Source organism: Hemicordylus capensis, chromosome 12 (genome assembly GCF_027244095.1).
Source record: "Hemicordylus capensis ecotype Gifberg chromosome 12, rHemCap1.1.pri, whole genome shotgun sequence".
NCBI classification, from domain to species: domain Eukaryota; kingdom Metazoa; phylum Chordata; class Lepidosauria; order Squamata; family Cordylidae; genus Hemicordylus; species Hemicordylus capensis.
Window position 1 is genome coordinate 10,806,074 of NC_069668.1, and position 121,539 is coordinate 10,927,612.

Below are 121,539 nucleotides of genomic sequence, written 5' to 3' on the forward strand. Positions count from 1 at the left end.
TGGGGCAATGTTACAAAGTTACAAAGTTACAAAGGGGCAGTGGGGCAATGTTACAAAGTTACAAAGTTACAAAGGGGCAGTGGGGCAATGTTACAAAGTTACAAAGTTGCAAAGTTACAAAGTTACAAAGGGGCAATGGGGCAATGTTACAAAGTTACAAAGTTGCAAAGTTACAAAGTTAAAAAGGGGCAGTGGGGCAATGTTACAAAGTTACAAAGTTACAAAGGGGCAGTGGGGCAATGTTACAAAGTTACAAAGTTACAAAGGGGCAGTGGGGCAATGTTACAAAGTTACAAAGTTGCAAAGTTACAAAGTTACAAAGGGGCAATGTTACAAAGTTACAAAGTTGCAAAGTTACAAAGTTACAAAGGGGCAGTGGGGCAATGTTACAAAGTTACAAAGTTGCAAAGTTCCAAAGTTACAAAGGGGCAATGGGGCAATGTTACAAAGTTACAAAGTTGCAAAGTTACAAAGGGGCAGTGGGGCAATGTTACAAAGTTACAAAGTTGCAAAGTTACAAAGTTACAAAGGGGCAATGGGGCAATGTTACAAAGTTACAAAGTTGCAAAGTTACAAAGTTACAAAGGGGCAGTGGGGCAATGTTACAAAGTTACAAAGTTGCAAAGTTACAAAGTTACAAAGGGGCAGTGGGGCAATGTTACAAAGTTACAAAGTTGCAAAGTTACAAAGTTACAAAGGGGCAGTGGGGCAATGTTACAAAGTTGCAAAGTTACAAAGTTACAAATGGGCAGTGGGGCAATGTTACAAAGTTACAAAGTTACAAAGTTACAAAGGGGCAGTGGGGCAATGTTACAAAGTTAGAAAGGGGCAATGGGGCAATGTTACAAAGTTACAAAGTTACAAAGCGGCAGTGGGGCAATGTTACAAAGTTACAAAGTTACAAAGGGGCAGTGGGGCAATATTACAAAGTTACAAAGTTACAAAGGGGCAGTGGGGCAATGTTACAAAGTTACAAAGTTACAAAGTTACAAAGGGGCATTGGGGCAATGTTACAAAGTTACAAAGGGGCAGTGGGGCAATGTTACAAAGTTACAAAGTTGCAAAGTTACAAAGTTACAAAGGGGCAATGGGGCAATGTTACAAAGTTACAAAGTTACAAAGTTGCAAAGTTACAAAGGGGCAGTGGGGCAATGTTACAAAGTTACAAAGTTGCAAAGTTACAAAGTTACAAAGGGGCAATGGGGCAATGTTACAAAGTTACAAAGTTACAAAGTTACAAAGGGGCAGTGGGGCAATGTTACAAAGTTACAAAGTTGCAAAGTTACAAAGGGGCAATGGGGCAATGTTACAAAGTTACAAAGTTGCAAAGTTACAAAGTTACAAAGGGGCAGTGGGGCAATGTTACAAAGTTACAAAGTTGCAAAGTTACAAAGTTACAAAGGGGCAATGGGGCAATGTTACAAAGTTACAAAGTTGCAAAGTTACAAAGTTACAAAGGGGCAGTGGGGCAATGTTACAAAGTTACAAAGGGGCAGTGGGGCAATGTTACAAAGTTACAAAGTTACAAAGTTACAAAGGGGCAGTGGGGCAATGTTACAAAGTTACAAAGTTACAAAGTTACAAAGGGGCAGTGGGGCAATGTTACAAAGTTACAAAGGGGCAGTGGGGCAATGTTACAAAGTTACAAAGTTACAAAGTTACAAAGGGGCAGTGGGGCAATGTTAAAAAGTTACAAAGGGGCAGTGGGGCAATGTTACAAAGTTACAAAGTTACAAAGGGGCAGTGGGGCAATGTTACAAAGTTACAAAGTTACAAAGGGGCAGTGGGGCAATGTTACAAAGTTACAAAGTTACAAAGGGGCAGTGGGGCAATGTTACAAAGTTACAAAGTTACAATGGGGCAGTGGGGCAATGTTACAAAGTTACAAAGTTACAAAGTTACAAAGTTACAAAGTTACAAAGGGGCAGTGGGGCAATGTTACAAAGTTACAAAGTTACAAAGTTACAAAGTTACAAAGGGGCAGTGGGGCAATATTACAAAGTTACAAAGTTACAAAGTTACAAAGGGGCAGTGGGGCAATGTTACAAAGTTACAAAGGGGCAGTGGGGCAATGTTACAAAGTTACAAAGTTACAAAGGGGCAGTGGGGCAATGTTACAAAGTTACAAAGTTACAAAGTTACAAAGGGGCAGTGGGGCAATGTTACAAAGTTACAAAGTTACAAAGGGGCAGTGGGGCAATGTTACAAAGTTACAAAGGGGCAGTGGGGCAATGTTACAAAGTTACAAAGATACAAAGTTACAAAGGGGCAGTGGGGCAATATTACAAAGTTACAAAGTTACAAAGTTACAAAGGGGCAGTGGGGCAATTTTACAAAGTTACAAAGTTACAAAGTTTCAAAGGGGCAGTGGGGCAATGTTACAAAGTTACAAAGGGGCAGTGGGGCAATGTTACAAAGTTACAAAGTTACAAAGTTACAAAGGGGCAGTGGGGCAATATTACAAAGTTACAAAGTTACAAAGTTACAAAGGGGCAGTGGGGCAATGTTACAAAGTTACAAAGGGGCAGTGGGGCAATGTTACAAAGTTACAAAGTTACAAAGTTACAAAGGGGCAGTGGGGCAATGTTACAAAGTTACAAAGGGGCAGTGGGGCAATGTTACAAAGTTACAAAGTTGCAAAGTTACAAAGTTACAAAGGGGCAATGGGGCAATGTTACAAAGTTACAAAGTTACAAAGGGGCAGTGGGGCAATGTTACAAAGTTACAAAGTTACAAAGGGGCAGTGGGGCAATGTTACAAAGTTACAAAGGGGCAGTGGGGCAATGTTACAAAGTTACAAAGGGGCAGTGGGGCAATGTTACAAAGTTACAAAGGGGCAGTGGGGCAATGTTACAAAGTTACAAAGTTACAAAGGGGCAGTGGGGCAATGTTACAAAGTTACAAAGTTACAAAGGGGCAGTGGGGCAATGTTACAAAGTTACAAAGTTACAAAGTTACAAAGGGGCAGTGGGGCAATGTTACAAAGTTACAAAGGGGCAGTGGGGCAATGTTACAAAGTTACAAAGTTACAAAGGGGCAGTTGGGCAATGTTACAAAGTTACAAAGTTACAAAGGGGCAGTTGGGCAATGTTACAAAGTTACAAAGTTACAAAGTTACAAAGGGGCAGTGGGGCAATGTTACAAAGTTACAAAGTTACAAAGTTACAAAGGGGCAGTGGGGCAATGTTACAAAGTTACAAAGTTACAAAGGGGCAGTGGGGCAATGTTACAAAGTTACAAAGTTGCAAAGTTACAAAGTTACAAAGGGGCAATGGGGCAATGTTACAAAGTTACAAAGTTGCAAAGTTACAAAGTTACAAAGGGGCAGTGGGGCAATGTTACAAAGTTACAAAGTTGCAAAGTTACAAAGGGGCAGTGGGGCAGTGGGGCAATGTTACAAAGTTACAAAGTTACAAAGGGGCAGTGGGGCAATGTTACAAAGTTACAAAGGGGCAGTGGGGCAATGTTACAAAGTTACAAAGTTACAAAGGGGCAGTGGGGCAATGTTACAAAGTTACAAAGTTACAAAGGGGCAGTGGGGCAATGTTACAAAGTTACAAAGGGGCAGTGGGGCAATGTTACAAAGTTACAAAGGGGCAGTGGGGCAATGTTACAAAGTTACAAAGGGGCAGTGGGGCAATGTTACAAAGTTACAAAGGGGCATTGGGGCAATGTTACAATGTTACAAAGTTACAAAGGGGCAGTGGGGCAATGTTACAAAGTTACAAAGTTACAAAGGGGCAGTGGGGCAATGTTACAAAGTTACAAAGTTACAAAGTTACAAAGGGGCAGTGGGGCAATGTTACAAAGTTACAAAGGGGCAGTGGGGCAATGTTACAAAGTTACAAAGGGGCAGTGGGGCAATGTTACAATGTTACAAAGTTACAAAGGGGCAGTGGGGCAATGTTACAAAGTTACAAAGTTACAAAGTTACAAAGTTACAAAGGGGCAGTGGGGCAATGTTACAAAGTTACAAAGTTACAAAGGGGCAGTGGGGCAATGTTACAAAGTTACAAAGTTACAAAGTTACAAAGGGGCAGTGGGGCAATATTACAAAGTTACAAAGGGGCAGTGGGGCAATGTTACAAAGTTACAAAGTTACAAAGTTACAAAGTTACAAAGGGGCAGTGGGGCAATGTTACAAAGTTACAAAGTTACAAAGTTACAAAGTTACAAAGGGGCAGTGGGGCAATATTACAAAGTTACAAAGTTACAAAGTTACAAAGGGGCAGTGGGGCAATGTTACAAAGTTACAAAGGGGCAGTGGGGCAATGTTACAAAGTTACAAAGTTACAAAGGGGCAATGTTACAAAGTTACAAAGTTACAAAGTTACAAAGGGGCAGTGGGGCAATGTTACAAAGTTACAAAGTTACAAAGTTACAAAGGGGCAGTGGGGCAATGTTACAAAGTTACAAAGGGGCAGTGGGGCAATGTTACAAAGTTACAAAGTTACAAAGTTACAAAGTTACAAAGGGGCAGTGGGGCAATATTACAAAGTTACAAAGTTACAAAGGGGCAGTGGGGCAATGTTACAAAGTTACAAAGTTACAAAGGGGCAGTGGGGCAATGTTACAAAGTTACAAAGGGGCAGTGGGGCAATGTTACAAAGTTACAAAGTTACAAAGTTACAAAGGGGCAGTGGGGCAATATTACAAAGTTACAAAGTTACAAAGTTACAAAGGGGCAGTGGGGCAATGTTACAAAGTTACAAAGTTACAAAGTTACAAAGTTACAAAGGGGCAGTGGGGCAATGTTACAAAGTTACAAAGTTACAAAGTTACAAAGGGGCAGTGGGGCAATATTACAAAGTTACAAATTTACAAAGTTACAAAGGGGCAGTGGGGCAATGTTACAAAGTTACAAAGTTACAAAGTTACAAAGGGGCAGTGGGGCAATGTTACAAAGTTACAAAGTTACAAAGGGGCAGTGGGGCAATATTACAAAGTTACAAATTTACAAAGTTACAAAGGGGCAGTGGGGCAATGTTACAAAGTTACAAAGTTACAAAGTTACAAAGGGGCAGTGGGGCAATGTTACAAAGTTACAAAGTTACAAAGGGGCAGTGGGGCAATGTTACAAAGTTACAAAGTTACAAAGGGGCAGTGGGGCAATGTTACAAAGTTACAAAGTTGCAAAGTTACAAAGTTACAAAGGGGCAATGGGGCAATGTTACAAAGTTACAGAGTTGCAAAGTTACAAAGTTACAAAGGGACAGTGGGGCAATGTTTCAAAGTTACAAAGTTACAAAGGGGCAGTGGGGCAATGTTACAAAGTTACAAAGTTACAAAGGGGCAGTGGGGCAATGTTACAAAGTTACAAAGTTGCAAAGTTACAAAGTTACAAAGGGGCAATGTTACAAAGTTACAAAGTTGCAAAGTTACAAAGTTACAAAGGGGCAGTGGGGCAATGTTACAAAGTTACAAAGTTGCAAAGTTACAAAGTTACAAAGGGGCAATGGGGCAATGTTACAAAGTTACAAAGTTGCAAAGTTACAAAGTTACAAAGGGGCAGTGGGGCAATGTTACAAAGTTACAAAGTTGCAAAGTTACAAAGTTACAAAGGGGCAGTGGGGCAATGTTACAAAGTTACAAAGTTACAAAGTTACAAAGGGGCAGTGGGGCAATGTTACAAAGTTACAAAGGGGCAGTGGGGCAATGTTACAAAGTTACAAAGGGGCAATGGGGCAATGTTACAAAGTTACAAAGTTACAAAGGGGCAGTGGGGCAATGTTACAAAGTTACAAAGTTACAAAGTTACAAAGGGGCAGTGGGGCAATGTTACAAAGTTACAAAGGGGCAATGGGGCAATGTTACAAAGTTACAAAGTTACAAAGCGGCAGTGGGGCAATGTTACAAAGTTACAAAGTTACAAAGGGGCAGTGGGGCAATGTTACAAAGTTACAAAGTTACAAAGGGGCAGTGGGGCAATGTTACAAAGTTACAAAGTTACAAAGTTACAAAGGGGCAGTGGGGCAATGTTACAAAGTTACAAAGGGGCAGTGGGGCAATGTTACAAAGTTACAAAGTTACAAAGGGGCAGTGGGGCAATGTTACAAAGTTACAAAGTTACAAAGGGGCAGTGGGGCAATGTTACAAAGTTACAAAGTTGCAAAGTTACAAAGTTACAAAGGGGCAATGGGGAAATGTTACAAAGTTACAAAGTTACAAAGTTACAAAGTTACAAAGGGGCAGTGGGGCAATGTTACAAAGTTACAAAGTTACAAAGTTACAAAGGGGCAGTGGGGCAATGTTACAAAGTTACAAAGGGGCAGTGGGGCAATGTTACAAAGTTACAAAGTTGCAAAGTTACAAAGTTACAAAGGGGCAATGGGGCAATGTTACAAAGTTACAAAGTTACAAAGTTGCAAAGTTACAAAGTTACAAAGGGGCAGTGGGGCAATGTTACAAAGTTACAAAGTTGCAAAGTTACAAAGTTACAAAGGGGCAATGGGGCAATGTTACAAAGTTACAAAGTTACAAAGTTACAAAGGGGCAGTGGGGCAATGTTACAAAGTTACAAAGTTGCAAAGTTACAAAGTTACAAAGGGGCAATGGGGCAATGTTACAAAGTTACAAAGTTGCAAAGTTACAAAGTTACAAAGGGGCAGTGGGGCAATGTTACAAAGTTACAAAGGGGCAGTGGGGCAATGTTACAAAGTTACAAAGTTACAAAGTTACAAAGGGGCAGTGGGGCAATGTTACAAAGTTACAAAGTTACAAAGTTACAAAGTTACAAAGTTACAAAGGGGCAGTGGGGCAATGTTACAAAGTTACAAAGGGGCAGTGGGGCAATGTTACAAAGTTACAAAGTTACAAAGTTACAAAGGGGCAGTGGGGCAATGTTACAAAGTTACAAAGTTACAAAGGGGCAGTGGGGCAATGTTACAAAGTTACAAAGTTACAAAGTTACAAAGGGGCAGTGGGGCAATGTTACAAAGTTACAAAGGGGCAGTGGGGCAATGTTACAAAGTTACAAAGTTACAAAGGGGCAGTGGGGCAATGTTACAAAGTTACAAAGTTACAAAGGGGCAGTGGGGCAATGTTACAAAGTTACAAAGTTACAAAGGGGCAGTGGGGCAATGTTACAAAGTTACAAAGTTACAAAGGGGCAGTGGGGCAATGTTACAAAGTTACAAAGTTGCAAAGTTACAAAGGGGCAATGGGGCAATGTTACAAAGTTACAAAGGGGCAGTGGGGCAATGTTACAAAGTTACAAAGGGGCAGTGGGGCAATGTTACAAAGTTACAAAGTTACAAAGGGGCAGTGGGGCAATGTTACAAAGTTACAAAGTTACAAAGGGGCAGTGGGGCAATGTTACAAAGTTACAAAGTTACAAAGGGGCAGTGGGGCAATGTTTCAAAGTCACAAAGGGGCAGTGGGGCAATGTTACAAAGTCACAAAGGGGCAGTGGGGCAATGTTACAAAGTTACAAAGGGGCAGTGGGGCAATGTTACAAAGTTACAAAGGGGCAGTGGGGCAATGTTACAAAGTTACAAAGTTACAAAGGGGCAGTGGGGCAATGTTACAAAGTTACAAAGTTACAAAGGGGCAGTGGGGCAATGTTACAAAGTTACAAAGTTACAAAGGGGCAGTGGGGCAATGTTACAAAGTTACAAAGTTACAAAGGGGCAGTGGGGCAATGTTACAAAGTTACAAAGTTACAAAGGGGCAGTGGGGCAATGTTACAAAGTTACAAAGGGGCAGTGGGGCAATGTTACAAAGTTACAAAGTTACAAAGTTACAAAGGGGCAGTGGGGCAATGTTACAAAGTTACAAAGTTACAAAGTTACAAAGTTACAAATGGGCAGTGGGGCAATATTACAAAGTTACAAAGTTACAAAGTTACAAAGGGGCAGTGGGGCAATGTTACAAAGTTACAAAGTTACAAAGTTACAAAGTTACAAAGTTACAAAGGGGCAGTGGGGCAATGTTACAAAGTTACAAAGTTACAAAGTTACAAAGTTACAAAGTTACAAAGGGGCAGTGGGGCAATGTTACAAAGTTACAAAGGGGCAGTGGGGCAATGTTACAAAGTTACAAAGTTACAAAGGGGCAGTGGGGCAATGTTACAAAGTTACAAAGTTGCAAAGTTACAAAGTTACAAAGGGGCAATGGGGCAATGTTACAAAGTTACAAAGTTGCAAAGTTACAAAGGGGCAATGGGGCAATGTTACAAAGTTACAAAGTTGCAAAGTTACAAAGTTACAAAGGGGCAATGGGGCAATGGGGCAATGTTACAAAGTTACAAAGTTGCAAAGTTACAAAGTTACAAAGGGGCAATGGGGCAATGTTACAAAGTTACAAAGTTGCAAAGTTACAAAGTTACAAAGGGGCAGTGGGGCAATGTTACAAAGTTACAAAGTTGCAAAGTTACAAAGTTACAAAGGGGCAATGGGGCAATGTTACAAAGTTACAAAGTTACAAAGTTACAAAGTTACAAAGTTACAAAGGGGCAGTGGGGCAATGTTACAAAGTTACAAAGGGGCAGTGGGGCAATGTTACAAAGTTACAAAGGGGCAGTGGGGCAATGTTACAAAGTTACAAAGGGGCAGTGGGGCAATGTTACAAAGTTACAAAGGGGCAGTGGGGCAATGTTACAAAGTTACAAAGGGGCAGTGGGGCAATGTTACAAAGTTACAAAGGGGCAGTGGGGCAATGTTACAAAGTTACAAAGTTACAAAGGGGCAGTGGGGCAATGTTACAAAGTTACAAAGTTACAAAGGGGCAGTGGGGCAATGTTACAAAGTTACAAAGTTACAAAGGGGCAGTGGGGCAATGTTACAAAGTTACAAAGTTACAAAGTTACAAAGGGGCAGTGGGGCAATGTTACAAAGTTACAAAGGGGCAGTGGGGCAATGTTACAAAGTTACAAAGTTACAAAGGGGCAGTGGGGCAATGTTACAAAGTTACAAAGGGGCAGTGGGGCAATGTTACAAAGTTACAAAGTTACAAAGTTACAAAGTTACAAAGGGGCAGTGGGGCAATGTTACAAAGTTACAAAGTTACAAAGTTACAAAGGGGCAGTGGGGCAATGTTACAAAGTTACAAAGGGGCAGTGGGGCAATGTTACAAAGTTACAAAGTTACAAAGGGGCAGTGGGGCAATGTTACAAAGTTACAAAGTTACAAAGGGGCAGTGGGGCAATGTTACAAAGTTACAAAGTTACAAAGGGGCAGTGGGGCAATGTTACAAAGTTACAAAGTTACAAAGTTACAAAGGGGCAGTGGGGCAATGTTACAAAGTTACAAAGGGGCAGTGGGGCAATGTTACAAAGTTACAAAGTTACAAAGGGGCAGTGGGGCAATGTTACAAAGTTACAAAGTTACAAAGTTACAAAGGGGCAGTGGGGCAATGTTACAAAGTTACAAAGTTGCAAAGTTACAAAGTTACAAAGGGGCAATGGGGCAATGTTACAAAGTTACAAAGTTGCAAAGTTACAAAGTTACAAAGGGGCAATGGGGCAATGTTACAAAGTTACAAAGTTGCAAAGTTACAAAGTTACAAAGGGGCAGTGGGGCAATGTTACAAAGTTACAAAGTTGCAAAGTTACAAAGTTACAAAGGGGCAATGGGGCAATGTTACAAAGTTACAAAGTTACAAAGTTACAAAGTTACAAAGGGGCAGTGGGGCAATGTTACAAAGTTACAAAGTTGCAAAGTTACAAAGTTACAAAGGGGCAATGGGGCAATGTTACAAAGTTACAAAGTTGCAAAGTTACAAAGGGGCAGTGGGGCAATGTTACAAAGTTACAAAGGGGCAGTGGGGCAATGTTACAAAGTTACAAAGTTACAAAGGGGCAGTGGGGCAATGTTACAAAGTTACAAAGGGGCAGTGGGGCAATGTTACAAAGTTACAAAGTTGCAAAGTTACAAAGTTACAAAGGGGCAATGGGGCAATGTTACAAAGTTACAAAGTTACAAAGTTACAAAGGGGCAGTGGGGCAATGTTACAAAGTTAAAAGTTGCAAAGTTACAAAATTACAAAGGGGCAGTGGGGCAATGTTACAAAGTTACAAAGTTGCAAAGTTACAAAGTTACAAAGGGGCAATGGGGCAATGTTACAAAGTTACAAAGTTACAAAGTTACAAAGTTACAAAGGGGCAGTGGGGCAATGTTACAAAGTTACAAAGTTACAAAGTTACAAAGGGGCAGTGGGGCAATGTTACAAAGTTACAAAGGGGCAGTGGGGCAATGTTACAAAGTTACAAAGTTACAAAGTTACAAAGTTACAAAGGGGCAGTGGGGCAATGTTACAAAGTTACAAAGTTACAAAGGGGCAGTGGGGCAATGTTACAAAGTTACAAAGGGGCAGTGGGGCAATGTTACAAAGTTACAAAGTTACAAAGTTACAAAGGGGCAGTGGGGCAATGTTACAAAGTTACAAAGTTACAAAGTTACAAAGGGGCAGTGGGGCAATGTTACAAAGTTACAAAGGGGCAGTGGGGCAATGTTACAAAGTTACAAAGGTACAAAGTTACAAAGGGGCAGTGGGGCAATGTTACAAAGTTACAAAGGGGCAGTGGGGCAATGTTACAAAGTTACAAAGTTACAAAGGGGCAGTGGGGCAATGTTACAAAGTTACAAAGTTACAAAGTTACAAAGGGGCAGTGGGGCAATGTTACAAAGTTACAAAGGGGCAGTGGGGCAATGTTACAAAGTTACAAAGGTACAAAGTTACAAAGGGGCAGTGGGGCAATGTTACAAAGTTACAAAGGGGCAGTGGGGCAATGTTACAAAGTTACAAAGTTACAAAGGGGCAGTGGGGCAATGTTACAAAGTTACAAAGTTACAAAGTTACAAAGGGGCAGTGGGGCAATGTTACAAAGTTACAAAGGGGCAGTGGGGCAATGTTACAAAGTTACAAAGTTACAAAGTTACAAAGTTACAAAGGGGCAATGGGGCAATGTTACAAAGTTACAAAGGGGCAGTGGGGCAATGTTACAAAGTTACAAAGTTACAAAGTTACAAAGGGGCAGTGGGGCAATCTTACAAAGTTACAAAGTTACAAAGGGGCAGTGGGGCAATGTTACAAAGTTACAAAGTTACAAAGTTACAAAGGGGCAGTGGGGCAATGTTACAAAGTTACAAAGTTACAAAGGGGCAATGGGGCAATGTTACAAAGTTACAAAGTTACAAAGGGGCAATGGGGCAATGTTACAAAGTTACAAAGTTACAAAGTTACAAAGGGGCAGTGGGGCAATGTTACAAAGTTACAAAGTTACAAAGGGGCAATGGGGCAATGTTACAAAGTTACAAAGTTACAAAGTTACAAAGGGGCAATGGGGCAATGTTACAAAGTTACAAAGTTACAAAGGGGCAGTGGGGCAATGTTACAAAGTTACAAAGTTACAAAGTTACAAAGGGGCAGTGGGGCAATGTTACAAAGTTACAAAGTTACAAAGTTACAAAGTTACAAAGGGGCAGTGGGGCAATGTTACAAAGTTACAAAGGGGCAGTGGGGCAATGTTACAAAGTTACAAAGTTACAAAGTTACAAAGGGGCAATGGGGCAATGTTACAAAGTTACAAAGTTACAAAGTTACAAAGGGGCAATGGGGCAATGTTACAAAGTTACAAAGTTACAAAGGGGCAGTGGGGCAATGTTACAAAGTTACAATGTTACAAAGTTACAAAGGGGCAGTGGGGCAATGTTACAAAGTTACAAAGTTACAAAGTTACAAAGTTACAAAGGGGCAGTGGGGCAATGTTACAAAGTTACAAAGTTACAAAGTTACAAAGTTACAAAGGGGCAGTGGGGCAATGTTACAAAGGGGCAGTGGGGCAATGTTACAAAGTTACAAAGTTACAAAGTTACAAAGGGGCAGTGGGGCAATGTTACAAAGTTACAAAGTTACAAAGGGGCAGTGGGGCAATGTTACAAAGTTACAAAGTTACAAAGGGGCAGTGGGGCAATGTTACAAAGTTACAAAGTTACAAAGGGGCAGTGGGGCAATGTTACAAAGTTACAAAGTTACAAAGTTACAAAGGGGCAGTGGGGCAATGTTACAAAGTTACAAAGTTACAAAGTTACAAAGGGGCAATGGGGCAATGTTACAAAGTTACAAAGTTACAAAGGGGCAGTGGGGCAATGTTACAAAGTTACAAAGTTACAAAGTTACAAAGTTACAAAGGGGCAGTGGGGCAATGTTACAAAGTTACAAAGTTACAAAGTTACAAAGGGGCAGTGGGGCAATGTTACAAAGTTACAAAGTTACAAAGTTACAAAGGGGCAGTGGGGCAATGTTACAAAGTTACAAAGTTACAAAGGGGCAGTGGGGCAATGTTACAAAGTTAAAAAGTTACAAAGGGGCAGTGGGGCAATGTTACAAAGTTACAAAGTTACAAAGTTACAAAGTTACAAAGGGGCAGTGGGGCAATGTTACAAAGTTACAAAGGGGCAGTGGGGCAATGTTACAAAGTTACAAAGTTACAAAGTTACAAAGGGGCAATGGGGCAATGTTACGAAGTTACAAAGTTACAAAGGGGCAGTGGGGCAATGTTACAAAGTTACAAAGTTACAAAGTTACAAAGGGGCAGTGGGGCAATGTTACAAAGTTACAAAGGGGCAGTGGGGCAATGTTACAAAGTTACAAAGTTACAAAGGGGCAGTGGGGCAATGTTACAAAGTTACAAAGTTACAAAGGGGCAGTGGGGCAATGTTACAAAGTTACAAAGTTACAAAGGGGCAATGGGGCAATGTTACAAAGTTACAAAGTTACAAAGGGGCAGTGGGGCAATGTTACAAAGTTACAAAGTTACAAAGTTACAAAGTTACAAAGTTACAAAGGGGCAGTGGGGCAATGTTACAAAGTTACAAAGGGGCAGTGGGGCAATGTTACAAAGTTACAAAGTTACAAAGTTACAAAGGGGCAATGGGGCAATGTTACAAAGTTACAAAGTTACAAAGGGGCAATGGGGCAATGTTACAAAGTTACAAAGTTACAAAGTTACAAAGGGGCAGTGGGGCAATGTTACAAAGTTACAAAGTTACAAAGGGGCAGTGGGGCAATGTTACAAAGTTACAAAGGGGCAGTGGGGCAATGTTACAAAGTTACAAAGGGGCAGTGGGGCAATGTTACAAAGTTACAAAGTTACAAAGTTACAAAGGGGCAGTGGGGCAATGTTACAAAGTTACAAAGTTACAAAGGGGCAGTGGGGCAATGTTACAAAGTTACAAAGGGGCAGTGGGGCAATGTTACAAAGTTACAAAGTTACAAAGGGGCAGTGGGGCAATGTTACAAAGTTACAAAGTTACAAAGTTACAAAGGGGCAGTGGGGCAATGTTACAAAGTTACAAAGTTACAAAGGGGCAGTGGGGCAATGTTACAAAGTTACAAAGTTACAAAGGGGCAGTGGGGCAATGTTACAAAGTTACAAAGTTACAAAGTTACAAAGGGGCAATGGGGCAATGTTACAAAGTTACAAAGGGGCAGTGGGGCAATGTTACAAAGTTACAAAGTTACAAAGTTACAAAGGGGCAGTGGGGCAATGTTACAAAGTTACAAAGTTACAAAGGGGCAGTGGGGCAATGTTACAAAGTTACAAAGTTACAAAGTTACAAAGGGGCAGTGGGGCAATGTTACAAAGTTACAAAGGGGCAGTGGGGCAATATTACAAAGTTACAAAGTTACAAAGGGGCAATGGGGCAATGTTACAAAGTTACAAAGTTACAAAGGGGCAGTGGGGCAATGTTACAAAGTTACAAAGTTACAAAGTTACAAAGTTACAAAGTTACAAAGGGGCAATGGGGCAATGTTACAAAGTTACAAAGGGGCAGTGGGGCAATGTTACAAAGTTACAAAGTTACAAAGGGGCAGTGGGGCAATGTTACAAAGTTACAAAGTTACAAAGTTACAAAGTTACAAAGGGGCAGTGGGGCAATGTTACAAAGTTACAAAGGGGCAGTGGGGCAATGTTACAAAGTTACAAAGTTACAAAGTTACAAAGGGGCAATGGGGCAATGTTACAAAGTTACAAAGGGGCAGTGGGGCAATGTTACAAAGTTACAAAGTTACAAAGGGGCAGTGGGGCAATGTTACAAAGTTACAAAGGGGCAGTGGGGCAATGTTACAAAGTTACAAAGTTACAAAGGGGCAATGGGGCAATGTTATAAAGTTACAAAGTTACAAAGTTGCAATGGGGCAATGTTACAAAGTTACAAAGTTACAAAGTTACAAAGTTGCAATGGGGCAATGTTGCAAAGTTACAAAGTTACAAAGTTACAAAGTTGCAATGGGGCAATGTTACAAAGTTACAAAGTTACAAAGTTACAAAGTTACAAAGGGGCAATGTTACAAAGTTACAAAGTTACAAAGTTGCAATGGGGCAATGTTGCAAAGTTACAAAGTTACAAAGTTACAATGTTGCAATGGGGCAATGTTGCAAAGTTACAAAGTTACAAAGTTACAAAGTTACAAAGTTGCAATGGGGCAATGTTACAAAGTTACAAAGTTACAAAGTTGCAATGGGGCAATGTTGCAAAGTTACAAAGTTACAAAGTTGCAATGGGGCAATGTTACAAAGTTACAAAGTTACAAAGTTACAAAGTTACAAAGTTGCAATGGGGCAATGTTACAAAGTTACAAAGGGGCAATGGGGCAATGGGGCAATTTTACAAAGGGGCAATGGGGCAAGGTTACAATGTGCAATGTTACAAAGTTACAGAGTTACAAAGGGGCAATGGGGCAATGTTGCAAAGTTACAAAGAGTCAAAGGTACAAAGTTACAAATAAACAAAGTTACAATGTGTCAAAGGGGCAATGGGTCAAAGGGTGGATGGGACAAAGTTACAAAGTTGCAATGGGGCAATGTTACAAAGTTACAAAGAGACAATGGGGCAATGGGTCGAAGGGTGGATGGGTGGATGGGACAAAGGTACAAAGAGACAAATTTACAAAGAGACAAAGGCACAAAGTTACAAAGAGACAATGTTACAGAGGGTCAAAGGGGCAATGGGTGGGTGGGACAAATGTACAAAGAGACAAAGGGACAAAGGGACAAAGGGACAAAGGGACAGGATTCTACATTCGGGGGTCGTTGCTTGACCAGTCAAGGTCACAGTGATTCAGTTCTACAGTTGGGGGTTTCATTATATGTAGAACTAGAGACAGCCTAATGTTTATGTACTATGTAATTTATATATATAGTCTCTGTGCCTGTATTTATATATAGACACAGTAGCTCCAGAGAGCGAGAGAGAGAGAGACAGTGTCTAGATCAACACGAAGTACACTTAGAATCTCATTCACGTGTGTCTAGAAACCCTGGTGTACCAAGTCTCAGCAGCTGTATACTGGATTCTAGTACCCAGACTGGGTGGAGTAGGGCCCATCTACGCAGTTGGCCTGCAGCGTGTCCATACAGAGACCACAACTCCCCCTCCAAGCCTCCCTCTCGACCCTCCTACTAGTGTTTAAGGAGTAGTGGTGTCCATCCAGACCCGAGAGTTTCTCTCCAGGAATCAGACACACACCCTGGAGGGAGGCATCTGTGTTTCCATCGCTGATCAGAGGCCTGGGACGCGACCTCTTCTTGTAGCTGTCCACACTGGCAGGGATCCTCTTCTTGAGCCAAACAGCACCTCTGGGGAGAGGGAGGGGGGAGACCTCTGCTCGGGGTTTGGAGTAGGGGTTGTTGGATCATGACCCAGTGGTTTTCCCAGTGCCCAAGAAGAGAAAACACACAGTCTAAGCTATCAGGATAACCCTTTTATTTTGAATTACATTAGTAATCAATTAGCAGAGCATACATTAGCAGAAGCAAACAAAACCAGTTTTACCAATCTAGACATATTAAGCACAGATTCAAATCCCTTGAACAGAACAAGATATCTCACCACTCCTGTTGCTGCAGCCTGCAGAGGCTGCACGAAGGATAGAGCTCAAACTGAGACCTGATAAAAGTCAATGGACTAAAGCCAGAGCTTGAAGCCCACAGCTAAGTCAGGAGAAAGAGAGGGAGAAGATTCAAGAAGGAGAAAGGTTCTCTGCCCGCAAAAGAGGAGACACAACAGGGGAGAAGTTTTCTCTCCCCAAAGGGGAGACAGGACAAGACACACATGAAATGCTCTCCTCCCCCACCCCAAAAGGGGAAACAAAAACTAGCTCAGCCCCTCCATGGTCTTACACCGTTTCTATTTTGTACCTCCCAAGATGGCGGTCTGGGATACATAGTAGCTCCTGATAGGTTACTTTATAGAACAAAAGGCCTCCCACTATTAATTCGGAAGATGTCATAGAGGATGAGTATAAATCACAACACTTTGCAAATTTACATTGAGAGCGCAATGATATCATCATCAGATGATCAATGTCAGACAGGTTTCATGTCTGGGTTGCAGTCATTCCCAAAAAAGAAAAAGGTCATTTCTCGTCTATGGTCTGTATAGATGTTCTTAAAACATCCAATTGACATAGTGAAACCAGACTAACCTCCCCATTTTGGGAACAGAAGAAAAAGAAAAGAAAGAAATGACCAAAAAAAATCTTAATTGCCAGTTTTTGACTTATACTTTTGGTCAAAAGTATAAATCAAAAGCATAAATAAAAAATTCCCTCTTAATACATTGGAGAATACATCAATATATTATCATCCAATAACAATGAATAAGAACAATACATTCAGTACATTAAGGCATCAAAGCATATCAACACTGTGTGTGTCTAGATACCTTGCTACCAATCTGCATATTAAAATTCAGATCAGTGCTCTAATGGACGTAGACTGCAAGGGCAGTCACTACTTCTCCTTTCCTTGTGGTCAGCCAAGCTGCTGGTATAATGAATTTCATCGGAACACAGGGAGCAAAGTGCTTTTTCAAAGCAGCCTGATCGCCACAAGCAAAGGGTCATAGCTATACTTCTATACACACACACCCCAACGATTGATGTGTGTACCTAATTACAAATAATAAGTACACACAGAAGATTCCCTTATATAAAGTACAACCATTCAAACAGTATCAAATTGATTACATAGCTATACATGCAAAACAAACAGGTTCAACACGAGAGTTCATCCCAAGTTTCATTGCCCTGTTCAGAGTCGCGTATATGACGACAGTTCCATAATGCTAACAGCAAACTGTTCTTGCAGACAAGCAAAACTCCAAAATAGGCAGGCAGCAAGCAGGGTTATGGTCAGACATGAGCCAAAGATTTCTATGGCTCCAAAATAAAGGCCTAAGTTATCAAAATACAGTTAAAACAATATACCATACAAGATAATGAGTAAGTTAATAAAACCAGATCTGTATATGTATGTGAAACAGGACACTAAAAAAGCAGCCCATATCTATCTGTCTGGAGATATACAGTAAGTCTTATTATTGTGTTGTTTATTGCTTCTTCTGATTAATCATATTCTTCCTTTTTGTACCCCTATAACCCTTAAATAAATCTAATTGTGTTTTGCTGCAAACTCTCTTGTCAGTTATTTCCAAGGACCAAAGCTTTGCACAAACTATTTCGGTGGTGAACTGCTCATCCTAGATTCACCCGATTGCCTACACAAGGTGTCACAAGTTAGTCTGGGGTGCTTACCAACACTCCAGAACCGTTTCATCCACACATGCCACACTTCTTCCTTTTCCCTCACTCAGATTGAGGCCGTGATGAAAATTTTTGGGTCAGCCTGCGAGACAACAGTCTTTTGCACAACCCTACACGTAATAGGTTTCTGTCTTCAATACCTTGCTCCCACATGAGACTTTTCTACCCAAATTAGGCCATTGATCACACCCAATAGAATCGATGCTCCCATAACGTAACAAAACCAAGGAGAAGATCGCAGCTTTTGTTTCCATTCTCAACATTCCTCCAAGTTAGTCCAAAGCATTCCTGGAAGACAGAAGCCAAAAAAAGCAACATAAATATCAGCAATACAGATGCAGGTAGAGATATAGAGATTTGAAAATAAATAAGAGACTCTATTGTAAAAGAATGGGAGGAAAGAAACAAAAACAAACCATGAAACAATGACAGCCAGCTGGTAAAAGACCAAGTGTAAACAACATATTTCTATACTGCATTTCAACCAAGGTTCCCAAGACAGTTTACATAGAGAAATAAAGATGGCTCCTTGTCTCCAGAGGGCTCACAATCGAAAAAAGAAACAGAAGAGAGACACCAGCAGCAGCCACTGGAGGGATGCTGTGCTGGGGATGGATAGGGCCAGTTGCTCTCCCTCTGCTCCATAAAGAGAATCACCACTTTTGAAACGTGCCTCTTTGCTCAGTTAACAGAAAATGAATGCTCATTTTCCCCAAAGGAAAAGAGATAGAATTCCCCCTGGGTTTTTTATTTTTATATTAGTATTGCTGCCCACTGCTGATGATAGTTATTACTGCCCATCTCAAAAGTCCCACCAGATGATTCCCACCCACCCCATCCCCATTTTGGGAGGGATCTTCAGCAAGTCCCCTCCCAAAAGCACATCCAAGGAATAAACACGGCGTTCCATTTCATTCATGGTGTCCTCACCCCACCCCTGGGATTCCTGCTTCCTCTGCAAGCAATGCTTTTAAGCTTCTTGCAAGTACATATGACCTGTCTCTGTTAGATTAGGTGTGTGGTTTGTTGGGTGTGGCTCCGCTTTCTGTTTTTCTAAGTGCAAGCTTCCCAGAGTTTATTGCAGTCTTGACAATCCTGGGAATGAAGTTATTTGTATGGGCTGAATAAATAAGAATTCTAAACCTACTTTGTCTCCTGCTCCTTCAGGCTCAAGATCAGGCCAACAGAGTGACTGGTTGCGAGTATGCCTAACCACCTTACCTAGGGGGAGATGCCACACAAGCCATTATATGCATCTTACTGTTCTATATGTTGGATAATGGCTTGGAAATACTTTAAAATTTGGTACCAATAGTGAATTTCAAGGTATTCAAGATACTCCTTGTACTTTGTTTTCCTGCCTGCAACAGAAACAAAAACACATGCATGCACACACCCTTGCAGAAACACACTCCCTATGTTAAGACCATAATAATCAAGTTCTTCTTTCTTGTGTTAAGAGAAAATGATTTCTCACGTCATAGACCAACGTGCCACAAGGACAGACTTCTCCCCCACATTTAAGTTTGACCCTCATAATCACTGTTTTTTTTATTATTATTATTATTATTTCTTGTTTACACAGTCAGACAGGTGTTATTGACTGGTTTGTTTTTATCCAGACATCAAGTCCTTCCCAAGGCCCTGGGATGGCTGAATTGTATTGTCAGTTGTTATAGATATCGTCGCAGAATATAGGCTGTTCCCAGTAAAGCTGCTTTTTGTAATTGGCTGGTGGTGATTTCTGTGGCCCCGATGGTGTTGAGGTGCTCTTCAAGGTCTTTTGGAACTGCACCCAGGGCGCCAATTACCACGAGGATTACTTTGGTCTTTTTCTGCCACAGCCTTTCATTTTCAATTTGTAGATCTTTGTATTTGGTGATTTTTTCTGTTTCTGTTTCTTCTATTCTGCTATCCCCTGGTATTGCTATGTCGATTATTTTCACTTGTTTTTCTTTCTTCTCGACTACAGTTATATCTGGTGTATTGTGTGGCAGATGTTTGTCTGTTTGTAGTCGGAAGTTCCATAATATTTTTCCATCTTCATATTATTATTATTTCTTGTTTACACAGTCAGACAGGTGTTATTGACTGGTTTGTTTTTATCCAGACATCAAGTCCTTCCCAAGGCCCTGGGATGGCTGAATTGTATTGTCAGTTGTTATAGATATCGTCGCAGAATATAGGCTGTTCCCAGTAAAGCTGCTTTTCGTAATTGGCTGTAATTGTAATTGGCTGGTGGTGATGATTATCATTATCATTATCATTGGCAGCCTCGCTGGTGACCCAATAAGCACCATCCTAACGCTGCACAACGAGCTCAGAAGAACTGAAACCGCAGTCAGACAGAACTTTGAGCAGAATATCGCTCATTGGGTCACCAGCGAGGTTGCCAATCTTGGGCAAGGCCAGAAGGCGGTCCAACAGTTTGCAACTAGGTTCCCAGTTCCCTCCCTGGCAGCAGCATCCCCGACGGGAGAGGGCTGGGAGAGAGGCTCCTGCCTGCCACCTGGGAGAAGCCGCTGCCAGCCTGTTGCATCCCAACGGTGGCTCGATCCCTGCTTACTAGGGGATGGGAGGGGTGCAATAATTGGAGGGGGAAGTGGAGCTGGCGTGCAGAAGGCCGGGGAAGAAGCAGAGCAGGATTCCGAGCAGTCCCCACCCCGCCTCGCCCCCGGCCCCCCGGCGGGTGCTCCAAGGCTTCATTTCCAGGGAGAAAGTCCTGGCCCCAGAAGCCCACCCCCGCCTTGGAAGCCCAGTGTAGGCAGCCTCCAAAAGGCTGGGATCCCCGAGGCTGGAGAAGGATGCTCAACAGGCGAAGCCACAGAGACCGGTGCGCGCAGCTGGAGGCTGGCGCCCTTTAAGGGGCGCGGCCTGCCCGGGGTTGGCTCCACCCCTCCCGCCCGGCGCTGGCCTATCCGAGCGCGCGCCCCTTGCCTGCCCTCCCCACGCGCGCTCCCGCGGGCCCGTCCCCAGGCGCTGCCGGTGACGGGCGGTTGGAAGCGCGCGCCCCCCAGCCAGCCAGCCAGCCCCATGGCGGTGCCGCTGCTGGGCGTCCTGCTGGTCCTGTTGCTGGTCCTGCTGGGCATCCTGTGCCTGGGAAGGTGAGGAGGAGCGCGGGGTGGGGGGCGAGGGCTGCATGGCTGCGCGGGGAGGGGGTGCCGGGGGACACCCCACCACCACCACCACCACCACCACCACCGGGCCTGGCTCTTGCTGAGAATTGCAGGTGGTGGCACGTCAGAGTGTGTTGTTGTTGTCGCCTGCAACCAACTCCCTGGCTCGGAGGGAGTCTGGCCAGCTTTAAACACCTCCTCCCCCACTTCATGCAGCCTTGAAGGGGTGCCCCCCCCGCCCTCTCCAAGATCTTGTGCAGCCATTTGCCTCCCCCCCCCCCAAATATTGACACTTCCAGATCGCCTACGGTTCATGCCCCTTGCCCAGCTGCTGGAGGGCCACTCAGATGCCTGCTTCTGCCCTCCTGGGCCCAGACCCACTCCTCCTCGCCTGGCCCTGCCCAGCTCGCCATCTCGCAGGTGGCACTGCCAGCCCAGAGATCACACACCTCCGTGCCAGCACCTGGCTCGTTTCCACCCCATGGCCGATGCCGGCGCTTGCTCTGTGCTCCCGGTCAGCTGCTTTCGTGTTAGGGTGGTCATGTTCTGGTGGTGGTGTTCAACTGTATTTACTTGTGGTGGTGTTGTCGCGGGCTGCTTTTTCAACAGAAACGTGGTAATAAACAAGCAGCATAATATTGACGTGATAACAAACAAGCACCATAATATTGACGTGATACTAAACAAGCACCATTAGAAACATAATAATAAATAAGCACCCAACTTCCTGTGAGCTGCAGGTGGAAATGACCTCCTTGCCTGCCATCCTCCAGTTCAGCTTGTTCTGTTATCACTGCTAGTGCCTCTGAGCATGTGTTGTCTGCGGATGCTTTTCTTTCGGGGCTCACTCATACAGAGCCCGGATTAAGCTGGTGTCAGCTGTGGCGTCTTTATAATCTAGGAGGAGTGGGTGAAATTTAGAGCCCTTTTGCTCAGGGAGGTGCTAGAAAAGCAGAGTTGTGGGTAGAAAGAGAGCCCCCCCCCGGGGGGGGGGTGTTTCATGCAGTTGCTCCATGTCCTAAGAGAGGGGAGCTAAAGGAGGCCTTAATTAATTCTCTTTGGATCTAGGCGGCAGCCCCAAAATTGAAGAGCCAGACTTTGAACACTGGGCAAAATTATCAAGCGTAGTGATGGACATTCAAATTAAATCAATCATTATTACGGTGATGGACCAGCATAAAGTATTAGGAGTGATTAAAGGTAAAGTGTGCTGTCGAGTTGGTGTCGACTCCTGGCGACCACAGAGCCCTGTGGTTGTCTTTGGTAGAATACAGGAGAGGTTGGCCATTGCCTCCTCCCGCACAGTATGAGATTGTGTCTTTCAGCATCTTCCTGTATTGCTGCTGGCCGATATAGGTGTTTCCCATAGTCTGGGAAACACCTATATCGGGCAGCAGCAATATAGATATAGACTATTTCCCATAGTCTGGGAAAGATACCAGTGGGGATTCGAACCGGCAACCCCTGGCTTGTTAGTCATCATTTCCCGTTGCACCATTAGGTGGCTACATATTACATATTAAAAGTAAAAGTAGATATTAAAAGCCTGGGGGTGCACACTGAAAAACTATGATAAAAGACAATAAGAATAAGAAGTAGACGTGAAATTTAAAATAAAACGATGTCTCTCTAAGACAGAACAAGACGGCAAACTAAATGATGGACATTGTGGGTGGGGGTGGGGGCAGAGAGTCAACGGCCTTCTCTTTATCCCCTTTACAAACAACCTACTTAGAACGTCAGCACCAGGACATTTTTCACACAGGGCTTTTAAAGCCCTTTAGCTTGCATCTCCTCCGGGACGGAGGCTGTGCATTTACGTATTGGGCAGATTTGCCCCGAAGTCTGTGCGAGCTATTGGGGAGCACACTCACACTCGATTTGGGTTTTTCACTGAGTGATAGAGTGCAGCCTGATTTATATCTGGGGTTTAAAAAATCCACTTTTTGCATCTGGTTTTTGGTATAACTGAGTTTACAGTAAATCCTGCTGTGTGGAGAACTCTCAGGGGCTGCCTGAAACAAACACTTTATTCAATAATTCTTCCTCTGAATATCCTAGTTTAGGTGCTGCAGTTAAATTTCTAAGCACCATGGCTCCCTGGCGCCTGGGATTTGTCCAGCCCTGAGTTAAAGGAAACCTGCTGACCACACAAAGGGCCGTCATGAATGCGTGGAGGCGAGGTCTGCAGGGGTGAGCGCCGCCGCTGTGGGCGTGCTGTGTGAAGCACATAAGGACCTGCCATCCTCACTTTAAAAAGTGCCGCTCTCGCCGCCCTGTCCCCTCACTTTACCTGTTGAATTGGTTCAGCGGCCCCCATGAACCGGTTCGGCTTTGAATCCCTGCTCGAATCGGCTCACACCCCTAGTTTCTAGTCCTTACCCGTTTCTGAGACGGGATCAAAAACGAGTGGGCCATGTGTGATGAAATCCCAGAAGGGAGGAGGGGTGTTCAGTGCTTGCCTTCTTCCCAAGTTGGGAAGCGGAATACATTGTGGAAACAGTCAAACTGGGAACATTGACGTAGGTTGCCGGACTCTGTTTTTCGTGGCACAGAACGTTGTGGAGGGTCAAAGCAGCTCTGGCCTTGAGGCTCAGTGCTAACCTTTTGTCAGCCCACCTTTAAAAGTGTACCTTGACTTTCCAGGGCCAATGTCTGATTCCTGTTTGGAGAGTCTACCCTGGGAGTCTTCATACCAGCCAGATTTTGTGTCTGGAGCTTGCAAGCACCCTGCGCCTGGAGGGCAAGGGTACTGGGCAGGAAAGATGGCTGTGGCATATGAGTTGGATTACCCTTTTGTCCTGTCTCCCTTGCCAGGTGGCTGCTGTACATCCTCTTTACTAATTGGTGTCGCCGGCGCCTCCAGGCAGAACTGAAGATTGGCTCTTTTGGGTTCTTCTGGATCCAGAACCTCAGCCTGAAGTTCCAGGAGGAGCAGCAGACTCTGGTGGGTACTCGGGTGGGGCGGGGAGGGGGAACCTGGCCTGAGAACGCTTGGCAACTCTCTCTTTCTGGCCTGGGGAAGCTGGTAAAAGCTTGGCAAAACATTTGGACCGGCAGGCTGCTGCAGATGGCTAACAAAAGGGGGTCCGTCCCCCCACACCCCGCACCCACTGGCCAGGCTGCTGACACTGGTGTGCTTCAGCAGCTCTCAGACTTGGGATTGTTGCTGGATGACAACTCCCAGCATCCCCTGGCTGTTGTGCCAGGGGATGCTGGGAGTTGTAGTTTGGCAACATCTGGAGACCCCAAGGTTGAGACCCTCAAACTTGAGTGGTAGAACATCTGCTTTGCGTGGAGGTCCCCAGTTACTTATTTACACTTTTTATTTTTGTATTTTCACAATACCAAAGAACCAAGTTACCAGGCCAAGAACAATCATCATCAACTAGCTGGGCCGGGCGCAGAGGATCTGCACCTCCACTGGCCCGGCTGGCCCGCTTCTCCCCTGTCCCCGCCCGCTGTTCCCACCTGCCTGCCCACGGTTTCTGGCTGGCGGGCTGTCCAGAAAGCCGGCCCATCACCTCCTCCTGCCTGCCCACCCGTCAATTCTCGGCAGCCAGCCTGCTTCTTCCCACCTGCCCACAGTTTCTGGCTGGCGGGCCAGCCAGAAAACTGGCCTGCCACCTCCTCCAGCCCACCAGCCAATTCCCAGTGGCCGGCCCGCCACCACCTGCTCCCGTTGGCTGGCCGCCCACTGGGGCCGGCATCCCTATTTTCTCCTGTCCGCGTCGCTAATGGGCGCAGCTGCTCATGAACTCTTGCGAGAGCTGCCACACATGGGATCAGCGACGGGTACGCCTAGGAGAAATAACTATATCGAAGATTGCATTAAGTGCTATATGTTACCTCTGTATATCTATGAGTCGTCGTCTTTGACGTTTTGGTAAATGAGGATCTCTTGACAGCATCTCTAGGTAGGACCAGGAAAGACCCCTGCCAGAAACCTTGGAGAAGCCACTGCCAGTCAGTGTAGACAATACTGAGCAAGTTGGACTCATAATCTGGCTCGGTAGTCCCTATGTTTCCCCGGTGCCCGAAAGTGGAGATATTTGTTATCACCTCTGCCCAGCAGTGCCTCCTTAAATGATTGATGCTTGCACCTGCGATCTGGAAAAGATACCTTTTACATCTTTGCCTCTGGACAGGCTGCCACCTGCCACCCTGAATCTGTGGGGCAGAAGGCACCTACCAGGGAGATGGCCCTGAGGGGTAACCTGGTCTGTCCCTGCTCTCACCACAGCTGCCTTTTGTGTTTGCTGTTTTAGGAAATTGACAGCATCTGGGTTTCCAGTAAGCTTCTCAACCACAATGTCCCGTGAGTAGAAATCCATTCAAATAGCATAGAGTAAACCCTGGTCCTATCCACAGTGTGGATAGACATTAGCCCAGCATTTTTTGAGCTTGCTACATTTAGGATGATGCTTTCCAGCTGTCTTTATTATGTATTTCTCTGTGTTTGTGGCTCAGTGCATCAGAGCATCTGCTTTGCAGGCAGAGAGTCCTCCGTTCCCTCCTGGCCAACATCTGCAGGCACTGGAATGAAGAAGTGGGGTCCCCCAGGGATCTGTACTCAGACCGGTGTTTTTTAATTTGTTCCTAAATGATCTAGAAGTTGAGATAAGCAGCAAGATGGCCAAATTTGCAGATGATACCAAACTATTTAGGGTAGTGAAATCCAAAACGGATTGTGAGCAGCTCCAAAAGGATCTCTCCAAACTGAGTGAATGGGCGCAACAAAATGGCAAATGTGGTTCAATGTTAGCAAGTGTAAAGTGATGTACGTTGGGACGAAAAACCCCAACTTCAAGCATACACTGATGGAATCTGAGCTGTCAGTGACTGACCAGGAGAGGGATCTTGGGGTCGTGGTGGACAGCTTGTTGAAAGTGTCGACTCAATGTGCGGCAGCTGTGAAAAAGGCCAATTCCATGCTAGGGATCATTAGGAAGGGGATTGAAAATAAAACTGCTAATATTATAATGCCCTTATACAAAACGATGGTGCGGCCACACCTGGAGTACTGCGTACAATTCTGGTCACTGTATCTTAAGGAGGACATTGTAGAACTGGGAAAGGTGCAGAAGAGGGCAACCAAGATGATCAGGGGCCTAGAGCACCTTTCTTATGAGCCAAGACTACAACACCTGGGGCTTTTTAGCTTAGAAAAAAGACGACTGTGGAGAGACAGGATAGAGGTCTTTAAAATCATGCATGGTATGGAGAAAGTGGATAGAGAGAAATTCTTCTCCCTCTCGCATAACACTAGAACCAGGGGCCATCCCATGAAGTTGATTGCCAGGAAATGTAGGATCAAAAAAGGGAAGTACTCTTCCACAGAATGCATTGTCAACTTGTGGAATTCTCTGCCACAAGAGGTGGTGACAGCCAATAACTTGGATGGCTTTAAGAGGGGCTTGGATCACTTCATGGAGGAGAGGTCTATCAACGGCTACTAGTCGGAGGGCTAGAGGCCACCTCCAGCCTCAAAGGCAGGATGCCTCTGAGTACCAGTTGCAGGGAAAGAACAGCAGGAGGGAGGGCATGCCCTCAGCTCCTGCCTGTGGGCTTCTCAGGGGCATCTGGTGGGCCACTGTGTGAATCAGGATGCTGGACGAGGTGGGCCTTCTTGGGCCTGATCCAGCAGGGCTGTTCTTATGTTCACTGCTGGGAAGGACTCCTGCCTGACACCCTTGAGAGCTGCTGCCGGTCCAGACCATCTTGAGTAGTTGGACCAAGGGCCTGCCTCGGTAGGCAGCAGCGTCCTATGTAATGACTGGTCTTCTTATTGGGGTACCTCTGAAAAGGCTTAAGGGAACCGCAGGGCAACCGGAATGCTGAGTAGGGAATGCCCAGCATTCTCTGGAACAGGGAATTGACTACAGCTCCCATCATCCCCAGCCAAAGGACGTTGCAGCTGGGTATGATGAGAGTTGTCGTCAGCAGCTGGGCATCCGTGTTGCTGGGAACCCTGGGGCATGTGGGTGGGGAGCGGAGACGATGCAGAGTCGGGCATGCTTTCCGTCCTGATGGCCGTCTTTGGCTGCCTTCCCCCATGCAGGCGCTACCTGGCCTTGTGCTTTGGAGAAGTCCGGGTCCACGTGGATCTCCAAAAGGTGCCTGGCCCTCTGCCTCCGGCCCCCGAGACCCCAGCACAGAGCACCAGCGAGCAGGCTCAAGGGCTGCCCCTCGGGCCTTCACTGCTACGGCTGCTTAGCCAGGTGAGGGAGCTGTGTCGGGTGCCGGGGCGGGTGCCTGGGCGGGTGTCTCGGCCGGCTTGCCTGCCTGATGGCGACCCTCTTCCCCCCACCCCTGCAGCTCTGCTCTGTCCACGTGGACTCGGTCAACGTCATGGTCCTGCACGTGGCAGCTTCGGAGTCGCTGTGGCACATCCAGCTCACGAGAACCCGGCTCCTGGTGGACTCTGACGGCAGATGGTGAGTCCGGCCGGGTGGGGCCAAGGGTGTGGGGCTCCCTAGAGCTGCCCTCGTGAGCTGCTTCCGCTGGGGGTGCCTTGCTGGGGCCGTGGGCTGGGCTGGGCGACGGGACTGTGTCGAAGAGTTTCCTGGGCCTAGGACGGGGCTGCTCACCTTTGCCCCTCCTGCAGATGTTGGCCTACAACTCCCATGGTGGCGCAGAAGAGCCCCTGGTGGCGCAGTGGTAAAACTGCCGCCCTGTAACCAGAAGGTTACAAGTTCGATCCCGACCAGGGGCTCAAGGTTGACTCAGCCTTCCATCCTTCCGAGGTTGGTAAAATGAGTACCCATATACTAAATCATTGTAAACCGCTTAGAGAGCTCCGGCTATAGAGCGGTATATAAATGTAAGTGCTATTGCTATTGCTATAACCCTTGGCTGGGGATTATGGGAGTTGTAGGCCAAAAACAGCTGAGGGTGGGGGCACAATTGATCAGGCCTGGCCTGGGAATGATGGGTTTTATGCACATTTTAGAGACACTGTATAATGTGCATAAAACCCATGACCTCTAGTCGAAGAGACGGGACACAATTTTGCTATAAGTTCTTCCTCTGTTTCACGTGTGTGAAATCTACGTTGACGTATACGCTTACGCTGATATATATCTGCACATATATGAAGTGTGTGTGTGTCTGCCTGCACAAACACCCCCTCCTAGATAGGGCCTGACTGGGTATAAGGCAACTTCCTCCAGGCCAAAGAGCATCTTTGGTGCCCCCCGTGATGTGTTTTATCACTGTCTTTTTAAACTCCGTAGCTCACTGCAGATAGTACACTCGGCAGACAGCAAGCTAGGGGTCTCGGCATGGCATCCCCTTCGAGCAGGGGAAACTAGATCCACCCACCCATAAGTTCACCCACCCCGTAGACTGGCCCCGAGTGTCTCTTTCAAGCACCAGCAGAAGTGGATACTGAAAGTCGTTGCAGACCCCTCTCGGTGCATTTAGGCCTGCCTCCCATCAAAGCGATAATCAAGTTTATGAACTTAAAAGGCCAGAGTTGTTGGGGTCTTTTTCTTCACAACTCCAGCTTCACTCCCGCTTAGCTGTCTCCCTCTTCTCTCCGGCCCGCTCTTCCCAGCATGGCGTGTGAGGTGACCTTCAGCCAGATGAACAGCAAAGTTCTCAAAAGCAGCCGGCAGGTGAGCTGAATTGGGTGGGGATGGGAGCCCCGTGGCTATTTGTGGCTGTGCATTCTATCCCCCCCCCCCCACACACACACATCCTACACACTGACGGCCTCTCCCAGATCATTCGCACAAGCAACCGTGAGAAGAGAGTGAGTGACGCAAGATTTTTCACATCAAGTTTTTTGTATGTATGTATTTGCTACATTTCGATCCCGCTTTTCCTCCCAGGAGCCCAGAGGGGTGTAGATGCTTATGTTTATCTCACAACAATCCTGTGAGGTAGGTTAGGCTGAGAGAGAAAGAGAAGTGACTGGCCCCAGAGCCACCTAGTAAGTTCTGTGGCTGAGCGGGGATTTGAACTCGGTTCTTCCCAGTCCTAGTCCAACATTCTAACCACTGCACCACACTGGGCTCCATAGCTGACTGAGGATTTGAACGGAGGGCCCTCCTAGCCAGCAATATATCTACGGCGGCATGCAGGATCTGAGTTGGCTTCTATGCCAGGGATGCTGGGTTTGGAAGGGGGCCGTGGGAGGGGGCTTGTCTCCTGTGGCATCCTGTTCTGCACATTTGGTTATTTCATTTATTAAGATATGCACATCCCATCCAGTGCTCACTCTCTCAGGGATTCCCAGATGTTGTGGACTACAACTCCCAGAATCCCCAAGCAAAAGCCATTGCAGCTGAGGATTCTGGGAGTTGTAGTCCACAATATCTGGGAATCCCTGCGAGAGAGGACGCTGATCCTATCCCTGAGGTGCAGTATTGCTTGGGGCAGCTCACAAAAATGGCAAAACAGTCAACCCTAGTGAGACATATAATAAAACTAATATAACATTAATAAAATAAATGAAACTAGCTGAACCCACACAGAGCATCTGTGCACTAGGATTTTGTTGCTCTCCTTCTCCTAAAGGGGCTCTTTCCTCCCTCACAACCCCTCTCTTTGCAGACCCCTGCCCACTAACAGTTGCATTCCAACTGACTTTCACCATCACAGGCTCCTCCTCCCTATTTGCATATGGAATCCCCACTGCCCAATCAGGTGCTTCTGCTCACGAACTCTCGCGAGAGCTGCCACACACGGGATTAGCCACGGGGATACCTTAGCGAAATATAAATAAAGAAAGAAGATATAGATGGGACCCATTTAAAACCAGATTTAAAAGCTGAAAGTGGAAAAGTTAAGGCTGCTTCCCACGGTCCTGACGCTCCCTCTCCCTGCAGGATGACGCGTGCCTGGCCGAGCTGTCGCTGTCACTCACCATCTCCCTGGATTTCAGCACCAGCAAGCGGCAGCTCCAGGGCTTGGCCATGGGGGTCTGGAACTTCCATGCTGAGCTCCACGAGGGGCTGTTCCACAGCGAGCTCCTGCAGCGCGTGGGAGGCAGCGCGGGAGACGCCGCAGGTCAGACCTTCCGGTTCCTCGGAGAAGTGGAGGGTGGCCTCCTGGGCACGTCCAGATTTCCTAGAGCAGGGGCATGATGGAATCCTTGCCCTCCACTCACCTCGGGTGAAGAAACGAGTGGCCCGTGCCATGGGCCGCCCATCTGCCCTTGCCACTCTCGGAAAGGAGGCTCGTGGGGGGGCCTCGGTAGATGTCAGGAGCAAGGCAAGGCCCCTGGGAGGGATAGCCCTGTGCTGGTCTTCCCAGGCTTAAAACACCTAAAGGCGCAGCGGGGAAATGACTTGACTAGCAAGCCAGAGGTTGCCGGTTTGAATCCCCGCTGGTATGTTTCCCAGACTATGGGAAACACCTGTCTCGGGCAGCAGCGATATAGGAAGATGTTGAAAGGCATCCTCTCATTCTGTGAGGGAGGAGGCAATGGTCAACCCTTCCTGTATTCTACCAAACTAAAACCACAGGGCTCCGTGGTTGCCAGGAGTCGACACTGACTCAACGACACACTTTACCTTTAAGTCAGGCCTACTCAACTTAGCCCCCACTCAGCTGTTTTTGGCCTACAACTCCCATAATCCCCAGCCACCGTGGCCAATAGCCAGGGATTATGGGAGTTGTAGGCCGACATCTGCAGGAGGGCCAAAGTTGAGCCGCCCTGTCTTAGGCAGTCTTATTGAAACTAACGGGACAAGTTTTCTGGTCTCGGTTAGTGTCGATGGGAGTGCTTGGTGCTCATTTTCTGAAACCTGCGGTGGAGAGTCTGCTGAGCTTCAGCATGTAGCCAGCCAATCAGGAGCAGAGGAGCAGAGGCTTCAGTCTTCTTCCTCCCCTTCTGCATGTGACTCATCGGCTTTAAGCAGGCGATCCTCAGGCAAACAAATAGCATGGCTACAGGGTGTGGGGAGGCAGGAGGGCTCTGAGCACCCCCTGGGAGCCCTTCTGCTCCTAGAGGGACTAATGCTCCCTGTTTGAGAACCCCGTGTCTCAAGCCCTTACGGTTGGCGAGAAAACATGGCTGTAGATAGAGAGATGGTATCCGCTTTCTGCTCTGGCCCACAGGGGATGCCCCTGGGCCAGAGTTAGCCAGTCCAAATGGGCCAGTGGGCTTCTCACACGTGTGTTTCTCGTCTCCCAGACCCCACGAAGGCTCTGGAGCTGCGGCCACCGCTGCTGAGCTTGGCCAGTCTGAAATGTGTGCCCTGCAGGGTGAAGGTGGAGCTGGAGAACACCAGCCTGGTCCTCTCGATGAACAGTCAAAAGAGGTAATGAGGGGAAAGGAGAATAGACAGTCCTGAGCTTGATATGGACCAAGGGTCTGGCTCAGCAGTCCCTCTGTTTGCCAGGTGCTTGGAAGTAGAGACCGTTTTTAATCAACTCTGCCCTCCTTTAAAAAAAAAAAAGACACAGTGCTCATATGTAGTTCCCCATCCAAATGCAAACCAGGATGGACCCTGCTCAGCAACAGGGTCTGGTCATGCTCGTTAGGGATGTGCACGGAACCGGCAACTGCCAGTTTGAAGGTGTGTGTGTGTGTGTGTAATACCTTTAAGGACCGGGGAGGGTGCTCTTACCCCTGCCGCCGCGTTTCCCCCACCGGCGCTGTGCTTTAAAACGGTCCCGCGGGGCAGCAGTGTACCTCCTTGCCGCCCTGGTACATGGCAGACCAGAAGTGCCCAGTGCGAGTGTGGGCAGTGTGCGCAAGTCTGTAAAAGGGCCTCCGAACCGGTTCGTGCCCACCCCTAATGCTCATTCTCGCAAGACCAGCTCTGCTCCCCTGCCAATGAGCCCCTCTGATCTCTCTTGCCCCCGATGCAGGCACCTCACCTGGACCTTGAAGCTCCTGCAGTTCCTGTACCAGTGCGATGGGGAGCAGATCCCCCTCCGCAGCTTCACCCCCACCTGCGACCTGCCCCAGATGAGCATCGAACTGCTGCTGGAAGGCGAGTGGTGGGGTGGGGACCCAGGGGGCAGGGAGCCGAACAGAGAGGAGTCTTGGCGCGTTGGCCCATGGAGGAAATAGAGCAGGGGTGGGGAACCTTGACCTTCCAGCTGTTGTTGAACTATAACTCCCACCATCCCCAGCCGTGGCTGGGGATGATGGAAGTTGTAGTTCAACAACAGCTGGAGGGCCAAGGTTCCCCACCCCTGGAATAGAGCCTTCCCCCTGCTTCTTTGGGGCCCTCTGGCAAGGTCTCTTCTCTCCCCGATGGAAGGTCTGTGCGCACGTGCGCACGGGCAGGAACAAGCAGGCACCTATAGGGGTGCAGCAAAAAATTAAAATAATCCCTGCTTTGGTACCACTGATCTAACAACTTTGGGACCTGCCTGCCCATATGCGCTGACTTCACTAATAAGCACAAGAGTTCATCTGGGGAGCAGTCGAGGGGAGCGTTTTTGGTTTTTTAAAAATTATTGTCAGGTTTGTATGCTGCTTTTCATTAAAATAATCCTAGGGGGAGGTTTACAATATCTTTAAAACAATACAAGTATATTAAGGATCTAAAATGATTAAAAACACTTAAATTCCAGTATTAAGAATAGTACCAATTGATCGAAGTTAAAAGCAGATGTGCAATAAAATGCAACCAGCGTAGCGTAGTAGTTAGAGCATGGACTAGGACCGGGGAGACCCAAGTTCGAATCCCCATCCAACCAGGAAACTCACTGGGTGACCCGGGGCCAGTCATGTCTCTTTCAGCCTAAACTACCTCACAGGGTTGTTGTGAGGATAAATATAACCACGTAGCTCCTCGGAGGAAGAGCGGGATATAAATGTAATAAATATGTATGCATACGTATGTAGAGCATCAGCCACACAGCACTCAGAAAAGCCTGGCTTGTAGGGTTGAGTGGGACTTGAGCCCTGCCTCAGAAACACCACCTTAGCGATCAGCCGAGGCAGGGAGGGAGTGTCTTTCTGCCTCTGCCTCCCCGTAACCCCTGGCCCTTCCTGCCTCTTCCCCAGATGGACTGCTGCTTTCTCAGAGCCGCCAGCGGATCGTGTGCCTGAACGTGCTGAAGGCCAGCTTGCAGGTGGGTGGGTCTGTCCGTGGCACGGGCAGCTTGTGCCACCGCCCCCTGGCCCCGCCCTCCCAGCTGCAGCTCCTCCCCCTCTCTCCGTAGGTCATGGCCATAGACATCTCGGTTGCCATGATGCTCAACACTTGCATCGTCCACTACCGGCACCAGGAGTTCTCGCACTGGCTGGGCTTGCTTGCTCTGGCCCGAGAGAAGGCGGGCCTGCCAGCCCCGGTCAGGAGCAACGGCAAGAGGTAGGTTTCTCCCCCCGAGGCTTCCCTGCACGTGGATAATCCTACTTGGTGGGGAGGCGGGAGTCCAGCCCCTGACAGCATCTCCACATAGGGTCCTGCCTGCAACTTTGGAGAGCCGCTGCCAGTCAGTGTTGACAATACTGAGCTAGATGGAAAAGGGTCTGACTCAGTAAACAGCCACTTCCATTCCTCCCCCCCCCCCCCCCCGCCGGTGCCTGGCATGTTTGCTGAAATGGTTGCTCAGGCTGTGTTTGAACAGTAACATCTTTTTCTCTCCCTCTTCACTCAGGATGCCCCAAATTCTGGCTACTATCATCTTGAGTGCCTCGGTGTCCAATGTCAGTGTCTCTGTACAACTGGGCAACACCCCACCTTTTGCCCTGGGCTTCAACTCAGTTTCCGTAGGTAAGTTCTGTTCTCATTGACTGTAGCTGCTGCAGATGCTGACTGTGCCCCCTTTCATGGGGCCTGTTCAGTGGTGGCCCCTTGGCTTTGGAACACCTTCTCAGAAGAGCTTTGCCGTGTTTGCTCGCTCTGGGTTTTTTTTAAAGTATCAAAAAATCTTTTGAGAGTGGGCTTTTAGTGTGTTATCTGCAGCGTACGTCTGGTGATTTTTTTTTTAACCTTTTAAACTTGCAGCTTTTAAATCTGGTTTTAACTTGGGCCTTTTTGTTAGCTTTTAAAATTTATATATATTGTTTTACTATTGTTTATTTATTTGGGTTTGTTTATTGTTTATTTGGGTGACTGTTTTGCTGTTTTTGTGAGCTTCCCCAAGTAGTATTGCACTGAGGGTGGAAATTAAGTCAATTTCCACCCCAGATGAAGGCTCTGGAAGGGGTTGCTTAGAGTGATTTGCACCTGCTGACTTTGGTCTCACTGCTTGCTCTGTCTCTGTCCCTCAGATTACCAGCACCTGCGTCCTCAGAGTATGCACCAGCGAGCCGTGCTCGCAGTTGACCACCTCTGCTGGCGTGTGGGCCCCGACTCCCACATCCAGCGGGCCCCACACCCGCCCAACATGCACGTCTGGGGTGAGGCCCTCATTCTGGACTCCTTCAACCTACAGGTGAGTGAGCATCGCCACACCCTGTGGCAGAGAGTTCCACAGTTTAATCCTGGGCTGGGTGCAAAAAAAAAAGTCCTTCCTTTCGCCAGTCCTAACTTGCCTGGCCATCTATTCCATGGCCCCTGGTTCTAGAAAAGAAAAACCAAGTCAATGTCATCTGGGAAGAATGCCCGGCCACCCTCTTCCCAGGCAGCGTCCTTGCTTGGTTTTCCTCTGCCCACGTCCCTTGCGCCTTCCTGGAGAGAACCATCCCCTGTGTCTTTTCCAGGGCAGCTACAACCAGCCCCTGGGCACCTCCAGCACCCACGCCGACACCCTCTTCCTGGACTGCACCCTCCGCGGCCTGCAGGTGGAGTCTTCAGACACCTGTGTCGAGTGCCTCTCCCGGATCCTGCTGCTGCGTCCCAGGAGCACGGAGCCTCAAGAGTGCCCGGGGGAGGAGGCACCGCCACCCCCCCTTTCCCTGGGGGAGGGCCTCGGAGTCCTGTGGAAGGTGGACCTGAAGGTGGAGGATGTGAATCTGTTCACCTTGTGCACCTTGGCAGGTGAGAGCCACTCCTCTCCCCAGGGGGAGGGGCTGCTGCGAGATCTCTCCTGAAAAGACCCTGCCCACTTGGGATGGTGAGCCTTCCACCGCCACTCAGCTCCTCCAAAGTGTCAGATATTATTAAGAATTGATATGGAGGACCTTGCTGGATCAGGCCATCGAGTCCAGCATCTGCTTTCCCCACAGTAGCCCACCCAGGTGCCTTGGGAAACCACCCGACTGGGAGGTGAAGGCAGGCCCTCTCTCCTGCAGCTGGGAGAGCCATCATCAGGACTGGTGGCTATTGAAAGCCAGTTAAAAATCAGACCAGATCTGAAAATCAGAATGCAAAAGGCCTGAGAGTGAACAAAAAGGTCTTTACCTGGCGTCTAAATGAGCAAAGAGACGAAGCCAGGCGGACCTCACCTTTTTCTTGGCCTTGCTTTTCCTGGCGGTCCTTTGCACGAGGTGCCCCTGGGGGAGAGGGAGACCACCTCACTCTTCTGATCCCCACTCCATGCAGCCTCTCTCCACTATGTGGCACTCGCCCAGGTGGTGCTTTTGAGCCTGGGATTCCTACAGTGTCGTCTGCTCACTTCAGAGGTTTTCTTGCCATGGTTACTGCTCCGTTCCGAAGCGTCCGAAACCACTGTACACACACACGCATGGAACTCACGTGACGGGTTTTTAAAAGAAGAGACCTGTCTTCCACCTTCACTTGACGGAACCTCCCTGCCTCAGAGGCTGTTATAGCCTATGAGTCCCAGGTGCTGGGATCAGGCAGCAAGGGACATGGAGCTTCTGCTTGGCTCGCAGAAGGGCCAAGGCTCAATTCCGGGCAGCATCTCCAGGTAGGGCTGGGGAAGACTCCTGCCTGAAACCCCAGAGAGCTGCTGCCGGTCAGAGCAGGCAGTCCTGAGATAGATGGACCAAGGGCCTGACCCAGTTGACAGCAACTTTCTAGATTGCTATGTAAAGCGGGGTGGGGTGTGTGTGTGGATCTCTTCATACTCTGCTTCTAAGCCCCTAAAGGCATGGGTCTCCTAACCTGGAGATGGTTCTCTCGTCCAGTCTGTAAATCTCTCTCTCTCTCGCTCTCTCACCAGGCGCCACCGAGGTGAGAGTGGACACCCTGACCATGCTGGGCAGTGCAGAGAGCTGCACCATCAGCGTCCAGGGGCTGGCGCTTGCCCTGGTGAAGAGCATCACGGAGAAGATGCAGCCCTGCTGCAAAGCCCCGGCCATCCCTAACCCGGTGGTGGACCTCTCCATGCTTTCCCTCACCTACCGTAGCAGCATCCGCTCTCTGGAGGTATTGGCTGGCCGGGAGGTTGGTGGGTGGGGGGGATACCTTCCTTTGTGCTTGTGCATGTGTGTATGTGTATGTGTGTGAGATGGAGGCTGCTTTCAGCTCCCAGAAGAAAGGGGGCATCCAGGGTCCTGAGATGCTGCCGCTAGAAATGTCTCATCTGAATGGGAGAGGAGGCCTCAATGTATTGTGGCGGGGGATGATGGGAGTTGTAGTTCAGCCACTGCCAGAGAGGCGAGGTTGCCCGCCCCGCCCACCCGCCCATGCTCTGCACCCTCGATCCACACCGTGCATAATTTTATACCCCTCTATCTTGTCCCCGCCCGCTCCCCCACCGGCCCCTTACCTGCTCACTTCCTGAACTTCCTTGGCAGCATAGCTTGACCCATCTGCCCCATTCTGCACCCCCGTGCCCCCCCTCCAGGTGCAGTGTGGAGAAAACCTGAACGTGCTGTGGAGCCCGGCGGACCACATGTACCTGTTCCAGCACGTCCTGGCCACCCTGCAGTGTTACGAGATGCTGCAAGGCATGCTGGGGACGCGGCCGGCCCCTGCCTCGCTCCCCCAGGGCACTGGCATGGCGTCGGAGGGCCCCCCGGAGGCGGACGGCACCCCTGCGCCCGGGGGCGGTGGCGCCCCCAAGCGGCTCCTGGGGCTGACCCTGGAGCTGAGCGCCCTCAAGGTGACGGCCTTCGTCTCGGAGCTGCGCTACCTGAGCCTGGCGGCCGAGCGGATCCTGGTGAACCGGCACAGCGCCTCGCTGCACGCCTACTGCCCGGAGCTGGCCGCCGGCTTTGACGGCAACCCCATCCTGGTCTTCAAGGAGATCGAGGTGCAGGCCCTGCCCGAGCTGGAGGAGATGATCCTGCACCGGGGCCCCTTCCCCACCCTGAGGTCCCTGCGCAACCGGGTCTGGGCCCTCTCCTGCTCCAGCGTGGCGGTGGAGTTCCCCTACCAGTACGACTTCTCCGCCACCCTCGACGAGGCCCTGGGCGTGCAGAAGTGGCTGAAGGGGCTCCATGCCACCGCCGCCGGGGGCGCCCCTGGCCCGGCCCTCCCGCCCGACCTGCTCCTCAAGGTCCAGCACTTCTCCTGGGTCTTCCTGGACGACGTCTTCGAGGTGAAGCTGCGAGACAACTACGAGCTGATGAAGGACGAGAGCAAGGAGAGCGCCAAGCGGCTGCAGCTGCTGGACGCCAAGGTGGCCGCCCTGCGCAAGCAGCACGGGGAGCTGCTGCCGGCCCGCAAGATCGAGGAGCTCTACGCCTCGCTGGAGAAGAAGAACATTGAGATCTACATCCAGCGCTCCCACCGCCTCTACGCCAACACCCCCATGCGCAAGGCCCTGCTCACCTGGACCATGGCCGACCTGGAGCTGGTGGCCCTGGCCGACGAGTCCTTCCACGGGGCCGAGAAGGTGCTCCAGCAGATCTGGGAGCTGGACAGCGCCAGCCCCTTCCCCCCAGGGCCGCTGGAACTCCTCACCCATTGGTGCCGCATGGTCAAGGGCAGCGTCAAGACCTTCTTCGGTGAGCGCCCGGGGATGCGTCCGCGCTGCGGTGGAAACGGATTCGAGTGCTGGGGACGGAGGAGAAAGGGGGGTCTAGCGGAATGCTAAGAGCTGGTCTCCAGCTCCTCGGGAATCTTTGAGGGGATTGTGGGTCTTGGCTTCTCCAGTTCTTTGGGGGAAGCAGCGGACCATTAAACGACCACCAAGCCGAGAGTCCAGGTTTGTGATGTCGACACGTTCCAAGGGCCAGCAGCTGAGCTGCGGGCAGTTGAGGGGAAAGCGGCTTCCTAGAAGCTGAGGACCTCATCTAGGTCTGGGGACTTACCCGGAGACCTTCTCCTGCTTAAGAATGTTCTCCAAAAGTAGGGAAGACGAGAAACTGGCTCTTAAAAGCTCCCGTGCGATATAACTGGAGGAGGAGCATAGCTCAATAGGATCAGTCCCTGGCGGCGTCTCCAGGTAGGGCTGAACATGGAGAGCCGCTGCCAGTCAGTGTAGACAATGCTGAGCTAGATGGGCCAAGGGTCTGACTCGGTATGTGGCAGCCTTGCATGCGTAGGAGACCACACTGGCAGCCAACTAATGTTGCCAGTTCTAACCCCATGGAGCCAAGCTCACCCTTCTCCTCTTGCTCCGCAGTGCGCATCCGGGACTACCCCCGGTACTTGTTTGAGATCCGCGACTGGAGGCTGTCGGGCCGTTTGGCCGGGGCTGAGCAGCGGGGTCAGCCTTGCTCTCGCCGGCGGCAGGTGCTGAAACTCGGGGCCCCCTGGGGAGACGTGTCCGTGGAGAGGAACATGCCACCTCTGAAGTTCTACCACGACTTCCACTGTAAGTACCTGTGGGAGAGACGGGGCAGGGGTCACCTCCTCTGGTGCAAGCCGTGTGGGGTGGGTGGAGGAGTGTGAGGGCCTGCTGAGAGCTCCAGGGACCCACCAGTTGAGGCTGGGCTTCCGTTTCGGCTCTGGAGGCAAAGGCATCTGGGCACGCTTTGCTGCTGGCGGCTGTGAACTTGCTGTGATTGCCGCTTGCCTGAACTCTTTCGGTTCCTGGACCAAGGGTCCACAATCCGAGGCCAGGCATTATTTGTGCGGCCATTTGTGAAGAGCCATGCCCCCCTATCCCTGTTCCACAAGGCTGTGACCCACCTCCCAGGATGGCACTGGCACTGGCCAATCAGAACTGTGTGACCTCTGGAGATGGCATTTCTGATCCATAACCACTGATAGACTTGCATCTTTGTTCAAGCTTTTTATAAAGTCTGTGGCCATCATATCCTCCACGGGAAGTTAATCCCATCAGTCAATTTATGCATCCTATGCAAGGCAGGACTTCCTTTGGGTGGTTTTGAACAGGGATCCACACCGTGAGGCTTTGCTCGCCAGCAAGCCATTGCTTCTCTTCCCTCAGATCCTTTTCTGGCACACAGGCAGAGAGCCTAGGGGAGAAGTGGGTCTTCTGTCCTTTGCACTGGGAGATGATCAAGGGCCTGGAGCACCCTTATGAGGAAAGGCTACAGCATCTGGGGTTCTTCAGCTTGGGAAAAGAGGCGACTGAGGGGGAGACATGATCGAGGTGTATAAAATTATGCATGAAGTAGAGAGAGCGGACAGAGAAACATTTCTCCCTCTCTCACAACACAAGAACCAGGGCTCACCCCATGAAACTGGAGGTCAGGCAATTTAGGACTGACCAGAGGAAGTACTTTTTCCCATGGCACAGAATTGATCTGTGGAACTCGCTGCCACTGGATGTGGTGACGGCCACCAGCTTGGATGGCTTTAAAAGGGGCTTGGACAGATTCATGGAGGACATGTCTACCGATGGCCATCTCCAGCCTTAGAGGCACGATGCCTCCAGATCCCAGTTGCAAGGGAGCAACAGCAGGAGAGAGGGCGTGCCCTCACCTCCTGCCTGTGGGCTCCCCAGAGGCCATCTGGTGGGCCACTGTGTGAAACCAGATGCTGGACTAAAATGGGCCTTCTTGGGCCTGATCCAGCAGGGCTGTTCCTATGGGAAGGAATAGGGGGAGCACCCCTCTCTGGTTGCTCCTTATCTGCTTCCAAAATGAGAAGGGGATTTCCTGGGAGGAGACCCGTGTGGGGCTGGGGACCCCGCCTGCCAGGAGGCGAGTGGGCAGCGGGGTTGCCGCGGCCCCCCTGCCCTCCCCCACCCTCAAGCTGTGTTTCCCCCCCCCGCGCGCAGCGGAAGTCTTCCAGTACACCATTGTGTGGGGGCCCTGCTGGGACCCTGCCTGGATGCTCATCGGGCAGGCCATCGACCTCCTGACCAAGCCTTCGGAAGACCCCAGCCCGCCCCTGCCCTGGTGGGACAAAAGCCGTCTGCTGCTTCACGGGGACTGGCACATGGACATCGAGCAGGCCAACCTCCACCAGGTGGCCACTGAGGTACGGCTGGCCCGGCCTGGCTCCCTCCCATCCTTGAGGGCTGGAGCGCCGTGGTGGAGCGTCTGCCAGGTTCTGTCCCTGGCAGCATCTCCAGATAAGGCTGAGAGAGACTCCTGCCTGCAACCTTGGAGAAGCTGCTCCCAGTCTGGGTAGACAATACTGAGCTAGATGGACCAAGCGTCTGACTCAGTCTATGGCAGCTTCCTGTGTTCCTCTGTGCTCCTCTTTAGAACCCCTACAACACCACGGAGAATATGCACTGGGAGTGGAGCCACCTCTCCTTCTACTGGCGGCCCGGCCAGTTTGTCTTCAAGGGGGACCTGGACGTCAACGTCCGCACAGCATCCAAGTGAGCAGCTCTTCAGCGGGAGGGTCGGACCTCCAGCTGGTCGCGGGTGGAGCCAGCATGTGGCAGCGGGCGGGCGGGCAGCCTCCTGAGCCTGGCACAGCGGCCTGCCCACCGCCCCCTCTCTCCTCCCACCCCTCCCGGTTTCTGATTTGTTCTCTGGGTGCACATGCACAATAAGGCAAGAGCAGCTGCCAGTCTAGACAGGGACGTGGGCCACCGGGGCCGCCGGAAAGGAAAGACGTGGATAGAATGGATGGAGGAGAGAGACTGGGATTGGGGCACGGTTCCCTCTGAGGGATTCATAGCTGTTGTTGACTACAACTCCCAGAATCCCCAGCTGCAGTGGCCTATGCTTGGGGGTTATGGGAGTTGTAGCCCATGACATCTGGGAATGCCCGTGAGAGGGAACACAGGTTGGGGGGGTCTGGCTGAAGAGGCCCAGTCGGCTCCTGGGCGGGGTCCCCTGTCACCGGATCTCCGGTGTTGCTGACCACACTCGCATCATCCCCAGCTGCAGTGGGGCTGATGGGAGTCGTAGTCAGCAGCATCTGGGAATCCCTGTGACAGCAAACACGGGTCAGGTCCCGGGGACTTGCGGGGATTCCGCAGCCCCGGCTGTCTGTGAGACCCCCAGGCGTCCATGGGGTGTGTGTGTCTGTGCGCGTGCCACACCTACTGCCTGGTCTCTGCCGGGCCGCGGCCTCGCCGCCTCACCTTGGGTTTCCTCTTCCCCGCAGATACGACGACTGCTGCTTCCTCCACCTGCCCCAGCTCTGCATGACGCTGACCCTGACGTGGCTGTGCCACGGGAACCCCCACGACCACCACAGCGTCGTCCTGCGCTCCCCAGAGTACCTCCCCGAGGTGCCGGTCGGCCAGCAGCACGACTCGTACCGGGCTTTCCGCTCCGAAAACCTCAACCTCTCCATTGGCATGGACCTGAAGCAGTCGAGTGGGGGTGAGTGGACGCAGGGGCCCGCCCCTGGGCCCCCCTTTCCTCCCGACGGTGGGCCCCATGTGCAGCTGGGCCCTGTCCCTTTCTTGGTGCAGGAGGGAAGCCCGGCGCGTCGGGCTGGAGAGCCACCCTGGCGGCAGCAGGCACGAACCGTTTGAACCGTTCACTTTGCTAAGCAGGCTTGCCTTGGATAATTGAGCACGGGGAGAGCAACTGGCCCTCTCCTTCCCTGAGTCTGGGGCTGGGTCCTGCTCATCCTTCCCTCTCGCAGGGATCCCCAGATGTGGCTGATGACAACTCCCAGGACCCCCAAGCCACAGCCCCTGCAGCCGGGGATTCTGGGAGTTGTAGTCCACAGCCTCTGGAGCTCCCTGGGAGAGGGGCCACGGGTCCTCCGGCTCTCACGCCTCTCCCTCTGGCGGCCCCACAGAGGCCTCCCAGCCCCGCATCCTGCTGTACAGCACCACCCTGCGCTGGATGCAGAACTTCTGGGCCACCTGGACCAGCGTCACCCGTCCCATCTGCCGCGGGCCGCTCTTCAGCAACCTGAAGCCCAGCAAGAAGAAGCTGGGGCAGCACTACCGGCAGCTCTCCTTCACGGCCACCTTCCCCAAGCTCCAGGTGAGACCGAGATGGCCCCTGGGCAGAAGCGAAGCGGGTCCTGGGGTGGTCGGGGCCTGGACGGGGGACCCCTGCATGCCCTCTGTGGGGATGGGGTCCTAGTTGGTTTGAGTGCCTGCTTTGCTAGACAAGGGGCTTGAAGCCTGGCTGGACCCCCCTGCCCAGCGGTTGGTCGCCAGAACCAGCCTAGTATAAGCCACCTTCCCAGGTAAAGTCCAGGGAAGGATTGTAGCTCGGTGGTCGAGTGTGTGCTCTGCGTGCAGAAGGTCTCGGGTTCGATCCCTGGCAGCATCCCCGGGTTGGCCCGGGAAAGACTCCCGCCCTAAAACTCCCGTATAGAAATCAAACGAATAATAATAATTTTTTTTAAAAAACCTTGGAGAGGTGCTTCAAGGAGCCCAGAGTGGCGCCCAGGGTTGTGTTCTCATCCCCACAACAGCCCTGTGAGGTAGGTTCAGCTGAGAGGCGAGCGTCTTGTCCAGGGTCCCTCAGTGAATTGCATGACCCAAGGGGCATTTGAACTCGGGTCTGCCCGGATGTGGTGGGCTAGCAGTGGAGACACACAGCGCTCGCTCCCTCGCTCTTTCCTCTGCGCAGGTGCATTACTGGGCCTCCTTTGCTCAGCAGCGTGGCATCCAGCTGGAATGCTCCCTGGGGCACGTCTTCACCCGCGGCACCCAGCGGCTCATCCCCCAGGGTGAGGAGGCCGGGCCGAGGGTGGGGTGGGGGGCAGTGGGTGGAGACGGCCGGGCCCCCCCCTTCTGACGGCCCTCTGCCCACAGCTGGCACGGTGATGCGACGCCTCATCTCCGAGTGGAGCGTCACCCAGATGCTGAGCGACCTGAGCCAGGTCACCGTCCACCTCATGGCCTCGACCTGCGACGAGAGCGCCGACCACCGCCTCGACTCCCTCGTGAAGAAGACCCACCTGCTCAGCCTCTCCTCCCTCGCCTACCAGCGCCACAGTGCCCGCACAGCCGAGGAGGTAGACACGCCCCTCCGCGTCCAGCCCAAGGGCCAGGGATTCCTGAAGCCAGGCGGCATGGCTCTGCCCAACGCTCTGCGTCTTGAGTCTCTCTGTTGCCCGAACCGCCATGCGTTGGCCTTGGGGGGGGGGCAGTTTCCTTCTCCCACCCAACCTCGCCAAATTCCTGCCAAAGAGATACAGTCGAGAGAGAGGGCCATGGCTCAGTGGCAGGAGGTCTGCTTGGCATGCAGAGGGTCCCAGGTTCAGTCCCTGGCAGCCTCCCAGTTAGAGCTAGGAGAGATTCCTGCCTTGGAGAGCTGCTGCCAGTCAGTGTAGGGAATCCTGAACCATGGGTCTGACTCAATTTGGCAGCGTCATATGTTCAGTGGGAACCTCCGTAGTTGAGTGGGAGAGCATCTGCTTGGCATGCAAACGGTCTCAGGTTGAATCCCTGGCAGCCTCTCCCAGGTAGGGCTAGGAGAGACTCCTGCCTGGAACCTTGGAGAGCCGCTGCCAGTCAGTGCAGACGGGCCTCCCTCCCCCTCTTTGGCAGGAGCTGGTGGCACGTGACGCGGACGATGTCTTCCACACACACCAGCTGCACCTGGTGGACCTGCGGGCCTCCTGGACCACCATCAACCGGGACATCGCCTTTGGCCTCTACGACAGCTACAAGAAAGCCGCCGTCCTCAAGCGCAACCTCTCCACGGAAGCGCTGAAGGGGCTGAAGATCGACACGCAGCTGCCGGCCAAGAAGCTCAAGAGGGGCCCGGCCACCAGCCCCCAGCCCCCTCTGCGGCCGATCAGCATGCCGGCCAGCAGCGGCCGCACGGAGCGGAGCCCCTCTGGAGGTGAGTTGGGCCAGCAGTGGATCCCCCCTGTCTGCTGAGGTGGGCACACACACCCCCCCGTCTGCTCCGAGGAGTGGCCATTGAGGGGGCTGTGAAAGGAGTCTGGCCTCAGCTCACCTTGTGAAAGGGGCTGCCCCTGGGCCTAATCCTGACTAATCCCTGTGATGGGCAGACCTCTGTTGCACATAGGAAGCTGCCATATCCTGAGTCAGACCCTTGGTCTATCTAGCTCAGGATTGTCTACCCAGATTGGCAGCGGCTTCTCCAAGGTTGCAGGCAGGAATGTGGTGACAGCCAACCACCTGGATGGCTTGAAGAGGGGCTTGGATAATTTAATGGAGGAGAGGTCTATCAATGGCTACTAGTCGGAGGGCTATCAGCCACCTCCAGCCTCAGAGGCAGGATGCCTGCAGGGGAGTCACAGCAGGGGAGAGGGCACGCCCTCAACTCCTGCCTGTAGGCTCCCAGAGGCATCTGGTGGGCCACTGTGGGAAACAGGATGCTGGACTAGATGGGCCGCCTTGGGCCTGATCCAGCAGGGCTGCTCTTATGTTCCTTTCCTCCCAGGAGCCTACATGCTGCAGAAGCTGATTGAGGAGACGGACAAGTTTGTGGTCTTCACGGAGGAGGAGTCGGGGGTCAGTGAGCAGCTGTGTGGCATTGCGGCCTGCCAGACAGACGACATCTACAACCACAACTGCCTTATTGAGCTGGTCAACTGCCAGGTACCCGTGTGGAAGCACTACACACACACACACACCGGCTGCAACGAGGTTGCGGCATCCCCGTTTTGGGCGGCCTGTGTGGGGAAAACAGGGGGCATTGCCTTTTCAGTGGGCTTGCCCCAAGTTCTTGGACTCAGAGGGAAAGGGAAGGATTATTTAGCCTGCAGGGTGGCTTCACGGCGCTTCTGTCTCCTCCCCTTCAGATGGTCCTCCGTGGAGCAGAGACGGAGGGCTGTGTGATTGTCTCGGCTGCCAAGGCTCAACTGCTCCAGTGCCAGCACCATCCTGCCTGGTACGGAGACACACTTAAGCAGAAGACATCCTGGACATGCCTGCTGGACGGGATGCAGTATTTCGCCACCACCGAAAGTTGCCCTTCCGAACACGAGGACATGCAGCTCTGGCTGGAGGTGAGGAGAAGTCGCAGAAGAGGAGAGCTGGTCTGGTGGTAGCAAGCCTGACTTGTTCCCTTTAGCTAAGCAGGTTCCGCCCTGGTTGCATATGAATGGGAGACTAGAAGTGTGAGCACTGGAAGAGATTCCCCTTAGGGGATAAATGGGGCCACCCTGGGAAGAGCATCTAGGCACCAAGTTCCCTCCCTGGCAGCATCTCCAAGAGAGGGCTGAGAGAGACTCCTGCCTTAAACCTTGGAGAAGCCACTGCCAGTCAATCTTGAGCTAGATAGACCAATGGTCTGACTCAGTATGTGGCAACTTCCTATGGAAAGCAGGGAAGGCAGGCCCAGAAATGGAGGATTGTAGCAAACACTTGGCTGAGCCTTCTCTGAACAAAGCTTGGAGACTTCAGTGCCTCTGAGGATCCCAGGGAGAGATCCCACCCGTGGGTGGTGGTGGTGGCTGTCCCAGCTCTTGGGGAGCCTCCGCCTTGCCACTGCCTCCTTCCCCGTTTTGCTCTCCAGGTCAAGAACATCGAGGAGCACCGCCAGCGAAGCCTCGACTCGGTGCAGGAGCTCATGGAGAGCGGGCAAGCCGTGGGAGGCATGGTTAGCACCACCACAGGTCAGTATGCCAACAGCAGATTGCCCCACAGGCTGGTGAGTTGAGTGCCGAGGCGGGGATTGAGAAGGAGAAGAGAGCAACAGCCTTGTGGGATCAGGCCCAAGGCCGATGTACTCCAGCACCCTGTTTCCCCCAGTGGCCCACCAGATGCTTTGGGACGTCCACAGGCAAGAGGTGGCGTGCCCACTCCTGCCCCCAGCACTGTTTCCTCGAATGGATTCCCAGGCGTTGTTCACTACAACCCCGGCTGCAGTGGCCGTTGGCAGAGAATTATGAGAGTTGTAGTCAACAACATCTGGGAATGCCTGTTAGAAGGAACACTGGTTCCCCCTCTCTCGCTGTTGGCCCCCAGCAACTGGGATTCAAAGGCATCCTGCTTCTGAGCCTAGAGGGTAGCCTATAAGCCTCTGGTGGCCGTGGATAGCCCCCTGTCCTCCATGAATTTGTCTAAGCACTGCTTAAAGCCATCCAAGCCGGTGGCCATCGCCACACCCGGTGGCAGAGAATTCCACAGATTCATTTTGCTGGTCCTGAATTTCCTGGCAGTCCGTTTCATGGAATAACCCCCTGGTTCTTGCATTGAGAGAATGGGAGAAGTTCTCTCTGTCCACTCTCTCTGCCCCCTGCATGATTTGATTGTCCCCAGTCATGTCTCCCCTTAGTCATCTTTCTTCGAGCCTAAAAAGCCCCCAATTCTAGAGCCTTGCCTCGTACGGAAGGTGCTCCTCGAACACCAGGCAAGTCCACTGCCAGCTGGGCTCAGAGCTCCCAGCCGCGTCCTGCAGCCCACATGGTGGCCCACGCCAGCTGATGCTGGTCCCTCGGCCCCCAAGGGCTCACCCCCTGGCCCTGGCCCTCTGCCCCTGCCTCCCTCCAGACTGGAACCAGCCGCACGAGGTCCAGCCGACGCAACAGGTCCAGCGGATCATCTCCCGATGCAGCTGCCGCATGTACTACATCAGCTACAGCCACGACATCGACCCTGAGCTGGCCACCCAGATCAAACCCCCCGAGCTGCCTGAGAACCCCGAGAAGGAAGACCTGCTCAAGAAGCAGGAGGGTACGGTGAGGGGGGCGGGGGCAGCAAGTGGGGGCTGGAGCCAGCAGGCTGGGGCGGCGGGGCATTTTAAGAACATGCCCTGCTGGATCAGGCCCAAGGCCTCCCGGTTTTGCAAAAGCCAAACTCGTTTCCTGGTGCTCAGTTGATGCGTGCAGTGTTGTCATAAGAACAGCCCTGCTGGATCAGGCCCAAGGAAGCCCATCTAGTCCAGCATCCTGTTTCCTTCAGTGGCCCACCAGATGCCTCTGGGGAGCCCCCAGGCAAGAGGTCTGTGCATGCCCTCTCTCCTGCCTCAGCCTGGAGGCAACCTCTAGCCATCCAGACGAGTAGCCATCGACAGGCCTGTCCTCCGAGAATTGGTCTAAGCCCCTTTTTAAAGCCAACCCAAGCTGGTGGCCACCGCCACATCCCGTGGCAAAGAGTTCCATAGGTTAATTCTGCCCCCTTCTCTTGGAGTGCTCACACGTCTTGGAACTGGCTCCACTGCAACACCTTGTGTTTTGATGGGGAAGGGCCCTCGGCAATGGCCCATTCACACACGCATGCTTTTCCCTCTCCGACCCCTTCCCAGCCACTTCACCTGCTCCCTCCCCTCTTTCCAGGGGCCGTGGACACCTTCACTCTCATCCACCATGACCTGGAGATCTCGACCAACCCGGCTCAGTATGCCATGATCCTCGACATCGTCAACAACCTCCTGCTGCACGTTGAGCCTAAGCGGAAGGTGCCTCTTTGGGGCTGGGAGTAGGGCAGGCGGGGAGGGGTGCTGAAGTGGGGATTGGCTTGTGCATGGGGGGCGGGGTACGGGAGAGTGAGCATCACACTTTGCTGAGCACGTTGCAAAACAGCCCCTGCCAGTCAAGAGTAGGCAGTCCTGAGCCGTATTGCTCTCCTTATTTACGAAGATGAATAAGACAAATATTTATATACTGCTTTTCAACAAAAACTTCCTAAAGCAGTTTACACAGATAGATAACTGAATTGGCCCCCTGTCCTCAAAGGGCTCACAATCTAAAAAAGAAATGGAAGATAGACACCAGCAACAGCCACCGGAGGGATGATGTGCTGGGGACGGATAGGGCCAGCTGCTCTTCCCCTGCTCAGTAAAGAGAATCACCACTTTTAAAAGGTCCCTATTTGCTTAGTTATCAGGGGATAATTTTTATGTGTGTTAGCTGGCGAGTGCAGTTAATAGCGATTATAAAGGGAAATGCCTGGGAATTGGCGTAACAGGGAGTCCCAACTGTTGTTGACCACATCACCCCTGCTGCATCGGCTTGTGGCTGTGGATGATGGGAGTTGTGGTTGGCAGCATCTGGGATTCTCTTTTACAGGGAACCCTGCTGAGAATCCTCGTCTTCTTAAATTCCTGTATATCTGAAGCCATTTGAAAACCCTTTTCAATGCAAAGGAATGGATTTTCTTTCTTTCATTCCTCATTCACTCGTGCAATTTTTTGCAAATCACCCCAAAATGTTTTTTTTTTTAAAGGAGGAAAGTTCGCATTCAATGTCAGCCGCTAACCCGGGGTGGGGGGAGTTCTGGGTAAAAGAACTCCCCCCAACTGCCACCAGAGAGTGACCAGCGACCATCTTACTTAAGCTGCCATATACTGAGTCAGACCACCGGTCCATCTAGCTCAGTATTGTCTTCGCAGACTGGCAGTGGCTCCTCCAAGGTTGCAGGCAGGAATCTCTCTCAGCCCTATTCTGGAGATGCTGCCAGGGAGGGAACTTGGAGCCTAGATGCTCTTCCCAGAGCGGCCCCATTATCTCCTGAGGGGAAACTCTTCCAGTGCTCACACTGGTCTCCCTTTCCTATGCAACCAGGGTGGGCCCTGCTTAGCTAAGGGGACAAGCCATGCTTGCTGCCACAAGACCAGCTCTCCTCTCCTCTTGCTCTGAGGGAAGGAGAGAAGAAAGAAGCGAGACTAAGGCCTATGTAGAGATGCAAACGTGTGGCTTGGTGTATTGTTGGTGGTTTATAAGTTCTTTGTAAACGGCTTTGGGAGGCTAGCCTGGAAAGCGGTATATCAATGCAAAATAAAATAAATAAAAGGACCATATTTACCTCTGAGCTTTGGCCTCTGTCCACCCCACCGCAGGAGCACAGCGAGAAGAAGCAGCGGGTCCGCTTCCAGCTGGAGATCTCGAGCAACCCTGAGGAGCAGCGCAGCAGCATCCTGCATCTCCAGGAGGCCGTCCGACAGCACGTGGCCCAGATCCGGCACCTGGAGAAGCAGATGTATGCGGTCATGAAGGTCAGACCGCGTGTGTGTTGGGGGAGATGACCTCTGGCTGGCCCGTGCCTTGCCGTATGAGGACGTTCCTCCCCATATGACGGATTTGTGATCCGGCTCAAAACCTTTCGGGGACAGTCTTGGCAGAAATAACAGCAACGCCAGGATACAACTTGCAGCCAGATCCCCAACTAGCTTTAATGGGGAGACAGTCAGAAGGTGCAGCAATTAATTATAAAGGCTTCCTGGCTGTAGCTTGGCAGGAAACGGAGTAAGGAAAAGTGTGCCGCCAAGTCGATTTCGACTCCTGGTGCCCGCAGAGCCCTGTGGTTGTCTTGGGTAGAATCCAGGAGTGGCAGCTCTCGCAAGAGTTTGCAAGCGGGGATGGGTGGGGGGCAAGAAAATGGCGGCAGTAGCCACCGGCGGGCTGGCAGGGAAGGAATGGCGGCGAATGGCGGCGGGCAGGGGGAGGAAGGCGGACGGACGGGTGGGGGGAAGAAGGAAGGAAGGGGGGAAGATGCTCTGTGCCCGGCCCAGCTAGTTTTAGTTATTTATTTATCTATGTAAACCGCATTGGGGACTTGGGTTGAAAAGCAGTCGATACATATACAATAAATACATATATATTGATGCATCGTGTTTGTATAATCCCTGACTGCATTATTGCTACTTCTTGATTGTGACACTGCTTCCGTGGGGGTGGGGGTGGCTGTGTTCCTTTGTCTTTAAAAGGTATGTAAAACTGCTGGATATAAATTAAGGACGATTTCCACGCCTCCTCTCCCACCCCCACCCCCACCCCCACCCCCACCCCCACCCGCCCACAGTCCCTCCAAGATGATGGCCGGAATGAATCCCTGTTGGATCACAACCAGAAGCTGCAGCTGCAGCTGAGCCGGGAGAAGGCGGAACTGCAGCAGGAGAGCGAGGAGCTGAACATCCTGATCAGGTAGGTCTCCGCTTCCATTTCAGTTTGGCCAAGCAAGGTGCTCTGCCATGGAGCCACAGCCCCATCCCCTAGGAAGCTACTGCCTGCTGAGTTGGACCTTTGGTCCAGCTGGCTCAGGGTTGTCTGCCCTGACTGGCAGTGGCTCTCCAAGGCTCCAGGCAGTGGGGTCTCTCCCAGCCCTCCCTGGAGATGCTGCCCGGGAGTGAACCTGGGACCTTCTGCATGCCAAGCAGAGGCTCTTCCACTGAGCGACGGCCCCGTCCCCCTCTTCCGGAGAGCGAGGCCCACTCCTCCGAGCCCTGCCACCGCCTCTCAGGGCCCCCTTGGCCTTGCCCTCCTTGCAGGTGCTTCAAAGACTTCCAGCTCCAGCGCGCCAACAAGATGGAGCTCCGCAAGCAGCCAGAGGACGTTGGCGTGGCTCGCCGCACCGAGTTCTACTTTGCCCAGGCCCGCTGGCGCCTGACCGAAGAGGACGGGCAGCTGGGCATCGCTGAGCTAGAACTCCAGCGCTTCCTGTACAGCAAGGTCCGTCGGCACGGGGACCTAGGCAGCTGCCGTATACTGAGTCCGACCCTTGGTCCATCTCGCTCAGGGCTGTCTACCCAGACTGGCAGCGGCTTCTCCCAGGTTGCAGACACGAATCTCTCTCAGCCCTCTCTTGGAGATGCTGCCAGGGAGGGAACGTGGAAACTTCTGCTCTGAGCGGCTCCATCCCCTAAAAGGGGAATCTCTTCCAGTGCTCACATTCAAAGGCAACCCCTGCTTAGCTCAGGGGACAAGTCTTGCTTCCTACCACAAGACCAGCTCTCCTCCCACCAAGGGCGCAGGCTAGACCCAGGGCAGCGAGGGGCAGCCATGCCCCGAGGGCTCACCAACCCTTCCTCTTGCAGGTCAACAAATCGGACGACACAGCCGAGCACCTCTTGGAACTGGGCTGGGTCACCATGAACAACCTCCTGCCCAACGCCATCTACAAGGTGAGTTCGGGGCAGCCTGGAGCCCGGCAGTCCCAGGTGAGAAGCCTAATCAATTCGTCCGGACACATGAAACTGCAGCAGGGGGCTCCTGCAATTCAGGAAGGCAAGCCTGTCGGAGCTGGGATTTCACGCTGCCTGCCTTGCTTCCCCTGTCTCGCAGGTGGTGCTCCGTCCCCAGAACGCCTGCCAGTCCGGCCGCCAACTGGCCCTGCGTATATTCAGCAAGGTCCGGCCGCCAGTGGGCGGCATCTCCATCAAAGAGCACTTTGAGGTGAGGTGAGCTGGGGTGGGGCAGCCTGCCCCTTCTCTGCCCCCCGCCCTCCTTCAGCGCACACACAGTCGGAATACGGATGGAATTCCTGCTACAGAATGTTGTCCATGTGGCTCTGGGGACACGGAGGGTTTGATCCCTTTGGGATTTTTGTAACTTCGACGATGCTTTGCGTGGTTTATGTAGTCAGCCACTGCTTAGGCCTTGTCCCGGGAGGCCTCTGGAACTCTGTGCAAATGTTTCTATCGCCGAGACCAGGCCCTGTGTTACAAGCGAGCTTTTCTAGCTTCTGTTGTCAAAGTAATTGGCAGGCGGATACGATCTGTCTCATTGCTCTGAATCTGTCAAATTGCTCTGGATTGTTCCGAGTTTGAGTGCCACACAATTATTATTTTTTAACGTCACGGCCGATTCAGGGTCAAATACCTTGGTTACAGCAGTAGCAAAACCAGCATCAGCCCTCCCCCCCGGTTGCTTCTAGATTACGAATCCCATCATCCCCAGCCACAGATGATGAGAATTGTAATCCAGCATCTGCAGGAGGGCCAAAGATATGCAGCCCCGGGCTTAACAAAGAAACTGCCTGGTGTTTTTTAATTTAAAAGTATTCCTCTGTTCCTCTAAGGAGCTCAGAGGCGGTGTACATGCTTATTTTTTATCCTCACAACAACCCTGTGAGGTAGGTTACACTGAGAGAGACATGACCGGCCCAGAGACACCAGTGAGTTTTATGGTTGGGTAGAGATTCGAACTTGGGTCTTCCCGGTCCTAGTCCCAACACTCTAACCACTACACGCCTTGATGCTTGCTCCCTCCCCACCCTAGGTGAACGTGGTTCCTCTCACCATCCAGCTGACGCACCAGTTTTTCCACCGGATGATGGGGTTCTTTTTCCCGGGACGTAATGTGGAAGAGGAGGAGGTGGGGGACGAGGAGGACAAGTCGAAGCTGGTGACGACAGGTGAGCTTGCAGGATCCAGCCGCCTTCTCTCCGTTTGCAAGCAAAAGCTTTACCTTCTGCCCATTAGACTTTTTAATAATGCATGTGGCCTGCCACCAACACTGCCTACCAGGCAGAACTCAATACGTTCTCTGATAACATCCAAACCGCAATGCAGGCACAAATGCGGGACTTGAGAGCACAAATGGTATATGGACGGATACATCATTGTATTGTGTGGCCGTAATCCATTGCAATAGAATACCGACAAGCATACCAAAAATAATCCAGATTAAAGAAGGAAAAACTCATCACATGCTGCATGTGAGGTTCTGCTGGTTCTGCTTCCTTGTGGATTAGGATTAGCCTGCGGATTTTAACACACTTTCCTCACTTCAGGCAACCTGGGAACTGTCACTCTTCTAGACCGAGAGATCTAGCAGGATTCTTGGAAGCTTCCCCAAACTCCAGTTGCCAGGATTTTCTGAAGGGGAGAGGAGAGCTGGTCTGGTGGGAGCAAGCATGACTTGTCCCCTTGGCTAAGCAGGGTCTGCTCTGGTTTGCATTTGAATGGGAGACTAGAAGTGTGAGCCCTGTAAGATATTCCCTCTTAGGGGATAAATGGGGCCGCTCTGGGAAGAGCATCTAGGTTCCTTCTTTCCCTCCCTGGCAGCATCTCCGAGATCGGGCTGAGAGAGATTCCTGCCTGCAACCTTGGAGAAGCCACTGCCAGTCTGTGTAGACAATACTGAGCTAGATAGACCAAGGGTCTGACTCGGTATGTGGCAGCTTCCTGTATTCCTAAGTTCTTAAGCAAAGCCATGACTCTTAAACCTGTATAAAAACGGCTGCAGATCGACAATGTCCAGATACCAATGGAAATGACCACACACACACATGCCCCCCATCTCTCTGCCCCATACAGGCATGCCGGTGGTGAAGCCCAGACAGCTGATGGTCTCCGAAGACTCACTAGGCTCCGGGAAAGCCATGGCGCAGGGACTGAACCGGACGTCGGGGGTCCGGCGCTCCTTCCGCAAAACGCCAGAGGTAAAACGGCCCTGTGGGGCGTGAGCTGATGGAGGGCTCGGGGCGTGGGGAGCCTGCGAGGCAGGGTGATCCCAGCCGGGGGAGAAGTTGAGAGGGCGAGCCCAGGGCAGGAGGACGTTGGGCTGGAATGGTGCCTGCAGCAAAGGGTCCCCCAACTTGAGGGGCTTGGTCTGGGGACAGTTGTTCAGCAAGCAGGGCCCCTGGCACCCACCCCAGCTGCCTCTCCTTCCTCCAGCACCCGGTGGACGACATCGACAAGATGAAAGAGCGGGCCGCCATGAACAACTCCTTCATCTATATCAAGATCCCGCAAGTGCCCCTCTGTGTCAGCTACAAGGTCAGTGGGGTGGGGGAAGGGGGAGCCACCCCCCAACCCCAGCTTTTAGCCCCTGCTTAACTGAGCAAAGAGGCACCTTTTTAAAGTGCCAGTTCTCTTTATACTTTGCAGGGGGAGAGCAATTGGCCCTCTCCCACCCCAGCGCAGCATCTCCCCCAAGGGCTGTTGCTGGCCTCTCCCTTGTATTTCCACACACACACACCCCGATTGTAAGCTCCTTGGGGACAGGGGACTATTTCTCATTCAGTTTGCTAGGCAAAGCTGTTCGTGAACGGAGTTGGCTGGGTAAAGTGGTTAGCCAGGATCGGCGGCTTTGAAACACAAGATCTTGCGATGTCTTAAGATCTGTTAAATAAAGCAGGACCTCCCGTATGGTAGCACGTTTGGGACGGAACCCCATCTGTATCTGCATAGGATGTAAATCTCTTCCACTTGCTAGCATAGTTCCGCCTAGTAGACGGTATACGTTCGTTCAGCAGGATTTTCTCTAGGCTTATACAATTATGCATAGTGTGGAGAGAGTGGATGGAGATAAATTCCTCTCTCTCATAGCACTAGAATCAGGGGTCATGTCATGAGGAGGAGAGCTGGTCTGGTGGTAGCCAGCATGACTTGTCCCCTTAGCTAAGCAGGGTCTGCCCTGGTTGCATTTGAATGGGAGACTAGAAGTGTGAGAACTGGAAGAGATTCCCCTCAGGTGATAATGGGGCCGCTCTGGGAAGAGCATCTAGGCACCAAGTTCCCTCCCTGGCAGCATCTCCAAGATAGGGCTGAGAGAGACTCCTGCCTGCAACCTTGGAGAAGCCGCTGCCAGTCTGGGTAGACAATACTGAGCTAGATGGACCAAGGGTATGGACCTCAGTATATGGCAGCTCCCTATGTTCCATTAAACGGATTGCCAAGACATTTGATTTCAAAAAATTAAACCACTTCTAATCTTTGCCGCCCTTGTTCATTTCTACTCTTGAGGAAGTTGTGGGACTTGGTGATGGGGTGGGGGGGGTGGCGGGCAGGAGTGCTCCATGCTGACCTGTGGCTTCTCGGTTTCTGCTCAGGGGGAGAAGAACAGCGTGGACTGGGGGGAGCTTAACTTGGTGCTGCCGTGCCTGGAGTATCACAACAACACGTGGACGTGGCTGGACTTTGCCATGGCGGTGAAGCGGGACAGCCGCAAAGCACTGGTGGCCCAGGTGAGTGGCGGGTCGGAGTGGTCCAGTCATTGGCACTCATCGTTTCCTTGTTCCAGCTTCTTCTGCCTCAAGCAGTCGGAGGAACATAGGAATTGGCCCTCCGCCAAGTGAGGCCCCTGGTCCCATCTGGCTCATCTTGTCAACACTGACGGGCAGCGGCTCTCCAGGGCGCTTCAGGCAGGAGTCTCTCCCAGCCCCACTTGGTGGTGATGCTGCCAGGGGCTGAACCTCGGATTTTCTGCATGCAAAACAGATGCTCTGCCACGGAGCCCCATCCTCCAAGGAAGCTGCCTTCTGCTGAGTCAGACCCTTGGTCCCTCTGGCTCAGGGTTGTCAACACTGACTGGCAGCAGCACTCCCAGGTGGAGTCTCTCGCAGCCCTACCTCGCGATCCTGCCAGGACTTGAACCCTGGCATCTTCTGCATACAAAGCAGACGCTCCTCCACTGAGCTTACCCACCCCTCAATTTGTCTGTATCGAGGGGGAAAGGTTTTGCCTCCAGCAGTCCTCTACCTTGATTGGGCGGGCCGATAGATGCCAGATGCAAACCGAAGGACAGGCGTGCAGAGGGGCGACGGGGAGACTCCTCATTGGAATATAGGCAGCTGCCATATACTGAGTCAGACCATAGGTCCATCTCGCTCAGTATTGTCTACACAGACTGGCGGTGGCTTCTCCAAGGTTGCAGACAGGAGTCTCTCTCCCAGCCCTATCTCGTTGGAGATGCTGCCAGGGAAGGAACTGGGAACCTTCTGCTCTTCCTAGAGCGGCCCCCTTATCCCCTAAGGGGGAATCTCTTCCAGTGCTCACACTTCTTGTCTCCCTTTCGTATACAACCAGGGTGGATCCTGCTTAGCTTAAGGGGACAAGTCATGCTTGCTACCACAAGACCAGCTCTCTTCCCTGAAGTACGGTGTGAGCCGGTCTTCTGCCCTCTCCCTGCCCTGGGGCTTGCCTTGACCCCCCCGCCTATCTCTCCTTCCAGGTCATCAAGGAGAAGCTACGCCTCAAGCCCGCCGCTGGCACTGAGAGCCGGGGCAAGCAGGAAGGCAAACAGGAGGGCCACATCCAGCAGCAGCAGCAGGAGGACGAGAAGGCCCGGCTGCTGATCGGCCTGAGCGTGGGCGAAAAGAACCCGGGCAAGAAGTCCATCTTCGGCCGGCGCAAATGAGAGCATTCCCCCTGCTGGCAGGGAAACTTGGGGGGGTTGGCAGGGGGTGGACAATGCCCAGCGAACCTCCTGTGCAGCCCCCCACACACACACACCTCTTGCAGGGACCAAGCATTCGGCCCCACCACGGTCCGTGACAGCGATGAACCACAGAACTGCAGACAGCTGGTGGCTGAGTGCCGGCCGTGGTGATGGGAGCACTGGGGGCTGAAGCGGCAGGCAGTGTGCCCGTGCGGCTTGGAGCCCCTTCCTGGCACACCCCGGGTGGCTTTATGCATTGTTGGTTGGGCAATGGGGAGGGAGAGAATTTAAAGGAGAGTTTATCATTTGGAGCTGGTTGTCCGTGTGTTACTGTCTCGCTCATGGGTCCCCTTTCCAAACCTCGCTGGTGTCCCAGCCAGGCTGGCTTCTACTCCATGCCCTCTTCGGCCAGAGCTGCTGGGGCTGTGGGTATTGGTGATCTCCGTCCCAGGCCCGTGTGGATCAACGCCTGCAGAGTGTGTTAAACCCTTGCAGTCCTTTGGTGTCCGGGAACCATTCGCTCTGGAAATCTGGACGACAGAGCATCTGCTTGGCAAGCGGAAGGTCCCAGGTTCAATCCCTGGCAGCATCTCCAGGTAGGGCTGGGAAAGACTCCTGCCTGAAACCTTGGAGAAGCCGCTGCCAGTCAGTGCAGACAGCCCTGAGCTCGTTGGACCAATGGCCTGATTCAGTAGGCAGTAGCTTCCTGAGGGATGGAGCTGTCGCTCAGGAGAAGAGTATCTGTTTACAGATGGCACCTGTGATGTTCTGCTTACTAAACAGTGTTGGGAAGATCTCTCTGGTGATACTGTGCTTGGAAGAGGCAGTGCCAGATATACCTTGGCAGTTGGGGGCCGGGGGGCAACTTCAAGAGGGCACCCTCCTTCTGGTGCAGACTCCCCAAGTGCATGGAGAGCAGGGGTCAGGCCAGATCCCTGGCTGGCTGCACACACCTGACACCTTGGAGAAGCCGCTGCCAGTTAGTGTGGACCATCATGAGCTAGACAGGCCAAGGGTCTGACTCAGTAGATGGCCTCTGAGCTTCCTGTGTTCCCAAGAGGGGAGAGCTGGTCTTGGGGTAGTAACCATGACTTGTCCCCTTTAGCTAAGCAGGGTTTGTCCTGGTTACATAGGAATGGGTCTGTAAGATATTCCCCTTAGGGGAAAATAGGGCTGCTCGGGGAAGAGCATCTTAGGTTCTGAGTACCCTCCCTGGCAGCATCTCCAAGATAGGGCTGAGAAAGATTCCTGCCTGCAACCTTGGAAAAGCTGCTGCCAGTCTGGGTTGACAATACTGAGCTAGATGGACCAAGGGTCTGACTCAGTCTATGGCAGTTTCCTGTGTTCCTGTCATGATCAGATCAGTAACCAATGCAGCAGTGGTGTCTGTTTCCTGGGCGCTACTACCTCCGTTACTAAGTTACCCTTACTATGACTTGCCCTGTGTTTCCTCAGGCTGTTGGGTGGAGGAAAGGGGCTGGGGTGCTAAATATTAAGGAGGTAGCTTGCAGAGCGGCAAAATCGATCTAGGTTCTTGTGTTCCCTCCACACGTGCTGGAAACTTGCAGACCTGAGTGTGGCCCGCTGCAGAGGGAGCATGGCTTGGCCAGGAGAGAAGCTTCCTGGCGCAACAAGGGGAAAAGTCTCAGAATGGGGAAGAGCTTTGGAGAGACGGACAAGGGGGAGGAGGCGTGGCCTCTTGGATGATGCTGTAAACATGCAAAAAGCTAAAGCCCAATCGGCGCTCTGCTTTTGCAGGCAGGGCGGGGCTTGCATGAGGGCGCAAAGCCTTATTTTGCCGGAGGGGCGCGGCTTGCATAATAGCACAAAGCCTTGCTCTGAGCGAGGGGCGCGGCTTGCATAATAGTGCAAAACCTTGCTGCGCCTGAAGGGCGTGGCTTGCGTAGCAGCCCCGCCCCGAGCCTTGCGCAGCCTGCAGCTTGTCTGAAGAAGCGCGGCTGGTCTAATCCCCGAAGGGGTGGGGAGAGTCCGATTTACATAAGGGGCGCGGTTTGCATACCAATGAGCAGGCTGGGTCTGCGCGGCGCTGCTGTGCCTCCCTCTGTCTCCAGGGATTAGCGCTGTTTACGTAACGAGGATTACGGTGGAGCCTGGCGGCTCGCGAGCGGCCATGGGGCTGGGGGTCCAGGGCTGCTAGAAGGGTGATGGGGGCCGCAGAGAGCAGCTGCGAGCCGGCGGAAGGGCTGCGCCAAGACTCCGCCGCTGCGCCGGGACCGCTCAAGGTAAGGCTGTACCTCTTCTTGAGGGTCTGATCCTGGCAGCGATGGGAATCGATATCTCTCGCGGTCTCACGCCAGGATGAACTGCAGCCGGGGGTCCTCCTCAAACCCTTTCTTATCCACCGTGCCTCTGAGCATGTATGGAATGCAACTTCTTTACCTGGAAGGAGCTTCCTGCCGCTGCGGTGGTCTACTTTTTCCCGGAGATCCAGCGACGTTCTGGTTGCCTCTCTTCCTTTCCAGGGATGCAGATTTCCCTCTCAAAGCGTTTGAATTACTCCCCTCATTTTTCTGAATTCTCCCACCAGACCTAATAACCTAGATGTCTCCTCCAAAAGGGTCTTTTCTCCCCACCTAAATAAACAGAGGAGTCGAACCTCAGGTTTTCCATCTGTCTGTTCCTCTGCTTTGTATCTTCATCTGCTGTCTGAAATTATTAAAAAATAAATAAATCATGACTTATGCAGTAATTTAATAAGCCATGCACGGCATTTAAATTTCTGAGCAGTACTGTTCTCCAGAGAAGAAACTGAGGCCAGGAAAGAGAATTCAACAAAGGGCACTCTAAGATGGGGTTCAAATACGACTCTTGGCAATGTGGGTCAACCCTGCCCAAATTGTGTGGGGAGCTGCCCATTGGATAAGGGTGTCCACTTTGGGTTCCCTTTTAACATCTAAGCGATTAATCAGATGTATTAACTACTTTAAAAGGTTAGTTTATTGGCTAATTTCCCAAAATGCCTCTCTTGAGATGGTGCTTGCTGTATCACCTTATGCACAAGCATCTCCTTTTTTCAGAACTATTGTGTATTCATGTACAATCTTGGGCAAGTGTAATATAATGAATTGATTAGATAAAATTAATTGGGATGGGGCCATAGATGGAGCCAGTGTGGTGTAGTGTTTAGAGTGCTGGACTAGGACTGGGGAGACCCGAGTTCAAATCCCCATTCCGCCATGAGACTTGCTAGGTGACTCTGGGCCAGTCACTTCTTCTCTCTCAGCCTAACCTACTTCACAGGATTGTTGTGAGCAGAAACTTAGTACACCACTCTGGGCTCCTTGGAGGAAGAGCGGGATATAAAATGTAGATAATAATAATAATAATAATAGTGGTATTATTCTGCCAGGGGATAGCAGAACAGAAGAAAAAGAAATAGAAAAAATAACAAAATACAAAGATCTACAAATTGAAATTGAAAGGCTGTGGCAGAAAAAGACCAAAATAATCCTCGTGGTAATTGGCGCCCTGGGTGCAGTCCCAAAAGACCTTGAAGAGCACCTCAACACCATAGGGGCCACAGAAATCACCACCAGCCAATTACAAAAAGCAACTTTACTGGGAACAGCCTATATTCTGCAATGATATCTGTAACAACAACAACAACAACATTGATAATAAAATTCAGCCATCTCAGGTCCTTGGAAAGGACTCGATGTCTAGATAAAACAAATCAGTCAATAACACTTGTCTGACTGTGTAAACAAGAAAATAAAATAATAATAATAATAAATAATGATGATAAGGGGAAGAAAGACACCAGCAACAATCACTAGAAGGGTACTGTGCTGCGGGTGGAGAGGGCCAGTTACTCTCCTCCTGCTAAATAAAGAGAATCGCCACATTAAAAAGGTGCCTGCCTCTTTGCCAAGTTCGCAGTGCCCCTCTTTTGCAAACAGTTGCTTTATAAAGATTTCTTTAACCCATGAACAGCCCCCCATCCCCTCCTGGCATCAGCTGTACCCCAAAAGTCATGCTGGCCATGGGCCTTGGTCCACGTGTTTCCCTGGCTCTGGTGGGACACGAAGCAGAGGGTGCTCCATTCCTCGGACCAATGCTGCCCCAGAGCCTGCCCATATGCCTGTTGGTCCTGTGCGTGCACAGCACCCCTGCCTTCCTTGCTGCCTCACCTTGTTCCTCTGCTTCCTCCAGGGCCGAGGCAACAACGTCTTGCCAGATGCTTCCTGGGCCCGCAGCTGGAAGGCCCTACTGTCCAATGTCGGGGGGGCTCTTCTGGGCCTGGAACGAGTCTTGGTGGCCAGGAGCCCCCTGAAGCAAGAGCCGGGGGCTGTGGCGGAGAAACTCCCGCAGCTGATGGAGTCGGAAGTGGCGGAGTGGACCCCGTCCCAGTGCTTCTCTCTCTTCTTGCCGGAGTTCCCTCTGCGGCCTCCTGTGGGACCAAGCCAGCTCAAGGTGGGGGCTCCCCTGGGCAGCGGGTGGGAGTCTAGAAAGCAGGGTTGCCTGTAAAACAGGAATTCCTAGTTATCATTGACTACAATGCCCATCATCCCCAGCTGTAGTGGCCTTTGGCTGAGGGTGATAGGTTGTAGTCAACACCATCTAGAACTCCATGGGAGAAGGGCTGGTTTTGCCGTAGCAAGCATGCATTGTCCCCTTTGCTAAACAGGGTCTGCTTATTAGCAATTTGAATGGGAGACTACATCTGAGCAAGAGATTCGCCTTTGGGATAGTGGGGCCACTCTGGGAAGAGCACCTGTCTGCTTGCATGCAGAAGGTTCCAACTCCTGGCCCTAGTGGCATCTCCGAGAGAGGGCTGAGAGAGACTCCTGCCTGTAACCTTGGAGAAGCCGCTGCCAGTCTGGGTAGACAATACTGAGCCAGATGGACCAGTGGTCTGACTCTGTATATGGCAGCTTCCTGTTACAGGGGACATTGCCAGAAAGGGTTTCTGAGAAAGTATTGTAATAAACTTGAGGTGGGGCCAGGAGCCTGCTTCTTGAAGTTTTTCTTCCTTTTTCATAATATTAGAGCCTGGGGTCATCAGCTTTGCCATGTTCCCTCCCTCAGTGTTTTTAAAAACAACCACCAAAAACATATCTTTTTAAAGAGGCTTTTTAAGGTTCCATCTTTGGTTATATCTGGTAGGTTCTTTAAAAAGTTATTTAAAAAACTAAAAATGAGAATTATAACAAACTAATATGAAACTGAATTCTGATTGTGGCTTTAGCCTGGGCTTTTAACTTGTTTACATAAATTAATTAATTTTATTAGTTTTATTTTACAATGTATTTGTTTTATTGCTGTGTGCCGCCCCGAGCAGTTGTGTACTGGAGGAGTGGGGTATACATATTTTAAATAAAATAATAATAATATTAATTAATTAATTAATTAATTAATTAATTGTTGAAACTAGATGCGGGGCAGACAAAAGGAAGGGCTTTTTGACACAACATATAGTTAAACTATGGAATTGGCTGCCCCTAGATGTGGTGGGCGCAGCAGGGAAATGACTTGACTAGCAAGCAAGAGGCTGCCGGTTCGAATCCCCGCTGGTATGTTTCCCAGACTATGGGATACACCTCTATCGGGCAGCAGCGATATAGAAAAGATGCTGAAAGGCATCCTCTCAGACTGTGCGTGAGGAGGCAATGGTCAACCCCTCCTGTATTCTACCAAAGACAACCACAAGGATCTGTGGGCGCCAGGAGTCGACACCGACCCGACAGCACACTTTACCTTTAGATGTGGTGATGGCTACCAATCTGGATGGTTTTAAAGGGGATTAGAGGAATCCATGGAGGGCTATCAGCCTGGATACCTGTATATTTCCATCAGGATTCCCCTGGACACCAGGAGCACCAACAGTAGAGGGCATTGCCCTCTTCCCGTCACATGTGGGTGTCCCAGATGGACCTGGCTGGCCGTGCTGGACTGGATGGGCCTTGGGCCTGATCCAGAAGGGCTTTGCTTATGTCCTTAACACTTTCTCCCTCTGCAGATTCTGGGCTTGGTCGCCAAGGGGTCCTTTGGAACAGTGCTGAAAGTTCTGGACTGCGGGCAGGAGAAGGTCTTTGCCGTCAAGGTGAGTGCCCGGCCCCTGGGAACCCCACTCGCCAGAGCCCTGCTCCTCCCCTCCCTGAGCCTCATGCCCGTGTCGGTTGCTTCTCCTGCAGGTGCTGCCAAAAATGGAGGTGCTTCGCCGGGACAGCCTGAAGCAGTGTAAGGAGGAGGTCAGCATCCAGGTAGGCTTCACGGATCGGAGAACTAGGTCTCTGGGGAAGGTTGCTCCGTCTGATTTCTGGACAGCCGAAGGAGTCCTGTGTGGGGTGAGAGGTTCGTGGCCTCTTGGGGCGTGGCGTTTTGACAACCCACAGTGGCCTCTTTTAGCACCCCCATGAGAATATCCATGGGGCAGAGCCATGCTGGGTTGGATTTCTCTGTCACTTTTCTCGGGACACCTTTGGGAAGCCAAGAAATATTCGGACTGGATTTTACTTGGGGCCAGTTCTTGTGCCTTTCTCCCTGGGGTGGCACAGTCCATGCAGAGTGACACTTCCGCCTTGTGCTCATGTGGGGAGACACTTAGGTCCTTCACTTGGGGTTCTCCCCACCCCCAAAACCAGTGCACTTCCTTTCTCGGGTAAAGGAAGAGGGAGATGCCCTTGTGGGTTTTGAACAGTTTCCCGTCTCTTGCACAATTGGCTGCTTGGAGACTGCTGGGTGCTAGAAGGCTCCTTTTAGGACTAGCGGGGGATCCTGGATCAGTCAGGCCGGGCTTTTCCCACAAGTTCTGGATCACTGAGCCAGGGTCAGGAGAGGCTAGTGGAAGAGCATCTGCTTTGCACGCAGAAGGTCCCAGGTTCCCTCCCTGGCAGTATCCCCCCTGGGAAAGGCTCCTGCCTGAAACCTTGGAGAGTCATTACCAGTCAGTGTAGACAATACTGAACTAGGTGGGCCAAGGGTCTGACTCAGTCGACAGTAGCTTCCTCTGCTGCAACATTGTTGGGTTTTTTTGGCAGGGGAGGGGGGCAAATGGGCTTCTCTTTATCTCCTTTCCATCAAAAAGAAGCAGGGCGGTCTGGGATGAATAAAGATTTATTCAGTAATATCCTAACCTAGGCACCACAGTTAAACCCTGGCTCCTGGATTTGTCAAGCCCTGGTGTACAAGGTTTTCACCACTCCCGCCACCCCATCTAACCTCACAACAACCCTGTGAGGTAGACTGACTCCGTGAGCTTCAGGCTGAGCAGGAGTTTGCAATATTTGCAAATGTTATTATTATTTATAATTTATTTAATATAATTTATTTAATATTATAATAATTTATAATAATAATAATTATTATTATTATTAATTCAACTTCTATGCCGTCCTTCCAAAAATGGCTCAGGGAACAGAGAAATAACAAACAAATAAGATGGATCCCTGTCCCCAAAGGGCTCACAATCTAAAAAGAAACATAAGCTAGACACCAGCTTCTAACAGTTACTGGAGGTCCTGTGCTGGGGGTGGAGAGGGCCAGTTGCTCTCCCCCTGCTCAAGAAAGAGAATCGCCACGTTAGCAGGCCCCATGCCACACTGCCTCGAGGAAGGCCCACAACCTTCAGGCCAGATGCGTGGCCCGTTGGCTTTGCTTTCACGGACAGAGAGGAGCACGGTAACGGGAGACCTGTCGGGGTGTGGGGTGCTCCTTGGACCTCCCTGCGGCCCCATCCTAGCTCCGTGCCTTTGTCCTGTCCCCGGTACGAGGCCCTCGGACTCACCCTCCACCCCCCTCTCTTTTTCTTTCCCAGAAGCAGGTCCGCCACCCGTTTGTCCACTGCTTAGGGGACAGCTGGCAGGGGCAGCGCCATCTCTTCATTAGTGAGTGACCATCTGCCCTGCGGGGCTCAGCTAGAGTAGAGCTCACCCCCGCCCCCTCCGTCCCCCGTGGTGTGTGCGTGCGTGCTGCTCCGTGTGTGTGTGTGTGTGTGCTGCGCTTCGGCTCACACGTGTGGCTCCTGTTTCCCCTCCCAGCGCTCTGCACTCCGTGTAGATTATGCTTAGCCTGCTCCCCCCACCCTCCCCAAAGGGTCACGGGAGCAGGGATCAAAGGATTTCCGTCGTGCAGGCCTCCAATCCCCACGTCCTCCCTCCCACCCCAGCTGCTCCTTGGGGTTCCGAATTTCCTTTGGCAACCGGGCAAGGGATGAGGGGGGTGGTTTAAAACAAAACAAAAAATAACCAGCCGCCTGTTCACCCCACGTGGGGAGTGGGGGGTCGCGGCAAGCTCTGGGGGCTCCAGAGGTAACTTCTCCCTCTCTTTCTCTTCTCCGCCTTCACCCCCAGTGTGTACGTACTGTAGTACGGGAGACCTCTACCGCCTCTGGAAGTCCGTAGGCCACTTTGCGGAAGCTGTCATCCGCCTCTTTGCCACGGAGCTGGTCCTGGTGCTGGGTAAGTGATGGCAGCTGCCTCTTACTGAGTCAGACCCGTGGTCTCTCTGGCTGAGTACGGTCTGCCCTGACTGGCAGCAGCTCTCCCAGGTGTCAGGCAGTCTTTTTTCAGGCCAGTCTGGAGGTGCTGCCAGGGAAGGCAACCTGAGGGCAAAGCAGCTCTTCCACTGAGTGTGCAGCCCCGTCCCCTAAGGGGAAGATCTTCCAGGGCTCACCCAGGCTGACTCGTGTCCAAATGCAAACCAGGGTGGATCCTGCTGGCTACCACAAGGCCAGCTCCCCTCCCTTCCTTCGCGGAGTGGTTTCAGGCAAGGGCCTTTCCCAGCCCTCCCTGCAGATGCTGCCGGGAACTGAACCTGGGACCTTCTGCAGGTTTAAGCAGATGCTCTACTGGTGAGCTGTGGCCCGATCCCAAAAGCAGCCATAAAAACCACAGGCTTTGTGGGAAGCTGCTATCTCCGGAGTCCCCTCCCTTCATCCATCTAGCTCAGTACTGTTGACAATGACGGTCAGCAGCACTCTGGGGCTTCGGGCAAGTGTCTTTCCCAGCCCTACCTGGAGATGCTCCCAGCAGGCGCTCTTCCACTCAGCGATGGCCCTGTCTCCGCTGACCCAGACTTGGGTGCAAGAGAAGCTCTGTGGATGAGAGACTACTATTGCTGAGCTCTTCTTTCCCTTTCGCACAGGATACCTCCACAACGTGGGCATCGTCCACCGCGATGTCAAGGTAAAGGCTCACCTCTTTTATTTGATTTAACAACAAAACAATCAAGATAACAAATAAAAAGGTTAAAACATTTTAAAAATCTGAAAGGTTGAAATGATTAAAAATCACTGCACTATTCAAACAGTGAGGCGAATCTCGTGATCAGTGAGACTCGCCGTAAGGGGGTTAGAGGAGAGAGCGGGCTTCGCAATCAAGGCATTCCACAGCCTTACCGAGAAGGCCCCCTCCCGAATCACCGCCAGACGAGCAGGCGGTATCCGGAGACAGACCTCTCTTGATGATTTTAATGTGCAGTGGGGATCATGCAGAAGAAGGCGCTCTCCTAGGAACCCTCAGCTTGGAGCTGGGGGCTTCTTTTTCCCAAAATGGAAGCTTGTGAGCCAAAGAACCATATTGCCAACACCCACCTGGAACTTGACTTTGGCAGGGCCTCTCCACCTCTTGCTGTTAACTTGGTGAGAGCCAGTGTAGCCTTGGGTAGCTTCCGCCGCAGACTCATTTTGGCTTCCTTCTCTTTGCAGATGGAAAATATACTCCTGGATGAACGAGGTACATTCTGCACCCTTGTTTTGAGTGAGGAACTAAAACCGCTTCCAAATGTTCAATGGAGAAACCCCAAGTACAGTGCCAGATGGTGCAAATTTGCTAAAAGACATTTTGTTTAAAAAATGTGGTTCCGTTTTCTTAAATTCTTCAGTTTCTTCAACACTTGGCAATGTTGTAGCTCTAAAATAGTCAAGGTGGCAGTAATATGTGAATGGATATGAAAGCCCACCATTTCTTTATTTAGCAGGAGGAGAGCAACTGGCCCTATCCATCCTCAGCAAAGCATTCCTCCAGTGGCTGTTGCTACTGTCTGCCTTATGTTTCTTTTTCAGATTGTGAGCCCTTTGAGGACAGGGATGCCCCTTTATTTATTTTGGATTTCTCTATGGAACTCTTCCCTCTGGGTACTTTTGTTGAAAAGTGCTATATAAATATTTGTTGTATCGTCGTTTCGTATTTCACGGCCTCTCACGCTTCCTCTGCTCTGGCCTTCAGGGCACTTGAAGCTGACCGACTTTGGCCTTGCACGCCACCTGCCTTGGGGCAAGAGAGCTTACACCATCTGCGGGACCCTGCAATACATGGGTGAGTCTTATTAAAGAAAGGTTATAGCACTGATTGCGAGGGGCGGGGCTGGTGTTCATTGCCCGGGCCATGACCTTCTGCTCCCCTCCTTCTCGGCAGCCCCGGAAGTGCTGAGTGGTGGTCCCTATGCCCACTCCGCTGATTGGTGGTCCATGGGTGTGCTGCTCTTCGCATTGGCCAATGGAAAGGTAAGGCCGGGGAGCCGCTTTCTACTGAGTCAGACCCTTGGTCTGTCTAACTCAGTGTTGTCTGCACTGCCTGGTAGCAGCTCTCCAAGGTTGCAGGCAGGAGTCTTTCCCAGCCCTACCTGGAGATGCTGCCAGGGGGTGATCTTGGAACTGTCTGCATGCAAGCAGGCAGGTGCTCTTCCCCTAACAGCCCCATCCCCTGAGGGGAATATCTTGCAGTGCTGAGACATGTCGCCTCCCATTCAAATGCAAACCAGGGTGGACCCTGCTGAGCAAAGGTGGCAATTCATGCCTGCTTCCACAAGTCTTTCACAGCCCTACCTGGAAATCCTGCCAGGGAGTAAACCTGGGACCTCCTGTGTGCAAAACAGCTGACCTATGGCCCCATTCTCAAGATTGGAAGCCACCCCCTGAATCAGACCATTGGTCCGTCTAGCTCCATACTATCTGCACCAGGACTGCACAACTTCAGCCCTCCTGCAGATGTTGGACTACAACTCCCTTCAACCCTGTCTGTTGTCTTTCTGCTCCCCACCCCCTTCAGTTTCCGGTGGCCCCCGAGAAAGACCACATGGCCATGCTTGAGAGTGTGAAGCGCTGTACCTTCTGCATCCCGTCCACCCTCAGTCTGGGCCTACGCCTTCTGCTCAGCGAGGTAAACCTTTCTGCATAACTGCCTCTTCCTCCTGGGGTTCCCGCCAGGGAGTATACCTGGGACCTTCCAAATGCCCAAAGGGAAAGTTGCACTGGTTACGGGTGTATGCACAAAGCAGCCTTCTGCTGAGTCCAACCCTTGGTCCATCTAGCTCAGGATCGTCCCGGCAGCTGCTTTCCAAGGTTCCAGGCAGGAGGCTTTGCCAGCCCTACCTGGAGACTCTACCAAGGATTAAACCCGAGACTTTCCACGTTTAAAACAAATGCTCTTCCACTGAGCTATGGTCTTTCCCCGAGGCCTAGTATAAAGAAAAAGCTTTCTGGGTGCGCAGATCCAGTCCTGCTCTGTCTGCGATGCTGCTCTTGAAACTGTCTCCTTCCTTCTTCCTCCTCCTCCCCGCAGCTCCTGTGCCAGGACCCTCAGCGCCGCCTGCGTTACCTCCACCACTTCCGGGGCCACCTCTTCTTCCGCGGAATGACCTTTGACGCAGAAATGCTGCAGAAGCAGCCGGTGGATTTTGTGCTGGGTTGGCGGCGGGTCAAGGAGACCACCCCGGACTCGGCGGCCTTTTCAGATTTTGACTGTGACCTCGGGGTCCCCATGAGCCAGCCCTGGCCTGGCTAAGGCTGTGGTCGCTGTTGGAGGTGAAGATGAGCGGGAGCCTCGAGACCAGCGCTGAGTTCTCAGGAAAAACAACTCTTCTGTGCAGCTGTTCCTCGGCCAAGGAGCCACGAGCATCTCAGGGACGCTCCCTCCACCAGCAGGGCTGCTGAATCAGGGTCCCCTTACCAGCCTGTTGCCGCCGCCGCCTTGTCTCCCAAGGTCTCCAGATGTGCAAGCTCAGTACAGAGGGTTCCTGTGGGTCAGAGGCACACAATTTATTCTTCTTTTTTAAAAAATGTGGGTATACCATTAACAAAACAAAAAGCTTAACGTGGTTTACATAGGATGAGGGATGGTTCCCGTTGCCCTAAAACAGAGTTGTACAACTTCAGCCCTCCTGCCTCATTGGGCTCCAGCTGCTGTCATCCTCAGCCACTGTGGCCAGTCTCCAGGCATGATGGGAGCTGTAGTCCAACAATAGTTGGAGGGCTGCAGGTGTGCAGCCCGGTCATAAAAGGAAATGCAAGGGAGGCAACAACCCATGGAAGGGCTGAATAGGGACAGTCCCTCTCCCCCTTGGTAAATATAGGAGAGCTGCCATTTTGAAAAGGTGCCCATTCTTGGGCTAGCTGGCAGGGGTAGCTTAAGAGCCCGACATCTGTTATTTATACCACCCTCCTGTTCAGTCGAGAAAGTTCCCAGAGTGTCTTCCGTAGCAGTGGCAAAGAGAAGAGGGTTCTCTGCCCCAAGGAGGCTCTCAGTCTAAAATGAAACAAGGGAGACGCCAGCAGCAGCCATTGGGAGGAACGCTGCACTAGGATTGAATAAGGACAGTTGCTCTAAACGTGAGAGCTAAACGTGAGAGCTGCCATTTTGAAAAGGTGCCCGTCCTTGGCCCAGTCAGTAGAATATGAGGGAGCTGCCATTTTGAAAAGGTGCCCATTAAGGTGCCCCTTAACGAGGCCAACTTTTGCCTGAGGGGGCCGCACATCTATTATTTATGGAGCACCTGGCCGCCCTGTTTCTCAACCAGAGAGGCTCCCACAGCTGTTCCCATAGCAACAGCCAGGAGAAGATGGCTCCCTGCCTCAAAGAGCCTACAAAAGAGACACCAGGGAGACCTCAGCAACCAGCCACTGGAGGGATGCTGCGCTGGGGCCTGGAAAGGGGCAGTTCTCCTCCCCCTGCTAAATATCAGAGAGTCACCCCTGTCAAAGAGGCCTCTTTGCCCAGTTAGTAGTGGGGATCCCACAACTGTGTGCCACCAAAGGGCCTGGAGATGGTTTTCTGGACAGTTCCTCTTCCCCTGCAAAAAAGAGAACCCTCACTTGGAGATGTGCCCAGTTAGCAGGGGCAGCTTCTATATAATATTGCTATAGGGCCTGCATGGGTCCCCTAGGAGTGTGCAGGCTGTGGGGTTTGACAGAACTCCTCACTGGCCAGAAGGGAAAAGCGGCCAGTCTATTTTGCCACCGTCCCCGTTCTGCCCAGTGAGGGGGAACCCGGAGAGCGCTCAGGAATGGACAAGCGTATCCAGTTTGCACCCTTCCGTCTAATTGTGCACCCTTCTCTATGCAAGATGCGGAGACCTGTGTGTCTCTGGCTATGGACTTCCTTGCACTCTCAGGCCGTGCCAACCCCCTCTCCCTCCTCTCCTCCCCGCTGCCCACTCTTTCCCCAGTCTATACCTCTCTCTTGTGCTTTACGTGCATAAGCAATAAATCGCTTTTATTGGTCATGGCTGCTGCGTGGTGTGTTCAGTTACTGCACTGCGGTTTCAGAGGCTGGTGGTTTTGAGGGGGGAGAACCCTGATTCCAGGAAGATGAGGCACCATTTTAGAGTGGAAACTGGTGCACAGTGATTAAGAGCCCCCAAAAGCAAAGGTGTCTTTAACCCTGGAGTGGGTCTCACTCTCCGCCAAGGGCTGGTTTGGTCAGAGAATCGTAAAGGGACCTTGGAGCAAAGGCCGTCCAAGGTCTTTGGGCACCTGAGGCAAGGTGCAAAAATGCCACCTCACTCCCCCCAAGTTTAGGCCTTAGGGGGGCTAGAGGAGTGGAGATTGCTGGCAGCCCTCTCTCTCCCCTTTCAGAGGCTGAAGGGACCCTACTCAGACTTTTGCAGGCTTTGGAAGGATGTGGGGTGAGGAAGGGAGTATGAGCATTGGAAATGCAGGAGGCTGCCTTATACTGAGTCCAGACCCTTGGTCCATCTAGCTCAGCTTTGTCTGCACTGACTGGCAGCAGCTTCTCCGAGGTTTGGAAGCTGAGTCGATTTTGACTCCTGGCACCCACAGAGCTCTGTGGTTTTCTTTGGAAGAGGTTGACCATTGCCTCCTCCCGTGCAGTATGAGATGATGCCTTTCAGCATCTTCCTATATCGCTGCTGCCTGATACAGGTGTTTCCCATACCAGTGGGGATTCGAACCGGAAACGACATGTGAGCACTGTTGAGACGAAACGGGGGTGACTTTATGCTTTCCTGGGATCTACCCTCAGTAGAGAGATTGCTCTGATCCCAAATCTAGGAGCACGCTGCTCTTTCAAGGTAGGCTGTCACCAGTTGATCTAAGCCAGGGTTTCTTAACCTTGGGGCCCCAGATGTTGGACTACAACTTCCATCATCCCCAGACATGGCCTTTGTGGCTGAGGATGATGGGAGTTGTAGTCCAATGACATCTGGGGGCCCAAGGTTAAGAAACTCTGATCTAAGCCACTGACCAGGCTCAGACACAGCTTCAACAACCTAGAACTGTCCAGCTTGGGACTTACAAGCACTGTACAGCCAGAGTCCACACAACCCAGCTCTAGACGAGAAAATATTATTCTGAAAACAACTCAACAGTAGCGAATGACCTGACGAGGCACATGGGAACGAGTGTTGCAAGGAACCCTCCAGAACCTTTTAAATCAGACTGAAACCACTTCTAAGTATATGAAATTTATTATAAAACAAGGGTTGCAAAAAGAATAAGGAATTGGGCGGGAAGTAGGTTGAAACCGCCCAGAGATTAAAGTTTGGGGCAGTATACACATTTGATGAAATATAAATAAACAAATAAAATAGACTGGAAGTAAAGAAAGGCACACAGGGATTAAAAATAAAACACAACAAGCATTTAGTAACAGACCAGCATTGAGTTTTACCTTAGTCTGTCAGTAGCAGGTCCTCAGCCGAGAGACGCGCTTCTCCCGTGGAACACCCATTTGCAGATGGAACACGGGCCAGGCCTTTAGCTTTCAAGCCATGAGGGAGGGGTGGAGGTGGGCTCAGGCGAGGGTGCGGCTCCGGGTGCTGAGATGCAAAGTGGCCCCCCCATCTCCTGTGTCGGATAAGATGAGGGACTTGGTGGTGGAGTGATGCTCTGGCTTCCAGATGATGGAGGTCTGCATTTATCACGACTGTAAATATGAAAGCAGTTCTGTCCTGCTGCGCCTGTGCCAGACTGCTTAAGGCAGCTCACAAACAAAGGTAAGGCAATCACAGGAACATAGGATCCTGCTTAGCATTGTTTACTCTGACTGGCGGCAGCAATCCAGGCTGGAGTCTTTCCCAGCGCTACCTAGAAATGCTGCCAAGGATTGAACCTGGGGCCTCCTGCATGCAAAGCATCTGTTGGGGGGGCTGCTGCCTGTGGAGTCCGGCCATTGGTCCATTTAGCACTGTATGGTCTCTGGCAGTGGTTTCTCAAGGTGTTAGGCAGGGGTCTTCCCAACCCGTCCTGCAGTGTAGACAGCAAGCAGGGATGAACCTGGGACCCTCTACACACATAGCAGATACTCTTCCCCTCACCTTCCCCAACACGACAAAACTATTTAACATTTATTTATTCATTTATATATATTTCGCTCTTCCTCTAGATAGCCCAGAGTACATGGTTATAGTTACATGGAGTAACTATACTATGTATATGCAGTACATGGTTATAGTTACCCTCACAACAACCCTGTGACATAGGTTAGGATGAGATACACATAACTGGCCAGTGAGTTTCATGACTGAATGGGGATTTGAACTCAGGACCTTACAAATGCAAAATGGGACAATGCATGCCAGCAAAAAGACCCACTCGTCAACCAAAAAAAGCTCCAATTTTCTCAATAGCTAGAGCATGCAGTGTTCTGCACCAATGAACAATCAATGAATGGATCTTCAAAGCAAAAAAGTATGTTTCCTACTGAAAAGAAATTGGTATCAAATTCAAGGGATCTTGAGAACCCCAGCCCCGTCTCTCGCCGGAAACCACTTATTAGTGATATGTTTAGAAAACCAAAGCAACTCCATTTTACTTAGAAAACCTCATCCTAACTTAAAGTAACCCCAGCCCTGCTCAGGGACATCACTGCCTCTTATGATCAACGTCATTATCTCTCTCCACTAAATTGTATCTGTGAAACTTGGCTCTCACTGTTTTTCGCTGACAGTTAAGAAAACAGGATTTAACCAAATAAGGAGTAATCACCAGATGAACAATGAATCATTCTCATGCGTACTAGATACTTAGACCACCATTTTATCGTCACGTCAGCATCATTCAGATTGTTTGTATAAATGTAAGATGCATCTGTAACCAAACTGTAATCAGTTTGAGAGCGTAAGCCTACTGATTACTTATTGCTAAACTGCAGTAGCAATAAAAGCCTCTAAATGATTCCTACTGAGTCTGTTTGATTGACTAAGAGGCGGACCCAGAGACGAACCATGTTAACATCATTAGGACAATCAATTAGCATACAAATGGTCTTGGCTTCTGCAGCGAAAACACCTTTTTTCCCCCTGCTGCCTGAGTGGAATTCTGCAACCTGATCTGTAGCAGGGGTAGAAGGCATTCTTGCTTTCTACGAAAATATTCAGCCAAGGAGCAGCACTGAAAACAGGTTGGGGAGGGCTGGGGGGGAGAATATTTTGGGGTGCCCACATCCCATGCCCACTCCTCTCGGGTCTCCCTGGTCCAGCACTCTAACCTAAAAAACAAAGCCCTTGATGGGATGAACGAAAAGCTTTTTTAAAAATTAAAGGCATTGAATTTAACGCGTACATTTAATATTCAATTCTATTCTTTGAACGCAAGCCGTGCTCAACTTCAAAACAAAGCTTGCTCAATGAATGGAAACCCCGGCCGACTAGCGCGCATGTGCGTCTCGCTTGGCGCACACGGCCCCGCCCCCTCTCCTGCCTCCGGCTCCTCCTCCCGAGTGGGCCGTCAAGCGGCCAATCAGCGCGCGGCTGCGGTTTCATTCAAAAGTCGAAGCGGGGGGCCTGCCTAGCCCAGACTCTGAGCGTTATGGCGGCGTCAGTGAATGGGAGTCCCAGCGGGGAGGGACAGGTGAGTGATGTGGACCCTCCGCACCCCTCGCCCCGCACCTGGACAGGCCCCGTGGGGGAATCTGCAGCGCCGCCCGCGCCATGATGTACTCTAAACCTATTTGGCAGGTTTTCCTTTGGTGCTTTGAGACCCTAGGAACATAGGCAGCTGCCCTATACTGAGTCAGACCCTTGGTCCATCTCGCTCCGTCTTGTCTACACTGACTGGCAGCGGCTTCTCCAATGTGGCAGGCAGGAGGACTCTCTCTCAGCCCTATCTTGGAGATAGCCCTATCTTTGGCAACGTACTGTATGCTTGTCCTATTAAAAAAAATAAAATCTTGTCCTATCTTGGAGATGCTGCTGCCAGGGAGGGAACTTGGGGCCTAGATCAGGAGAGGAGAGCTGGTCTTGTGGTAGCAAGCATGACTTGTCCCCATAGCTAAGCAGGGACTGCCCTGGTTGCATCTGAATGGGAGACTTGATGTGTGAGCACTGCAAGATAGTCCCCTCAGGGGAGGAAGCTGCTCTGGGAAGAGCAGAAGGTCCCAAGTTTCCTCCCTGGCAGCATCTCCAAGATAGGGCTGAGAGAGATTCCTACCTGCAACCTTGGAGAAGCCGCTGCCAGTCTGGGTAGACAAGACTGAGCTAGATGGACCAATGGTCTGACTCAGTATATGGCAGTTTCCTATGTTCCTAGATGCTTTTCCCAGGGAATCTCTTCCAGTACTCATACTTCTAGTCTCCCTTTCATATGCAACCAGGGCAGACTCTGCTTCTTCTTCCAAACCACCTTCTCCCTCTTTAAAACTGTTCTCTTCCTCCAGTCTCGGACTGTGTCACTTTGGGTCTGCCAGAACCAGCACTCGGTTGGTTGCACTAAGGGGGTGGGAGGGGAAGGATACAAAGCCCCCCAAGTTCTCCATCTGAATGTGTGTGCATGTAAAAAAACAACACGTGATGGCCAGTACCTTGCAAAGCAGCAGACTCCAGGTTCAGTGCCTGGCAGCATCTCCAGGTAGGCCTGGGAAAGATCAGTCTGAAACCCTGGAGAGCTGCTGCCAGCCTGTGCAGACAATGGCTGAGCTAGATGTACCAAGGGTCTGACTCAGTCGATGGCAGCTCATGTCCACTCAGTCATTTTTAGATCCTGCTCAGGTTGAATTGGGAAGGCCCCACTCTGAACGCACATGTGCACACACTGCCTTGATCCTGCCACCCAGAACGGTTGGGAAAGACTCCTGCCTGACATCCTGGAGAGTTGTTGCCAGTCAGAGTAGATAATACTGAGTGAGATGGACCAATGGCCTGCCTCTGTATAAGGCCACTTCTTCCTGGAGTGGGATTTCATTGCTTTAATGCTGTGCCCTTCTGTTCCTTGATTTCAGCCTTGCCACAAGCTGGCAAAGCCCTCCCCAGAAATGCCCGTGCAAACTCCGGAAGGGCTGCTGGAAGCCAGAGAATCGACCTCTCTCACCCCGCTGATCAGGTGCCTTCAGCTACAGGTGAGGCCGTGAACAGGGCAGCCGGGTGGGAAATGGAAAGAGCCTTTTAGTTTCCTTTCGTTTCTTTATTACATTTCTATCCTGCTCTTTCTCCGAGGAGCTCAGAGCCGTGCATGTGGTTATTTTCATCCTCACAATGACTCTGTGAGGTAGGGGAGGCTGAGAGATGCATGACTGGCCCAGAGTCGCCCAGTGAGTTTCGTGGTTGGATGGGGATTCGAACTCGGGTCTTCCCAGTCCTAGTCCAACACTCTAACCACTACGCTTTTCAACAGTCTTAACTCTGCTGGCCGGTGAGTCTTGAACAGCCTCCCGAGCAGAGAGGGGAAGATCTCGCGAGTGGGACGAGTTGTCTCTCAGGCTGTGGGTGTGTTGCCAGCTGTTGATTGTAAAAAGCTCTTGCCCGTCGTTTGCAGTACTAGTCTAGCGCTTTTCAGTGCAAATGGGCTCCACGTGGGTTGCGTAGCAGCAGCAGCAACAGCAAAAGCAAAATAGTTCCCTGTCCCCAAAAGGCTTACAGTCTGAAAAGGGGGAGAGGCCAGCAGTACTGAAGTCATCGGGGAAATCGTGCCAGGTTTATATTTCTCCATTACATTTACATCCCGCTCTTCCGCCGAGGAGCTCGTGGTTATTTTTATCCTCGCAACAACCCTGTGAGGTAGGTTAGCCGAAGCCGTTACTTAAATGGCCCCCAAGAGTCTAGCTGAAGGTGCTGGTGTTTGGGGCTGAGCAGAGGCCTTCTCTCTACAGACCCCGGTTCCACCATCCACCGAGGAGGACGGGTGTCGGACACGGCTGCCCAGCACCCTCACCTGGACGGCCCCCCTGGTCTGGCTGGAGCACTGCATGCCGGATTCCCCGGTCCTCGCGACCCTCCGGCAGAGCCTGCCTCTCTCTGCCCAGCAAGAGGATAAGGGCACCAGCATCACTCCACTCTCAGTGGCATCGGCAGCCACGTGGACCACGGCTCTGAGCCTGGTGGAGGCGGATGTGAACACATCTCCGGCGGAGAAGCCCTGGACCAAGGACAGCACCACGGAGACCGACTCTTTACTGTGGCAGTGAGTTCCGCACCTCACTCCCCTGCCGCCCCTGGCATTGTGGGCTGTCTCTGTGGACCCCTGGCCTCTCTGCCACAGCTCAGGGGGAAAGTGTGGATTTTGGGTCAGCCTCAAAGTGCCCGTCCTTGTGTCCTTAGTTGCTCCCTGGATCAGCTGGGCAACTTGTCCCGGGCGGAGTTGGAGCGTCGTCTGGAGAGCACCCTCATCATCATGGAGGCCCTCTCGTGCCACATGTGCGACTGTGAGAAATTCCAGCAGCCGCCTGCTCACGTGGGGCCGGCCGACCAGAGAGAGGCAGCCACGCAGACCCCGGTCTCGGAGCCCAAAGAGGTAAGAGAAAGGAAGGCCTGTTGGGGGAAACGGTGTCCCCTGCCAAGAGCAGCAAAATCCAGGTGTCCAATTTACTCCGCTGTCTGTCTTGCCACTCACGGAGGATGGCAACAGACATAGAGTCTTGTCTGGGTCTTTGGGCCTAGTGGCCAAATGCAAACTTAGGGATGGGGTTGTGGCTCAGTGGAAGAGCCTCTGCTTGGCACGCAGAAGGTCCTCGGTTCAATCCCGGGCAGCATCACCAAGACAGGGCAGAAAAAGACCCCTGCCTGGAACCTTGGAGACGCCGCTGCCAGTCCGTGTGGACAGTCCTGAGCTCGGTGGCCCAAGGGCCTGACTCGGTATCGGCAGCTCCCGATGCTCCTAATTCCACCCTCGTCACTTGCATCCTCAGCTACTTGCTTTGTAAAGATCCTGTTGGGAGGCAGTGTAGTTTAAAGTGGATTAAAACGGGCACGCGGCCCAGTCCGCCTAGAAAACGGATCTCTCACGTGGCCGGGCACGTTGGCAGGTTTGCTGCTGTCGGCCCAGGTTATGCATGCACGACTGGAGGGCTAACCCCGGGTTGCTCTCCGCAGGGAGGAAGGGAGGGGCCCAGTGTTTGGGGCGTAGGCTTCCCAGCTGTTGTGGACTACAGCTCCCAGATTCCCCAAGCTGAAGCCATTGCAGCTGGGGATTCTGGGAGTTGTAGTCCGCAACATCTGGGAATCCCTATGAGAGGGAACACAGCCCCTATCACCATCCTTTCGGTCTCCTTTTATCTGTTTATCTGTGGCTGTAGGGGGAAAGAGGAAAGCAGTGGGAGAGCATCTGCTTTGCATGCAGAAGCTCCCAGCTTCAATCCCTGGTAGCATCTGCAGGTAGGGCTGGGATAGACCCCTGCCTGCAATGTGGGAGAACCGCTGCCAGTCAAAGTAGGCAATCCTGAGCTGCATCTACAGCCGCTTCCTATAGGATGGGGCCAAAGCTCAGTGGTCGAGCACCAGCTTTGGATGTAGGGCGTCCCAGGTTCAGCCCCTGGCAGCATCTCCAGGTCGGGCTGGGAAAGACGGCGGCCTAAAACCTTGGAGCACCGCTGCCGGTCAGTGCAGGCACTCCTGAGCGAGATGGATCAAGGGTACACGCCAGTTTCATCGAGACCAGATGCTGTGTTTTGATACTTTAAGAACAGGCTAGGGAGTAAACGAAACTGTGTTGTGCTTTGGTGGCGGCTTTTTAAAAAACAAACAAACTACGGCCCTTAACCGCCTTGAGCGTTTGGTTTAGCTTTCGAGGCTCACAGGTTCAAAAGCGTGGTGTCATCGTCCAGGGTTGCTCTGCATGCACAAGGTCCCGAGTTCAGCCCCTGGCAGCATCTCCAGGTAGGGTGGGGAAAGACTCCTGCCTGAAACGCTGGATGCTGCCAGCCAGAGCAGGCAATCCTGAGCTTGGTGGATCAAGCGAGGGTCTGATTCAGTATGAGGCCACTTCTGATGTTCCTGTGTCCCCTGTTGGACGGTACTTCTACCAGAAGCTAGGTAGCCAATTGGACTAGTGTGGGCTAGTAGCAGAAGATTCCTTGCGTGCCCCTTAAACCGTTGGGCCCTCCGTGAAAGTGCCTTCTTTTGCCAGTATGGCTCCTGCACTCTCCAAATGAAGGCTTCTGGTCTTTTCCTAGGAGGAGCAGATGTATCGTGACTTGTACGTGGAGCTGAGGAGGCGATTCCAGTTGCTCCAGCGGAGCCGTGAGAGCGAGCAGAAGCTAGCCCAGCAGTTGGGGAGGGCCTCAAAGGAGATGGTGGGTGTGAGCCTGGGCCGTGGCTAGTTCCGAAGGGCTGAGAGGGCGGCCGCAGGGGTGGTGGGTTGGACTCCCCCTTCGGGAGTCGACCCAGCTCTTCCTCCTTCCGCAGAGAGAGTGGTCGTCGGAGTCCAAGGAGATCCAGGACATCATGGATACTTCCTTGCAGCACCTCCAGGACAGCAGGGGAACCCTCAGCCACCAGGTGAAACATAGAACTCTGAGCCCCTATTGATTTTATATTTATTTAAAACATTTCTGTACCGCCGCCTCCCATACAGAACTGCTCAGGCCAACTTATCATTCTCATAAAACATAATAAAACCATATGAAATTAATCCAATTCTGTTTAAAAATAAGACTCCTTTAAAACTGGATTTACAGATTAAAAACCTACTGGGAAGTATATCAAAGTGCCTTGCTGAAAGGATGGGTCTAAGTGTGTGTGAGTGTTAAAAAGCACGCGGGAGGGAGCATGACAATCTGGGAGGGTGTTCCAGAGCTGAGGGGCCACCACTGTCAAGGCCCTGTCTTGAGTTCTGTCTGTGCTATGCTTATGGGAAGGGCACATACCCTCTTCTATCCCCATCTCTCCACAGCATGAGCAGATGAGAGGCCTACTCTCTCGGTGCCGGAGCAGCCTCCAGCGCTCAAGCCAAGACCGTGAGGAAATGAAGGCCAGGCTGCAGAAGGCCCTGGAGGCCAAAGAAGCGGTAAGGACTCTAGCTCCCCTCCAGCCTCGCTTGCTTCAGCCAACTTGCTCCCGAAGGCTGCCGGTTAGGATGAGGTAGCCAGTGAAAGGATGGGCAAAGGCTGCTGCTTGCCTGGGACAAGCTGTGCTGAGTCCTCCTGAGTGGAATTGCTGCCTGCCTGGGACAACTGTCTACTCCACCTGGGTGGAATCTGAGAGTGGGGGGTGGGGAGACGGGGCACTTAGAATGTGCAACGGCTGGCCCAGAGAGGGGCACCATCCTGCCTCCTCTGTGCCTTCCTTGCCGAAAAGAAATTCTTGCTGAAAGAGAGCGAGCGTGCGATCTTGCTTGCGATGCCGTCTTCACTCCTGCTTGCTTCTGTTTGACCATTTGCTGTTCCTGGTGATTTCCCCGTGACCCTGCCTTGCAGGGCATTCTGATCAGGTTTTATGTTTATCTGTGCTTTGGAGTTATTTTACTGACTGGCAGCGGCTTCTTTGAGGTTCCTCTGGGTTCAGAGCCACCCTGCCTTTGAATACCAATTGCAGGAGGCAGGAGCCTGCTTCCATCTCTAGCTTGGGGACTTCCCATGGGCCACTGTGGGAGATGGGAGGCTGGAACAAGTCGGCCTCGGGCCTGATCCAGCAGGGCTCCCGGATACATGCTTGGCTGTGAGGCACTCAAAAGCTTTTGCTGGCTCCTTCCCCCCCTCCAACATCCTGTAGGCAGACCAGGTTCTGGATTCGGTTCGCAGCCACGCCGCGGCCCGCATCGGACAGCTGGAGCAGTCTCTGGAATCCCAGCAGCATCTCCGGGCCTTGCTAGAGGAGGCGCGAGGGCACCAGGTGAGGAGATGGGGGCTTCTCGGGGTAGACCTCTTGGGGGAGTGTGTGTGTGGATCAGGTGGGCAGAATGTTATACAGCTTGCAGAATTCAGGCTTTCTGGGTGCAGAACTTGGATGCAGGGATGTCCACCTACATATACATGTATATTGCACACAAATATGCACATATGCATGCGCGCACACACATGTATATGCAGGCTTGTGTGCACAGATACTCTTTCTCTCCCCACCGCCACGTGCACAGACATACATATGCACACAGACTAAGCAGCTAGACATAGGAAGCTGCCATCTACCGAGTCAGACCCTTGGTCCCATCCAGCTCAGGATTTTCTACCCAGACTGGCAGCCTCTTCTCCAAGGTGGCAGGCAGGAGTTTCTCCCAGCCCTGTCTCGGAGATGCTTCCAGGGAGGGCACTTGGAGCCTAGATGCTCTTCCCAGAGTGGCTCCATACCTTAAGGGGAATCTCTTCCAGTGCTCACACTTCTAGTCTCCCATACCAATGCCAACCAGGGTGGGCCCTGCTTAGCAAAGGGGGGCCATTCCTGCCTGCTCCCACAAAACCAGCTTTCCTCGCAAGGGGCTTTTTCCAGAGGGGAAACAAGGGGGCAACTCATGCAGATTTGTCCTGCAAGTCAGATCCGCATGAATTGTCCCCTTTGTTTTCCTCCGTCTGGCATCCTTGAGCACACACAACTCTCGCTCTCCCTCGGTAGGCGGACCTTGTCCGTGGATATGCAGAGTGCTCAGAGCAAGGGGACCGCCTCGCAACCAAAATGAAGGAGGACTGGACTTCGATGCGACTGAGCGTGAGTACCTGCCTGCAGTCTCCGGCTTTCCCTTGGCCTTGCCTGCTTTGCCTAACAGAGGTCGCTCTTGGCTTCTCTTGGCAGCACGAGGCCTTCACCAAGTTGCTGAAGAGGTTCAAGGACACGATGAGGAGGATGCAGGAGGAGCTGAAGGCTGCCCGGCAGGAGCTCACAACGCACCGAGAGGCGAGTCCTGTTTCTGGGTCTCATCACTAGGAGGCTCCCAGAGGGACACCTGGTCCCTTGTTTTGAGAAGGGCTGTCCTGTGCTCCTGCCTTTTGTGGCACAGAAGAAGCTGCCTTATACTGAGTCAGGCCCTTCGTCCCTCTAGTTCAAGATTGTCTGCCTTGGCTGGCAGCAGCTTCTTCAAGATTTCAGGCAGGAGTTTTACCCAGCCCTACCAGGAGATGCTGTCAGGGACTGAACCTGGGGCCTTCTGCATGCAAAGTAGATGATTCCACCACTGAGTTACGGCCCCATCCCTTAAGGGGAATATCTCACAGCAGACAGCAATCGCATGTAGCTCCCCATCCAAGTGCAAACTGGGGAAGGCCCTGCTTAGCAGCTGGGAGCATTCATGCTTGCTACCCCAAGACCAGCTCTCCTCCCTCTGTCCTTGGGGGCAGGAAGAGCATTTTGCACCAGGAAAAGATAATTCTGCCACCTCTATCTACTACTACAACAACAAATATGTATATACCATTTTTCAACCAAAGTTCTCAAAGCAGTTTACATAGAGAAATTTGACCAAAATAAGATGGTCCTCTGTCCCCAAAGGGATCACGATCTAAAAAGAAACATAAGGTAGACACCAGCAACAGCCACTGGAGGGATGCTGTGCTGGGGCTGGATAGGGCCGGTTGCCCTCCCCTTACGTATCAGAGAATCACTACTTTAAAAGGTGCCTCTTTGCTCAGCAGGGGTAATGCGATGCAAATATATGCACAATATGCTCCCAATCCCCACCCCTGAGTTTTGATTCTACAGGTCATGTGGGCCAACACCCCATGACTATTAGACAGCTTATTTCAGCGGATGCCCAGATGTCGTTGACTACAACTCCATAATCCCCAAGCAAAAGCCATTGTAGCTGAGTATTCTGGGAGTTGTAGTCCACTGCATGCATGGTGTCCAATGCATGCACCACCACCTGTGTCGTCCAGACCAATGTTCCCTCTAACAGGCATTCCCAGATGTTGTGGACTACAACTCCCAGCATCCCCAGCTGCAATAGCCTTTGCTTGGGGATTATGGGAGTTGTAGTCAACCACATCCGGGAATCCCTGGTAGAGGGAACACTGGTTCTGTGGCTTTACCAGGAATTAAGTCACAGTCTTAAAGTTCCAGTGTACGAGGCTAGCAATGTAGCTTTAGAAATCCCGGAAAATCCTGGGGAAGTTTCAGGCTGCTGAATACTGTCTTAGATGATAAGACCACTTGGCAGCCTGCAGACTAAGATCACCCCTGACGTCTCCACCTTTTCCCGCTGTGATGTGCCCGCAGGTCTGCAGCAAGCTGGAGGAGAGGACGGTGGAGCTGGTCGAGGCCCTGGGCCAGGTGAACAAACTGACCAATGCGAATTCTTCCCTAAGCAAAGGTGGGTGCTTGCCTTATTCAAACTGCCGCTTCAAAACCCGACTTCTAATTCCATGTCTGCCCTTGAAATACTAAACCCGTGCAGGGAGGGGAGTGATTGTTGAACCAGTTTTCAATGGGTGATTGATTGATCGATCGAGTTTCTATACCGCCTAATATAGAAATCTCCAGACGGCGTACAGATGAGGACATAATATAAAATATAAAACATTAAAATTCATAAAACCGATAAAGATCACAATCGATAAATATACATTAACCTTTTTTTTAAAAAATTGAATTTAAATTAAATTAAATTTTAAGTCTACAAGGTAGACTTAAGGTTTTTATTGTTTCATTGTAGACTGCTCAGAGACTTGCATTTTGGGTGGTATACAAATGTGTTTTAAATAAAATAAAATAAATAAATGTATAATGTAGATGTCGGCCTACCTAAACTCGGCAGATGTGTTGGTGCCTGCTTGAACGAGACCAGAGACTAGATCAAATAGGCTTCAGGTGCATGAGGATAGGTGTTGGTTGGCCATTAGAATAAATTTCTTCATGATAGCAATAGTTTGACCACAGGACCCTTTACTTATGGGGGTGAGTGGGCTCTCCCTCGCTGGACAGCCATCCGCTGGGGATGTTCTCGCTCGGGATTCAGCGGGCTGGACTAATGGCCTTCAAGGGTTCCCTCCAGCTCTAGGATGCTGTGACTCTGCTCTTGCCATAGAGATGGGAACCATGCAGGAGAAGCTGATCTCCGTGGAGGAGGAACAGGAGCGGCTGCAACAGGAAAGAGAGCTCCTCGCCCAGCAACTGGCAGAACAGAAGACGGAGCTGGAGAGAATGACCCGGTAAGGCTGCTTGCCCTTGTTTCTTAAGAAACAGATGATTGGTCAGCAACATGCAGGTACATTTAGTTGAGGTTGAGGTCTGGTTGAGGTTGCTCCTGAGTTGTTTGGTGGCGACCCGGGACGGGGCCTTCTCTGGAGCTGCCCCGGGGTTCTGGAATGTGCTCCCTGTCAAAATAAGAGCATCTCCATCTCTGGCTGCTTTTAAAGAGACCTTCAAGGTGCACCTGTTCTTCCCAGGCTTTTAGTTAAGATTAACTTTAAACTAATTGCTTTTGTTCTGTGAAAGTGTGCGCGTGTGTGTGTGATGTTTGCTGTGTTTTAAATTATGTACACTTCTCTTTCTGCAGGCTGTCTCGGGAGAAGGAGCAAGAATGGGACAGCATCTTGAAGGACCTGCGTGAGGCGATGGATTGTGGAGAGGTGCAGGGTGTCCGTAAATGGGGGGGGCGGGCAGGGGACTAGGAAATGTAAGCGGCCCTCTCCCGAAGATCTTAGTAAGCAGAGGGGATCTTGAAGAAGCCTTTGCCACGGTGGCTTTTAAAGGGGGCTGCCCACCCCCCGTTACCAGGGTGTGGGGTAAGGCAGCTTTCGGGGCCTCTGGGGGAAGGGCAGGGCTGCTTTGACGGGTCTGTGTCTGGGGGGGGGGGGTCACAAGGGGTGAGGGAGGTTTTGTGTCTCACGTGCAGCTTCCTCTCCCTAAATGTCCTCTCTGTGCCACCCCAGTTTTTGGAACTCGAGAGCCAACTTGCCCGCCGTCAGCTCAGGGAGAGGGAGGAAGAGCTGAAGGCTGCCCTCTCGACACTGCGGGAGCGCAGCGCTCAGCTGGAGGATTTCAAGGACGCTTGCAAGGAGCTCCAGTAAGTCCCTCTCTTTCTCCCCCCCCCCGCCCCATACCTGCCCTCTTTCCTACTCCGTCCTCAGAATGTCCCCACCGCCACCCAAGAGAGTCGGTTCCGATTTGTTGCCCTAAAGAGCGCCGGCTTTCAGCTCGCTCTTCTCTGCCCCAAGGCAGAAGCAGGAGGCCATTGGCAAGGAATTGGCCAGTGCCAGGGAAGAGATCCGGAGCACGGGAGCCAGCATGGAGAAGTTCTCCACGGCCTTGGTGGACATCGGGGTGGTCCAGGAACAATTCCTGGCGATTGCAGACTCCCTCAAGGCAGCGCTGCACAAGGAGGTAGGAGCCAGGAGGGGTCTGTCTCCCCCTGCCCCCGCCCCTCCTGGGGGCAGCAGCTCTCTTTCTCTGGGGCGGACGGGTGGCCCCGATCCTTTTCCAGGCCCTCCCTGCAGCCGCTGCCCTAGCACCTACCTGTTCCCATGCTCCCGTTGTTGCAGGTGCACGAGGAACCCCAGTGGAGTAGGGCCTGCACTCCTGCACCAAAGACCCCACATGGCTTGGGGGCCTCCTTCGTGGACAGCATTCTGCTGGCTGCCGCAGGGAAAGGTGAGGCTCAAAGTCTTCAACATTTTCTAAGGAAGTTGCTGCTAACCAAGTCAGACCCTTGGTCCACCTAGCTCAGGACTGTCTACACAGGCTGGCAGCAGCTCTCTGAGGTCTTCCGGCAGGAGTCTTTCCCAGCCCCACCCGGAGATGCTGCCAGGGGTTGAACCCGAGACCCTTTGGCAGGCAAATCAGGTGCTTTGCCACTGAGCGATGGCTTTCTTCCCAGTCCGCTTGGGGGGGGGGGCAGGCTTCAAGCCCCTTCCGCATTTTCTCTTTACAGATGTGGAAACTCCCGGTTTTCCGAGCCCCCCCAGTGCCTTCACTAAAGTCACACCTGTGGTTCCACCAGCACCAGCAGGTACCTGGGTGTGTCCAAAGGGGGGGAGGGGGGGTCTGTTCCCCCTCCTGGCTGGAGCCATCCTGGCCACACTAGGTCGGATTCAGCCTGCCGTATATATCTGTATCTCCCCACCCCAGAAAAGATCAGAACTCTTTCCAGGGAAGGAGATTTATTGATTATTTATTTATTTGTTTGATTTCTATACCGCCCTTCCAAAAATGGCTCAGGCCAGTTTAGAGAGAGAAATAATAAAATAAGTAAGATATGAGAGATGCATGTGGGCGGCTGATTTGCATTTCTCCACTACCGTCTGGGGCTTGGTGTGCGGGGCAGAGCCTCATGCTTCCTGCGCTGGATGGCATTCAGCCCCTACTGGTCTGTGACTGTAGTGTCATCCTGCAGAAATCCAAGAGAGCCTTGCAAACCGTGTCCAGGAATTGCAAGAAGCTGCCAACCGGCTCCACCTCCTGAGCAACCAGTACCGGAAAGCCACTCAAGAGGAGGTCCGAGGCCTGCAAGCAGAAAAGTGAGTGGGGTCCTGAACCTGGCTGGCTGGACAGAGGGACTCTGCTACTCGGCCTGTTAACCAAGTCCTTGCCTTCCTAAGCCAGGTCTACCAAACCTTTCAGCTGCTTCCTGAGAAGGCTGCAAAAATTAGAATTATTTAAAATTTTAACGTGTCTTTTTAATCTATTATGTTTATCTCTTTATGGATTTTAATTCTCCCCCCCCCATTTTATATTATGTGTTAATTCTGTACACTGCCTAGAGATTTCGATATTAGATAGTATATAAATTCAATAAATAAATAATAGATAAGGCTAGGAGAGCCCCTGTCCCCCAAGTAAGAAGCCCCGCATAGTAGAATGGCTTGGATGTCCAGAGCTGGCTTTTGCTCGTCTAGTTACATAGGAAGCTGCCTCCTACTGAGTCAGACCCTTGGTCCGTTTTAGCTCAGGATTGTCTACACTGACTGGCAGCAGCACTCCGAGGTTCCAGGCAGGAGTCTCCCCCAGCCCTACCTAGAGATGCTGCTGAGGGTTGAACCTGGGACCTTCTGCATGCTAAGCAGGTGTTGGGCCACTGAGCTGTGGTTCCACTAGGAGCAGTATAAAAGAGGAGTCTCTTACAACGCTCACCTTGTAGTCTCCCATCCAAATGCAAACCAAGGCTGGTTGGTGTTAGCAATCCTGGGCTGCAGCCGATGGACTATTGGGCCGACCTGCTATAAGGCAACTTCCTACCTCACGACCCAGCCATCCCATTCCCCACTCCTCTCCCATTCCGCTTATGATGGCTGCCCAGCACTGCTCTCTCTCCTTCTTCCTGCAGCTTGCAGCTGGAGCATCAGCTGGAGACCCTGAAATTACAGCTGCAGAACGAAACGGACTCGCGTGACGTGACCATCGCTGAGCTGCACAAGGCTCTGCGTCTGCGGATACAGGTCAGCCATGGAGCAAAGATCTGGGGTCATGCTTGGATCTGCAGGGCGGAAGAGGGATCTTGGGTGTAGAGCCACTGGGGATCTGTTTCTGGAACACCTAGCTGCCAGGGACCTGATTTTTCACTTGCGATGGACCGATTGGGTGAAGTAAGATCTTTCTGTGGCATTCTCTGCAGGGGGGAAACGGGTTTGGCATGAATGGCCTCGAATAGGGATTCCAGATGTTGTTGACTACAACTGCCAGCATCCTCAGCTGCAATAGCCTTTGCTTGGGGTTTATGAGAATTGGAGTAAATGACATCTGGGAATCCCTGTGAGAGGCAACATTGTGGGCGCTGGCTGAATTGCCCCCTGGGCGCTGGCTGAATTGCCCCCTGGGCGCAGAGAACCGTTGGAGCAAACACCTGTGAAGAGGTTTTAAGATAACTTTACTTGTGAGCAGTGTGTTCTCTCTTTTCTTTTCGTCGGTGTGCGGAATGAGTTTTGTTCTGGGCGGCAGTATCAAGGCAGTGTGTGTGCGCACCTGCATTCAGAGTGGGGCCTTCCTGATTCAGCCTGAGCAGGATCCAAAATTAACTGAGTGGACATCAAAGAACATGTGAGCGTGCGCACACCTTAGAGGGAACGCTGCTTGTGAGACAAAGGCACTCGGAGATTGGTACTGAACTTGCTGACTCATACACACAGGAACAAAGAGTAGAATAGAAGCTTCTCGCTAGCCCAACCCATACGGAGGAAACCATAGTGCTCTCTCTGCTTTATAGTAGACTAGTGTTTTCAAGCCCGTTAAAATAACGGGCGCTAGTAGGGGAGAGTGCCGTCCGCCCCCGCCGTCTTCACCGTCTGCCTCCGCGCCCCCGCCCACTTCTCTTCCTCCGGGTGCCTTTTTTTGTTTTAGCGGCAGGGCCGGTTCCGCCGCTGCCGCTTCTGCCTTCCCGGTCCCCTCTTTCTATGGCCGCTGCCCCCTCTGCCCTCCCGCTTCTGCCCTCCCCGTAGCCGTTCCTCGGCCGCCTCTGCCCTCCTCATCAGTCGGCCGCTTCTGCCCTCCTTCCGGTCTAGAAACTTGCCAAGGATTCTGCAAGTTTGTGAATTTCCTCCCAAGGCGCTGGCTGGAGAGGGGTTCTGCCTGCTGCGGATGCGAGCAGGGAAAAAGACCCCGGAAAGCCTGTTCCTAATGCCTGCCTCCCGCTCTCTAGAATGAAAAGGAGCTGCGAGATGTCATCTCTCGGCATGATGAGCAGATGCAGCTCTCTATCGACCAGGGCGGGGAGCTCCTGGTACGTTGGGGCAGGGGAAGGGTGGGTTGAGCCCTCTCATCTCTCTCGGAAGCCAGGCTGAAAGTAAAGCGAGCATAGGCCACACTGCAGCCCATCACCCAGGCCTCTGGTCTTCCCCGCTGGGAGGGTAGGGGGGGGGCGGCAGCCTTGGCTATCCTTGGAGGGTTTTCCTGCCCTTGACAGCCGGGTGGGGTGGGCAAGGGGGCAGGAATGCTGCAGGAGCTAGGCCTGCCTCCGTTTTGCGGGAGGGGAGGGTGCTGCTGTCAGTCCTGGCCAGACCGGCCCCTGACTCCGCTCTGGTCTTCCCCAGGACCTTCAGGGGGAGGTGGCCCAGCTCAGACGGGCCCTCCAGAAGGCAGAGACAGAGGCCGCGGTCCTTTGGGAGGAGCTCAGGGGGGCAAAGCCGTGTGATCCCGACTGGATCCAGGAGAAGATCTCGCTGCGGCAGCGGGTGAGTGGCTTTGGGGCGGGGGGCAGCCCCATCTTGTATGAATAAGCCTATTATTCCCCCATGTCTGCTACTGTCTGATTCTACCTTGAGAGGTCCTTGGCATCAACACTGCATCAATCGAAGCAATTGAAAATATTCTTAAAAAAAACTTTTTAAAAGCTCTCAGTTACTTTGGCTCAGTGCCCTTCCTGCTTCTTGGAAGCACTGCTACCACTACCCTCCCTTTCTCGCGTGCCACGCAGGTGGAGAAACTGAGAGAGATGCTCGCAGAAAAGGAAAGCGAGAATTCAGAGCTGTTGGCCAAGCACCAGGGCCAGGTGAGGAGACCTCGGGCCAGATCCTTGAAGGGAAGGGGTGTGTGCGGACTCCGGTGCCCCTTTGAATAGAGTTGGGAAGCTGCTGTACGTGGAGTCAGATTCGTGGTCCCTCTAGCTCAGTGTGGTCTACTCTGGCAGCACCTCTCCAAGGTTTCAGGCAGTCTTTCCCAGGCCTACCTGGAGATGCTGCCAGGGAGTTAACCAGAGTGCAAAGCAACTGCTCTTCCACTGAGTTGACAGCCCCGTCCCCTAAAGGGAAGATGGGAGGTGAGCTGGTCTTGTGGTAGCAAGCATGGCTTGTTCATCTTATTTATTTATTATTTCTCTATGTAAAAATTTCTCTGGAAACTTTGGTTCAAAAGAGGTAGATAAATCTTTGTTCTTATTTGGCTGCAACTTGTAGACGAAGAGGCTGGAGTGTCAGCTCCACCAGGCCCAGCAGGCACTGAGGCACTACCGAGAGGCAGAGGTGGAGATGAGAGAGGTGAGTGGGGTCGATGGAGCTGGGTGCTGTGAGGTCTCACTCCTTCCCAGCAACTTCGGAGGCGGTTCCTTCAGGGCCTTAGGAGCCACTCACGAGAAGGCGCTTGGTTGGCGCCTTCCTTTCCCTAAGCATCCTATTTTCAGGGCTGGTCCTTTCGTGGTACAGGCCAGAGCTATGTGGCCGCTGGGGATTATGATGTTGAAGTCCAATAACATCTGAGGACCCACCGTTGAGAATCCCTGGTCTACACAGACTGGCAGCGGCTTCTCCGAGATTTCAGGCCGGACTCCTTCCCAACTCTGCCAGGGAGTGAACCTGGAGCCTTCTGCATGCAAAAAAGATGCACTGCACTGCGCTACTGCATTCAACTTTAAAACCAGTTGTTCTAGTACGAACCAATGGGCCTGCTTTCCTTTCACTGGCACCTCTACAATCGAGGTGCACAAGTTAGATCTCTTGTGTCTCAAATGTTCACGCGGCCGCCATCTTGGATCGAGATGGATGACATCACAAATGACACCATTGGGGCATCCCTATGTGTCTGTAGCAAATTTGGTTCAAATCAGTTAGACTGCACATAAGTTAGTGCACGTGTGCCTCAAATGTTTACGTGTCCACCATCTTGAATTGGGGTGATGACATCATCACCATTGATGCCACTGAGGTGTCCCTGTGTGTCCCTACAGCTGCACCTAATTTGCTTCAAATGGGTTAGGCAGTCCACAAATCAGCCGGCTTGCGCCTCAAATGTTCACATGGCCGCCATCTTGGATTGGAATGGCTGACCTCCTCACACTCCATGCCATATGGGCATCCCTGTGTGTCCCTACAGGGGTTTGATTGGTGTGGATGACCTCCCAAAGACGCCGTTGAGGTGGCCCTACAACTGTACCCGATTTAGTTCATATTGGCACAGGCGTTGTGCAGTTGATGAGGGTGAACACACACCCCAAAGGGCCCCTTTGTGCTTTGGTGGCCACTCCTATTCTGACCATCCTATTTCTCCCCCCGACAGGTGCTTTCTACGCTGCCTGCAGAGGTGGTCAACTCTGCTGAGCTTCAAAACCTCAAGAAACTGCTTCTGTGAAGGAAAACTATGGGGAGGGGAAAGGGCGTATCGGTCTGCATGCACAAAATAAAAGTCGCTTTGCATCAAAGGCTTGTCCTGTTGGAGTGATTGCAGTGCGAATGTGCCTTGGGAAAACCCAAACTTCAGATCTACATGGATGGGGTCTGAGTTGGCAGTGCCCAGGAAAAGTTGATTGGGGTCATCAGGGTGGACAGCGGCCATAAAGAAGGCTTATTCCAGGCTAGACATCATCAAGAAAGGGAATGGGAATAAAACTAGCTATAGGGTAATGCCTTTATAAAAATCTAAGGTATAAGGGCACAGAGAAGACCATGTACAGTTCTGGTCACTGCACCTTCATTAGGATGTTGTGGAGCTGGAAAAGGAGCCAAGAAGGGCAGCCAGAATGATCAGGGAGGCTGGAGCGACCCCCTGCAAGGAGAGACGACAAGGTTGGGGCCTCTTTCGTTGAGAAAGAAGGCAGGACATGATAAAGGGGTGCTGGACTCATGCACGGTCTGTGGATCAAGGGAAGTCTTTCTTCCCTCTTAATATTAGAACCCGGGGCCATCGGTTGAAGCTGAATGCTGGAAGAGTTAGGCTTCCTCCACCTGCCTGCTTTTCTGCATCTCCCTCCTCCTGTGCACTGTTCCTCCACACCAGGTGTAGTGAAGCTGTGGAACTTGCTGCCACCAGATGTGGGGATGGCCACCAATCTAGAAGGCTTCAGAAAAGGATTGGACAAATTCCTCTAGAGAAACAGCTACCAGTAGCTACTATCAGTGGCTACTAGCCCGAGCAGCTGTATACTTCTCGGATGCATCTGGGTTGCGGCTGCTGTGAAGCAGGATGCTGGACTGGACAGACCCTTGGCCTGATCCTTTTTTTTTTAGAGTGTTCGCAAGCGGGGCTTGAAGGGGACCTCCCTTTGTTCATGGCCGGCTCTGGCATCCTGAATTTGAAGGGGTGCCTGTGTGCCCAGCATGCTACTCTGCCTTATATCCTCACATCTTAGTCCTCCACAGAGCTTGCAAATCTCCCCGAGAGGCAGTGGGCCCGTGTGTTCCAGCCTCCACGAGCTTCTCAAGCAGGCTCTGGAGCCCCCCGCCCCCTTAATCGGGCTGGCAGCAACCAGCCTGCGCCCTTCTCAAGGCCAGAGGAGAACAGTCGGGCTGCAGCCTGTGACTCAGCACAGCGTCCGTCTCCTCCGCTCTCTGGCCTGCCCTCCTTTTCGGCATCTCCCGCCTCTCTCTGTCCCTCCTGTCGCCCGCTGCCTGGGGCCTGTTCTGTTCTGCCCCAATCCTCAGCAGGATTGCCCTCAAGAAACAAGCTGGCTTCTTCCCTGCCTTTCCGTGTCCTCTATGTCAGAGACCCAGACTCCTCTCAGGTGCCACTGGGGGACTGAAATGGCGAGCTTTTCCCTCTCACTGCTGTGTGCCCTAGATTTCCTCGGATGTGAATCCACTTGGAGGCGAGTCCACAGGAGAAACTCCCAGCCACCGGCTGGCTCTTGGTCCATGGAGCTCAGAATCGCCTGCACTGACTGGCAGCAGCTCTCCGAGGTTTCAGGCAGGAGGAGCCTCTCCCAGCCCAGCCTGAAGACGCTGCCAGGGATTTAAGCCGGGACCTTCTGTATGCAAAGCAGGTGCTCATCCACTGAGCGACAGCCCCATCTTTGAAACGGTGGTCTGCTTTGCGTGGCTTACGTCCGAAGCGGCCTTTTCCCCGAATCGGATCTTTGGTCCATCCAGCTCGGCACTGTCCACACCGACTGGCAGCAGCTCCTCGCACGTGGTGGCTGGCATTTGATCCTCCTGGAAAGTGGGGGGGGAGAGGGAGCACGCAGTGGGGCTCTTACTTGCCTGAACTCTCTTCCTTTTGATGCCTAAACGCATGGAGGTAACATTCCAATAACCTTCAGTGAGGTTTAAAATAAAACCCACGTTCCCCAAGAAGCCTTTTAAGAGGAAGCTTTTTCACTCGCCTACTTCTTCTTCTTCTTTTTAACCCGCCACAATTTATTGATTCTAGCTTTATTGAGTGCATTTATTTTATTTTTTTTGTACTGGGGCCATGGCTGAGATGGATGACGGGTGTGACTCAGCTTCCTGCGTAAGGAGGGCAGGTGCATTCTGTGGCAGCCCCTACGACAGGCCTGCTCAACTTAGCCCCCCCCCCCGCTGTTTTTGGACTACAACTCCCATTATCCCCAGCTGCAGTGGCCAACAATTACCTTCTTGTGAGTTCAGTTGCTGTTGGTGCCCTCAAGAACCCGTGTGTTAAAAATACTGTGTCATGGTGTGTCTGTAGGGGGGTGATGCTTAATTTGGGGGGGAGAGGGGGGCTCCTCAAAGGCCTTTAGGACCAGGCTCCCAAATTACCTGGCGCAGCAGGGAAATGACTTGACTAGCAAGCCAGAGGTTGCTGGTTTGAATCCCTGCTGGTATGTTTCCCAGTCTACAGGAAACACCTCTGTCGGGCAGCAGCGATCTAGGAAGCTGCTGAAAGGCATCATCTCATACTATGTGCGGGAGGAGGCCATGGTCAACCCCTCCTGTACTCTACCAAAGACAACCACAGGGCTCGGTGGTTGCCAGGAGTCGACACTGACTACCTTTTAACCTCTGAACAGCAGAGCATCTGTTTAGCATGCAGAAGAAGGTCCCGGGTTGAATCCCTGGCAGGCAGCATCTCCAGGCAGGGCTGGGAAAGACTCCTGCCTGAGACCTGCTGCCAGTCAGAGTAGACACAATCCTGAGTGAGGCAGACCGACTGAGTGGAAGGCGGCCAGCTTCCTATGTCCCTCTTGTCTGTTTTCATGCCACGCCTGTAAGCCGCCTCGGCAAGGCATCCTGCGTCCAAGGCGGGCTACAAAAAATGGGGACCAGAAGCAGCCAGCCTCCCTGGCTGCACTGGGCGTCGGTGGGGCCGCCTTGAGTCCGGGGGGGGGGCACGGTGGGGCGGGGAGGCTGGCTGGCTGGCTCCTCCCTCGCCGGCCTCCGCCTCCCGCACAGCTGAGTCACGTAGCTCTGCGGCAGCAGAAGAAACCTCTTTCCCAGCCGGAGCGAGAGGCGGCCGCACAGTCAGCAGCGCCGGCACCGACGCCAGACCTCACCGACTAGGAAAGAGGGTGAGCCAGCCTGGATGGGGCGGGGGTCTCGGGGGGCTGCCTCCGCGGGCGGTCCGTGAACTTGGAAAGAGGGGCCCCCACCCAGCGACCCCATTCTGCCTCCCTGGACGACCCCCGAGGGTCCAGAAAGAGGAGATGGGGCTCTCCTGGGGTCTGTGCTCCCACACCCACTCCCCAAATTCATAGTGTTATTTTTAGTTGCTTTCTACCGAGTCCGACCTTTGGTCCATCGAACTCAGCGGCGTCTGCACGGACTGGCAGCAGCTCCTAGGCTTCAGGCAGGGGGTACTACCTGGAGGTGCTGCTAGGGATTGAACCTGGGGCATTTGCTGCAGCCCTTATTCTTCAGCCTGCTTCATTCTCTCTCTTTCTATAGAAGAAAGGTATCATGTTGGATTTTCTTCTCTCGCGCCTTTGCTTTCTCCCTGACATAAAGGGCAGCTTGGTGAGAAGAGGGAAGGGGAGCTGTGTGAGCTCAGATCTGCCCACTCGTCCCAAGGGCATAGGCAGTGATTGTTGAGTTAAATGGACTCTGCACATGCCCAGGAGCATCCCCTCCATACAGACCTGAGAGACAGAGAGAAACGTAAATTCTTGACGCTGGAAATAGGGTTGGGGAGGAGGTGCCTCCATCGCTCGGTGGCAGAGCCTCTGCTTTGTAGGCAGAAGATCCTAGGTTCAATCTCTGGCAGCATCTCCAGGTAAGGCTGGGAAAGAGCCTCGTCTGGAAGGATGGCTGCCAGTCTGTGATGGTGATGCTGAACTCGGTGGAGCACCGGTCTGACTCGGGAAAAGGCAGCTGAGCTTCCTATGTTTAGTGAGCCCTGGAGGCTGTGTGTGTGTGTGTGTGTGAGTGAGAGTGAGAGTGAGAGAGAGAGAGAGAGAGAGAGAGAGAGATTCCTTTCTCTGAGCACAGATGGACCACTTTTGCTAGTCCTGGTAAAACCAACAACCAAAAAACAACCCCTCAAATTGTTTTTTGCATCTGGGGAGGCAAAGCAAAATGGGGCAGGGGGTATGCATTACATGAGAGATTGGCCAGACCATCTTGGGATCCCTTGTTGCTGCCCTGGCTCGTGGGCACCTCTTCTGCAACACCCCTGGCTGGGAAACGTTGCTGGTGCATATTCTCTCTCTCTCTCATCCCTCCTGCTAGTTTCCCCCCACTGCTGGCATTTTGGAAAGACTGCATTGATTATTCACGCCTGCCTGCTTTCTGGCACTAATGGTTGACAATAGAGAAGCTGGGGAGGAGAGCTGGTCTCGTGGTCGCAAGCATGACTTGTCCCCTGAGCTAAGCAGGGTCCGCCCTGGTTGCATTTGAATGGGAGACTAGAAGTGTGAGCCCTGGAAGAGATTCCCCTGAGGAGAAGAGCAGAAGGTTCCAAGTTCTTTCCCTGGCAGCTTCTCCAAGACAGGGCTGAGAGAGATTCCTGCCTGCAACTTTGGAGATGCTGCTGCCGGTCTGCGTAGACAATACTGAGCTAGATGGACCAATGGTCTGACTCAGTACATGGCAGCCTCTTATGTAGGAACCCAGGCCTTCAATGGATCTAGATCAGGAAAAGTTCTGCCCAACTGAACAGCTCTTTTCCCAGAGTGATGAAGTCCAGTTTCCACCTAGTCCCATATTCTTTCTCCGGGAGACAGACCCTCCCTCTGTCTCCAGCATCTGCAAATTGGAGGTAGATGTGCTGAGCATGCAGGCTGGCCATCCCTGATAACTTCCATAAACAGGCCCCAAGAGATGGTTCTGCATCGACTCACCTGCTCCACACCAGCCCACTGCCTGTGCATCATGCACTGGGCTGCTTCGTAACATGGTCGGGGGGCGCGCAGTGTTGAATATGACGAGAATGACGGATATTGGAGATCTCTGCCCCTCCCCACTACGTGGTACGATGGGTGTTCTCCGAAACAGGGAGCTGGGTGGGGCAGGCCAGGAGGGAATGGAGGACACGGCAAGGTCACACTGGTTGTGGCTCCTTGCCAGACCTGACTGGGCTTTAACAGCCGGCCGGCAGAGGCGAGGGCTCAGGAGATGGTCTCATGGTCGTGCTCGTGAATTGTCCCCTTTGCTAAGCAGGGTAAGCCCTGGTTTGCATTTGTATGGAGACTACTCTGTACAATATTCTCCTTAGTGAATGCTCAGTCTTGGAGCAGCTACTCAATGCCTGGCAGCATCTCCAGGCAAAGGGGACCATTTGTGCTTGCTGGTCTGGTGGTTGCAAGCATGGCCTGTCCCCTTAGCTAAGCAAGGTCTGCTCTGGTTGCATATGAATAGAAGACTTGATGTGTGAGCACTGGAAGATCTTTCCCTCAGAGGATGGGGCTGCTCTGGGAAGAGCATCTAGGTTCCAAGTTCCCTCCCTGGCAGCAGCATCTCCAAGAGAGGGCTGAGAGAGAGAGACTCCTGCCTGCAACCTTGGAGAAGCCGCTGCCCATCTGGGTAAACAATAGTGAGTTAGATGGACCAATGGTCTGACTCAGTAGATGGCAGCTTCCTAGGGTCCTAAGGTCAGCTCTCCTCCTCACTGGGTTTGGAAATGGGAAATAATCTCTCTATTCGATGGACTCCTGGAAGAGATGATGCTCCCAGGAATATCTTCCGTGAGGCTTTGCTGAGTCTGTGTGTATGTGTGCGTTAATCCTTGCACAGGCTGTCAGCAGCAACAAGGCCTCAGGCTATGGGGGAAGGGAGCGGGGTGTGTGTGTCGGGGGGGCCCATCTGGCTGTGAGCGCCACGCGGATGGACACGTGTCCATGGCAGCGGTGGTGACCACAGGGCTGTTGTAGACCCTGTGTTGCGTCTGTTATATAATGTGTGCTCTGCTAAGCCCTTCGTGGGTGGGCAGGAGAGGTGTTTGCGGCTGAAAAGGAGGCTAGCGGCAGTGCCAGCACCATGGAATTGCCGATGCCTATCAGGAGCTGAATTCCCTTGGGGTCCCCCCGCCAGATCCAAAACCGAAGCTGATGGGCTTTGCTCTACAGCATTTGGAGAAATAATTGAGGTGCATGACAAGCATACCCCTGAGCATATAGAGAGTGGCTTTCCCTCACTCCTGGGACCTTTGCCAGTTTCCTCTCCCCCACCCCCACCTCTGCCTCGGAGCTTCGAGAAGTTGTGATTGTTCAGGCTGACCCAGTTCCAGCCCCTCTATTTAGAAACTGCGCACGTCCAGGAGTCAGGGAAGGGATTTACAAAGATGTCTGTGTTGGGCAGAAGCAGGTTTGTTTACTACGTTCCTGCAAACGCATGCCGCATACCTGAAATGCACCCCAAAAAACCATACATGGAATGGAACCAGAATTTTTGGACGTGGATTCTGATTCCGTTACTGGCGTACTCTGCACGTTTCAGACGCTGTCTATAATATGGAAGGGGATTGTAAAAATATAGCCTTAGAGCAGGAGATGTTCTTTTTGCCAGTGGGTATATATTGTATCAGCTTTGAAACTTGCAGTCATGGGGGAAATGATAACATACCTGATTCCGTTACTCTTGGAATTGCCCCTTCCATGCATGATTCTGTAACTTACTCTTGGAATTGCCCATGGAGAGTTTGCAAGCCCCGTTAGTATTCCACTTTTCCTATGACATACTCATTCTTTAGGTTGCCAGAAGACACCACACAGCTGGATTGGAGCCAAGTTCTGTTGATAAATAAGAAGTTTTAAACAATCAAACTCCAGGCAAACCAAACATAGTTACAAACACATTAAAAACAGACAAAGACAGAAACTCCAACCACATGCACCTAAAAAACAAAGCAGAAGCCTTGATTTGACAGCCTAGGAGGAGAGCTGGTCTTGTGGTAGCGGGCAGGGATTTGCTAAGCATGGTCTGCCCTGGTTTGCATTAAGATGGGTGGCTACCGTACATCTGAGCACTGTAAGATATTCCCCTTAGGGGCTGGGGCTGTAGCTTAGAGGAAGAGCATCTGCTTGCATGCAGCAGGTTCACTCCCTGATGCATCTCCATGTAGGGTTGGGAGAGACCCCTGCCTGAAGCTTTGGAGAGCCGCTGCCGGTCAGTGCAGGCAATCCTGAGTTAGCTGGAGCAATGATCAGACTCGGTATAAGGCTGCTCCCTACATCCCTAAAAAGATCTTCACCTGGCATCTTAAGGGGCATAATGATGGTGCCGGGCGACCCTCACTGGGGAGGCTATTCCATAGTCTCTCCCAGTTCCAGCCGCACCTTGAGAAATGCTGCCCAGGATTGAACCTGGGACCTTCTACAGGCGAAGCAGGGACTCCCCCGCTGAGCTGTGGCCCTATCCTGTAAGAATAGGAACCTAGAAATCTGCTTTCTACTGAGTCAGACCCTTGGTCCATCGGGCTCAGGATTGACTACCCTGACTGGCAGCAACTCTCCCAAGATTTCAGGCTGGAGTCTTTCCCAGGCCTACCTGGAGATGCTGCCAGAGAGCAGTTGAGTGCAAAGCCGATGTGCTGCCACTGAGCTACAGCCCCGTCCCTTAGGAGGAATATTTTGGACCAGCATCTAATGTGAAAAAGCTTCCCCCTCCCATTGCGAAAGAGAGCATGGTGGGGGACATCTGGGAGCCTTCGTTGTGTGGGTGGATGTGGAATCCTCCAAGTGGCTTGAACTTCCTTCCTTCCTTCCTTCCTTCCTTCCTTCCTTCCTTCCTTCCTTTGCCTTGACGGCCCTGCAGGCAACACCAGCCAAGATGACCCACCAGTACCCTGCGCTCACCCCCGAGCAGAAGAAGGAGCTCTCGGACATAGCCCAGCGCATTGTGGCTCCCGGCAAGGGCATCCTGGCCGCTGACGAATCTGTGGGTAGGTCTGAACGACAGGCATTTCACACACCACCTGTTTTTTGAAGGTTAGCGTACATCTGAAAATGTGAACTGTTTAAAAAAGATGTTTGCACGCTCAGAACCGTGAATCACGACACAGACACTCTCAAGAGAGCCAAGATGGTCTGTTGGTTCGCTTTCAGAAGTGTCTTATTGTTTTGATGTCTACTTTGCCTTTAGCCGTCGTCCCAGGCAATGGACCTAAACCTTTGACTATGATTTGCCCAAGGCTATATCCTGAATCGGTGGCAGAGGTGGGCTTCGAAACCAGCTCTGAAGGCTCCAGGTCGCTGGGCTGCTGGCTTGCCAGTATATATCTCGGTCTGTGATCCTTTCCCCCTCTCTGCTTCTCTGGCAGGCAGCATGGCCAAACGCCTCAACCAGATCGGGGTGGAGAACACCGAGGAGAACCGACGCCTGTACCGCCAGATCCTCTTCAGCGCCGACAGCCGCGTCAAGAAGTGCATCGGTGGGGTCATCTTCTTCCATGAGACCATGTACCAGAAGGCGGACGACGGCACCCCCTTCGTTGAGCTGATCAAGGACAAGGACATTGTTGTGGGCATTAAGGTGTGGCAGATATTTTTTTGTGGGGGTGGGTGTCTGGGTGATGTCTCCTACAGGGGAAGCCAGCAGGCCCCAAGAGCAAGCTGGTCTTGTGGTAAAGAAAAGTGTGCCGTCGAGTCGGTGTCAACTCCTGGCGACCACAGAGCTCTGTGGTTGTCTTTGGTAGGATACAGGAGGGGTTGACCATTGCCATCTCCCGCACAGTATCAGATTATGATGCCTTTCAATATCAGATTATGATGCCTTTCAATATCAGATTATGATGCCTTTCAGTATCTTCCTAAATCACTGCTGCCCCATATAGGTATTTCCCGTAGTCTGGGAAACATACCAGCGGGATTCGAACCTGCAACCTCTGGCTTGCTAGTCGAGTCATTTCCCTGCTGCGCCATTAGGTGGCTGGTCTTGTGGTAGCCAGCATGAATTCTCCCCTTTGCTAAGCAGGGTCTGCCCTGGTTTGCATTTGGATGGGAGGCTACTATGTGTGAGCACTGTAAGAGATTCCCCTTAGAGGTTGGGGCCGCTCTGGGAAAAGCAGCTGCCTGCTTGCATGCAGAAGGTTCCCAGTTCCCTCCCTGGCAGCATCTCCAAGATAGGGCGGAGAGAGACTCTTGCCGGCAACCTTGGAGAAGTCGCTTCCAGTCTGTGTAGACTGTCCTGAGCTAGCTGGACCAATGGTCTGACACAGTATATGGCAGCTTCCTGTGTTCCTATGAGAAGCTCCTATTCTCAGTGCATCTCTGTTCTCTTCACAGGTGGACAAGGGCGTGGTGCCTCTTGCTGGGACGGATGGGGAGACCACTACACAAGGTATTTTATTTTTTATCATTAAGCCTTTTATCCCAGCTTTTTGGCCAGAACAGCTCAAGGCAACGTACAATAAGAACATCACCATAAAATCAACATAAGAAAAATATCACACACAAGCAGGATTGGGGAGGCAGTTCAGCCTTCTTTATCGCTAGGACCCTTCTTAATATAGCACCATTGATATACAACAATGTACACCAAGTAGATCTGAAGTGTGAGAGCAGGGGGCACAGTTGAGGTGGATGGGGAAAGTGGTAGTTTAACATCATGGTGCAGTGGTTAGAATGTTGGGCTTGTGGGCGACCTTTGTGTGAGGCTGTGCTTCCCCGTACCAGGCCTGGACGGGCTGTCAGAGCGCTGTGCCCAGTATAAGAAGGACGGGGCCGACTTTGCCAAGTGGCGCTGCGTGCTGAAGATCAGCGAGCACACCCCCTCTGCCCTGGCCATCATGGAGAACGCCAACGTCCTGGCACGCTACGCTAGCATCTGCCAGCAGGTGAGACTGCCTAGTAATGTGGGCGCTGTAGATTCCATGTTTCCATTGGTCCTGGGCTGATGGGGAGGAGAGCTGGTGTTGTGGTAGCAAGCATGAATGGTCCAGTCGGCTAAGCAAGGTCTGCCTTGGTTTAGATTCGGATGGGTGACTACACGTGAGTGTTGTAAGATATTCCCTGTAGGGGGTGAGATGGACCCAGGATCAAGCGATCAATCTTTATTGATACAGTCACAGACCAGCAAGCCACCCAATACAAGCCGCTCAGAAAAAAGAAAGTGTGTGAACATAATACAATTGCACAGTTCAATCCCTGGCAGCATCTCTGGGTAGGCCTGGGAAAAACTCCTGCCTGGAACCTTGGAGAGCCACTGTCAGTCAGTGTAGACGATATTAAGTAGGTGAACCAAGGGTCTGACTTGGTGTAAGGCAGTGTGGAAGAAACGCTGCCTTCATGCTATGTTTTGATAATCCAAGTAATTGCTTTTATTGATACAGAGACGGTTTCAGCTGGAAATGAGTCAGAGAGAGCCCGTGCAGGTTACAAACCAGACCAGATTCCCAACACCCTTTGCAAAAGTACAGCACACACTCTTGTCTTGCTAAAAGAGGGAATTATAGAATTGTCTCAAGTTGCTTCAACCTTTCAACCGATTATCTGGACATTTACGCGTGTATATTAAACAAGGAAGTTACAGTGACGATCTGTCTCGGTTAACCGCCCAGAGACAAAAGCTTGGGGTGGTGTACAAATCTGATAAATAAAATAAATATTTTCCCTGCATGATCAGAATCCTCTAGACAGGGTCTGGCAAAGTGCAGCTGCCGCCACTGTTGGCTAAAGCATCATTCAAATCTCCATGGACCCTTTCCCCGAAATCTATTTCAACCCCAAGCTATCTGTTGCCTGCCTGCCTGCCAGCTAAACCAGTTGTCTTGTCGTCTTACAAAGCGTTCCTTGCTCAAACAGCTCTAGAATCAAGCTAACAAAATGGCTTCGATCTAGCCGAGCAAGCAGAGCGATTCCCACGGCAGCTTTCTATGACAGAAGAAACCTGGAATCTATTGCACGACACATTTTCACTGGTAGCATTTGTATATTGTGCCTGTACTTGCTGTGGAACATTTCATGCACAGTCTTACCTTTAGATCCCCTTTGACATTTTGTGTTAAAAGGATTCTTCAGTGCCTTGTTGCTCATTGCACTGACTGTGTTGGGGGTGTCATACTCTTCTTGAAGTGCTGCGGGTTCGATCTATGCCGGGGCGGCACAACCACCTTGGCTGTTCCTCAGATGTGGGACGGCAGCCACAACTTCTGGAGGGCTTGGGTGGGCGCCAGGCAGGGCAGCTGGTGGGCGGAGCCAAAGTGGGCAGAACCAACTACGTGGGTGGAGCTGCAAGTGAGGCATTGCTAAAGAAAAGAAAAGAAAAGCAATATAAGCACTTAAGTGTTGCTTACCGTGGTTCCTGGGATGTATGTAGCATTGGCTACATCAATTCCGAGCAATGCAAAACACACTGCCTAGCAGAGAAAGGAGTTGTTTAGGAAAATCATAGGCACATGGGGAGGTGAGAATCATGGGGAAGGAGCTGGATGGACTGTTGATGGGGAGATTAGAACCCATACTCTTCCCATGTATCCTCCTGCACATCAAATTGGTGGGCTTCAAGCTAGTGGCACATTTCAGAGCATGATTTTATTACTTAATACTTTCGTTGCACTAAATTTAACACGGATGAGCTGCAAACTCACTATTATCTTCTTGCGAGGATAAAACATCCTGAAGAAGATTAAGAACCAGGATGCTATTTAAGTCCTAAACTAATACTCTGACCCAGAAAAGCTATTGGTATGCCGATTTATTGTACATAGTTTTGAGGGCCTTCAGACAAAAGGAGAGAGATATATTTTTTAAATAAATAATCTTGAAGTCTACAAAAGAGCTTGATCACTGTAATTTACCCAGACTTGTGAGCATATGCACATATGAAGCTGCCTTATACAGAGTCAGATCATGAGTCCATCTAACCTAGATTTGTATATACTGACTGGCAACCACTCTCTAGCCTCCCTCCCCAGACAGGGACTTTCCCAACCAAGGATTCATTGTGGAACCTTCTTTGTGCACAGCACATGTTCTACCATAGAGCTAGGAGCCCTTCACCTGATATCCTGATCTATTGCCACATCCGCTTTTGTTATTATTCCAAAACAAACCAGTCAAAAATGCAACTTAAATAAATCAACTGAATGGCAGAACAGATTCCGGCTGAATTTAAATTCCATTCGTGCTTTGTGATCACAATTTAATTTGATCGTTTTTTCTTCAGAAAGACTTTTTAAAGGATCACGTCTTTGTGATAAGAGTGCCCAAATGCACATTGCTACTTACCACGCTGTAATTGCTGCTAGCAATGACATAACTTACATAATCTGACATTTACATAAACCTAGCTCCAACATGACTTTAGCTCCTTGGCGGAGGGCATGATTAGACTGCTGGACGAGGACTGGGGAGACCCGAGTTCAAATCCCCATTCAGGCTCCATCCCCCAAGGGGAATATCTTGCAGTGGTCACATTTCTAGTCTCCAATTCATATGCAATTAGGGCTGACCCTGCTTAGCTAAGGGGACAAGTCATGCTTGCAACCATAAGACCAGCTCTCCTCTCTGGACAGCTTGCTGTCATTCATATATATATATATATATATATATATATATATATATATATATATATAACGCAACTGCAAGGCAAGGACGCCGGCCACGTCTCAATGATCCTTTCTGTTACAGAATGGCATCGTGCCCATTGTGGAACCGGAGATCCTGCCTGACGGAGACCATGACTTGAAGCGTTGCCAGTATGTGACGGAGAAGGTGAGGCCCAGTGTGGCTTGCTGAAAGGCTGGTTGGTGGGAAGTGGGCTTTATTCTTTATTGGCAGGCAGCCCTTCCCCGTCCCCAATGGGAACATAGGAAGCTGCCATATACTGAGTCCGACCATTGGTCGATCTAACTCAGTATTGTCTTCCCAGACTGGCAGCAGCTTCTCCAAGGCTGCAGGCAGGAATCTCTCTCACCCCTCTCTTGGAGATGCTGCCAGGGAGGGGACTTGAAAAGGGGAGGGAAAATGAGAATGAAGAGAGAGGTGAAAAAGACAGGGAGGAGGGAAGGGAGGAGAGGGAAATATGAGAAGGGAAGGGAAAGCAGCTGCATTGCATAGTACGGAGGAGAGTATCTTCTTTTGCAAACTATAGTTGACAACATAAGAACAGCCTGGCCTCTCTCGTCCAGCGCCCTATTTCCCTCTGTGTCCCGCCAGAGGCGGTGAAGGCATGCCCCTTCTCCTGCTGTTGCTCCCCTGCAACTGGTATTAAGAAGACTGAGACTCTTTTTCTTATTCTTTTTCTACAACTTATTCAACGCCCATACAGGTGGACCACGCGATACACAGTGCCACTTTCTGCGTATCGGTGGGTGTCTGATTGACACCCGACCTCATTACCTGCGGATACAAAACCCATGTATCTGTGGTTCCTAGATGGCTGGAAACGACCTCGGAGGTCATCTCTAGCCGTCATTTTGTAAAGAGGAACCATTTTATGGCTTCTGTGGTGTTTTGTGTGTGTGTGTGTGTTTTTTTTTTACAGCATTTTTTCTCTGCAATTTTTGTGGGAAATTTGGGACTGGGGGTGGGTGGGGTGGCATTCCTGCAGAAGGTCCCAGGCTAAGTTCCTGGCAACATATCCAGGTGGGACTCCCCACAGGAGGCAGGGAGCTTTAATGTGGTGTGTGGTTTGGAGCACACACATGCTGCTAACTGGGAGGCCCAGCTGGGCTGATGGTTCTCACTGCAGGCTCAGCAGCTGCCTCTGGGTTGCCTTCCAGGTCCTGGCCGCCGTCTACAAGGCGCTGAGTGACCATCACATCTACCTGGAGGGCACCCTGCTGAAGCCCAACATGGTGACCCCTGGCCACGCTTGCCCTACCAAGTACAGCCCTGAGGAGATCGCCATGGCAACCGTGACTGCTCTTCGTCGCACTGTACCACCCTCTGTGCCAGGTATGGCCTCATCCCTATCTTCCTTGATCCGCCTCCGATCTAATTTTAGGTCAAATGCCTCTACTTCCATTGGAGACTCAAATCATACTGATGGGTCTTGAACTTCTTTGTTGATTTCGGACGCCATTTTGGCATTCTTGGAAATACTCTTTCTGAGGCGATGAGAGAGAGAAGATTAAAGCTGACCTTTCTCACACCGAGTAGCTTAACAAACAGGCCTTGACAAATTTTTCTTTGGATCTGGAAACCAGCCCCAAAGTTTAGGTGCCGGACAACAGGCACTGGACATAGTAATGCACATTTTGGCGGGCAGGGGGATACATGTGCTTCTCTTAATCCCCTTTACAAGTAGTAGATTTAGAACAGAAATGGGGCCTGCCTGGGAGAAATATTTTATTACATAACTCTACCTCTGAATATCCTGGTCTCGGTGCCATGGTTAAATTTCTAGGCACCATGGCTCCCGGGCGCCTGGGATTTGACAAACCCTGATTTAACAAATGAGCTGTCTTGAATGGAAGAGAACCTCTCCGCTTCCTTTTCGGTTCGACAAGAGGAATCTTGATTGGGGTATTGCAACACGGAGTTTTGCTCGGAAAAGCGGTGATGATGGACGATAGTTGGCAGATCCACACACCATGTGGGCGGCGGCATTCCTGTTCAGTGGTCATGGATGGTGTGTGTTCTCAGAGAGAAGATGGAGCAAGTCGAATTATTTGGCTGTCCCTTTTTTCTGCCAGGTGTCACCTTCCTGTCTGGCGGGCAGAGCGAGGAAGAGGCTTCCATCAACCTCAACGCCATCAACAACTGCCCGTTGGCCCGGCCTTGGGCCTTGACCTTCTCCTACGGCCGGGCCCTGCAGGCTTCTGCCCTCAACACCTGGCGTGGCCAGCGAGAAAATGAGAACTCTGCCACAGAGGAGTTTATCAACCGTGCTGAGGTAGGAAAAAGGGGTCCTTTGGATTCCCCAGAGAAGAGCCTCTCCTGGTACATGAACCTGCTGTTGTGTGGTTGTTACCATCTTGGGGTGGGCGATGGCTTGTAGTGATTTTTGACATGGTCCATGCCGGAGATGGAAAATGGAAAAGAGGTGATCACATCACAAGACTCCCAGCTTTCTGTGTCTTTCTCTTGCTTTTACTGTCCTGACTGTCGGGCCCGCAGTAGGTACATAAAACACAAGAACGGTGAAATTGCACCGATGCTGTCAGAGGAACGGGAACGAAAATGGGCAGGGATGTCTCTCCATGGGGAGAGTACAGCCATTTGTTCATCATGACCCTGGCTCTGTTCAAAAAAGAAAAAAAAAAGGCTGCAATTTGACCCCAATCATTTGGGGGCAGGGATATAAAGGGGTGATAACACAGAGACAGCTGTAGCACTCTGTATCTCTCTGTTATGAGAGCCAGCGTGGTGTAGTGGTTAGAGTGCTGGACTAGGACCGGGGAGACCCAAGTTCAAAACCCCATTCAGCCATGAAACTAGCTGGATGTGACTCTGGGCCAGTCACTTCTCTCTCAGCCTAGCCTACTTCACAGGGTTGTTGTGAAAGAGAAACTTAAGTATGTAGTACACTGCTCTGGGCTCCTTGGAGGAAGAGCGGGTTATAAATGTAGTAATAATAATAATAATAATTATTATTATTATTATTATTAAGTAGTCTACTGGTCTTGATGGCTAGAGGCCACCTCCAGCCTCAGAGGCAAGATGCTTCTGGATACCAGTTGCAGGGGAGCAACAGCAGGAGAGGGGGCATGCCCTCCCCTCTTGCCTGTGGGCTTCCCAGAAACATCTGGTGGGCCACTGTGTGAAACAGGATGCTGGACTAGAGAGGCCTCCTTGGGCCGGATCCAGCAGGGCTGCTCTTACGTTGTTAAGTGCCACCTTGTTATTGCCTACTTTTCCATCTCTATGGGGGTAGACAGTGGCAACTATGAGTCTTGGTACCAGTGGCCAAAATGGGTGGGCCTGGCTCATGGGCTACCAGAGGGTCTGGGGGGCAAACCACTGAAGACTTTTCCCTCCTGTCTCCTAGGTCAACGGCTTAGCTGCTCTTGGCAAGTACGAAGGCAGCAGCGACGGTTTCGGTGCAGCCGGGCAGTCTCTCTACGTAGCCAACCACGCCTATTGAGGCCCGCCTGGGCAGGCATTTAGCCCCCACTGACAGGACCTCCCACTGCTACCTTCCATACCAGCCACCAGTCACACCCAGCTTTTCTACCGTAGCCGCAAGAGGAGCTAAGTAGCCATGGAGCGTCAAGCGCCGGAGGGGATGCGTGTGAGCGACATGGAGGAGGAGGAGAGGAGGAGACCCCTGCTGTGGGTCTCGTGGAATCCTGCCACGGTGGGTAGGGTGGGGGTGAGAGAGCAACAGCAGCAAACTGGCCTACCTTACAGGGTTGTTGTATGGAATTGTTGCCAGGCGAGGCACTTGGAGTGTTCAGCGCACTAGGAAATTTCTTATTCTTATTAATCTAGGGTGCCTGCCGGGAAAAGGGGTCAAGGAGACTCCCGTGGAGAGAAGAAGGGGGTTGGGTTGAACCCATAGCATGCCTCTCCTGGAGTCTTGGAGAGGGACGTCCTGGGGCCGGCAGGAGGGAGAGCTGCCCCACTTTGCTGCCCATTCTTGTCTGCCTGCCCCCCTTTTGCATATGTGGGGTCCTCTGAGCCCCCTGGTCTGCACGCTCTCTACCCCACCTTCCCCTACCACAAGGCTGTCGGTAGCTGAGACACGTGGGGCAGGGAGCCGGTTTATCGCCATGTGTGTGAGCGCGCGTGTGTGTCCCCCCTATGTGGTCTGTGTGCACCCGATGTACCAAATAGCCCTATAACTAATCCACAATAGAGGTGTGAAGTCATTTTTCTGTCTTGTGTCTTTTTTTCGTGCGGATTTAAAATATTGGTCAACTTGGGGCAGTATAGTGGAGGGGTTAATGGCAGCCAAAGCAGCCGTCTCTCTTTGCCAAATGCGACGTAAATTCTCAAAAGAAAAGCTGCAAAGGTTAGGCTAGCCTAGCACACCACAAACTTCACTGAGCCGAGCGTAGAATGAAGCCCGGAGGTGTTCGCCTGGAAACGGTCCCCTCACTCAAGGAAACTGCGTGCTTGAACTTCAGTTCTGCTCACCTTCATGGCTTCACCAGTAACCTTTAACACAGCCATCCATCTATAAACTGCCTATGAGCTGAACTTGTTAAAGTTGATCTAAGCAAGAGGCTTGAAACATGTTTAGGAATATAGGAGTATAGGCAACTGCCTTCTAGCGCGTCAGACCCTTGGTCCTTCTAGGAAAGGAAAGACTGTGCCATTGAGTTGGTGTCAATTCCAGGTGACCACAGAGCCATGTGGCTTTCTTGGTAGAATACAGGAGTGGTTTACCTTTGCCTTCCTCACGCGCAGTATGAGACATGGGTCTCCCATCCAGGCCCTGACCACGCCAAGACCTGCTCAGCTTCAGCAAGATGGCTGTATCATGTGCTCTTTGTCTATGCTCTGGGATCCAGTTGCAATCCTGTTTGTATCCAGCCATGGAGCCTACACAAATAGTCCACACAGAGAAGAATTTGTTATGGGGTGGCTAACAAATAAAGTGTATTATTTATATACCGAAATGCTAACACCAACAGAGACTTTCACAGCATCCTTGGAAACATTCCCCATTTACTTGCCTGCTTAGACTATTTCTACACCATTCCAAACTTGTGTCTCGGGGGGTTTACAATCAATGCAACATAAATACCGCATCATGAAACAACATTTACCATCTTAAAATCAGTTAAAATCTAATTAAATGCCAAATCGCCAAAGACAGGGGTGGGAGTCTCACATTTGGGGAACCAATGTTGATAAGCCCTGTTTTAGATGGGAAAGGGGAGGAGGGCTAGAAGACCCCCAGCCCCCTCCTTCAGAAAGGAAGGCCCTAAACCATGCAGCCAGCAGAAAGATGGGGGCCCTGGAGCCTCCCCATGTGGTCAAAACCCACAGCATGTTGCCCATGGAAGAGGGGGGCATCTGGGCACTGAGCCATGGCGGGGTGGTTAGGAACCTCGGAAGCTGCCTTCTACTGAGTCAGACCCTTGGTCCGTCTAGCTCAGTATTGTCTGCACAGACTGGCAGTAGCTACTCCAAGGCTGTAGGCAGGAGCCTCTCTCAGCCCGATCTTGGAGATGCTGCCAGGGAGGGAACCTGGAACCTAGATGCTCTTCCCAGAGTGGCTCCATCCCTTAAGGGGAATATCTTGCAGTGCTCATACCAGCGGCTACACATGCAAAAGAACCCCAAATTATAAATGAATATTTATATTTTATCTATAAATATAAATTATAAATTGTAATATCAGAATAATACAATATATAATTCTATGAAGGCATAAATAGTCCAACAAATACATTATTTTATTCTGATAATACATATGTCTCTGAAACTAGCAATCAAAAAAACACAGAGAGTGAATTGATCTCCAGGACACCTGGGTTCTTGGCTGCCCCATCCATCCATCCACTGCTGCCCAGCCCCACCCTGCCCTACTGGAAGCTGCCATATACTGAGTCAGACCATAGGTCCATCTAGCCCAGTATTGTCTACACAGACTGGCAGCAGCTTCTCCAAGGTTGCAGGCGGGAGTCTCTCTCTCAGCCTTGTCTTGGAGAGGGAACCTGGAACTTTGCATGCAAGCCTGCAGGTGCTCTTCCCAGAGTGGCCCCATCCCCTGAGGGGAATATCTTCCAGTACCTACACATGTCTCCCATCCAAATGCAAACCTGGGGAGACCATGCTTAGCAAAGGGGTCCATTCATTCTTTGTCACCACAAGACCAGCTCTCCCCCACAACGGTGAATGCTTGAAGTCACTGTTGCCAATTCAGCAACTATTTATTTAATCAGTTTAATCAATTATTATTTAATTTGTCCAATCAAGCTGCTGTTGTGTCTTTTTGACCCCTGCTAACTGGGCAAAGAAGCACTTTTTTTTAATGCGGTGACTCACTTTATTTAGCAAGGGGAGAGCAACTGGCCCTATCCATCCCCAGCACAGCATCCCTCCAGTGGCTGTTGCTGGTGTCTTATCTTATGTTTCTTTGTAGATTATGAGCCCTTTGTGGACAGGGATCCACCTTATTTATTTGTTATTTCTCTATGTAGACCGCTTTGGAAACGGTATATAAATATTTGGAAAGCGGTATATAAATATTTGTTGTTCTTTGTAATCAATCCGCCTTAAATCAAATCAAATCTCTTTAAAAGGGATCAACCCATCATTTTGACTTCCTGCCCCACGGGAATAAAAGGCAACTTGCTGCAATCAAGTCAACAGCCACTAGGTAGCGCACCGCTGCCTTCGCGCGCAGATGTCTCTTCCCCCGCACAGCACTTAAGGCTGGCTTCTCTTGAGAGATTGGCCCCCCATTTGGCATCATCAATTGGGCAGCCTTGCTGCCACTCCACTTTTGCGGTCGATGGGTAGGCTCGCCGGTGTTTGGGTTCGCTCATTCGGCTAAGCTAACCAAGAATGGGCAGCCGCTGCTTCAGTCAAGTTCTCTTTTTCGCCAGCTGATTGGCCTACTCTGCTGCCGCTCAGCTCTGTGGCATGTTTGATTGGCTCGCTTGGGCTCGACCGGCTTTTGCAGGGTCTTGAGCGGCGCTCGCTCAGGCGCTTTCCGGGAAAATGGCGGTCGATGCTGGCGCGGTGGCAGCAGCGATGGATGCGGCAGGTGCGATTGGGGAGGGGGACCCAGGCGTCCGAGCCAAGGGGTGGAGCTCAGGTGTCCTGGTGCCTAATTTATTCTCCTCTCAAGCTGCTGTTGTGTCTTTTTGGCTCAGCAATAACACTTTAGTAATATGTAGGTTATCAGCTGTCTTGTGCTGAGTCTGACTCTTGGTCCAGCTAGCTTAGCTTAGCTTGGCACTGGTTGGCAGCAGCTTTTCAGAGTTCCATAGGAAACCCCTTATACCAAGTCAGGCCATGGGTCTATCCAGTTCAGTATTGCATGCTCTGACCAGGCAGTACCTTCCCAGGGTTTCATAGGAAGCTGCCTTATATGGAGTCAGGCCATGAGTCCACCTATCTCAGTATTGCCTGCACTGACTGGCAGTATCTTCCCAAGCTTTCAGGCAAAGGGTATTTTCCCTAGCCCTACCTGGAGCTGCTTCTGGGTATTGAACCAGAGACCTTTGGTCTTATGCTGCAGAACATGGGGTCGCTCAATGACATCTTTCCGAGGTTTAAGTTACGGTAATTTGCCATAGCAAGAAAGATGCATGGAGGAGGCTAAGTGTTATAAAATGCATATTCCCATGGTAACAACAATGGATTGTAATATATTTTTTGCCATAAGAACATAGGGACAGCCCTGCTGGATCAGGCCCAAGGAGGCCTCTCTAGTCCAGCATCCTGTTTCCCACAGTGGCCCACCAGATGCCCCTGAGAAGCCCATAGGCAAGAGGGGAGGGCATGCCCTCTCTCTTGCTGCTGCTTCCTTGCAACTGGGATTTGGAGGCATCTTGCCTCTGAGGCTGGAGGTGGTCTGTAGCCCTCAGACTAGTAGCCATTGATAGAGACCCGTCCTCCGTGAATTTCTCTAAGCCTGTTTAAATGTCTAAGCTCCCTCTTCCGTATCCCTGGAACACGTGCTTACCTAGTGAGATGACTTGGTCTGATCCAGCAACAGTGCTGTAAGATCAGTTGATTTCCTGATCACTTGATTTCCTGACCTCTCTGCCAATGTGTGAGTTGCTTCTGTCTGTTCATATGTGATCTAACAATCATGCCTTCCTTCCTGTTGTGTGCCTGTCCAGAGAAAGTGCGAGGGAAATATGCCGCACTCTCCTTCGCCACGATCGCCATTCTGGTGGGCTTGCCGCTGTGGTGGAAAACGACAGAGACCTACCGGGCTTCACTGCCTTACACGGAGATTGCCGAATTGGACACGCTGCTGGTGAGCATCCGGCCTGCCTCTTCCCCTTCTGAAAAACTGTCAGGGACCAAATTGCAGCCTCTCCAGAGATACATGAGAAAATTGTGTCCTAAGAGCTCTGGGCAGGCAGGCTGCAAAATGTGAGACTGTTGTGATGGGAATGTTGTGTGTGCTGCCTGATTCTTAAAGTGATGTCTGAAGTGTATCCCTTAAGCTGAAAACCTGCCAGATTCCTGCCTGCAACCTTGGAGAAGCCGCTGCCAGTCTGTGAAGACGATACTGAGCTAGATGGACCAAGGGTCTGACTCAGTATATGGCAGTTTCCTATGTTCCTATGAACCTTCAGCTTGGGTACCCCATAGAGATTTGGGGGTGTTTTAACAAGCAATTTAAATAAATTTAAATGTAACAGGCTGCTCCAGTCACTGGCCTCTGTCCAGACAACGTTTCTCATGAGCATTCCCATTGAAGTTTATAGGATAAGTAAAGTTGCTTTTAAAAAGACTGCTTATGAGTAACTTCGTATAGATGTAAATCGGTTAGTGGAGTAGCCTGTCTCATAACTGTAATCTTTAAACATGTGTTGTTTATTTATACACATATACTGTATACGTAAAAACACTCCCTGTCTATACTAGGTAGATCTATCTACCTGCCTATCTCATATTTATATACCATCTGATATATACATCTCTAGGTGGTGTACACAATCCAAATTACAATATAAAATAAAAACAAACACTTTCACAGATTAAAGACAATTAAAAAACGATTCACAGAGTGAAACAATCTCACAGGAGAAAAACAAACAGTTTGAAATTAATTTTGATTAAAAGCCCGAGAAAATGGTAAGTGTTACTTTAGGGAGACTAAAGTAACGTAAAGTAAAGTGGCTAGTAAGCCTTCTGGCTCACTACGAAGTTACTCGTGAGCAGTCTTACTGAAAATAATGGGAAATGAATCTGCTTGGCCTGTTAACTTCAATGGGAGTCTGCAGTGCTGATTTTCTGAAGCCTGTCAGTCAGGCGGCGGGGAGTGGGGGAGGAGTCTGCTGAGCTTCAGCATGTAGCCAGCCAATCAGGAGCAGAGGAGGTGGGTCTTCACCCTCCTCCCTCCCCTTCTGCAGCAGACACATCGGCTTCAACGTGGCAATCCTCAGATGGGGGACAAACAGCACGGCTGCAGCGTGGGGAGCTAAGAGGGCTCTAATGACCCCCTGGGAGCCTTTCAGATACTCCTAGGGGGACTTGGACCCCCATGTTGGGAATGTGTAGACAGTACTGAGGTGGATGTATCAAAGGTCCAACTCGGGAGAAAGCAGTTTCATACATTCACGTGTGGCTTATGCTTCAGTTCCAGCTGACGGTGCCCATGTCGGTGGTGTTTGCCAAAGGGACTCTGCTGGCGGGCCAGGAGCGGAAGCTTCCATTCAGAAACACGCAGGAGACGGAGATGCTCCTGAACTGTAAGTTGAGGAACTGTGTCCTGCTTTCTTGGGTCCCTTCCAGTGACGGGCAGTTGTGAGTCTGTGAACCGGCTGCATTTGAAACTAGGCTACTGCAGTGCATTGTGCATGGGGCTGCCCTTGAAGACGGTTCAGAAGCTGTAGCTGATCCAACACTAGTCCGTGTGGACAGCCCTGAGCCAGAGGGACCAAGGGCCTGACTCAGTAGGTAGCAGCTTCATCTCTGGGGAGAAGCTCACCTGGCTTTGCCTCGCCTGTTGTCTCATTCCAGCCAAGACCAGCGTGACATCCCGCTACGAGGTGTCCTATCGCCAGGCCACTCCTCAGGAGGAGAAGGCCCTGTTGCTGGCTTCGGTGCAAGGTAAAGGCTGTAGGGCAAGGGTTAGGAAAGATTCTGTTATTGCCGTGGTGGGCGGGGTGGAAATGGGACCACCGGGCCTGAGATAGGAATGCAAGCTGGGGTATATCAAAACTCAGTGGTAGAGCGTCTGTTTTTCATGCAGAAGGTCCCAGGTTCAGTCCCTGGCAGGGCATCCGAGAAGGGCTGGGGAAACCCCCCCGGCCTGAAACCTTGGAGAAGCCGCTGCCAGTCAGTGTAGACGGAACTGAGATGGATGGACCAAAGGTCTGACTCAGTAGGCAGCTGCTTCCTCGGTGACGGACGGTGGCTCAGAGGTAGAGGAGGGTCTTTCTAATTAATTAATTAAATTCATTAATTACATTTCTAGACCGCCCCCATCCAAAGGCTCTGGGCGGTGCACAAGAAGTTTTAAAACACGGAAACAAACAACCATTAAAAACACATGGCTTAAAATGAGATACAGACCACTTTAAAACAAGTAAAAACAGGCTAGGACTTTCGGTTTGTGGAAACGGCGTCGTGGAGGAGAGGCTTCCCCCGGAGAGTTCACCCCTGCTTCTCTTTCCAGAGGCAGACGATCAGCTCTCACCGGCTCAGGGAGCACCAGTGGGCTCGCTCACCGTCTATGTGATCCCGCAGGGCTCTCGCCTTCTGCCACAGGTACACCCCCTTTGCCCCCCTTCCCAAATCCCACTCTGGAAGTGTGGCCCTTAATGTCTGGGATCCGTGCCTAGCCAAATGGACCTGCATGTTCAAGTTTTCCCCTGAGTGCTGGGGAGGAATCACGGCGGGAGGGGACAGCATCTGCTTGGCACGCAGAGGGCCCCAGGTTCACTCCCTGGAAGCATCTCCAGATAAGGCTGGGAAGGACCCCTGCCTGAAACCCCAGAGAGCCGCTGCCAGTCAGAGCAGGCAATCCTGAACTTGACACACCAGTTCTCTGACTCAGGTAAGGCAGCGTTCTCTGGCTGCCGGAGGTGGTGCAGAACTGTGGCACGCCTGTCCTCCTCTCCCCAGGAGTCCGACATGTACATCGGCAAGCATCGTAGTGCCGTGGTCAGGGCCCCGCCGGCTGCAAAAGACACACTGCTGGCAGTGGACGCTCAAGTGCAGCAGGTGGCCGAGGTCATGTCCTGCACTGCTGAGTCCCTCATGGGGGCCCTCTCGGACCGCGTCCCCATGGGCCAGCCGGGGGCTGAGTGGAAGCGGCCTTTCAAATCTAGTTTGGGTATGTATTGGTGTCGGAGAAGCTGTCTGTCTCCTGCAGGAGTGCTGCATTCAGTGGTCTGGGGTTTTTTGCAGCCGTATCGGTTTCCACTGCTTTCCTTTTCCGTGGCATTCTAGCCCAAAGGGAGAAGAGCTGGTCTTGAGGCAGCAAGCATGAATTGCCCTCTTTGCTAAGCAGGGTCCACCCTGGTTTGCATTTGGAGGGGAGACAGCGCTGTAAGATATTCCCCTTAGGGGGTGGGGCCACTTGGGGAGGGTCCCCTGCACGCTTGCACGCAGCAAGGTCCTGGGTTTTCTCTCTGGCATCGCCAGATAGGGCTGAGAGCGCCGCCTGCCTGCAGCCCTGGAGAAGCTGCTGCCAGTCTGTGCAGACAATACTGAGCTAGATGGACCAGTGGTCTGACTCAGTAGAAGGCAGCTACCAGTTCTGCAGTGTCTCTGCCCTTGCAGATCAGGAGAGATGGCCACAGTTGACCATCTTCTCTCTTACCGTGTCTTTTTTTTTTTTTTTTTAATGATTTGCACAACAAATTAATTCAGCCTAGACTAAAGAATCATCCCGGCCGATCTGATGAATTCTATATCTGGGTTCTTTTTAGCCAATGGAGAGAATAATAATTCATATAATGTAGCAAAATCTTGCATTTTAGCCTCTTGATCACGTCAAGTAATTGTAGCGCCTCCCAAAAAGGGAAGCATTCTGGGGCAATGAGTTAAATATTATTATATTAATATTAATACTAAAATATTTTTTAATTTTAAAAAGTAAACAAATATGTCAGGCTGCTGTATCTACTGTAGTTTTATTGTTGTGCTTTAGTTGTGTACGTATAGATATGATTTTCTGGTCTTTGACTGTAATAAACTGCGTCATTCCCAGTTTGTAGGTGACGATGAGAAAAATGTGCCCCATCTGTGGTGTTATGTCCCCCCTTCCCACATTCCTTGCAGGGTATGAAATCACCTTCAGCTTGTTGAACCCCGACCCGAAAGCCCACAGCCTCCACTGGGACATCGAAGGAGCCATCAGTCGCTACGTGAAACCCCTGCTGGACAAGTTGAACTCGGTGGCGGAGTTCTCCGTAGACTCACAGGTGAGTGCTGGGGGCCGCAGAGGCCTCTTCCGGGCAGCAAGGTAGACAGTGCTGTGCTGGGGATGCTCCTCTTCCATTCCTTCCCTCCCTAGATCCTCTATTATGCTGCGTTGGGGGTTACGCCTCGTTTTGACGCGCCTTCCTCCAGTTACATCCTGAGTGCTCACAGCCTCCCACACGTCATTAACCCCGTGGAAGCCAGGCTGGGTAAGTACTGGGCCCGTTTAACCCAGGGGTGTGAACTTGGGGTCTTCGGTGGTCAGAGCACGTGTCTTGCGAGCTGAATCTCCTTTGCGGCATGAATACTGGGGTCTCCAGAAGCAGGGTGGACCCAGGCCCTGATGGATTTTCTTTGGCACTAAGGGCCGGATGAAAAATTTTAGGAGCCAGACAGTGGACACTTGGCAAAATTACTGGACTTTGTGACAGATATTGTGGGGTAGCTGGGGGAGATGGGCTTCTCTTTATCCCCTTTACAAGTAAATCAAGTAAATCAAATAAACAAATGAAATTATTGATAAATAATAAATAAATATTATTTATAAATAAATAATAAATAAATACTTCGGACATGGGGCTGCCTGATTTGAATAAAGATGGTATTCAATTGTTCTGCCTCTGAGTATCCTAGTCTTGGTGTCTTGGTTAAATGTCCAGGCGCCTTGACTCCCTGGCACCTGGGATTTGCCGAGCCCTGAGATAGGAAGCCTGTATGCAGGCCGTAGCTCAGTGGGAGAGCTTCTCCTTGGCATGCAGAAGGCCCCACATTCAATCCTTAAAAACTTACTTGTTTGGCCTGACCTCCCAAGGTTTTAAACTTGTTTCTAAGCATTTGAATTGGTTCTGAATTGTTTTGAAACAGTTTTTATGTTGTTTTAAGCAGTGCATTTTAAATGAGACTTGTTCTTATGTGTTGTAAACTTGTTGCACACTGCCCAGAGCCTTTGGGTGGGGAGGTCTAGAAATGTAATAAATAATAATACTCCCTAGGAACATCTCCAGGGACCTTCTGTTGGTTCCTTCTGCATGCGTGCACAGCAGATACCTCTGCGACTAAGCTACGGTCCTTCCCTGAGTCTGGCCCTTGGTGCATCTAGCTCAGCGTTGTCAACACTGACTGGCAGCAGCTTCTCCGGAGTTCCAGGCAGGAGTGCCTCCCAGCCCTACCTGGAGATGCTGCCAGGTTGCTTCTGAAGCGTCTCTCTCTTCCTCTTGGTCTCCCTGCAGGCTCCAGTGCTTCCTCTCTCTACCCTGTGCTCAACTTCCTGCTGTACGTGCCGGAGCGTTCCCACTCCCCTCTCTACATCCAGGATAAAGACGGAGCGGCTGTGCCCACGAACGCTTTCCACAGCCCACGCTGGGGTGGGATCATGGTGAGGAGGGGCGGGGTGGCTGCCCGTTCTCCCCACATACACATTGGTGTGTGTGTGTGTGAGAGAGAGAGAGAGAGATGCTTTTTGGGGTGCCCCCAGGCTGATGTGTGGGTCGCCCATGGTGGGATAGGCAGGCAAGGCCGCCTGCTTGGAGAACTCGGCTAGGAAAGGTCTCGGAGTCACTCTGTAGGCACTGCTGTTGGCCGGATGCCCAGCAAATGTGACGCTGACATGGGATTAGCACAAATAACACGATCGCACGTTATAGGTGGATTAAGTGTGGAACTGTGCATTATCGGAGTGGAGCTGTGTGTGCCGTGACTGTTTGTGGGGAGCCTAGGAAGCTTCTGTCTACTGAGTCGGACCCTTGGTCCATATAGCTCAATATTGCCTACTTTGACTGGCAGTGGCTCTCCAGGCAGGAGTCTCTCCCAGCCCTACCTGGAGATGCTGCCAGGGACTGAACCTGGGACTTTCTTTATGCAGAGTAGGGGCTCTGCCTCTGACCAACGGCTCCTTTCTGCCTGCCTGGTCGTAGGAACAGTGGCCCCGGCTCATCCCCTGCTTGGCTCAGCTCCCTGTAGTGCAAGCATGCTCAACTTTAGGCCCCCCAGCTGTTTTTTGATTGATTGATTAAGTGCCGTCAAGTTGGTGTCGACTCTTCGCGACCACAGAGATAGATTCTCTCCAGGATGATCTGTCTTCAGCATGGCCTTGAAGGTCTCTCAGTGGTGCGTTCATTGCGGTCGTCATCGAGTCCATCCACCTGGCTGCTGGCCGTCCTCTTCTTCTCTTTCCTTCCACTTTCCCCAGCATTATGGGCTTCTCAAGGGAGCTGGGTCTTTGCATAATGTGTCCAAAGTAGGATAGTTTGAGCCTGGTCATTTGTGCCTCGAGTGGAAATTGTGGATTGATTTGTTCGATGATCCATTGTTTTGTTTTCCTGGCTGTCCATGGTCTCCTCAGAAATCTACTCTAGCACCCAAGTTCAAAAGCATCAATACTTTTTTAGCTTGCTTTCCAGTAGGCTTATGAGATCAGACGACATTGTGTGTGTCCCCGCCATCAGCTTCGCAACACCTGGACCGATATGAACCAAATTGGGTACAGTTGTAGGGACACCTCAACAGCGTAGTTTGTGATGATGTCATCCACCCCGATCCAAGATGGTGGGCGTGTAAACTTTGGAGGCACAAGTGGGCTAACTTGTGAACCGCTTAACTAATTTGAACCAAATTTGCTACACGTAGGGATGCCGAAATGGCGTGGGGTGTGATGATGTCATCCACTCCAATTCAAGATGGCGACCGCATGAACATCTGAGGCACAAGTGGGCTAATTTGTGGACTGTCTAACCCATTTGAACCAAACTGGGTACAGTTGCAATGAGTAACACACAGGGACACCTCAGTGATGTAGTTTGTGATGATGCCATCCACACTGATCCAAGATGGCAGACGCGTAAACTTTGGAGGCGCAAGTGGGCTAACTTGTGGAAAGTCTAACAGATTTGAACCAAATTTGCTACAGCTGTATAGACACATAATGATGCCCCAGTGGTGTAGTTTGTGATGATGTCATCCACTCCGATCCAAGATGGTGGACGTGTGAACTTTTGAGGACTGTCTAACCGATTTGAACCAAATTTGATACAGTTGTAGTGAGAGACACAGAGGGAAACCCCAATAGTGTAGTTTGTAATGATGTAATCCACCTCGATCCAAGATGGTGGAGGCATGAACATTTGAGGTGCACGAGATCTAACTTGTGGACTTCGATTTGTACCAAATTTAGTCCAGTTGTAGAGACAGTGAAAGGAAAGTAGGCTGATTAGTTCTTACTTGTCTATCTTGCTTCTTCAAAGTCCAGCTTTTGCATCCATAGAGTGATATGGGAAAAACCATGATCCGAACTATTCTAACCTTTGTAGGTATAGACACATCATGGCATTTAAATATCCTTTCCGAGGCCTTCATTGCAACCCTCCCAAGTGCTAGTCTGTGGCGTATTTCTTGACTGCTGGATCCTTTTACTGTTGATGGGTGATCCTAAGAGGCAGAAGCTATCCACCACTTCAACTCCCGAGCCACAGTGGGGTTGAGTTGTAGGCCAACATCTGCAGAAGGGCGGAAGCCGAGCAGCCCTGCTGGAGTGCCTTGGCCTTTGGAGATGAGTGCTGGTCCTATTTGGGCCCTGCCAGATTCCTGAGAGCATCTCTCTCTTGCCAGGTGTACAATGTTGAGCCTGAAGCTGCCAACGAGACCTTTCCACGGCACGTGGATGTGGACCTGGTGCAGGTGATGCAGGTCTTCCTGGCCCAGCTGCGGTGAGTGTTTGTGGTCGGATGTTCTGTCCTTTTCCAGGGGGACAGGGACAGGGTGGGAGCAGTGTTCCCTGCATCAGGGCTTCCCAGATGTGGTTGAGTACGACTCCCATCATCCCCAGCTGCTTTGGCTGGGGGTGCTGGGAGTTGTAGTCAACATCAGGGAATCCCCGTTACAGGGAACACCGAGATTGGGCTACGTCCTGCAGTGTTCCCTTCAACAGGGATTCCCAGATATTATGGACTACAGCTCCCAGAATCCCCAAGCAAAAGCTGTTGCTGCTGGGGATTCTGGGAGTTGTAGTCAACAACATTTGGGAATCCCTGTTAGAGGGAACACTCACACCCTGGTGCTCTTCCTTCGGAAGGCCTTTTTCTTGCCACAAAGGCTTGGAGAAAAATGACCTTCTTTTCAACCGTCTGGCTATGAGATTAGTTATTTGGCTAATCTAACTTGGCCGCTTACCTCTGCGGAGAGTGGAATAACCCTTTGGCGGGTGGACAACAAGCTTGCTGATGTTTCCATATTTTTTTTTTTTACATTTCTACCCTACTCATCCTCCGAGGAGCCTAGAGTGGTGTATGTGGCTATGTTTATCCTCGCAATGAGCCTGTGAGCTAGGTTAGGTCAAGAGAGAAGCTCCTGGCCCAGGGTCACCCAGTGAGTTTCGTGGCTGAATGGGGACTTGAACTCAGGTCTACACACACACACAGACACAGACACAGACACAGACACACACAACCTAGAGCCCAAACCGCCTTGTCAAACCCCAAGAGATGGTCAGTGGCCAGGCACCAGCGGCTTTGAATAGCACTGATGCCAAGGCCTGTCCTGCTGCCTCTTCTCAGGCTGCTGTTTGGGATTTTGCCGGGGCCACTCCCAGAAAAGGCCCTGCTGGAGAACTCTGGGAATGAGGGCCTCTCGGACTGGGAACTGGACCGCCTGCTGTGGACCCGCACCGTTGAGAACGTGGCCACCGTGTCCACCACCCTGACGTCCCTGGCGCAGCTGCTGGACCGTATCAGCAACATTGTGATCAAGGACGACGTGGCATCTCAGGTACGGGGCTGGCGGAGGTATAGCCCGTGAGCCAGGCCCACACATTTTGGCCATTGGTACCAGCTCGGGGTTTATTGGCAACGTCTACCCCCTAGAGATGGCAAAGAGGTGATAAGACACAGAAAGCGGTATCTTATCCCAACGCTTTATCCATTCTGTGCATCCAAATAGGACCAGCACTCCTCTCCATCATCCCTTCATTCTTTAAGTTCTTATTCTTTTTCTTTATCCATTCTTTATCCCTAGCCCCAAACAATTTGGATCAAATTGCAGTCATTTCTGCACAGACAAAAGGGTTAGGGTAGCAATGAACAAATGGTTGCCCTCTCTCCATGGAGTATTATTTCTTGTTTACACAGTCAGACAGGTGTTATTGACCGGTTTGTTTTATTTATTATTTCTTGTTTACACAGTCAGACAGGTGTTATTGACTGGTTTGTTTTATCCAGACATCGAGTCCTTCCCAAGGACCTGGGATGATGATGATGATGATTTGCATTTATATCCCGCTTTTCCTCCAAGGAGCCCAGAGTACTACAGTACTACATATTTGAGTTTCTCCTCACAACAACCCTGTGAAGTAGGTTAGGCTGAGAGAGAAGTGACTGGCCCAGAGTCACCCAGCTAGTTTCCTGGCTGAATGGGGATTTGAACTCGGGTCTCGCTGGTCCTGGTCCAGCACTCTAACCACTACACCAGGCTGGCTGTCTTTTGTAACTTTTGGAGGACACTCCTGCCCATTTCCTTTTCCATTCCTCTGACAAGAGTGATAAAACCTGATGAGGGTTTGGGGATTCCTAAAATGATTAAAAGCTTACACATCCACTCATTCACGCAACCATGCATGAGGCTGCACCCAGGTATAGGTCAGGCTGTGCCCATTCACACAACCATGCACGTACCCAGGTCAGGCTACACCCAGGTATATATGGTTGTGTGAATGGGGTGTGTGTGGTTCACCACTGCACCTTCTAACCTAGGTATACTATGCTGTGGAATCGGCCCAGAAAGCGATGCGAGAACTCGAACTAGGCCACTTGGACTCCGCCTTCCAGGCCAGCAAAGATGCCGTCACTTCCTCCGAACGGGCTTTTTTTGACCCCTCCCTCCTCCACCTCCTCTATTTCCCCGACGACCAGAAGTTTGCCATCTACATCCCGCTCTTCCTCCCCATGGCTGTCCCCATCCTGCTTTCCCTGGTGAAGATCCTCCGGGAGAGCAAGCAGAGGAAGAAGGTGCCCACGAAAACGGACTGAGCAACTGCCCCTCCTGGTGCCGATTGAGGACAGCTTTGCTCCCGTGGGGATTTTGGAAGTTTGGGAAGCAGGGATCAGAGAGGGAGGGACTGGAAATCAAAGGTGGCACTTTATGCTCCTCAGAGGCCAGAGTTGCCTCTTAACAGGGATTCCCAGATGGTGATGACTACAACTCCCATCATCCCCTGCTGAACGGCCTCTGGCTGAGGGTGATAGGAGTTGTAGTCAGCAGAAAATCCCTCTTACAGAGAACCCTTGTTGGGAGCTATTGACTCCTTATCCCCATAGAGTGGATTTGGGGTACTGGAAACCCCCCCCCCCCAGCCCAGGGAAATGGTGCTGTCCTGATTCACGGATGCTCTTGAAATCGACTTGGAAGGGTGCCGTTGGCTTGCTTGAAAGGCTGGGGCACTGCCTCTTGGGACTCTCTCTTCTCCAAATCTTTGGGGGAAGAGGGATGCTGGCAGAAGCCTGTCTGGCCTACCTGTGGGGATGGGGTCCCTTTCTGTGAAAGCACTTCTTGGTTGTTGAATAAACATCAGTGGCTGAATTCTGAGTGTTCTTGGGCAAGTGTGGCTTTGCCGTAAAAACCTTGTGCTCTTGTCGACAGAAGCGCATACGTGGTTCTCCGCTCTGTAGAACGGGCACAGCCAGTGTGGCACAGGGGTGAGGGCAGGCCTGCCATCCCTGAAAATTGGCCATGGGGGTAATGGGAATTGTAGTTTGAAACGGCTGGAGGCCCAAAGTTGTGCAGTCCTTGCTGAGTGTTGGACTAGGACTGGGGAGACCCGAGTTCAAATCCCTGTTGAGCCATGAAACTTACTGGGTGACTCTGGGCCAGATCTCTTCTCTCTCAGCCGAACCTAACTCACAGGGGCGTTGTGAGCAGAAACAGAACCATGGCTCTTTCTCTGGGCTCTTTGGAGAAAGGGTAGGGTATAAATGTAAACATAGATATCTTATTTATTCATTTATATCCCGCTCTTCCTCTTGAGAAGCCCAGAGCACTGCACATGGTTATGTATACCCTCAAAACAACCCTGTGAGGTAGGTCAGGCTGAGAAATATGTGTCTGGCCTAGTCACCTTCATGGCTGAACAGGGATTTGAACTCAAGTCTCCCTGGTCCTAGTCCAGCACTCTAACCACTACACCACACTGGCAGGCTTGTGAAAAAAATGGGGGGGAGTAAGTACTTGGTGACTGCATCCCAGTTGTACTCACCTAGAAGTAAGCCCTATTGAATACAGTGGGCCTTACTTTCAGGTATACATCTGAGGTCCAATGCTTAGCATCTCCAGGAAGGGCTGAGAGAGACCTCGTCTGAAATCTTGAAAACTGCTGCCAGTCTGTGTAGACTGTACTGAGCAAGATGGGCCAATGGTCTGACTCAGTTTGGTAACTTCAGATTGTTGCCTATATAAAGAGGCCCACTGTTTTGAGGATGGGGCCGTAGCCCAGTGGCAGAGCATTTGCGGTGCATGCCGAAGGTCTCAGGTGGAGTCCCTGGCAGCGTCTTCAGGAGGAAAGATTCCAGCCCGAAACTTTGGGGAGCTGCTTCCAGTCAGAGTTGGCAATTCTGAGCTAAATGGACTCAGAGGTTGAGGTATGAGGCAGCTGCCTGTGTTCCTGTGCAACAGTCTGGGCTGAGAGGGCCTGGCTCCAAGTCGACCATGAAGAACTAATTGCCCTGGCACTGGGGTGGTGCTCTGCACATGCTCTGAGGCACCCTCCTGTTGATGGGCCGATAGTCCGACTTAGGAGAAGGCCGCTGCTTCCTACATGCGGCAGGATTGCATCCGTTGGGCGTGCAGA

General features: G+C 51.3%; 5 protein-coding genes and 1 non-coding gene across 10 annotated transcripts; all 6 read left to right on the plus strand.

Moving 5' to 3' along the window:
- The first annotated feature begins 20,496 nt into the window (after positions 1 to 20,496).
- BLTP2 (bridge-like lipid transfer protein family member 2) lies at positions 20,497 to 55,770 on the plus strand. 2 transcript variants are annotated; one of them, XM_053275409.1, is made up of 39 exons: positions 20,497 to 20,651; positions 23,481 to 23,610; positions 24,932 to 24,981; positions 26,725 to 26,884; positions 26,982 to 27,100; positions 28,222 to 28,282; positions 29,498 to 29,678; positions 30,808 to 30,934; positions 31,488 to 31,612; positions 32,638 to 32,705; positions 32,796 to 32,944; positions 33,234 to 33,349; positions 33,850 to 34,013; positions 34,282 to 34,558; positions 35,646 to 35,851; positions 36,273 to 37,377; positions 37,998 to 38,189; positions 39,564 to 39,766; positions 39,997 to 40,115; positions 40,853 to 41,073; positions 41,501 to 41,691; positions 42,289 to 42,388; positions 42,474 to 42,676; positions 43,212 to 43,509; positions 44,077 to 44,234; positions 44,438 to 44,644; positions 45,154 to 45,253; positions 46,131 to 46,313; positions 46,916 to 47,037; positions 48,418 to 48,573; positions 49,380 to 49,501; positions 49,846 to 50,026; positions 50,392 to 50,478; positions 50,639 to 50,749; positions 51,575 to 51,710; positions 52,615 to 52,739; positions 52,975 to 53,076; positions 54,132 to 54,266; positions 55,253 to 55,770. In XM_053275409.1, exons 1-39 carry the CDS (start codon positions 20,581 to 20,583, stop codon positions 55,436 to 55,438), a joined length of 6,747 nt encoding a protein of 2,248 aa, XP_053131384.1. In that variant the 5' UTR covers positions 20,497 to 20,580; the 3' UTR covers positions 55,439 to 55,770. The 2 variants fall into 2 exon arrangements, with proteins under 2 accessions (XP_053131384.1, XP_053131385.1); XM_053275410.1 differs by lacking the exon at positions 24,932 to 24,981.
- Positions 55,771 to 57,317: 1,547 nt separating this feature from the next.
- RSKR (ribosomal protein S6 kinase related) lies at positions 57,318 to 68,924 on the plus strand. 2 transcript variants are annotated; one of them, XM_053275507.1, is made up of 12 exons: positions 57,322 to 57,702; positions 59,633 to 59,893; positions 61,440 to 61,523; positions 61,615 to 61,683; positions 63,237 to 63,306; positions 63,772 to 63,879; positions 64,565 to 64,605; positions 65,127 to 65,154; positions 65,647 to 65,736; positions 65,836 to 65,924; positions 66,469 to 66,579; positions 66,982 to 68,924. In XM_053275507.1, exons 1-12 carry the CDS (start codon positions 57,625 to 57,627, stop codon positions 67,201 to 67,203), a joined length of 1,251 nt encoding a protein of 416 aa, XP_053131482.1. In that variant the 5' UTR covers positions 57,322 to 57,624; the 3' UTR covers positions 67,204 to 68,924. The 2 variants fall into 2 exon arrangements, with proteins under 2 accessions (XP_053131483.1, XP_053131482.1); XM_053275508.1 differs by lacking the exon at positions 59,633 to 59,893 and having other exon boundaries at positions 57,318 to 57,702.
- Positions 68,925 to 71,951: 3,027 nt separating this feature from the next.
- Positions 71,952 to 88,850, plus strand: SPAG5 (sperm associated antigen 5). Of its 2 annotated transcripts, none has more exons than XM_053275506.1 (24): positions 71,952 to 72,057; positions 73,873 to 73,989; positions 74,740 to 75,050; positions 75,188 to 75,380; positions 77,038 to 77,157; positions 77,270 to 77,362; positions 77,757 to 77,870; positions 78,575 to 78,694; positions 79,412 to 79,504; positions 79,589 to 79,690; positions 81,008 to 81,101; positions 81,816 to 81,939; positions 82,287 to 82,359; positions 82,663 to 82,796; positions 82,948 to 83,113; positions 83,272 to 83,380; positions 83,661 to 83,738; positions 84,123 to 84,246; positions 85,053 to 85,164; positions 86,361 to 86,441; positions 86,752 to 86,892; positions 87,135 to 87,209; positions 87,613 to 87,693; positions 88,709 to 88,850. In XM_053275506.1, the coding sequence occupies exons 2-24, from the start codon at positions 73,906 to 73,908 to the stop codon at positions 88,778 to 88,780; spliced, it is 2,694 nt and encodes an 897-aa protein (XP_053131481.1). In that variant the 5' UTR covers positions 71,952 to 72,057; positions 73,873 to 73,905; the 3' UTR covers positions 88,781 to 88,850. The 2 variants fall into 2 exon arrangements, with proteins under 2 accessions (XP_053131481.1, XP_053131480.1); XM_053275505.1 differs by lacking the exon at positions 71,952 to 72,057 and adding an exon at positions 72,370 to 72,506.
- Positions 75,550 to 75,621, plus strand: TRNAA-GGC (transfer RNA alanine (anticodon GGC)). The gene has a single exon. It is a non-coding gene; the product is annotated as a tRNA-Ala (tRNA).
- A 2,884-nt stretch (positions 88,851 to 91,734) lies between the features above and the next one.
- Positions 91,735 to 105,511, plus strand: ALDOC (aldolase, fructose-bisphosphate C). Its single transcript, XM_053275262.1, has 9 exons — positions 91,735 to 91,892; positions 96,571 to 96,697; positions 97,076 to 97,287; positions 98,040 to 98,094; positions 98,430 to 98,590; positions 101,385 to 101,468; positions 102,479 to 102,653; positions 103,394 to 103,593; positions 104,689 to 105,511. Exons 2-9 carry the CDS (start codon positions 96,586 to 96,588, stop codon positions 104,782 to 104,784), a joined length of 1,095 nt encoding a protein of 364 aa, XP_053131237.1. The 5' UTR covers positions 91,735 to 91,892; positions 96,571 to 96,585; the 3' UTR covers positions 104,785 to 105,511.
- A 2,708-nt stretch (positions 105,512 to 108,219) lies between these two features.
- Positions 108,220 to 120,275, plus strand: PIGS (phosphatidylinositol glycan anchor biosynthesis class S). 2 transcript variants are annotated; one of them, XM_053275603.1, is made up of 12 exons: positions 108,220 to 108,363; positions 109,448 to 109,587; positions 110,920 to 111,031; positions 111,303 to 111,392; positions 111,961 to 112,052; positions 112,410 to 112,620; positions 113,571 to 113,713; positions 113,806 to 113,920; positions 114,941 to 115,086; positions 117,315 to 117,412; positions 118,259 to 118,469; positions 119,450 to 120,275. In XM_053275603.1, the coding sequence occupies exons 1-12, from the start codon at positions 108,318 to 108,320 to the stop codon at positions 119,723 to 119,725; spliced, it is 1,680 nt and encodes a 559-aa protein (XP_053131578.1). In that variant the 5' UTR covers positions 108,220 to 108,317; the 3' UTR covers positions 119,726 to 120,275. The 2 variants fall into 2 exon arrangements, with proteins under 2 accessions (XP_053131578.1, XP_053131579.1); XM_053275604.1 differs by lacking the exon at positions 108,220 to 108,363 and adding an exon at positions 108,475 to 108,492.
- Positions 120,276 to 121,539: the final 1,264 nt, after the last annotated feature.

Bases quoted from the DNA above. Each gene is read 5' to 3' on its own strand.
- RSKR (XM_053275507.1), top strand. From the start codon at position 57,625: ATGGGGGCCGCAGAGAGCAGCTGCGAGCCGGCGGAAGGGCTGCGCCAA. The intron at 61,684-63,236 runs GTAGGCTTCACG...TTTCTTTCCCAG, and splicing joins AGGAGGAGGTCAGCATCCAG to AAGCAGGTCCGCCACCCGTT. The intron at 64,606-65,126 runs GTAAAGGCTCAC...TTCTCTTTGCAG, and splicing joins TCGTCCACCGCGATGTCAAG to ATGGAAAATATACTCCTGGA.
- SPAG5 (XM_053275505.1), top strand. From the start codon at position 72,465: ATGGCGGCGTCAGTGAATGGGAGTCCCAGCGGGGAGGGACAG. The intron at 82,797-82,947 runs GTAAGTCCCTCT...CTCTGCCCCAAG, and splicing joins GACGCTTGCAAGGAGCTCCA to GCAGAAGCAGGAGGCCATTG. The intron at 86,442-86,751 runs GTACGTTGGGGC...GGTCTTCCCCAG, and splicing joins ACCAGGGCGGGGAGCTCCTG to GACCTTCAGGGGGAGGTGGC.
- PIGS (XM_053275603.1), top strand. From the start codon at position 108,318: ATGGCGGTCGATGCTGGCGCGGTGGCAGCAGCGATGGATGCGGCAG. The intron at 113,921-114,940 runs GTAAGTACTGGG...GTCTCCCTGCAG, and splicing joins CCCCGTGGAAGCCAGGCTGG to GCTCCAGTGCTTCCTCTCTC. The intron at 115,087-117,314 runs GTGAGGAGGGGC...CTCTCTTGCCAG, and splicing joins CACGCTGGGGTGGGATCATG to GTGTACAATGTTGAGCCTGA.
- BLTP2 (XM_053275409.1), top strand. From the start codon at position 20,581: ATGGCGGTGCCGCTGCTGGGCGTCCTGCTGGTCCTGTTGCTGGTCCTG. The intron at 26,885-26,981 runs GTGAGGGAGCTG...CCACCCCTGCAG, and splicing joins TGCTACGGCTGCTTAGCCAG to CTCTGCTCTGTCCACGTGGA. The intron at 43,510-44,076 runs GTGAGTTGGGCC...CTTTCCTCCCAG, and splicing joins GGAGCGGAGCCCCTCTGGAG to GAGCCTACATGCTGCAGAAG.
- ALDOC (XM_053275262.1), top strand. From the start codon at position 96,586: ATGACCCACCAGTACCCTGCGCTCACCCCCGAGCAGAAGAAGGAGCTC. The intron at 101,469-102,478 runs GTGAGGCCCAGT...GTTGCCTTCCAG, and splicing joins GCCAGTATGTGACGGAGAAG to GTCCTGGCCGCCGTCTACAA. The intron at 102,654-103,393 runs GTATGGCCTCAT...TTTTTCTGCCAG, and splicing joins TGTACCACCCTCTGTGCCAG to GTGTCACCTTCCTGTCTGGC.